The 144,179-nt window shown below is 42.4% G+C and overlaps 1 protein-coding gene across 1 annotated transcript; it reads left to right on the top strand.

Annotated features, from left to right (window-relative positions):
* Positions 1-48,260: 48,260 nt before the first annotated feature.
* On the top strand, positions 48,261-111,337 carry TNIP3 (TNFAIP3 interacting protein 3). The gene is made up of 8 exons (XM_040330280.1): positions 48,261-48,623; positions 58,880-58,956; positions 61,178-61,322; positions 80,769-80,855; positions 81,516-81,581; positions 83,724-83,834; positions 104,070-104,189; positions 110,958-111,337. Exons 1-8 carry the CDS (start codon positions 48,609-48,611, stop codon positions 111,090-111,092), a joined length of 756 nt encoding a protein of 251 aa, XP_040186214.1. The 5' UTR covers positions 48,261-48,608; the 3' UTR covers positions 111,093-111,337.
* Positions 111,338-144,179: the final 32,842 nt, after the last annotated feature.

Genomic DNA, 144,179 nt, shown 5'->3' with positions numbered 1-144,179 from the left:
ACTTTCAATATTTAACGGAGGGATCCTCAAACTACGGCCCTCCAGCTGTTGTAGAACTACACATCCCACGAGGCATTGTAACACACTGACATTCACAGACATGACTAGGCATGATGGGAATTGCAGTTCCTGAACAACTGGAGGGCCGTAGTTTGAAGACCCATGATTTAACCACTGAGAATATAAAAAAAATAAAGCTTCTTCTCCTTCACAAGATTTTATAATACATTTTAATGAACTGTACCACAGAAAAAATAACAGTGCACAGCTGCTATTTCTATGATGAGGATCCCATCCAGTAAAAAAGGATAAATAGTTAAAACAGCACTAACACCAGCAAATCATAAGTAGCATTATCTACAATATCATATTAACTTCGAAAAAGAATGTACGTGCAAAAAAACTACAATACAATGTAAACAACATATTTAATAAAATAAATTGAGATGCACTTTTAATAATTTATCTGTACCATTTCATGTCCCACAATAAAGTGTCCAGTGCAAGAAAGAAAGGGGTTGATTTACTAAAATGGCAGAGTGGAAAATTTGGTACAAATCTGCAGAGAAACCAATTAGCTTCCAAACTTTTTTTTTTGTCAAAGCTTAAAGCGAAGTTTTGCCCCCGCACAAAAAAAAAATAATGTCAGAAGCTACACTTATTGTAGCTGCTGAGTTTTTGTAATAGGACACTTACCTGTCCTGGAATCCAGCGACGCTGGCACCCCAGCTGATGTTTCCATTGGCTCTCGGGTGCTGCTGCTGCCATAGCCGGTAAGGGAATCCGGCAGTAAAGCCTTGAGGCTTCACAGAAAGTTCCCTACTGTGCAAGCGCAAATTGCGCTGCACTCTTCAACTGGTCTGGCGGTGGGGGGGGGGGAGGAGGAGGAGGGGGACCGGACTTCTGACGCACCTCGCTGCTGCGAGGTCCAATGGAAGTGGGGACAGGTACCTGTCAAAAGTGGGTACCTGTTCCCCCCAGAAAGGTGCCAAATGTGACACCAGGGGGGGGGGGGAGCCAGAGAAGCAGAGCTTCCCCTTTTGGATGGAAATCCGCTTTCATTTACCAAGCAGAAGTTAGAAGCTGATTGGCTACCATGAACAGCTTCACCAGATTTTGCATCCTCCAGTTTTAGCAAATCCATCCCGAAGTGTCCAGTGCATAATTTATTCATAAATATATATAACAGTGTAGTGTTCAGAGTTTGAAATATATAGATGTGTGAAAAAGTCTTTAATCGTCAGCTCCACCACCACAGGGATGACCGCTGACTCCACCACAAACCACAAGTCCACCACCACTTTTCACATTAATTCCTCACTTGAAATAGTTGCTGGTAAATACCAGCCAGAAGCACATATAATCTGGCAGGGTCATTCAGTAGATCTTTTACTCTCCCAGCAACTCTGGACAATGTCAACATAGCTCACATATTATAGCATTGACCGCTCATATCATCAATCAGCAAATGAGGGCAAAAGAGAAGAAAGCCTTAATAATGTAAAACTGCCATTCATGATATGCATTTTAGCTATCTGTATCAGAAAGCAGCATGATAGTAGCTTTGCTGGCCAGCCGAAGCAGCTAGCCTCTTGTTGTGAGCACAGACACGAACAACATGGAGACATCATATCCACGGCCCTGCCCTACGAGTTTTGTCTATCGACTTCTTCCAAAGACGGGTATCGTCAAGTCCATAGCCCCACCCTACACGTCATCTACTGACGCCGAAGGTGGATTCCCCTCCCTGAACTTTTTAGATTCAATAGGTTTTTATTGTCAAAAAAAATGGGACCAGGTGCCAGTCAGTGGACACACTGGTGTAACAAACTCGGATGGTACAGTCATCAACAATGTATTGTAAATATTATACATGAGTACTAGGATAACAATTCAATGCCATGAGGTTCAGTATATGGTTCTTGTAGTGTGCCATGCGCAGTTCCTGTCAGCCCAGACACCCCAGTGGGAGCATATTGTGTTGCATGGGCTGGTGGAACCTACTTAAAAACTGGTTACGTTAACATAAGCTTCGTCATCAGCACATTTATATGGAGGTATGTGGAAGCTAGTACTCCCTGAACTTTTTTTTCACATTTATGATAACAGTAGGACTGTTATATAGACATATATATTTAGGATTCACAGCATTGCATAGATCTCACAAATCCCAATACCCACCACCCAGACAGTGCTAGGAACCCTCTGGTGAGAGTAAAGAAGAACTTACAGTATAATGCCGCGTACACACCATCACTTTATGTGATGAAAAAAAACGACGTTTTGAAAAACGTCAATTAAAATGACCGTGTGTGGGGGAAAACGTTGTTTTATGTCTTGTGAAAAACGACAAAAAAAAAATTGAAGCATGCTTCAATTTTTTGTGTCGTTTTTCAAAACGTAGTTTTTTGTGTCACAAAAAATGACCGTGTGTATGCTAAAACGACGTTTAAAACAACGTTTTTAAACCCGCGCATGCTTAGAAGCAAGTTATGAAGCAAGCTTCAATGGAAAAGAGTGCTGAACGTAACCGTGCTTTGCTAGAGCATTTTGAAAAAACGATGGTGTGTAGGCAACGTCGTTTTTGAAAATGAAGTTTCAAAAACGTCGTTTTTTTACTTCACAAAGAATAACGTTTTTTTTCATCACATAAAGTGATGGTGTGTACGCGGCATAACAGATAGAACAGTCTCTCCTATACTATAAAGAAATCTAATCAAGCAGGATCCACACTACCTTTTTAACCCAATTGGCAGCCTAGTTTTTATATTGAGTCTCCTGCTGGGGCTTTTACTATAGGAGGCATTGGTGGACTACAAGGCCCAGCATTTTACTATAGGAGGCATTGGTGGACTACAAGGCCCAGCATTTTACTATAGGAGGCATTGGTGGGACTAAAATGCTTGGCCTTGTAGTCCACCAATGCCCCTATAGTAAAATTGTGGGTTTTGTAGTCCACCAATGCCTCCTAAAGTAAAATGCTGGGCCTTGTAGTCCACCAATGCCTCTATAGTAAAATACACCAATGCTGTAGTGTCAGTGTGTATAGCGTAGTGGTCTGTGTGTATTGTGTAGTGGTCTGTGTGTGGTGGTCTGTGGGTAGTGTATTGTGTAGTGGTCTGTGGGTAGTGTATTGTGTAGCTGTCAGTGTGTGTATTGTGTAGCGGTCAGTGTGTGTATTGTATAGCGGTCTGTGGATAGTTTATTGTGTAGCGGTCAGTGTGTATTGTGTAGCGTTCAGTGTGTAGTAGTCTGTGGGTAGTTTATTGTGTAGTGGTCTGTGTGTATTGTGTAGTGGTCTGTGTGTATTGTGTAGTGGTCTGTGGGTAGTATATTGTGTAGCGGTCAGTGTGTATTGTGTAGCGGTCAGTGTGTAGCGGTCTGGGGGGGGGGGCGCCACAGGATTAGTTTGCACAGGGCGCCTGAACACCTAAGGCCGGCCCTGAGCCAAGAAGACATGCCCCCCACCCGAGCCAGGAAGAACCAGCCCGAGAAAAGCAGACCCGCCTCCTGCCCAAGCCGAGCGGCCCGTCCGAGCCAGCCAAGCACACACGCTCCCCACCCGAGCCATACAGACAGACGGTCCCCCCACCCGAGGCATGCCAAACCAGCCCGAACACAGCGGACCTGCCTCCCGCTCAAGCCGAGTGGCCGTCCGAGCCAAAACACTCGCCCTTAACTAAATTTCACTCGCCAAATGCGAGCAGGCGAGTGGAATTTTTGAGGGCTGCTATAGACACCCAGCAGGTACAATATTTAAAGGAATTTTTCATTTTTTTTTATTTTTTATTTAAGCATCATTAAAATCACTGCTCCTGAAAAAACAACCGTTTTTAAAACTTTTTTTTCATTGATACATGTTCCCTGGGGCAAGACCCGGGTTCTCAAATACGTTTTACGACAATAACTTGCATATTAGGCTTTGTAATGAGCACTTTTGAATTTGAACGTTTGAGTCTTATAGACGTCAATGGGGTTCTAAATGTTCGCGCGAACGTTCGGTCCGTTTGAAGGTTCTGGTGCAAACCGAACGGGGGGGGGGATCGGCTCATCCCTATTGGGTAGCATACCATTGCAGCACCCATCGTCCAGCATCATTTCCGTCTGTACCAGCCTATCCAGCCCTGTTAGCTATTTCTCCCAAAAAAACTTTCCTAGGAATGGTATGCGCAAGTCCAACTGCCACCAGTACTCATCCATGGACATAGGGAGGACCTTTCCATAATAGTCTTGCTCCACCTGGAGAGCCTCCCACCAGAGCTTTCGGTGGATTGGGTCTCTCAATTCCAGCACATCCCTGGGTGAACATCTCCTGCATTCGCCACTGGAACTCCGCTTCCATGGCGATCTCCTCCTGGAACTCTTCTTCGATATCACCTGACACAGGGTCCCGGTGGTGGTTTTGACTGCCCCTAGGGAGGAAGCAGATCCCACTGTTGCCACTAAATGTGACGGACCGCCTGGCACCCAGCCTGGGTGCCTCCGCCAAGATACAGCTTCCTCCACTCTGGAACCAGGTATTAAAGCTGAGAATTGCACCCAAGAACTAGATGATACTAGCTTAGGTTATAGTAAATTAGCACAGGATTTATACCACACAAAATCAGATAAGAGTTTGCTCACATTATCCTATCAATGCAAACTTTCAACAGTAATATCATCAGGACATCTAACAGTACATCTAATAAACAGCTAAAAGTGATCTAATTAACTAGTAAGCTAATTAACAATTAGTCACCTAAACAAGCCTTGATTAGTCAGAGTGTGTTAAAGAGGGTTTCCAGATTCTGATAATTTACCCCCCGCACCCTCACAACCACCAGGCCAGGATTGTGGGGAAGAGACCCTTGTCCTCATCAACATGTCCCCCCAAAAGCACCCCTCCATGTTGAGGGCATATGGCCTGGTATGGTTCAGGGGAGACGCTTATCCCCTCCTGCCCTGCTTTCATGGCCTGCTGGGCTGCATGCTCGGATAAGGGTCAGGTATGTATTTTGAGGAGGGACCCCACGCCATTTTTTAAATAAAAATGGTGTTAGGTTCCCCTCAGAATCCATTCCAGACCCAAAGAGCCTTGTATGGATTAGGCAGGGACCCCCACTCTGTTTTTTTATATTTTTTAATGTTGTCACTTATTTTGTTTACATTCTGCTGTCAGCAGGGAATCCTGCTGACAGCAGATGAGTCATGGCTGGTAAGGAAGCGCCGGCTGCCGGTTCCTTAACAACCAGTCATTCACAGGTTTTTAAGGATGCTGCCATTAAAATACCACTAGCTTTCATTACTAACATACTGCTTCACTTCAAAAAATAGCTAATGCGGTATTTGAGTTTACAGGTGAATTGCAAAAAAGGGTTAATGTACCTGTATGTCAGCCCGCATTGGAGGCTCCTGCTTGGCTCACAGAGCACACACCCGGGAGCCTGGTGATCGGTGTGTGTCCTAGACACAGCAGATCACATTACCGCTGTGTCAAATCACAGCAATTACATAGTAAAGAAAGGAAATCAGATGTAAACATTGGTTCTCTCTGCTCTCACACAGATTGGCTGTGAGAGCAGAGAGAAACATTGCCACAGCCTGTGAGTGTACAGCAGCCTGTCACACTGCATGTACATTCATAGACTGCCGTGTTAGCCTGCCCAGTATCCCTAATCACTGTCCCTACTAAAATACTAATAAAAAGTGCAGCCAGCCCCCTGTCACCTGTCCCAGTGTCACCAGTGCTCAAAGTAACACAGCTATACACCATATCAACATCCTGACCATTGCCATACCAGCACCCTGATCACTGCCATACCAGCATCCTGATCACCTCCATACCAGCACCAAGATCACCACCATTCACCATACTATTACCATGATCACTGCCAAACCCCATAACAGCATCATGAACACAATATGCCATACCAGCACCATGATCACTGTCATTTGCCATATCAGTGCCCTGATGACCTCCATATGCCATAACAGCATCCCTGTCACCACCAAGCCCCATACCATCATCCTGTTCATTGTCATATGCCATACTAGCGCTCTGATCACCACCATGAGCCATACCAGCATCCTGATCACCGCTATACCTCATACCAGATTCCTTACCACCGGCATAACCCATACCAGCATCCTGATTACCACCATACGCCATACCAGTGCCCTGATCTCCACCATACACCATACCAGTGTGCTGATTACTGCGTTACTTCATACCGATGTCCTGATCACCAAAATATCCCATACCAACATCCTGATCACCACCATACCTGCATCCTGATCACCGCCATACCCCATACCAGCATCCTGATCAGCACCATACCCCACACCAGCTTCTTGATCACTAACATACCCCCAACCAGTGTCCTGATCATTGCCATACCAGTGTCCTGATCACAGCTATATCAGTGGTGGTGTCTTATAGGCTGCATTGAAGTCAAGAGGAAAGGTCAGGATCTAAGAGACCCAAGATCTCTCCATAAGGAGGACCTGTAATGGGCCATGCTGTCAGAAGGGATATAGGGCCTGATCCTCAAAAGGGATACGCCGGCGTATCTACTGATACGCCGTCGTATCCCTGTTTCTATCTATGGAACTGATCCACAGAATCAGTTTCACATAGATAGGGAGAAGATCCGACATGTGTAAGGGACTTACACTGTCGGATCTTAGGATGCAGTACCGCACCCGCCGCTGGGGGCATTTCTCGTCAAAATGCTGCTTCGGGTATGCAAATTAGCACTTACGGAGATCCACAAAGCTTTTACGCTTCGTTTTTTCTCCGTAAGTATTAGTTTGCCGTCGCAATATTAGGGCTGCTTTAACAAGGCCTAAACTGTTTAGGCCTTGTAAAAGTAGACCCTTCTATCCCGCGTCACCGTCTTTTTTTTTTCAAAAACATTTTTTTTCCGCCGCAACTCGTAATTTTTTTTTTTAAGTCCGTCGCGATTCTCAAAACCCAGCGCAACGTAAAACCGTGCAAAGCACGTCGGGAAAATGACGTCGTGAGCATGCGCAGTACAGCCGGCGCGGGAGCGCGCCTAATTTAAATGGGACTCGCCCCATTAAATTACGAACGCCTTGCGCCGGCCGGATTTAAGTTACACAGCCGAAAATTTCTAGGTAAGTGCTTTGTGGATCGGGCACTTAGGTAGAAATTTTCCGGCGGTGTAACTTAAATGTCAAAAGTTACGTTGCGCCGGGTTTTTGAGGATTAGGCCCATAGTTTATTTCTTGTGATAGAAATAAAGTTGATGTTTTAAAATGTTTTAAGAGACAATATAATTATATTATTTTAAATAAAATATACAAAATGTAAAAAATAAATGAATATAAAAACAATTAAAATAAATTATAAAATGATAAAATAAGTATAAATAAATAAAATAATTCTATATCGAGGTTTCCACTCACTGTTAGGATGACTCAGGACTTTGCCTACATTTTATATTGTACCCCTTTTTTTTTGGACTCAAGATTGTATTTCTTTTCTTTGTGAAAATTTCAATAAAAACATTGAAACATAAAATAATTCTATATCCAGACTCCCTGTGTAACCCTAAACTGGTACCCTGTAACTGCTTTAACATGTCGCCTATGGGGATTTTTAGGTACTGTAGTTTTGTCACCATTCCACAGACGGACGCAATTTTAAAGCGCGACATGTTTGATATCTATTTACTCGGCGCAACATCATATTTTATATATTACCAAACATTGGATATTATATTATGTTTTTGTGCAATTCCTTAGCGTATATTTTTTCCCAAACATTTACGTGTGAAAAACTGCTGCACAAATACCGTCTGACATAAAAATTTGCAACACCCATCATTTTATTCTCCAAGACCTCTGCTATATAATTTTGTGGGGTTCTAAGTGGAATTCTAGCAAAAAAAATGTTTTATACATGTGGAAGAGGAATGTCAAAATTGGCCCAGACTGGAAGTGGTTAAGGTGCTTCTTGGATGTCAGGCTCCTCTGTGTGGCTAGGCTGGGAAAAAATCTCATACATGTGGTATCCCCCTACTCAAGAGTCATAGCAGAATGTGTTTTGGGGTGTAATTCTAAGTATGTGTGAGATCAATCTTATTAAATTGACAACTTTGCGTAAAAGAAAAACATATATAATAATTCTCTCTTTCTTAATTATCCTAATTAATTATCTTAATTATTTTCTTCATAATATTCCCCTTGCTGTGTTTACTTTTCAAAATGTGATCGTTTTGAGGGTGTTTCTACTGTCCTGGTGCTCCAGGGCCTTCAACAATGTGATAGGTATTTAGAAAAAATAATATTTATCTAGATATTTATGTTTTTGAGAAATATCTAATTAAGGGACAACTTTATGTAAAAAAATAAAGAGCATTTTCCTTTTAAAAAAATGATTATGCCTCTTAAAACATATGTTGGAGTGTTTGTTTTCTTAATTGGAGTCAATTGTAGGTATTGCTTGGTGCTTCAGGGCCTCCAACAATTTATGTCCCTGGAACGCCTGCAGGTGCTCCTTAGATCTTAGACCCTTCTATGCATTTAGGCTGTGAAAAAGTCTCACACGTGTGGTATCCCTATAGAAGGTATAGCAGAATGTGTTTTGAGGTGTAATTTCAAGTAAGTCTATGCTGTGTGTGAGAAATAGCTTGTAAAAATTACAACTTTGTTTCCTAATTTTCAAAAAGCTATGGCAAAAAGATTACAACTTCAAAAAAATCACCATGCCTCTTACTAAATACCTTGGACTGGCTTCTTTCCAAAAAGGGTTAATTTGGGAGCATTTGTACTGTCCTGGCATTTTAGGGTCTGAAGAAATAAGATAGGCAGTCAGTACATCAGGACTTTCAAATATATATACTGTGGGGGTAATCCACAAAGATCCGGCGTAACTTAATTTTTCCCATTTAAGTTACACTGCCTTAAAATTTCTACCCAAGTGCCCGATCCACAAAGCACTTACCTAGAAATTTTTGGCTGTGTAACTTAAATTCCGCCGGCGCAAGGCGTTCCTCTTCGCAGTAAGTGGGCTTAGCACTATATGACTATATAGTGTGACCAAACCCCCGTATTTTTGAATATGTTCAGGTGTTTTTAACTAGCCTTGCAGGATAAATGTCATTTTTGCATGTGTGCGCTATAATCTGTTTTGTACTGTATTTGGTCTTATAGCAGCACCAGCTTAGATGTATAGCATTTTTAGGGTGTGCCCACCAAGTATCTTTTTGTATTTTGTATAGACCCTGACCAGGTCTCTTGGCTGGAGCACCCCTCCCCCTCTTCATTACCTCACATTAGTGGCCACCAGTGTATAGGAAGAAACCCTTCAGTTCTCCCACATAGAGGAGTATATCTCCCATGGTTGAGACCCAGGTTCTTTCATTCTATTACTAGGGTAGGACCCACTAATTCGGGGTACTTTGTCGCAGTAAGTGGGCTTAGCACTATATGACTATATAGTGTGACCAAACCCCCGTATTTTTGAATATGTTCAGGTGTTTTTAACTAGCCTTGCAGGATAAATGTCATTTTTGCATGTGTGCGCTATAATCTGTTTTGTACTGTATTTGGTCTTATAGCAGCACCAGCTTAGATGTATAGCATTTTTAGGGTGTGCCCACCAAGTATCTTTTTGTATTCCCATTTAAATTAGGCGCGCTCCCGCGCCGGCCGTACTGCGCATGCTCGTGACGTCATTTTCCCGACGTGCATAGCGCAAAATTACGTTACGCCGAGCTTTGTGGATTGCGACGGGTCAATAAAGTTGCGTCGGGAAAAAAATAAGATACGGCGAAAAAAAAAAAATTCAAAACAAAAAAAAAATCGCGTCGCTGGACAGAAGGGTCTGTTTTTACAAGGTGTAAACAGTTTACACTTTGTAAAAGCAGCCCTATTTTGCGTTTGCAAACTAAAACTTACGGAGAAAAAACGAAGCGTAAAAGCTTTGTGGATCTCCGTAAGAGCTAATTTGCATACCGAGGCGGCATTTCGACACGAAATGCCCCCAGCGGCGGATGCGGTACTGCATCCTAAGATCCGGCAGTGTAAGTCCCTTACACATGTCGGATCTTCTGCCTAACTATGGAAAACTGATTCTGTGGATCAGTTCCATAGTTAGAAACAGGGATACGACGGCGTAACAGCAGTTACGCCGGCGTATCCCTTTTGAGGATCTGGCCCTGTGTGTATATATATATATATATATATTTATTTATATATCATAGTTTTTAGACTTTAGAATTTTCACACAGACTAAAAAATATACACTGTTTTGGGTAATTTTTACTAAAGAAAAATGTAGCAGAATATATTCTGGTCTAATTTTATGAAGAAAGATTATTTATTTGCAGTCTTCTGTATTTTTCCATTTATATAGCAAAAAAAAAAAAAAAAACCTAGTGCAGTGCTTAAATACAACCAGAAGAAAGCTCTATCTTTCTCACTGGGTACAGTGTTGCATGCCTGAGTAATTGTCACTCAAAGTGTGACAGCTCTGAAAGCTGAAAATTGTCCTGGAATAGGGGGTAAAAGTGTCCAGACTTGAGGTGGATCAAGTAGTAGATATCACTTTGTGAATGGAGCCCATTGCCTTTTTTTCTTCTCTCCCTCTACTAGGATACTGATGTTATGCTACACAATTCTCCTCCAACCAACAGGGAAAGAGCTAAAGCTAAGCCCAAAGACTTCTGTCAGGGATCTGTTGCCCGACAACGGCGCGCGCACATGCACACTGATGCTGCTGCAGCTATCCTTGTCTGCGTGCCGGCGCGCACATGCACCAATGACGCGCGCAAATGCGCCAATGACGCACACGCAGGCACGACGAGTGCGCGCGCACCGGGGGCCCAGCTTGTACACGTTAATATGGGTTTGGCGCCATTTCCCCTTTAAAAACCCATGAGCAGCACTGAGGCAGTGATGTCTGATCTGCAGCTGTATACCTGTATCCTGCATTCCTGTTTACCTGTTTACCCTATACCGACCCGGCTCTGCCTGACTACCCGAACCTCTTCAACCCTTGACATTTGGCGTGTTTGACCTTGCTCACCTGATTTGCCTATCTGCTGCTGGACCCTTTGCCTGAACCTGTGACTACGCATCAGCCTTTTGCATCCACTACCTGATTGCCTGTTGTGACCCGGCCTGTTTGACTCTGCTTCTGCCTGTTGTTCTTAACCCGGCTTGCCTCACCAGCTCCTGTTGACGCTGTACCAGTATCCCCAGCTGCTGGTTGCTGATCCGCTGCTCTTGCTCCAACCCACCTCGGTTCCAGCTGTTCCTGAAGGATCACCATCCAGCGCCTGACTTCCACCATCACTCCGGCACTCCTACCTCGCTGCGCTCCTGAGCTTGCTGTCCCCACTTCAGTAACTCGCGAGCCAGGGCTGTAAGAGAGGCCTTCTCCTGCAACTAGGCTCTGATTACCAGATACGTTCATACATAACAACTTCTATGTAGAGCTCTTAGAATCCTGGGAGTGGTAATTTGAGATGGCAGCCATATAATGGGATGAATAGACAATACAAATCCCAGGAGGAGGGGAGAGAGGATTTTTATTAAACTGCCAGGGAAAGATTTTCCTCTCGAGGGAGAGTTGGAGAGAAATCACCTCTGTCTGCATAATTGCCTGCTAGCTGGAGACCAAACCAGCACAGACGTCCAGGTCAGCACAGCACCGCCCTTATCACAGCACCTGCACTACTGCAGAAGCAAGACTGAAGCACCCACTAATCCGCTGCTTCCTATTGCTGATAATCGGAGGCTTTCGGGGAGAGATTTAGGGGCTCCCCTTCTGCAGCTTTCTGGGGACTGGTTAGAGGGCTTTTTGGCCATTGCTTATACTGCTAGAAGGGACTAGGCTACTAAGAGCAGGATGCCAAGTGTATCCAATCTATACTTCACCCATACTGCACTCTACACCACACTTATTCCAGTAGACTGCACCTATAGCAACCCTATATGCAGAATACTAAACATTTACCACATCTGAACTACATGTACCTTGCACCTGTGCTGAGACTATACCGTACTTTACCGTACCAATATTGTACCTATACTGCATGTAGGTTAACTGAGACAGTTGATAAGTGCAAAGATGCTGATAAAGGACCCCAACTATAGCTAGCAGAAGAACATCTCAAAGGACTGTCCCCCCTTTAATAATTATTCTGCAATCCCCTTTTGTTCCCCTGCCACCTTTGCTACCATCCTCCTTTTCGTTTGGACAGTGCAGACCCAATCTAGGGCTAACATCGCTGACATGAATGTGCTTTGGCAGTAGAGTTCTACCACTCAGTAGATTCAGCTTTACTGTTTCTCACTGCTGCACTTGGTGGTCTTGCTACTGTTTATGCTGAACTGGATGCTAATTACCATCGTATGCCTAGTCCTTACTGTTAACCACACTGTATGCTAAATTGTGTTATTGTTAATCTACAGTATTTATGCTTGCCTAGTTACCAACCAAATTGGGTGACAATATACTAGGTTTGCCTTTAAAGTGAAACTAAAGGTTCACTCTTTAAAAAAATAAAATAACAAACATGTCATACTTACCTCTACTGTGCAGTTAGTTTTGCACAGAGTGGCCCAGATCATCCTCTTCTGGGGTCCCACGCAGAGGCGTCCCTAGGGGGGGGCCAGAGGGGGCCCTGACCCCCCCAACATAATGCTGTGCCCCACCATGTGCCCCCCCAAAAAAAAAAAATTTTTTTTTTTTTTTTTTTGCAATTTTTGTATTTTGCTCCCCGAGAGGGAGAGCGTCCCCAGTCAGCTCTGCGGGGGATTCCTCCCCCTCCCTGTGCTCGCCGACACTGCATAATGCGAGCGCTCACACAACCAGATATTCTAGCCTGGGCCGTGTTTAAGTGTGTGCACTGCAGACTGCAGTACACTGTAATCACTGAACTACATTATCTCCATCCCTTCTCTCCCCCCATCTGTCTCCCTCCCCCTCTCCTGTTCCTGTTCTTTCAAAACATTCACAATTTACTTTCACTTTCAGTCAGGCAGATAATATATGGTGCCAATTTCTTTCCTGCATCCACAGATTGCAGGAAAGAAACTTGCATGATTCCCCCATCAACACAGACAGTGGTGACAGGGGAATATCCCTCCTGCCCAGCAATTATATTCTCCTGACAAACAGTGATTATCACTAGTGGCTATACAGCAACCACTAGTGATAATTATAAGAGAATCTGCTCATTAATGGTTCAAATCTCAGCCAGTTTCTGCTGAACCAGCTGAGATTTAAACTGTCTATGGCTGGTCTTAGCTCATAGGCAGCCCATACATTGATTAGCACTGTGGAGTGTCGGCTTCCTGGCGTGATCGGGCATGTGGGATTTCAAACACACCCGAGCCCATCTCTATTGGTTGTAGACAGTTGAGCTCCCTGCAGGTTGCTTAGCAGCAGTGGACCCTTCTCTGACATGCTGATCGGGATGCAATCCAGGTGATGCTCCCAGACAAATCCTAGTCATAAATATCAGTGATTTTTAGGGCTGTTACTGATCAAAATGTTTCTGTTCGATCAATCGTTTTTTTTTTAATCGATTAATCGACTAATTTCGATTAATAACGCACATACAGATCCAACTACTTTTAGCTGATCTCCTTGCAGGCTGATTCCCAGTGCAGCTACCAACCACTAGAAAAATGGATAGCAGGATACAAAAAACACACAAAGGCAGCGCTCGATGGGAATAGCATTAAAACTTTTACAGTCATCAAGTAGGTAACCAAATAAATATTGCACTGGAGATAAAATCGATGTAGCTACATAAACTGTAAAAATGGTGTGAGTAATACCAAACGGTACCAAAAGCAGTCATAAAAACATGTAGCTAGGTATGATACTGGTATAAAAATGTGTACAACGATACCACTGCTGAATCCAGATGAGGAGAGGTTAACATCAGTCCGTCGGTATGTAAATGTCCCATGAAGGGAACTATCACAACTCCCAGTGGATGGCTGTAGAATCCCAGGTTGATAGAGGGAAGTGATAGAGGAAAGTGTAACGGCCCTTGCGTGTGGCAGATAGTAAGGTCCCGCTGGCATGTAGATATGAAGGCACAGCAAATGAGCCCTTCAGATGGACACGGCAAGCCCCGCCGGTGTCCGTGACGTTACTGGATCTCCGACGGAACTCCCTGAAGGCCCAGAAGCCGGCGGAGAGGTGAGTACCAATCAAAAGAATTTTAATCGATCAAAAAGATTCAAGATTAATCGATTAATTAAAAGTTAATTTGCACAGCCCTAGTGATTTTATTGATCAAAGCCCACACTTTACAGGCATGGAGCCCACATGGCTGCTGATCATACGGTTGATTATATTTATGTGGTTGTACTCTTGATGCTAATAAATTCTGTGTTTATTAGATCTGACTGGGAGCATTACCTGGATCACAACCCGATCAGCATGTCAACAGAGAAGGTTATACAGCATTACTGCTGCTAGGTGACCAGCTGGGGGCTCAGCTCTCTATAACCAATAGTGCCAGCCTTCCCCTGCATGCACCCATAATGTCACCAGCACTAGGTCCTAATAGACTGCCACCGCTGCCAAGGAGACAGATGCCAGACCAGCGCTGTAAATAGCAGGGACAGGACAGCTGGGGATCCCCACTGTGGCAGAACACCAGGGCCCGGTGGCAAGACATCCTTTGCAACCCTGATAGTTCTCCCACTGCTTTGGACCCTTATATTTTCTTGGTGTGCTGGTGACATATATGTCTTGTTTTCTGCCACCCTGGGGCCCCAGTATAGTAGGAAGGGAGCTCACTGCAGAACATGTGAAAGGGCCCATAGTGGGATCGTAGTAAAGGGCCCCAGGATATATATATATATATATATATATATATATATATATATATATATATATATATATATATATATATATAATTGCATTTTATAGTTGGCCCCCCTACTTTTGTCCCTGTCCCCCCATGTGCCCCCCCTAAATATGAAAGCTGGAGACGCCACTGGTCCCACGGTGGCTCTCACGGCTCCTCCCCGCAAAAGCTAATCCCCCCTGGGAAGCTCTCTCCCGAGGCTATCTTTAAGATTTAAAGAGAGTGATGGAATCTATGATGGCAATCTTCTTATTATCATGCTTTAAAGTCACACTTTTTTTGAGAACACCAAAAACTGTAAAAAAAAAAATCTAATTGAAAACTCTACAACTTTTTAAAAAATCATTCACATGCAGGGTTCTGAACAGTCCTAATCTATGATGCTCTATACTCAAGCTACTAGCTTACCAGAATTATTAACAGACTTGTGAGGAGAACATATTTTCATGTTTAGGGTGAGTGATAAGAAAAAATCTTAACTTGTTTTCTGGACTGGTGGGGTGAACCTAGCTCTTCTGCGGCCTGTGGTGAACACTGAAATGGAACTCCCCTACATCCACCCCCACTCCAACCACATAAAATAAACTTGTGTAAAACTAGAACATAAACTGAGACTAAACTCTGGTTTTGAAAAAAATAATCTATTGAAGTATTTATTGCTCTCAGCCTCCTCTAAATCTTCTTTTTTCAGTGCTGTGATCTGACTTCCTGTTAGAGGGTGACTACTTTTGCTCTCCATTGTCTATTTGTATGTATGAATGTAGCCACCCTATTTTGCTTGTTCTTGAGATGGACTAAGGAATATGGACTATGGGATTGCAGATTGCACAGACTAGTGAACATGACCATAAGTAATGTGCACTGCTTGTTCCAACAAGCCTTCATCATCTACCTCTTCCCTATCCCAAGTGCAGAGTAGCTTGACATCATCATCAGCTTTTAAAGTGGTTTATTCTTAATCCTCATCCACAGCTACCTTGCCATTGTCCCCACCAACTGCCATGGAGGAATAGGATGAGCAATTTGAGCATTAAATATTTTCACAATGGAACTTACCACTCAACGCTTAAGCCTATGAGTTATGAGCTACAAGACTGTTGATTTTATGTTTCTGAGTATCCCTTTGTTATTTGGAAATTAATGCATTGTGTTGTGGTAAAGCACAAAGAGATCCGCCCTCTTGTGTGTGTTTTTTGCAGTTGCTTAGAGATTTCCAATCTGTGGAAGAGCAATGCGCATCTTAAAATCTTCTGGAACACTGTGGATGAGCGCTAGAGTATTAATCATTTGGTTGAGACACTTATCAAAATATACACCACAACGCTAGGGATGAGCTTCGAGTTTGAGTCGAACATGAGTTCGACTCGAACATTGGCTGTTCGGCAGTTCGAACAATTTGGGGTGTTCGCTGCATATTCGAAAATCCATGGAACACCCTGTAAAAGTCTATGAGAGAATTCTAAAGTGCTAATTTTAAAGGTTAATTTTTAAGTTATTGTCCTAAAAAGTGTTGGGGACCTGGGGCCAGATTCACAAAGGAGATACAACGGAGTATCTCAGATACTCCGTCGTATCTCTCAGAGTATCTATGCGACTGATTCAGATCTTAGGATGCAGTACCGCGGCCGCCGTTGGGGGGAGTTTGCGTCGTAAACCAGCGTCGGGTATGCAAATTAGGAGTTACGGCGATCCACGGCGGTTTTCCGCATTCGCTACGTCGCTGCTAGTCTAGTTTCCTGTCGCAAAGTTAGTCGTCGTTTTTGGTGCCCTAACTTTACACAGCCCATGTTAAAGTATGGCCGTCGTTCCCGCGTCAAAATTCTATTTTTTTTTTCTTGCGTAAGACGTCCGGGAATACGGAAGTACGCTACGCACGTCGCCGTTCGAAAAAATTACGTCACTTCACGCAAAGCACGGCGGGAATTTGAATTACGCAGGCTTACGCCGGAGGCCGCCAGCGTAAGTTTTCATTGCAAGTGCTTTGTGAATCAGGCACTTGCGATGAAAACTCGCTTTTCTACGTGAATCTGGCCCCTGGGTCCTGCCCCAGGGGACATGTATCAATGCAAAAAAAGCTTTAAAAACTGCATTTTTTTCGGGAACAGTGATTTTAAAAATGCTTAAAATGAAACAATAAAAGTGAAATATTCCTTTACATTTCGTACCTGGGGGGGTGTCTAAAGTATGCATGTAAAGTAGCGCATGTTTCCTGTGCTTAGAATTGTTCCTGCACAAAGTCATTTCTGAAGCAAAAAAAGTCATCTAAAACTACTAGCGGTTATTCATGAAAAAAGTGATCGAAAACAATTAAAGGGGTCCCCCCCCTAGTCCATAACCAGGCCTTTTGGGTTTGGTATGAATATTAAGGGGAACCCCTGCCATTTTTTTCAATGACTTTTATCTGTATTGCCGGGACCGACAATTCATTAATTTACGGGAGTAGTTTTAAATGACTTTTTTTCCTTCCAAAATGACATTTTGTGCAGGGAACCACAATTGAAAAAAAAAATGTGTGGGGGTCCCCCCAAATTCCATATCCCAAAGGGCCTGGTAATGGACTGAGGCAGGGGACCCCTGTAATTTTTTACAATTACTTTTTTCTAGGGCTGTGCAAATTAACTTTTAATTAATCAATTAATCTTAATTTTTTTGATCGATCAAAATATTTTTGATCAATTAAAATTCTTTTGATTGGTACTCACCTCTCCGCCGGCTTCTGGGCCTACAGGGAGTTCCGTCGGAGATTCAGTAACGTCACGGACACTGGCGGGGCTTGCCATGTCCATCTGAAGGGCTCCTTTGCTGTGCCTTCATATCTGCATGCCGGCAGGACCTTACTATCTGCCACACGCAAGGGCTGTTACACTTCCCTCTATCACTTCCCTCTATCAACCTGGGATTCTACAACCATCTACTGTGAGTTGTGATTGTTCCCTTCATGGGACATCTACATGCCAACGGACTAATGTTAACCTCTCCTCTTCTAGATTCAGCAGTGGTATCGTTGTACACATTTTTATACCAGTATCATACTTAGCTACATGTTTGTATGACTGCTTTTGGTACCGTTTGGTATTACTCGCACCATTTTTACAGTTTATGTAGCTACATCGATTTTATCTCCAGTGCAATATTTATTTGGTTACCTACTTGAAGACTATAAAAGTTTTAATGCTATTCCCATCGAGCTCTGCCTCTGTGTGTTTTGTGTATCCCGCTATCCATTTTTCCAGTTGTTGGTAGCTGCACTGGGAATCAGCCTGCAAGGAGATCAGCTAAAAGTAGTTGGATCTGTATGTGCGTTATAATTAATCGAAATTAGTCGATTAATCGATTAAAAAAAACGATTAATCGAACAGAAAAATTTTGATCAGTAACAGCCCTACTTTTTTCTGTGTTGCTGGGACCAACAATTCATGAATAGCCGGGAGTAGTTTTAAATGGCTTTTTTTCCTTCAGAAATTACACTTTGTGCAGGGACAATTCTAAGCACGGGAAACATGCGCTACTTTACATGCATAATTTAGACACCCCCCAGGTACGAAATTTAAAGACATTTTTCACTTTTATTGTTTCACTTTAAGCATTATTAAAATCACTGCTCCCGGAAAAAAGAGCAGTTTTTAAAACTTTTTTTGCATTGATACATGTCCCCTGGGGCAGGACCCAGGTCCCCAAACACTTTTTAGGACAATAACTTGCATAGTAACCTTTAAAATTAGCACTTTTGATTTTTCATGTTTGCGTCCCATAGACAGTGTTTGCATGTTCGAACAAATTTTTTGCCTGGTCGCATGTTCCGGTGCAAACCGAACTAGGGGGTGTTTGGCTCATCCCTACACAACGCATAACATCATGACATAATGGATCTGCTGACCCAGTGCAAATTCAGACTTGGCAGCAGCCCCAGGTTTACAGCCTGCCCCTATTATAATTAATTACTGCCACTCCCCCAATTCACCAATGGGACACTGCCGTAGAGTTTCCCCCCTGGGAAGAATGCTGTACACTATTTTGGTAGAATAAAATTATAGGACTATCATGTGATCAAATTCACAATATTTGTCAATGGAGAACTACAGTGTACTATAGGTACACGCTGTGTCCTTCCCTTTAGTGTGATCGAATCTCTAATGCAGCATTGACTGTAACATAAGGTTTTCTTTAAATTTTTACATTTTACCCAAAGGTATTTTGTAGTAATCACATGCATGCATCCCTAATGTTGAACGCATACTTTTTGAGACAGCTTGATAAATTACAAATCTAAGTCTATGTTACATAAATAGAATAGTTAAGCAGAAGACCTAGTGAAAAAGAATGAAAGCAGGATATGAGTGTTTCAGTTAGAAGCAGAAAGTTCAACCTTTGGAAGGTACTTTTTAACAATGCACAATTTAATTAAAAAAAAGTGTTTCTTGAGCCATTGAATTGGTCATTTTCATAGAGGAATAAAGATGAGTAAGAATTTTGATACGAGACAGGGTTGTCGATCTGATACCACTCTATGTTCTACACAAAACGATACTGTAAACGGCTTACTGAAAATCATACACGTGGTAGATTCCACACAGTTCAGACTTTGTCTTTACAGTGAAGTTTATCTTTCTTGTGAAAATAAGTAGTAAAGTTTATATTTTTAGTGTTAACTAATCTGATAATTAAAAATGTAAGTGATTAGAATATATATATATACTGTGTATATATATATATATATATATATATATATATATATAAAACATATACATATACATATACAGTATACATATACAGCCCTCAAAAATTCCACTCGCCTGCTCCCATTTTGCGAGTGGATTTTGAGGGCTCACGAGCTATGGCTGCCTGGAAGCAGGAGGATGAGCACCGCTGGCAGACAGGTTCTATGTGAGCCGTTCTCCCAGCGATCGGAGGAGAAGAGAGAGGAGAGCCGCCGCCCGGATGATAAGAGCGCCGGGAACATAACAGCTTTCATTTAAGAAGTTGTGTGTTCCCCACCACACACGTCACAAACAGCCCCTCCTCTTTGTCCGGGCACTTTAATAGACAGATCACCCTTCCAATCCTGGGACAGGTGATCTGTCTATCATAGTTCCCTGGACAAGGGGGAGGGCCTGATTTTGATGGCGCGTGGCGGGAACACATAGCTATTGAAATGAAAGCTGTTATGTTTCCGGGAACTCTGATCATCCGAGCAGCAGCTCTCCTCTCTCTTTTCCTGCACAGGTAGGCTGGTGACACAGGCTGCATTGGGGACACAGGCTGCATTGGTGGCACAGGCAGCATTGGTGACTCAGGCTGCACTGGTGGGCACAGGCTGCACTGGCAGGAACAGGCTGCATTGGCGGACACAGGCTGCATTGGCGAGCGCATTTTTATTTGATTTGAAATCAATGAGCATTTTCGCTCTACAAATAGCACCTGTAAAGCGCTGGAGCGGTGTGCTTGCAGGACGGGAAAAAAAATCCTGAAAGCAGTGTCTTTGGGGCTATGCTGTCATGCTATGCATGAATCTATCTATTAGTCATAGAGGGGGTGTCGAGGAGAGAGGGGGTTGTGCCCATGCATCCTTAATGAATGCAGCGCCACTGACGCATGTCATAGCAGGTGATATCGAATGCCTGAAGGTCTAATAAACTGCATCGGTACTGCCGAAAGACCAGGAGGCATCCAAAAAATACTAACGTGTTTCAAGGGTAAAACCTCTTCTTCAGAACCAGGGTAGTGCATGACCCACTGATATATCCACTGTTCATATATACACACCCAGCTGCAATGTTGCTGTCCCCTCAAGCAATTGGGAGGTGGGGGTCTAACTTATACTTATACATTACATGCAGGTGGTTTGCACACAAAATACTTGGAAGATAGCAAATCTCTCCCCCCTGGGCCGCTCTGATGCCCTGTAAAAAAGCAGCACCGCCTCTGCCAGAAGCAATCAGCCAGAAAACTGTCGGCCCCTGTCCACCCATGTTTCACACTCGCCCTCAGCTATTTTCCACTCGCCAAATGCAAGCAGACGAGTGAAAATTGTACAGTATATTTACAGTGCTGTGAAAAAGTATTTGCCCCATCACACTTAAATGATTCAGATCATCAAACAAATTTTAATATTACACAAAGATAGTGGAAGTAGTGTGATGGTCTGAGGCTGCTTTGCAGCTTCAGGACCTGGACGACTTACCATAATTGATGAAACCATGAATTCTGAGCTCCTTCAGAAAATTCTAAAGGAGAATGTCCGGCCATCAGTTCGTGACCTCAAACTCAAGTGCACTTGGGTTATGCAGCAAGGCAATAATCCGAAACACAACAGCAATTCCACCTCCAAATGGTTCAAACAATGCAAAATTAAGGTTTGGGAGTGGCCTAGTCAAAGCCAGGACTTAAATTCAATTGAGATGCTATATCATGACCTTACACAGGCAGTTCATGCTGGAAAACCCCCCAATGTGACTGAATTCTGCAAAGAAGAGTGGGCCAAAATTGTTCCACAGCAATGTAAAAGATTCATTGCCAGTTATCGCAAACGCTTGATTGCAGTTGTTGCAGCCAAGGGTGGCACAACCAGTTATTAGGTTTAGGGGGCAATTACTTTTTCACATAATCTGATGTTATGATGCTTATGCTCTTTTGTACTTTTTAAAGCTAGAATATTGAGTTAACCTTCCCCCAGTCACCATTTCAAATGGCACTTGGTAAGTGGATACATCATAAACTGTATTTTTTTTTAAATACAATCAGTGCAAGCACCTGAATATATGAGCAGTTGACAGGTGGAAATATGTCACCTCTTCACACCTGTTTTAATCATGAACAACCCATGCTACCATACCACAACTTCATACATTTTACTTAAATGGGTCACGTTAAGTGGCAGTATTGTTTGCCAAACGTGACTTGGGGTATAATTGTTGTCGTGGCCATGACATGGGTGCAACTCCAACCGGCAGGTGTTGCAGCTTAATAGGGAAGTAATTTTCTCATGATTCCTTGCAGGTGAATTAGGCATAGTGCAAACTACTGTAGTATTGACCACAAGTCATTCTGCAAATGCAACCTTCCCACCACAGAAGAATACTTAGATACACTGTTCAGATAAGATGTATGGGCTAGTAAAATTATAATTGTTTTTCTTTTTGAGCATACCATTAATGACACATATAAATTATAGCTCTACAGCAAATAAATGATTGGAATATCATTTAAGCACGATCTTACGTCAGTCTAATAAAAAAGTGGATTGAACTTTACTAAAGTTTGGTCTACAAGATTGAAATGGAACAATGTGTTATCTCATTAAAAAAGCAATATTTAATGTTTATATTGTGTGAGACATGCATTATTTTCTTTCTTTTTTTTTTTTTATCTAAAATTAAATAACTCAACAAAATGACAGTTATAGGTGTTGAAATTTACTGAAGGCTTAATCAAATCATTAAACAGTTTTCCTTCTGCAGTATATGAAGAAGGTGTAATGCAGTTTAACAACATATTTTTTTTGGCTCCAACATCTTGTAGTTTAATTGTTCTCTAGAGATGTAACACTGTCTGAGAAAGTTCAAACTTTTATGAGTAGCAACCTGGTGATCATGTGACACTACACCTATTAAAACAGGATCAGGTGAGGCGGAGATCACAGCTTAAGATCAAGAGTTACTTCCTTTATGTTATATTTTATAATGCCAGTAAATGTGCATGGATGTGAAAAAGAAAGATGTTAATTATCTGTCAATATCCAACAAAAATTTCAAGATTTTATTTCATAGATATGAAAAAACATGAAATGCAGATATAATTAACATTTTAGCACATGGCAGATTGATATTATTATAGTTACAAGTCTACTAGACTGATATCAAAACATTACGGAAATATTAATATGTATGTATGAGTAACATTGCCTATGGAAAAAATGAATTGCTATGGCATTCATCATGTTGATTTTTGCCATTTCCAGTAATGAAAAGGGCAACAATGATAGCTTGTAAATTTCTATAATGAGATTGATGTACAGAAAGTCAACTGTGTTTGAAAATTTTGCTATTTTTATTGGTAATATCTATTTGTACTTTATTTTCAGTGATTCATTAATGAAACGCTACAGTGTGTGTTTCTCAATGTATTCACAATTAGGTCTTTCTTTTTCAAACAATTTCATATCATGTTATGTGCTGCCTATTCCACATATGTACCCATCTTATGATATTTTTGACCGCAACAATTTATTGCCAAGTTACCATGTTGACTGTTATGTATATGTGTTCATGTAGGTCAAGTCATGTGCGCATGCACATGCTACCTTTAATAGATGTAATATATCAGTATCATACACATGCATTTAAACAATTTTATCTCAACCCCAACCTGCTTCATTTAAAGTCCAAATGCCCCTTTTGTTATTTTTCAAACAAGTTTACTTGGTTAAACTTAAACTGTAACAGAAAAACAGTGGAACTAACACAATCCTGCCTGGCCCTACTGTAGCAAACATTGTGTGGCATCTTCTGGCTTCAATTTGCCCCCCCCCCTATCTTCATCTCTCATTATTAGTCACTTGAGGCACTTTAGCCACTTTAGTCAGGCTTGAAGAGTTGGAAGTGGGAACACCGCAAGAAAGGATAGTAAGTTACCAGAATGGGAAACTTTTGAATGTCATATACTATTCCACTGGGATGCAAAAACATAGGCATCTCATACATGAATCAGATTTTTTTGTTCAACCAGCGAGTTTTGAGATTGGATGGGGGAATCCTCCACACTGTGCTATTGTATTTGGACAGTGGTAAGACTCCCCCACTGTCAGAATACACAGATCAGTGCTTCTGACTAGGGATGAGCTTCGAGTCGAACTCATGTTCGACTCGAACATTGCATGTTCGCCGTTCGGTGAACATCGAACAATTTGGGGTGTTTGCGGCAAATTCGAAAAAACGCAGGACACCCTGTAAAAGTCTATGGGAGAAATCGAAAGTGCTAATTTTAAAGGCTTATATGCAAGTTATTGTCATAAAAACTGTTTGGTCAGGGATATGCAGCTTTTTTGTACACTTATACTGGATGCACAAGCAGCAGTTATGGTCAGTGGTCAGGTCACAGGTCCCAGAAGATTGCATGGCCATTCAACACGCGCAGCACGACTCGTGCCTGCACAGAGTGGACTTGGCTGTGAAGCCGCAAGCTGTCAGAGCCGGGTGCCCACACTAGTAATGCCGGCGCAATGGACAGGTGGGGGAGAGAAGCGAGGCTTCAGGCGCACGCATCGCTGGACCATGGGACAGGTGAGTGTGTGTTCATTAAAAGTCAGCAGCTACATTTTTTGTAGCTGCTGACTTTAAATAAACACAGAACCGGGTGGAATTCTGCTTTAAGCTAATGTCTGGGAAACATATTTATGCGCACCAATGATGCTTGATTGTGGATAATTGTTAATATGTTCACAGAAATTTTATAGTAACAACTTTTTTTGAGAAAAAAAAACTTTCCCCCTGTGAGAGGAATATACATTTCAGGGATTTTAACAACCTTTATTGCAGGGTTCTATCTGTTTCTGATCTGAAGAAAAAACCTGTTTGCAGTCTGCAGAGTGAATCCAAATGGTAGTGACTTTTTCGTTATCATCAGCTGATGAACGTGCAGTGTTCCAATGAGGAAAATGCAAGGTCTGCATTCCTTTGGAAGAGTTATGTAATTGAACGTTATTGAAAATTACCATTCCTTTTCAACAGAAAGGTAATTTGCTGCTTGTGTGATTGGCTCACTGATTTTCCCAGAAATCCAAATGAAGATGCAAGTCAGATTTTAGGCATTCTCTGCAACACAAAATTCATTTTTGGTAAGATACTCCTAATGAGTATCTTACCAAAAATGAATTTTGTGTTGCAGAGAATGCCTAAAATCTGACTTGCATCTTCATTTGGATTTCTGGGAAAATCAGTGAGCCAATCACACAAGCAGCAAATGACCTTTCTGTTGAAAAGGAATGGTAATTTTCAATAACGTTCAATTACAATTTGACTTGTGTAGCAATTGTATATGCTATTTCTTATTTGCTATTTTTTCCCACAAAGTGGAGTAACCCCTTGAGCTACATTGAGCTGCAAAAGTGCGTAAATGCTCCAAGGCTTGCAGGCTACTGTTACTGGTGGATAAAAGATTTGTCCACAAAATTGTCAATGAACTTTATAACAGAGAAACACTAAAGTCGCGTACACACAACCATTTTTAATGTCCTAGGAAAAAAAATGTTTTTTTTTTTTACGTGATTCTTGTCAAGCCTGCCTTGCATACACACAATCGTGAAAAAAATGTTAGAGCAAAGCGCGGTGACGTACAACACGTACGACGGCACTATAAAGGGGAAGTTCCATTCGGATGGTGCCACCCTTTGGGCTGCTTTTGCTGATTTCGTGTTAGCAAAAGTTTGGTGAGAGACGATTCACGCTTTTCAGTCTTCGTGCTTTTCAGTCTGGTACAGCGTGACGAATGTGCTATCTCCATTAGGAAAGCTAGTTTTACCATAACGAGTGCTCCCGTCTCATAATTTGCTTCTGAGCATGTGCGTTTTTTCATGTAGTTAAAGCCTACACACGAGCGTTTTTCATGACGTGAAAAACGACAACGTGAAAAACGACGAGAAAATTTAGAGCATGTTCTAAATTTTTAATGCCCATTTTTCACATTGAGAAAAATGCTCTGGAGCCCACACACGATCGTTTTTAATGACCATTTAAAAAAATTGCTTTATTTTTTACGTCATGAAAAACAGTCTTACTCTGCCTATCATTTTTACCCCAGCTAATTCCTCAACATACATTCTATACTCTGCACGTTTCACTTTGCTTCTTTTTGTAGGCCACCCCTTCTCTTCTTTCTATTATTATAAAGAAGCCAGAAGCCGCTGAGAAAATGTATCTCTATAGTTAGACATCCATAGCTAGAGACAAGTAGGACATCCAGTAAAAACTCTTTTCTATAGAACAACTTTTTCTATGTGGGTTAGAAAACGGAAAAGTTCATTAATAATAAAAAAAGAAAAAAAAAAAGGTTTATGATGTTTATTTTCAGAACTAGAGATGGTAATTTTCTGGCAAAAGTGTCAGCTTTTGTAAAGTAATACAAAATATTGGACAATATATTATTTAAGTGTTTGTTTGTGTTAGGTATCTGTTGTATACCATTGGGTTGAGGGTATATTTATTTTCTCTTTGTCAGATTTTTCATGCGCTATGGTTGTCTGACAATCATCAAACATTTTTTTGAAGATCAAAGAAGGTCTAATATATAAGTCTATTGAACGTCTTGTTGTAATAAGTGTTTACTGCATGAGTGACAAACATATTACATTTGACTTATAGCCCCAAAAAAAAAACACTTCATCATAGCAGTTTAGACCAGAAATCATCCAAGCCAGAATCCTAGTGAATGATATGAGCTATGAATTGTTAACTGCTCCCTAATGCAGTCACCGCTTGTATAAATCTCTCATATACAAACCACTGATGATGTTATTTATGGCTTTGAGGCATGAAGATCGATGCAATTAGAAAAAAAAGACTGTTATAGTCATCATTTTATGCATTGCCATGAATATTCAGTGTTCTCAAATATGTCCGATCTTACTTGTAACATTCACATACTGTATTTATTTTTCAAAGCGATCAATAGAATAAATATGAAAAAAAAAATGCACAAAATAAAAACAGGATTTAAAAAAAAAATAATAATAAAAAACTGTATTTCTTCCACACAAAAAAAAGAAATAAGTAATTATATTCAGCCCCCGTTCACACTGGTGTGACTTGTCATGTGATTTGACAGTTCCAATATACTAATAATCAGGGATTTTTTTCAGGTGGAACTTGGGGGAACTCAGGCCCAGATTCACAAAAGAGATACGACGGCGTATCTCCTGATACGCCGTCGTATCTCTGTTTTAGGGTCTTCCTAACTATGCGACTGATTCATAGAATCAGTTACGCATAGTTAGCCCTAAGATCCGACAGGTGTAATTGAATTACACTGTCGGATCTTAGGATGCAATACCTCGGCCGCCGCTGGGGGGAGTTTGCGTCGTTAACCAGCTTCGGGTATGCAAATTAGTAGTTACGGCGATCCACGACATTTTTTTTTTCGCTGCTAGACTAGTTTCCTGTCGCAAAGTTAGTCGTCGTTTTTGCTGCCCTAACTTTATACAGCACACGTATGTGCTGTATAAAGTATGGCCGTCGTTCCCGCGTCGAAATTTGAAAATTTTTTGTTCTTGCGTAAGACGTCCGGGAATACGAAAGTACGCTACGCACGTCGCCGTTCGAAAAAATGACGTCACTTCGTGCAAAGCACGGCGGGAATTTCAAAACGGAGCATGCGCAGTAGGTCCGGTGCGGGAGCGCGCCTAATTTAAATGGCACACGCCCCTTTGAATTACGCGGGCTTACGTCGGAGGCCGCCAGCGTAAGTTTTCATGCAAGTGCTTTGAGAATCAGGCACTTGCGATGAAAACTTGCGGCGGTGTAACGTATCTATACATAGTTAGTCAGGTTGAAAAAAAGACACAAGTCCATCCAGATACGTTACGCCGCTGCGATTCTACGTGAATCTGGGCCTCAGTTCCACCACCTCTGGCACAGATCCTTTGGTGCCTGCTCACTACAATCACTTGTAAACACAGAAGTCTGGTTTCTGTGGGCCAGATTCACAAAAGAGATACGATGGCGTATCTCCTGATACGCCATCGTACCTCTGTGATCCGCCCGTCCTAACTATGTGGCTGATTCATAGAATCAGTTACGCATAGATAGCCATAAGATCCGACAGGTGTAATTGACTTACACCGTCGGATCTTAGGATGCAATTCTAGGCCAGCCGCTAGGTGGCGATTCCATTGCGGTCGGCGTAGAATATGCAAATGACTACTTACGGCGATCCACGAAGATACGCACGTTCGTTGCCATCTCGCTAGTCGGTTTTTCCCGTCGCAAACTTCGGCCTGCTTTATCATGGCTTATCTTTAGAACAGCCATGTTAAAGTATGGCCGTCGTTCCCGCGTCGAATTTCAATTTTTTATTTTTTTTTGCGTAAGACGTCCGGGAATACGAAACGACGTAACGCACACCGCCATTCAAAAAAACGTCGGGGCGCCGTAATTTCGCGCAAAGCACGTCGGGAAATTTCCTAACGGAGCATGCGCAGAACGTTCGGCGCGGGAACGCGCCTAATTTAAATGGTGCCCGCCCCATTTGAATTAGGTGGGCTTGCCCCGAGCGGATTTACGTTACACCGCCGCAAGTTTACAGGTAAGAGCTTTGTGAATTTAGGCACTTACGCTGTAAACCTGCGGCGGTGTAACGTAAATGGGATACGTTACGCCGCCGCGGCGTAACGTAATTCTACCTGAATCTGGCCCTGTGTTTGTTTACAAGTGACAGCTCTGCACTCTGTGTGTAACCCCCTAAACTCTGCACTCTGTATGTAATGCAATCCTGGTATTTAATGCCCCCTTAAGACCCTTCTACTGTTTGTGAAATCAGAACGGAGTCATGGTTGAGTTCCTGCACCTATTTTCTGAGAAAAAAAGCTCTGCTAATATTACAATGCATAGCAACACACCTGCTCTATGTGTGGTGCTATTCATTGTGAGTGGCATCTCACCACATTGTACAGCAGAGTATAATGCACCATATACCATGTGTTGTGTTGTGGTGCACTGTGTTATTAAAAAGAAAAGGGCCATGCACATTTTCATTGAGGTGTTTTGGCAGTCCTATTGTTAAGAATGGGTTGCCTTAACACATTGCTATACAGTCCATTAAACCATGTGCAATAATGCACCACAGCAGAACACATATGTGATTGGGCCATCAATGTTAGATGCATTAGAAGGTGTTGTATTGTTCAAAATAACAAGCAACCAGAATCTTCATGTAATTTGCATATTGTTTAATTTAATATTGTTGGGCTATACAGCATACAAAAAAAGTGTGATTTCACAGATGTTTGCCTACAGCCACATGCAGCAGTCTGTACATATCAAGGACCAGCTGTCAGCTGGCTAAACATACAGCCAGAGCTACAATGGAATGGTTTAGATCAAAGCATTCCTTTCCCCGGGTACCTCGGTTTGAAAGGTACCTCCTCCCACCAGAGTTTGCTGGCCGCAGCAGGCCCGATTAGAGACCGCAACGCACTTCATGCATGCACAGTAGGAAACCGGCTGTGAAGTGAAGATGGTGGCGGCAGCACCCAATAGCTGATTGAAAACACCACTGCATTCCTGGATAGGTAAGTGTCCTAATATTAAAAACCATCAGCTACAGTATTTGTAGCTGCTGACTTTTATTTTTTTTCTGCAAGAGCATGGAGCTCCTCTTTAAATATACTGGGCCAGATCCACGAAAGAATTACGCCGCGTAATTTCAAAGTTCCCGCATCGTATCTTTGTTTTGTGTCCACAAATCAAGATACAACAGCATCTGGGATCGATCGGACAGGCGTACGTCTTAGTACGCCGTCGGATCTCAGGTGCATTTTTTCTGCGGCCGCTAGGTGGCGTTTCCGTCGATTTCCACGTCGAGTATGCAAATTAGCTAGTTATGGCGATCCACGAACGTACGTCCGGCCGACACGTCGTTTGCGTTTGGCTTTTTCCGGCGTATAGTTACCCCTGCTATATGGTGTCGTACTCAATTTTAAGTATGGCCGTCGTTCCCGCCTCGCATTTTGAATTTTTTACATTGTTTGCGTAAGTCGTTCGCGAATAGGGATTTGCGTAGAATGACGTCACCGTCGTAAGCATTGACTTGTTCCGGTTTTATTTCGAGCATGCGCACTGGGATACCCCCACGGACGGCGCATGGGCCGTTCAAAAAAAACTTTGTTTACGTCGGGTCACGACGTATTTACATAAAACACACCCCCATCACATCCATTTGAATTCTGCGCCCTTACCCCGCCAAAGATACACTACGCCGCCGTAACTTATGGCGCAAATTCTTTGAGGATTCGAAAAAAAAAAGTAAGTTACGGCGGCGTAGTGTATCTTAGATACGCTACACGCGGCGGTAATATGCGCCGCTGTACGTGAATCTACCCCACTGTGTGGTTGATATATTAAGCTGGAGGGTGCAAAATCTGGTGCAGCTGTGCATGGTAGCCAATCAGCTTCTAACTTCAGCTTGTTTAATTAAGCTTTGATAAAATAAAAAATGGAAATGGCATTAATGCACAGTTGTACCAGAGTTTACACTTTCCAGTTTTAGTAAATCAACCCCTGTTTGTTCAATAATTCTGACAACCCTGAAATATTGTAGCTTTTATTTGCTGCAAATACTAGTTGCCTGGCTGTCTCTCTGGCTGTAATACTATGAGACACTGTCAAGGAACAAGCCTTGAAGTCACTGGACCAGCATAACAATAACATTTTCAGAAGTCAGCAATGGCTGCATCCATGCTTAACTACAGATTATTTTCAAGTTGTCAGATTGCCAGCCAGGGCCTAAATTTTACACTTGCAAGGGGGCAACCAAAAGATTCCCTATTAAAAGTGACATATTCCTGAGGATCCCAATTAGCAGTAAATGACAGTAAGAAAACACAATTTTACATTCCATTGGTGTTACATTTATATAGAAAGATACTTTAGGCATCTTACTTAAATCTGACCTACAGTCACATGGGTAAAAAGGGCAATTCATGCAGGTATGTGTTCATTCAAAATTCAGTATATTTTTATAAGCACCTAGTCTAAGGCCTGGTTCACACCAATGCATTTTTTGTGCGTTTGCAATATTGCAGAAACACACTACAGTCCATTTAACATGGTTTCCTATGGATGTTGTTCACATCTGTGCATTTTATGGAAAGGGCCAGGGACTTTTTCAGTTTTTTAGTTCCATAGATTTCAATGGATCAAAAGTGTGTATTGAAAAACGTGAAATGCACCTGGAATATGCAAACTGCAAAATGTATAGGTGTGAATCAGGCCTTAAGCTGGATTCACACCTATGCAGTTTTAGTGCTTATAGCATTTCCAGATTTGCACTACAGTCCATGTACCATGGTTTCCTATGTAACACGTTCTGTAGTGTAAATCTGCAAAATGCAAAAAACACTAAGGCCGGAATCACACTAGTGCGTTGCGTTTTGGAGCTGCGTTCTCGTTGCAAATTTCTCTAGAGGGCGTTCTGCGGATCAACTGCGGTTTAGCTGCGGATCGGGTGCGATTTAGAAGAAATAATTATCTGAGCTGCGTTTTTGGTGAGGGCCAATCATTGTTAGCTGTGTGATGATGTAGGTAATAAAAGGGAGTGACCTTTCTTGGACTCTTCCTTTTTCACGAGCATTCAGTATAGTGTGGAATTGGATTTGGATTTCAGAAGAAATGTGTGCTGCCCTGCCCATGATCATGCCTACAGTTGTTGCTGCAACAGCAGCAATCTTGCTGGAAGTTGAGAGGAGGAGAAGGAGGAGGAGAAGAAGAAGATACTGGGTTCATCCTATCATTGCAAATAGGGATGAAAGAGGGCAGTTCATGATATTATATGAAGATCTCCGTGGGCATGAAGACATGTTTTTTAATTATACACGCATGTCAATAACCAGGTGATTTATTTTTTAAATTTTTCTAAACATTTTCTTTCTCCATTGTTCCATAGTAAATATTAATTTTTTTTAATTTTTTTTTTTAAGTTTTGATGAATTGTTAGGACTAACGTACCATAGTTTGGAGCGCCAGAACACATGCTTCAGAGCAAGCATCCAGCCTGCACAAAGATTATTAATCACATTAAGGTACTTTTCCACACCTATGTGCATTTTCAAATTTATGTTGAAGCATGTAATCTTTTTTGGGTTCAACTATCCAACATCTGTAATTAGAAATGAACAACCAGACATAAGATGCCCAAAAATATATTTATTTTTTACTTTTCTCCCAAAAATAAAGAAATAGACAACATATATTTGCTTGGACTAATATAAAAAATAAAAACTTTGCCTTCAAGTTTACCTCAGGACTAAACTTTGATTCAAAATATGCACACATGCTTGTTTACTGTGGGCATAACGTAAACTTTAGAGATGTTGATATGTTTTAGTAAATAATGGTGTGTCTGAGGAGTATTGACTTGCTGAAGTAGTTTCATCAATCTCGGTGCTTGAAGCATGGCTAGACTCGCCATGTTGCTGTGGCCCATGTTGCTGTGGGCCATGGTGCTGTGGAACATACATCCCCTGCATTTGTGTTTGGGGCATAATTGAAGGGATTGGGGATGGGATGGGATATGGAGTTCGCCTCTGTTGTACCTCATATATTGAAGTTGGCTCCTGAAAGCTGGAAGTGTAGGATGGAGGAACATAGGGGTAAGGTTGGTTTCCTGGGTCCGGGTACTGGCCTGACATTGGTAAGTGTATGTGTGTTGTTTCTTTTGTTACATATGGCCTTTCCAATGTTGGTTGCTCGCTTGGCACTGTAAATGACTGCAGAACGTGTTCTACTGTGGTTCGCATTTCTAAATATCTCTCAGGTAGAACTTTTTTGATCAATGGTACAAAATTAAGCGCCAGTATTGTAGCTGGACATAAGAAAGCATCCACCTTTCCAGCCATTTGTTGTAACATCTCTAGAAGACGCTCGCTTATGTCCATCTGCGATACTGGCGTTCGCTTACGTGCCACTTTGGCAGGCCGCGCAATGGTTGTCGGAGCAGAGGAGGGTCCAGGCATAGGCTCAGGCAATCCAGACTCATTCTCTGGGTTTGTGACCCATAGATCTGACCCAAGTTGCATTTCTGGTATTTCCTCATTTGGATCAATGCAAACTGCTGCCACCGATTGTGCCTCAGATTGGCTCTCTGGTTGATCCTCCAAGACATCCTGTTCGTCCCAACTTGCTTTGGTCCTGTTTTTATAAAAAAAGAAAAACATTACTAATGCTAAATATATAGTCACGATACATAGATGATGTAGAGGATAACTTACTCTCTCATCTCTATGAGTGGTTTCAAGAAGGCAAGGTCCTCTGCATACATATAGGGTACTCTAGCTGGTGCCCCCGAGCCACTTCTCACTTCTCTTAGATGTTTGTTGTATTTTTTGAAAGCATCACGCATGCTTCGCCACCGATTCTTGATGTATACCACTGAAAAAAAGAGAAGATACTAATTATTTAATATTTCTTATTTGTTGAAGGTACCTAGCTACAGGAAATTCATTTGGAAGTCTCCACTATGAGTTCAAGGTTGGAAAATCAACTATATCTGGCATTGTACATGAAACATGCCTTGTTTTATGGAATGTACTAAAACCATTGGTCTTCAAAAAGCCTACAAAAGAAGATTAGTTGAAGATATCAGAGGAATTCTGGGAGAGATGTAATTTTCCAAACTGTGTGGGAGCCATCGATGGCAAGCACATACGCATCCTGAGGCCATTTGATAGTGGGAGTCAGTTTTTTAATTATAAAAAATATTTTTCGTTTGTATTAATGCCAGTGGTAGATGCCAAATATAATTTCATTTATATTGATGTGGGTGCTTATGGCAGCAGCTCTGATTCTGGTGTATTTAGTCATTCCACATTTGGGAGAATGCTAAGGGAGAATAGTCTGGATTTACCTAACGATTCGTCCTTGCCCGGAACAAATGAGCCAGCCCTCCCATTTGTTTTTGTAGGGGACGAAGCGTTTGCCCTTGGTAAAAATCTTCTTCGACCATTCTCAAGTAGAGCGCTGAGCAATGATAAAAGAATATTTAATTATCGGCTCACTAGGGCACGTCGTGTAGTAGAGTGTGCATTTGGAATTCTTGCCAATAAATGGAGAATATTGCACACCGCCATCAATCTCAGTTTGGAGCATGCTGTCTCTGCTGTCAAAACTGCGTGTGCACTGCACAACTATGTGCGAGAACGTGATGGAATTGATTATGAGGATTCCATGATGCATAACATGGAGGCGGCACAGTGGAGTTTGACTAGGGGCACTAGCAGTGGGAAATTGATTCGAGATCAATTTCTAAATTACTTTATATCGCCATCTGGCGAGTTACCTTGGCAGATGCAGGCAATTTAAAATAAAAAATGTGGTGTTGGCATCAAAATATATGGCCCTTTAAATATTAAAACATAACATACTAAGCTAAAAATGTCACTATGTGTAATTTGAATGCAGCTTGAAAAAAAAACCAATAATTTTTTTTTTTTGCAAAATATTAAGGACAAATACAGATAGTCACTCCCCCAAGGATCTGCAAACATACTTGGTAAAGTGAGTTTACATATTTTGGTGATAGACACACACGCAGACTCATACAAACAATGACCAAGGGTGTGGGAATGAGTCCCGTGCCACCAGCAACACGGGGACAGGGTGCATTAGGATTTTGCTAAAACACCATGCCAAGATAGAAAACATGTGGCATGGTATGGGTTAGCACACTTTACATGCCCTGACAGAATGCATGCTTGGATAAAGGCCTGCTCTGGATTTGTGGGGGGTACGCACTGTAGTTATTGGGGTCTACTTAGAATTATAATTTTAGAAGTTAGGGAATGAAAAAATAAATCAAACTTACCTTTGTCAGCTTGAACTTGGGATGAGCACATGCTCCACTCTGGCAAAAGGCTTTTGGTAATTTCAACCCAGGTAGTTTTTTTCAAAACATTGTCCTTATATTTAGTATGCCGGGTGTCATAGATTTGTGGGTTCTCCCTGACAAGGCGGATAAGCTCCTCGGAATCCACACAGTCCTTCACCTTAGCAGTGACTTTTTTGCTCCGTTTTTTGGACATGGCTACTCACCTCAGCAGCATGAAACAGACAGAGGAGGAACTAGGAAAAGGGGGAGGTGGTGGAGGAGGAAAAAAAACTTCCGTTCACACCGCAACACATCTGCGATTTAGATGCGTACCCATAGAAGATAATGGGACTGAATTTGCACCTGAGCCGCACCGCAAGACATAAAAACCGCACGCGGTTTGGAGGCAATGCGCAGTGCGGATGCATCGCACATATGTGAACCAGCCTCATTGAAAACAATGTATTTTGAAATGTCCTGCGATTTGGATGCGGTTGAAACCGCACTCAATTCGCTTAGGTGTGAACCTGGCCTAAAACTGCACAAGTGTGAATCCAGCCTTAGTACCCGAATCTGACTTTGCATCAGTCTCTTGCAATCCTATGTACGGCGGAGATCAGACTGGGAGGGGGAGAAGCAGCAGAAGTAGTTGATCAGTTATGCTACAGTGTTTAAAGTATTTGTAAAGGTAAACATATTTTTTTCCCCTTAAAGTAGAACTATAGGCAAAGCTTTTTTTCATTTTGGATAGAGTAAGGGAGGGTTATAACCTCTGTCAGGTTTGTTTTCACCACCTGTGTCCCATTGCAGAGATTTCCCTCCACTTCCTGTCCCATAGCCAAACAGGAAATGAGAGAAAATCCCTGAAAATTAAGGGAATTCCTTGGGGACCACCAGGTCACAAGAACTAGTGTCCCCATTGGAAGATTTACCCTCTATTACTCTTCTGGGGACAACCCAAAATGTGAATTTTTTTTTTTACTTTCATTTAATAATAATGGTAAACAGGACAAATAGAGAGGGTAAATCTCCTTAATGGGGGGCACAGACGATAAAACTCCCACTCCACTCTATCCAAAACAAAAAAAAGTTTTGCCTTTAATTCTACTTTAATGCATTCTATGCAATAAGGTCAAAACCGTTTAACAGTAGCACATCCTAGAGGGCCCACTTAAAGCGTTACTAAACCCAGAACCTGTATTTACTATATCTGGTCTCTCAAAATACACAGAACATGGAAATGTAATTATTTTTGTAAATATAAACTGATAAATACCTTTTCTCATCAGCAGTATATAGCAGTCTTATGACTTGTATCAGTTCCTAGTAAAGCTTGTAGGAAGAGTTTTCATTCTCCCCTGATCCTCTGTCTGGACAGTACTAATTGGCCCTGAGCTGATCACATGTACCTTCTTCAAGAAAAAAAAGTTTCCATCAATACACACCAAACTAAGCATGTGCAGTCTGTCCCCTGGCTCTGTAAATATCGGGTTATTTTTTGGAGACAGTGGAAGAAGATGAGGATCAGAGATGGCAGGATAAAACAGCCTTTCTACATAATGCAAAGGATTAACTGCTTAGATTCAACAGTGAGTATAACAAGCATGCTTTTCTGCATATACAGACTGATTTTACTGTTGAGGGCTTAGTAAAACTTTAAATACACACCTAAGCCCGATCTCGATCCTGAGCTGTGCAGATCTGCAGCAGCTCTTCTCCCCTGTCTCCCAAGTTCTATGCAGGGGCGGTGTGGGCCCAAGCTGAGATGTGTGTCTGAATAAAGGCAAACAGCCCAGCTTGGGTTTGAGCACACAATTGCCCCTATCAGAAGCAGCTTGTGGCACTGAAAAGGCAGGAGCTAAGAATGCCAGTGGGGGACCCCATAAGAGGAGGATGGGGGCTGGTCTGTGCAAAACCATTGCACAGAGCAGATAAGTTTACCATGTTTATTTTTTATTTTTTTAAAGAAAGCTTTACAATCAACAATGGAGCCAAGATGAGAGCTTATCAGTCTACTGCTTCTCTTTCATTCTCCAGTCACAAATCAGGTCTCCAGGCTAGGTAGTGCTGGATAATTCAGAAAAATTGATAGGGAAAAACAGCTTTCATATATGTATTTTATCTGTGCATTTAGTTTGCATCCAGTTTAACTTTTACCAAAATATCCCGTTTCTTGAGAGGCATTGCCTGAGATTTCTAAAGAGAGAGCTCAACAAAAGCTGTTTGCCCGTAAGCTATCTCACTCTAAATGAAGCTTCCTATGGAGCCCTATTAATAGGCACACTGGGAGAGGAAGGAGCCATTATCCTCTGTAGACAGCAGCATTTTTCAACAGAGGAATTAAAGGAACACTAAAGATTGTTTTTTTATTAGATCAATTGATTGCTGTAAGCTAGAGCATTTAAATATCACTTACCTCGTTTTTCCTTTTGACCTCCAAAATACAGGTTTGAAAATGCCATTTCCTGTCTCTCCTCTTCTTGTTTTCCACCAGCATCTGAGCTGTTTTGCATGGTGGAAAGCAGAATGTGCTCACCCCCTCCCTATGACTACAGCCCTGCGTGAAGATTCTCTATTATCCCTCACAGGCATGGAGGCTAAGCCTAATGGGAACTGAAGTTCCCTTTAGGCCGTGATGTAGCAAGAATGAATGCGCACCGCAAACCAGGAAGTCAGTGAGAATAATGATTCAGGAGTGCTGGAGGTGAATAAAACAGCTCGATTTCAACAGGTAACAAACTAGTTATAATGCAAAACATTACTTTTTACTTTATCAGCTACTGTCAGACTTTAATTTAAGAGGAAAATATGTTTGTCTTTACAACCCCTTTAAGGAGAGCCTGAAAAATGTATTAAAATGAGTCAAGGCCTCCACCTGTTGATAAGCAAAGGCCACTTGTCCTGCAACCTTGAGTTGGCCTGGGACGTGATTATTTTAGTGTGTCTGAGGGCTGCACATTTAACTCCTTTGTAAACCTTCCTCTTGTATGATGGATGAGATACCAGAGATGGTGACAAAATGCTGTTCGAACTGTTTGAGAAAAGACAGATATTACTAGACTTTTCCAAATATGACAGCAGCCCAGTAGACCAACCAGACATGAAACCCGGTGTGATATTCAATATTACTGAACCAAGCTACTGACAATGTAATCTGTGAGTTGAACAGAATTATTATGTAATTAACACAATCATTTTACTTAAAGGCAATTTGCTTAAGTCCTCACCATTTATATGCCAAATTAATGTTTTAGAGGTCACTTAAGAAAAACAACATCTGGCATACAATGTGAGGTAACATTTTGACTCAAACGCTTTATGCATGTAATATTACATGCTGTACTTTCATTTATTTTTCCTTTTCACCACCTCAAACACGTGAATACAACTGGACCATTTACAATTCACTCAGGATCAAACACTTTAAGCTGCCTTCTAAAGTTATTATTTCTTTCCCATTCATTTCCTTTAAAATCCCCTTGTGTGAAACGTGAAAAAAAAAGCTGTCAGGTGACAATAAATTAACTATAATGGCAACAATCCAGGAGCGATGTGTTTATAACAAGGGGTTTGTTATTTGTGGCATTCAGAGCCATCAATTGCAAGTGTTTTTTTTTTTTACATTTAAGCATTATCAGAGTTTTCTGTCCATCAAACGTACATTATTCAAACCTTAGGTTGTCACTGTTCTAAATGTAATGCTTTTATTCTTTATTCCACTCATTTTGTTCTTGATATCGCCATTTGTTTTCTCCAGTGGTAGTATATTTTTTAGTCCCTGACCTTAATGCAGCTGTTCTACTGCGAAAAAAAATAGGGTCTTTTCTGTATGATGACTGCCCAATGTTCTGTAACATATTGGTATTTCGTTATTAATAAGGTGTTTTTACAGATACTAGCCATGTGTCCTGTCACCAGAGGTGTTAATTTAGGCAAACTACAGACTGAATCGTATTTTGCGTTTTCTCATAAAACCAAGCTGTGCTTTCTTTGTTGTAATTAAATAAAATAGAAAAGAGTCTTTGTATTGAGAGAGAATACCAATTATTGTCTTTTTTAAAACCACAACAGGCTTCCAGTCAATGCCATGGTCAGTTCAATTAACAATTCTATAGAAAGTTAAAATTGTTCCCAAATGATCTTTTAGGAAAAGTAAACAACTGAGGAAGCTAAACAAATGCAAAATTAATAGAGGCGATTGAAAGCAGCTTAATCTATATGAAGCAGCCAACTTATTTAAAAAGGAGACTATAATGGTTTGGGGTTATTTTACTTAGATTTTTTTAATTTTTGTGTTTGTAAATAGTTATGTAGTGCCCTGCTTTCATTGAGTGGGCGCTATGTGTTAAATTATAGTTGTCTGAGCTGTAGTTTGGCTCGGAAAGATTATGCTAAATTGTTGGTTTTGTTTCAGTTTGGCTGGGTTGCACAAGTTTCCCCTTGACGGTGGGTGTCGCTTTACCACCGGTCAAGGTTGGAAAGGCAGCGGGCTGGATGCATTGGGTATCTCTTTCTCAGAAGTAGTTCAGGGGGCGTGGTCAACCCGCTGTGCATTCTGGGGAGGGGTACTTAAGGGTATGTAGCACACTCCTGAACCCTATATTTAGTGCACTCCTGAACTCTGCACCCTGTATGTAGCACACTCCTGAAATTTGCATTCTGTACATAGCACACTACTGTACACTGTACGTAGCACACTGCTTAAATTTTCATCCTGCACATAGCGCACTCCTGAACCCTGCACTATATATGTATTGCACTCCTGAACGCTGCAGCCTGCACATAGCGCACTCCTGAAGCCTACACTCTGTAAATAGTGCACTCTGTACATAGCACACTCCTGAACCCAGCACACTGTACATAGCGCACTCCTGAACTCTGTATATAGCGTACTTCTGAACCCTGCACTGTGTACTTAGCACATTCCTGAACTCTGCTGTCTGTACACAGTACATTCATAAACCCTGCACTCTGTATGTAGCACAGGCCTGAACTCCAATGCACTCCTGGTGGAGGGTAATGGGGGGCTTTGTGTTGGGGGCATGGTTGAGTTCCTGCACCTGCTGTCTGGGAAGAAAGCCCAGTATATACTCCTGATTGGTTAATAACCCCCAATCTCTTTTTATATGAGCTTAACAAGCTGTGAGTGACTGGTCTGATGGGTTTGCACTACTGATAGCACTTTTTTTCCAAGTCCTGAGTTCTGAGAGGCAAAGCAACCTAATAATGGTTTCATCTATAATACCGTCAGAAAGTGCAATGCCCAGTGCTTCAATCAGGACGCGTATCGTCACACCACGTGACTTCATCAGGGGATGAAGTCACGTGGTGTGACGATACGCGTCGGGATTGGAGCACTGGACATTGCACTTTCTGACGGTCGGCAGATGAGCCCGCAGCTCGTGGATGTATGTCACCGTTTTTAGCTGCCAAATGTGAGTTTGTTTATATATTGTTTTTATAATAAACGTGTTCCTACGGGATTATGCGATGTGTCTCCCTTCTCTTCCTCTCTCCCTTCCATCCATTGCTACTCTCTGAGCCATTTAGTTGCTGCAAGTGTGTACAAAGGAGACTAGGAGAGAAGACACGTAGGACTGTTACGAGCTCGGCGCTCGTGGAGATTTTTTACTTTGAGTGAGTGCATTTGGTGCCTTATCCTGTTAGAGCCACCAGCAGGTTTATAGAGTTACGCTATATGTCCTCTTGTTCTTCTTCCACATGTCCTTACCTGCTACCGGGTACTTCAAGTGAACTCCTAGATAGATCGTGCCATCTGACGCAGGTGTGGATTACCAGGCTATCAGAGGTATAGTCGTGAGGTGAGCTGCTAGGAACCACAAGAGGTGTGTGTTGCACTCAACGTTTTTTGCATCTTTCACTACTCAAAGACTTTGACCTACTTTCATCTGTGTATTTACTTTTATCAGCATTTAGACTCATTATATGTGCATGTGCGGTTTATTTACTTTGTTGTGTATACTATTTCCACATTTGTATTTATAGATATTTATGTACCTACACTATAACACTAGTTATATTTGCGGTTTATCACCTATTCAGTTTATTTACTTTTTATTCCAGTGGTCTTCTTAGGCTACCCTTTGTTTATGCATTCAGTGCATTCTGATCACCATATTTCCCTTCCTTCTTTACCACCCCCGCCCCTTGTAGCACAGCGCAGATACCATCACTTTTTTCATTTCACTACATTGTTGTCTATCAGGTAGATTACTAGGTGTTTGCGGCAGTATACCCCCCTCCCCCCTCTCCCCCATCACCCTAGTCCACTGACAGCGCGGGAGTACTTATACTATAATGTACTTTATAGATATATAGATAGATAGATATTATGGAAATTATTAGATCCTCGCATTTTTAAGGGATTTTTAAGGTATCAGAATTCATTATTGAACTACAGGAAATACATTTATGTGGCATTGGAAAAGTAGATTTAGTATAGTTGTCACTCTCATTAAATCTCATAAATGTTCACACAGGCTGTTTGGCTACCTCTCTATCCTATGCTTGCCCCAGGGATACATTTTAGCATGTATGCACCAGTAAAGACCACACATAATGGATTTAATAATACAAATGATATATTAAATAATTACAAATATATAGTATATATACTATATATTTGATATAGTTGTTATTATTCACATAGGTAGTAATATGCATTTTACTATATGTCCATTTTAGAGTTTGGTCAATATCTCTCCTGAAGAAGCAAAGTTTGAGTGAGAGTGTGTCCTACCCTGTCACCTATCTAACAGAATTAAAATGCATAATGTTTACAATTTTGAATCAAGTGTCATGAATAATGCCTATAAACTGTGCATATAGATGCTGGATGTTTATGGGCATGGACAACAATAAATATCGAGATGTCTTAAAATCCATAATTTTATTGCGAGCACTAGTTTTTTATATATTTTAACTGTGATATCAATAACATCCTTATTGGTTTTATAATACTATTGTTGTGATTTGGTACCCTAAAAGTTCATCACAATGTGCTACCTGTCATATGTTAGGTATTGTTTTAAAATATAAACATATTCAATCACGTGTGTACAATTCTGCTTGAGCTACTAAGCTTTGTAAACATCAAGCCTTTATTTAACAGAGAGAAATTAAGAAGAGATTTGAAAACAAAGAGCAAACCTGCTGGTTGGATATGAGAATACAATATTTATAAGGTAATTTGCCAGCCCAAGTTATACACTGTTCAATGAATATCTGTATTTTAAATTATTGAAATAAAAGTCTCAGTAACATTCAAAATAGTTGTAATGTAGTGAATGTTGCACATCCCCAATGTCATTCTGATTGCCTTGATTTCAACCTCCTCTCACCCAAGTCATCTCTGGAATGCAGTGGTGCCCATGCATGCCAGCTCCTCCTCTGACATCTCAGCTCTCTCATTGTGGAGAAAGAGCCTGGCTATGCCTACCAAAGTTAGAAGTGCAGCAAGGGGAGAGATAAATACATCATCAAAAGTGATGATCCAACCCTATTTCATCCTGTCCACAGCCACTAATATAGACAGGTTGAAAAGGAGAGAAAGCAATCACAAGACCTCTGCAAAAAGCATCCAAAAAAGGTATTTGTACTAACTTTATTACTGTCTGTGGGAAAATAGGATTACAGCTGTCTGAATACTTAATACTTTTTCATCTTTCTTCTAGCCTCGCCAGCTAGTAGGTAGTATAGCAGGTATTGCTGGCTCATTAGGTGAGACAGACTGGCAATAGATATCAAAATGTAGCATTAAATGTAAGTGTAGCACTACCCCCGGAGGAGCTGCTGGTTTGTTTTGGGGGGCACATTTACCTCGTGGTTCTCCGAATTCCTAGGGGTGTATGCAGGGCCGTCATCAGGAATTATGGGGCCCCTTACACAGCTTGAGGCATGGGCCCCCTGGAGAAGAGAACCGGGGGGGGGGGCCTTTACAATTGAGAAGGGGGGGGCCCTTTACAAAAAAATAAAATATAAGGAAAAATATATATTAAAAAGGGGGGTAGCCATCCGGGGCCCTGGGGACCTCTGTCTGGGCCCTTTAATAAAAAGAAAAAAAGAAAAAAAGAAAAAAATATATATCTAAAAAATATATATTTCAATTTATTTATTTTTAAAAAGGGGGGTTGCCATCTGGGGCCCTAGGGACCTCTGGGCCCTTTAATAAAATACACACACACATATATATATAATATATATATATATATATACACACACACAAACTTTTTTTTTAGAAAAAGAAATTACAAAAAAGGGGGGTTGTCATCCAGGGCCCTGGGGATCTCTGGGCCCCTGGGGACCTCCGGACCCAAAAAAAAAAAAAATTGGCCCTTTAATAAAAAATAAAATAAAAATATATTAAAAAAAATATATATTTGTTAATAAAAAATAAATATAAAAAGGGGGGTTGCCATCTGGGGCCGTGTGGGCCTCCGGGCCCCTAAAAAAAAATATATATTTTTTTTTAAAGGGGTTTGCCATCCGGGCCTCTGGGGACCTTCGAGCCCCTTACAGGTGTACTGCCTGTACCCCCCTGATGGCGGCTTGGGTGTATGGTGCATATAGCAGAAGTAAAGGAATGTCCGCAACAGGTGTCTTTTGCTGTGCTCTTTATTACCCAGCCGGGTAAAAACAATATACTTGTGGTGAAGAAGGTAGAGTTGAAGAAAGAATGAGAATAGCAAATTCAGGCGTAGTAATAGGGAAACAGTCCTGCTCCCACGTGCAACACTTCTTTGCGCCACTCCTGCTTGAGTAGGAATAGCGGACCTGGACATGCCTCTCTCTCAAACCTTTGAGAAGAAGTCTCTGCCACAGACCCTCCTAGAATGGATTCAGTAAGAAACCTCTGCCACAGGCCCTCCTGATTGTAGTTACGGAGATGAACCTCCTTAGTGGAATTACGCCTGGATCTCCTTCTAATTCCTTTCAAGTACCGACTGACAGGTGACCAGCCTCCCAGTGTCCTGATACCTCGATTGCCAGCCTCTCATTGGCTCTCCTCAGATGGACTCCCAACCGAACAGCTATACCACTTGGGATCTTCAGGATTGGGAACCCAGTCGACCACTGGGCTCATTGCCACGACTCAAATGTTCCGAACCCATATGGTCCTGGAACCAGGAACTCCACGTGGTATGCACGCCCCGGCCAGGTAGGCCATAACGCCGGGGCGCCATGGTGCAGACACCCTAAAGGTGGATGCCGCACTTGAAGAAGAAGACCCAGAACCAATGGCGTCTGCCCCATAAATACCCTCCCCCAGCATGCACAGCGAGGCTCAACTCTCCTGATTGGCTGCTAGGGAAGAGCACCCAAACCTTAACTCCACTGCTGCCACCTACTGTCCAGGGGTGGGAAGAACACCCCAGAACAACAGAATGAGCCCACAGCACAGGCAAGCAGAGACCCAATTTGAACATTTTAACCAGATCAGAGTTTAACTACACTCTGATCTCTTTCTAAATTTAAATAGCACCGGTACTTTGAAGTAACCAGGTGCTACATAAGCATGGGCATTAGTAGATGTAAAATGCTCGGGTGACCCGAGGAGTCATGTTTATGCTGTCAAATAGGAAGGCACATGTAAACTCTTATGCTATAAAGATGTAATCTGCTCCATGCTTAGACCTGTAATTACAGCACTTGGGAGAGGAAAGTCTTTTAATACTGATGTACTGCAGCTCTTACATGTCCCATAACTTTATAAAGAGAAGTGCAAACATAAGACACCAGTGACAGCAAAGCCACAAAACCTACTATGCACTAGGGGATATACAGTATGGCAGGTTAACCAAAATCCCACGCCATCATTTAAAACCATAATGGGAAACATATAAGCCATCTTCCAATATAAAGACTGCAGAACACACAAATACAACATTCAACTATAACAACCTTAAGGCCCCATACACACCATAGAATCTATCCGCAGATAAATCCCATCAAATGGGTTTCTGCGGATAGATCCTATGGTGTGTACACGCCAACGGATATTTATCCGCAGAGAAATCTCCCCTGGGATGGATTTCCAGCAGATGGATATTTGCTGACATGCACAACAAATCCATCTGCTGGAATCCATTCCAACGGATGGATCCGCTCGTCTGTACAGACTTACCGGATCCATCCGTCTAAAGGGATTCCCCGCACGCGTCGTAATGATTTGACGCATGCGTGGAATTCCTTATATGACAGCGTCGCGCCCGTCGCCGCGTCATAATAGCGGCGACGGCGCGACACGTCATCGGCAGAGGATTTCAGCGCGGATTTCAATGCGATGGTGTGTACACGCCATCGCATAGAAATCCTCTGAAATCCTCGAGAGGATTTATCCGCGGATACGGTCCGCTGGACCGTATCTGCGGATAAATCCTCTCGTGTGTATGGGGCCTTAGACAGAAGGCGGTGTAGATTGTTCCACATGACCAAGTAATCTTTTTAACAGTATTACTTGACATGGTTGGTGTGGTTTTATTTCACAGTGTTGCTTAATTATTAATTAGTGCTTGCAATAGCTGTACTCATTCTTTACAATTTAGGGGAGAACCCCATTTATTTCCTTTCTGTTCTGTATCCTTTTTTTTTTTTTTGCACCATATTTCCATCTCAGAATTTAACAGATGCTCCAATTTCACAATTGACTGTGCAATGTAGAAAAATGCGTTAATTTGTTAAAGTGGTTGTAAACCCTTACATTTACTCAGTGAAGTGACTGGTCTCAGGTGATACACAGAGTTGGAACAAATCCTCCTACATAACTTATACCTGTTTATCTGCAGTCTTCTGTTCTCTACATCTGTTCAAAGTCCAGAATTTATAAAACTTGCCTGAGCTGTCAGAAAGCAGCTGGGATGGCCTAGGGTGAAGCAATACAGGGAGGAAGTTGATAAAAGACAGTCATAAGGAGGGTCAGGCCTCTAATGAACACATGGAGATCAGGTAAGCTGCCAGACTCTATTGCATATCCATGACAGTACCCTCCCTCTTATGGCCCCTCCCCAGCCGGGACCCAGGCCTAAAGGGGAATCCCAGATGAAACCTCCTCAACAAATGGGGCGCAAAGACCTCAGATGCAGAAATCCAAGACGCCTCCTCAGGACCAAACCCTCTCCAAATCACAAGGTACTGAAGAATTCCTCTGCAGAGATGAGAATCCAGAACTTGAGTAACCTCATACTTTAGATTATCCTCATTGACCAGAACCGAAGTAGGGAGAAGACAAGAGGATTTATTGAGGACTAAAGTCCTTTTAGGAATAAGTAAGGGCATGAGAGGATCAACCGGAATCTGAGGAGGATTCCCCAGACCCTTAAAGATGAACTGGGCATCTAGCACAGGACCATCAGACTGGGCAGAGGTCAGAGGAACCCTGAGGTCAGGTTGGTTAGAAGGTGACATGACACAGGAGTCAAGCTGAACAGCAGAATGCAAGTACACACTATAGAAGGATATGCTTTGTTAATACTTCATGTCTGAGGTTTACAACCTTTACAATGCTGCTCCTCCATAGACACAGTATGCTGAATGATTGTTTTTATCATAGGACAGAAAGTATGTTACTGGCAGGTTCACCAGATGAAAATAAAAGAAAATGCATCCACCATATCTAAGGGCTGTTAAAGATACAATATATTTAATTGTTGTTCTTAGGCTTAGATACCCTTTAAGATACACCAAGGTCATGGCCCTGAGCATCTGCATTAGGAAATGTATGTGAGTATAAAAGCAGCATTCCAGATACAGTAGATATTTCTGATAAATGAAAACTGCAAGCAGCAGAACCTCTAACAGAACTCTGCAATCAATTAAAGCTAAACATTGGGCAAACATTGTTTTCCCAAGGGGCTGTGCCCAAACTGCATGGGTTAACTGTTCCTTTTTTCTATCGGAGAGTAAAGCAGAGATATACCTACCTAATCCTCCGATCCTCCCAGCACAAGACTGGTCCCTGTGGCTCTTGTCTTCCACCACGGTCTAATGGTTTTAGACGTCATCATGCCCATAGACCTGTTCTGGACAGGAGGACATCAGGAACAGTGCACCACTGGATTGTGGGGAGCGCCATTTACTGTTGGAGTGGAGGATTGGGTGAGCATACAGCTTTCTGGTCATTCCTGGACAAAACAAGCAGTTGGGGTTGTGCCCGGAGTTGGACTTTCATTATGTGCAAATCTTCCTATAGATTGAAATGTATGGAGACTACTGTAATAGTAGTTTTCTGCCATAGATAATAAGCACTAGTGCTACTACCATGTTTCTTTCTCTCTTTCTTTCTTCTCTTTCTCCTTTTTGTTATTTGTTACTTCACTTTGTACATTATCACTGTTCTTTACAGTGACTTATTAAAGCCCAACTCCAGTCAGAAATTAAATGTAAAAAGCACATGGTGCATCAATGATCTTTCTCCTCAGTCTTGATTCCAAACACATTTCCTAATCCATCCGGCAGTGTAATAGAGCAAAACCACAATTTACTCAATAAGACAAGCTAATATCTTACACCTTGTTGTTTTCGTGGGCACTGGTCCCCTTTGGCCTCGTACACACGACGGGACAGTCCGATGAAAACGGTCCGCCGCACCGTTTTCATCGGACATGTCCACTCGGAGATTTTGGTCTGATGGTTGTACACACCATCAAACCAAAATCCCAGCGGACAGAGAACGTGGTGACGTAGACGACACCGATGTTCTCTATCGCGCGAGTTCAATGCTTCCACGCATGCGTCAAATCAATTCCGGTCCGCTGGTTAGACGTACTAACCAGCGGACATGTCCAACGGACAGCTTTCCAGCGGACATTTTTCTTAGCATGCTAAGAAACATTTGTCCGCTGGAAACCTGTCCGTTAGGCCGGAAAATTGTCCGGTCTGCCCTACACACGACCGAACATGTCCGCGGAAACTGGTCCGGCGGACCAGTTTTAACGGACATGTTCGGTCGTGTGTACGAGGCCTTAGGCCCCATACTCACGAGCAAACATGTCTGCTGAAACTGGCCCGCAGGCCAGTTTCAGCAGACATGTTTGGTCGTGTGTGGGCGCGAGCGGGCCGAATTCCAGCAAACATTTGCCCGCCGGGCCTTTTCCCAGCAGACAAATATTCCTGGACTTGTTTTAAAACAGTCCGCTGGAATTCTGCCCGCTCGGACATGTACGGTCGTCAGTACAGACCTACCGTACATGTCCAGGCGCCCGCCGTCCCTCGCATGCGTCGAATGACTTCGACGCATGCGTGGAAGCATTTTAAAGGCGGGCCGCCCACGTCGCCGCGTCATTGTCGCGGCGACACCGCGTCATCGACGCGGCGACACCGCGGACACGCCCCGCGTATTGTTTACGCGCGGACTTCTGTACGATGGTGTGTACAACCATCGTACAGAAGCCCTCTGGCAGACATGTATGGTGAAAACGGTCCGACGGACCGCTTTCACCATACATGTTTGGTCGTGAGTACCCGGCCTTAGAGTTCTCCTTCCTCTGGAGCCTATGAGAGAGGACCCAACTGCCGGAAGTGTCACCTCCACCAAAAGGTGTCCACATCATGAAGGCAGTGATGTGGATACCCAAAGAAGAACCACAGGAAGTAAAAAAAGAGGCAAGATGGGTTAGTTGGTGGGGGGTTGCTAATATCCTAGAATTGGGCTTTACATAAACCTAAATTATGAAGTTACTATATGTGTAACAGAGTGGTTACATCCACCTCTTTATTACCTTTAATGAACAGTCTCATACACAGCAGTTTTACTATGAATTGTAATTCAAGCAATTTCCTAGAAGCAGACAAAATGATGTATTTGTTACAGTAAATGGAGAGATAATCATTGACTTTTATGTGCCCTGGTTTACAGTTGTTTCATTCTGCAGGTTGGAGGGCTTCCTCTAGTGTTTCCCCCCTAGGCGTGGGTGTGTGGGTGTTTCTTTATTTATACAGAGCAGAAGGGAATCCTTTATACACATGTACAAAGTTTACTTTCTGTTTAATATGAAAAAGATGTGGGTAGGAGCTTGAGCAGTTAGTAATAACATTACTGGTAAAGATTCTCTAAAGGGAGTTTTCTTATTGTGGGGGTGTTTTGATTTTATATCTACCTTTCCAGCAATTACTTTATCATCAACACAAAGTTTGAAATACTCACAAATTAGTATAGTGGTCGCTTCTGCCGAAGACAGGATGGAATATACAAATGTAAGTTTAATTTATCATATACTATACATTTTTTATTAGATCATTTGTTTGTTTACATAGTAATTCTTTATCAAATTATCTATTTATGAGTACAAAAAGATTCTATGGTTGTGTCCTTTTACACTTAATGCTATATCTATACGGTGTACATGTGCTTGTTTTTTTATAATTAAAGTCGGCAGCTTGTGCATTACTATGTAAGCTTGCAAGCTATTTTTTTCAAGTTTGCAATGCAATCACTCCCACATGAAGTGTGATAGGTAGATAAGCAGGGTTTCAGTTTGGCTGATGGACAAACTATTTAATTTGCCCGCTCAGCCAACAGCAAACAGCTAGAGTTGGCGGAAAACCCTACGTCCCCACAAAGCAGAACCTAATTTCTAGTGTTGAATAATGTGTAACATGTATGCCCCTTTCACACGTGCGGACCGTATATCCGCTTTTTCATCCATCCGTTTGCGGATGAAAAAGGGACATACATTGGTCCCTATGTGATTGCGGGTGTCAGCGGATGAACATCCGCTGACACCCGTAATCGTCCACCTCCGCAAACATCCGATTTTGCAGACGGAAGAAAATCCTATTTTTTCTTCCGTCTGCAGAGCGGATCGGATGAACACGGACATACGGATATACGGAGCGATCCCCGGATCCCCGCTGAGCATACGGACATACAGAGGCAGATCATTACTGATCCGCCCCGTGTGAAAGGGGCCTAAGGGCCAGTTCACACCAGACATAGTTCTGTTCAGTTCCGTGTGCTTTTCTTCTGCACAAAATGCATGCACAGTGATTTCCATGTATTCCAATGGCTCTAGTTGGCTCTAGTTCACACCATGCAGTTTCCGGTCAGTTTTGGCACCGGAAACTGACCGGAACCTGACTGCATGGTGTGAACTAGAGCCAAAAAGAGCCATTGGGATACATGGAAAACACTGTGTATGCATTTTTAGTGCAGAAAAAATGTAAACTAAACTGTACGGAACTGCGTCTGGTGTGAACTGGCCCTAAATATACTTATGCCGCGTACACACGACCATTTTTCGGGTTCTAAAAAATTATGTTATTTTTTAACGTCATTAAAAACGATCGTGTGTGGGCTTCAGAGCATTTTTTGGGTTCTGAAAAACGGGAAAAAAAAATTCGAACATGCTCTATTTTTTCACAACGTTTTTAACCACTTAAGGAGCGCCTCCTGCACATTTACATTGGCAGAATGGCACGGCTGGGCACAAGCACGTACAGGTACGTCCTCTTTAAGTGCCCAGCCGTGGGTCGTGGGCGCGTGCCCACGGTGCACGCCTACGACCCGGTCCGAATCTCCGTGACCGCGCGACCCGATCGCCACTGGAGTCCCGCGATCGGTCCCCGGAGCTGAAGGACGGGGAGAGCTGTGTGTAAACACAGCTTCCCCGTTCTTCACTGTGGCGCCGTGATCGATCGTGTGTTCCCTTTTATAGGGAAACACAATCGAAGACGTCACGCCTACAGCCACACACCCCTACAGTTAGAAACAGACATGAGGTCACACATAACCCCTTCAGCGCCCCCTTGTGGTTAACTCCCAAACTGCAATTGTCATTTTGCTGTGAAAATGACAATGGTCCCAAAAATGTGTCAAAATTGTCTGAAGTGTCCACCATAATGTCGCAGTCATGAAAAAAATCGCTGATCGCCGCCATTAGTAGAAAAAAAAATTAATAAAAATGCAATAAAACTATCCTCTATTTTGTAAATGCTATACATTTTGCGCAAACAAACCGATAAACGCTTTTACCAAAAGTAGGTAGAAGAATACGTATCGGCCTAAACTGAGGAAAAAGATATTTTTTTAATATATTTTTGGGGTTTATTTATCATAGCAAAAAGTAAAAAATATTGAATTTTTTTAAAAATTGTCGCTCTATTTTTGTTTATAGCGCAAAAAATAAAAACCGCAGAGGTGATCAAATACCACCAAAAGAAAGCTCTATTTGTGGGGAAAAAAGGACGCCAATTTTGTTTGGGAGCCACTTCGCATGACCGCGCAATTTTCAGTTAAAGTGACGCAGTAACGAATCGCAAAAAATGGCCGGGTCCTTTAGCTGCCTAAAGGAACGGGTCTTAAGTGGTTAATGGTGTCGTTTTTCGGGCTGTAAAAAATGGTTGTGTGTGGGCTTTAACGATGTGAAAAATCCGCGCATGCTCAGAAGCAAGTTATGAGGCAGGGAGCGCTCGTTCTGGTAAAACTACCGTTTGTAATGGAGTAAGCACATTCATCACGCTGTAACAGACAGAAAAGCGCGAATCGTCTTTTACTAACACAAAATCAGCTAAAGCAAAAGGGTGCCGTCATCCGAATGGAACTTTCCCTTTATAGTGCCTTTATAGTGCCGTCGTACATGTTGTACGTCACCGCGCTTTGCTAGAGCATTTTTTTTTTCAAGATCGTGTGTAGGCAAGGCTGTTTTAATGAAGTTTAATAAAGTTGGAAAAAAATGAAAAATGATCGTGTGTACGCAGCATTAGGGTGTGAAAAGTTGCCTTCATTTTCCTCTACGTAACTTAATAGGACTGAAGATCTGTTCTGCAGGTACACGCATCGATGCCTGATTTAGATATTTCAAAACATGTTGCCAGCTAACCTTTCAATCTTAGTTACTTTTGGTTGGCATGCTGATACACCCTGGCAGGACACCAAAGGGGTAAAAAAAATGCATGTTGGGGAGCATAGGGAAGGCATTGAGAGTGTGAAGGAGGATAATATAATATAATATAATATAGGGGGAAACAAGGTGAAGGAGAGGGGCAATTATACAGGGATGCAATGCTTGGGGTAAGGGGAGCAGTACATGGAAAAGAAGCAGTACTGCAAAAGCACACTGTATAAGGAAGCACTTTATAAGAAACCCCCCCCCCCCCCAGTGTCAGACTAGTATTTCAAGAGGGAAGATTCAAGCTGACAGTCAGGTCTTTTAATTCTCCATGAAGGTGACAGAAGGAACTGGGTTCTCTGAAGGTGCCTGAATGCTGCACAAATAGCCTGTCACCTATTTTATATTTACTCTCTTGGATTTTGTCATCTGTTACAAGTATCTTATGGACTTTGGGCCAAATCTTCAAAAAAGCTGCCTAACTTAACTTTCAGCAGTTAAGTTACACAGGCGTTAAATTTCTACCTAAGTGCCCGATCCACAAAGCACTTACCTAGAAATTACACGCCGTGTAACCTAAGTGCCTCCGTCGCAAGGCGGTCGTCTGCTCGAGGGGGCGATTCCTATTCAAATGAGGCGCGCTCCCGCGCCGGACGTTTGGCGCATGCGTGTGACGTCATTTTTCCTGACGTGCATTGCGCGAATGTACTTTACGCCGGGCTTTGTGGATCGCGACGGGACAATAAAGTTGCGTCGGGTAAAAAAAAAAATACGCGCCGGGAAAAAAAATTCGAAATTTTAAAAAAAACGCGGCGATCGAAAAAAAGGTTTGTTTTTACAAGGTCTAAACAGTTTAGGCCTTGTAAAAGCATCCCTAATTTTACGTATGCAAAACGTAACTTACGCAGAAAACACAAAGCTAAAAAGCTTTGTGGATCTGCCTAAGTCCTCATTTGCATACGCAAAGCGGCATTTCGACTCAAAATGCCCCCAGCGGCGGATGCGGTACTGCATCCTAAGATCCGACAGTGTAAGTCTCTTACAGATGTCAGATCTTCTGACTATCTTTGGAAAAATCCTTCTAAGGATCGTTTCCAAAGATAGCCACAGGGATACGCAGGCTGAACAGCAGTTCCGCCTGCGTATCTCCTTTGAAGATTTGGCCCCTGGTTCTGTCTGAACTTTCAGTAAAATGCATCTCTCTGTCAGAATTGGGTTGCTTCTGGAAATGATTTGCATGATACTAATAACAACTAATTAATTATCTACCCACAATACTACATCACTACACTCCACAGAGAGCATTGTCTTTCTATTCATGATGTAGAGGCTTTTAACTGTAAAATATATTTTGTTTTATGCATTAGGAATATATTTACCTGATGTAAATAAATAGTTCAATTGAGTTTTAAATATGTTGCAAATACAGACTAATAATGGCAAGACAGTAGATAGATAGATAGATAGATAGATAGATAGATAGATAGATAGATAGATAGATAGATAGATAGATAGATAGATAGATAGATAGATAGATAGATAGATAGATAGATAAATAGATAGATAGATAGATATTAGGGATGAGCAGAGTAATAGTAGTGGAATACATCTAATAACAAATTTATGGAAATTTCACCAAAACCAAAATTGTCAATTTCGCTCATTGAACTTCTTATGTTAAATTGTCTTGAAAAAAATCAGCTTAAAGGGTTTGGTTCTTTGAGCTGTATTTGAGTTAGTTTAGTTTATTTCATTAAGTATATTTTGCATTTGTATTTTTACCTTTGGGTGTATTTGTTCATTTTTTTTGTTTTGTTTAACTTCAATTTTCACTGCCTGCTTTTTTGTTCTTTCTGTGAAAAATGTATTAATTAAAGAAATCAAGGAAGGAACATATTTGGAACAATGTCTAGGATAGATAGACTTCAAGGGGCCATTTGAACCAGAGTGGGATGCGAGTGCATCCTTGCAGGTCACCTAAAACCATCAATATAGTTGATCGCTAATGGCCCGTAGACACGATCAGAAAATCTTATGAAAAATACAGCGTTCAAATCGATCATACAATAATCTGATTGTTAATACACAGCTTTTGAGAGCCAATCACGACAATTCATGCAAAATTATCAGATGGGACAAGCACAAAAAAAATTCTCGTATGATACCAGATCGTGTGATTTTTATTTAATCAGTAAAGTTGTCATTCGAAAATACAAATACACTACAACACATTAAATTACTTCTGGATTTTTATTCTGTGGCACAAGAATTTTATAACTTTGGTAAACTCTTCATTATCGATATGAGATTAGCATGCAAAAAAAAAAAACGATAATTTGTCTAATAATCTTATTGTGTGTACCAGGCATAACCGCACAGATAAAAGGTGTAAGCTATCTTCAGATTTTAAGCTTTTGCTCATGCAATGGGGTATGTAAATAATTATATTTCCCTCTGTATTTCATCAAAGAATCATAAGAGAACCCTTCTTCACCCATTTAGTAACTTAGACACAGTTTTATTTCAGTTCACAGCACTTTATACTTTAGTAACGCAGACCCAAAAGAATGAAAAAATTATATTTTTAAAGCAACCATAGCCAAGTTATCTGAAACTACCTGAAAGGTTAAATACACCCTAAAGATTAATTAATTAAACCCTAAGGGTAGAACATTTTCCTTAATAAACATGCTTCCAAATGAGGGTTCTTGTAAATTAATAGGAATTGTAGTATCTATATACATCAGCCTTTGTTTGGCAGCACCTGTTTACCTAGCTGGTTCAGCCAAACTCTAATGCCGCGTACACACGGTCGTTTTTCAGCATGAAAAAAATGCCATTTTTAAAAACGTCATTTAAAATCATAGTGTGTGGGCTTCACATCGTTTTTCGGCTTCTGAAAAACGACAAATTTCGACAAAATGTCGTTATTCGGGTTGTAAAAAATGATCGTGTGTGGGTTAAAACGACGTTTTAAACCCGCGCATGCTCAGAAGCTAGTTATGAGATGGGAGTGCTCGTTCTGGTAAAACGACCATTTATAATGGAGTAAGCACATTCATCACGCTGAAACAGACAAAAAAGCGCAAATCGTCTTTTACTAACACGGAATCAGCTAAAGCAGCCCAAAGGGGAATAGAACTTCCCCTTCAGAGTGCGTTGTACGTGTTGTACGTCACCGCGCTTTGTTCATCATTTTTCAAAAACGATGGTGTGTGGGCAACATCGTTTTTAATGATGAAGTTGGAAAAACTTTGTTTTTTGGACACGCTGAAAAACTTCGTTTTTTTTTTCATGCCGAAAAACGACCGTGTGTACGCGGTATAACTTTCTCAGAAGAAGGCTTGCTTTCACTTGCAATTGAGAAAGCATCACACACAGTTGTGTTAAAGCAATTGGGCCCTTGATCCAGTTACCACTGCTCATGCCGCAATTGAGGCCCACAAGCTTCAAGCTACATCTCTGGGTACACACATTCACACATGATTTAGATATTTCAAAACATGCTGCCAATCGAGCCTCTCAATCTCCGTGACTTTTGGTTGGCATGCTGATACAACCTGGCAGGACATCGGAGTTGAAGAAGAAATGCATTTAGGGGGAAGATGGAGGGCATTAGCAGGGGGAAAGGGACACAGTACAGAGGAACACTGAAGGAGGAGGCAAGAAATACCACTGGGGGATAAAATGTGAAGGAGAGGAGCATTATGAAGAGATGCTTGAGGTAAGGGTGAGAAGCCCTACATTTTTTAAAATTAACCACTTGCCGACCGGCTAACGCCGATATACATCTACAGAATGGCACGGCTGCGCAAAGCAATGTACAGGATGCCCGCGATCGTGTCATGGAGCTGCAGAACAGGGCGATGCCTATGTAAACAAGGCATTTCTCTGTTCTGCTTAGTGACAGGACAGCGATCTAATGCTCCCTGTCATCGGGAGCAATGATCACTAATGTGTCACTTGTAGCCCATCCTCCCTACAGTTAGAATCACTCCCTAGGATGCACTTAACCCTTCATCGCCCCCAGTGTTTAACCCCTTCCGTGCCAGTGTCATTTACACAGTAATCAGTGCATTTTTATAGCACTGATCGCTGTGTGAATGACAATGGTCCCAAAATAGTGTCAAAAGTGTCCAATGTGTCCACCATAATGTCGCAGTCATGATAAAAATCGCTGATTGCCATTACTGATAAAACAAAATTATAATTAAAAGTTCAGATTTTGTTAGGAGATTTTCTCTTTCTGATTATGTCTGGACATACAGCCAATATAGTTAACATTGCTGATTGGAGAAAAGGTGCACACCCCCTCTCCTCATAGGCAGAGACTCTTAGAGCTGTTTTGTAATAGGAGCTGCTCTGTGCTACTCTATTTTAGCAACCTCCTTTGACAAAAGATTCAGGCTGCTTTTGTCTAAAAAGTAAAAAAATATGTCAGGCGTTCTCAGACTGATAACAGAGGAACTGTTCAGAAGATAGCTATAAGACTTAGCTCATTGAAAAGAGATAACAAAATACTGCAGATATATGTGCCCAGCTCAAATTTCATGAATCGGGTTTACATCCATTTTAACCCCTTCAATGCAGGGCTTTTATACCCACCTTCATACCGGGCCTATTCTGGCACTTCTCTCCTACAAAATTACTCAGAACCCCCAAACATTATATATATGTTTTTTTTAGCTGACACTCAGCGGAATAAAATGGCGGTCATTGCAACTTTTTATCTTGCACGGTATTTGCGCATTATTTTTTTAAACGCCTTTTTTTTTGAAAAAAAATGGTTTCATGAATTAGAAAATAACAAAACATTAATGTTAGCCCAATTTTTTTATATAATATGAAAGATGATGTTGCGCTTAAAAATTGCACACACTCATGGAATGGTGCCAAACTTCGTTACTTAAAAATCTCCATAGGCGGCGCTTTGAAACATTTTACAGGTTACCAGTTTAGAGTTACAGAGGAGGTCTAGTGCTAGAATTGTCGCACACACCGGGGACAGGGGCGTTTAAAATATATATATATATATATATATATTTTTTTTTTTTTTTTATTTTACTTATTTATAAATTTTTTACACTTTTTTTTACATTTTTTTCTGATCACTTTTATTCCTATTACAAGGAATGTACAAGGAATAGTGTGTGACAGGTCCTCTTTATGGAGAAATGCGGGGTCAATAAGACCCCACATCTCTCCTCCAGGCTGGAAAGCATGAGATCGCGAAAAAAAATTCACCGATCTCATGCTTACTAGCCGCAATTGCGGCTTTGTTTACTTCCAGGTACCCGGGCGTGACGTCATCACATCACGCTTGGGCCTCCGATGGTCATAGAGATGACTGGTGACCATCTGGTCACCAGTCATCTCAATGCTTCCTTTCCGGCACTGGGTGATTCTTTCTCCGGGCCCCCGATGGCACGGGAGAGCCCAGAGAAGCACCGGATGGCGGCGGGGGGGGGGTGCCGCCTATAGGAATGATCAAGCGGCGGAACCGCCACTATGATTGTTCTTATGGTGCACAGGATCGCCGCTGGCAAACAATGATATCTGAACGATGCCTCTAGCTGCAGACATCATTCAGATATCACTGCACAAAGTCCAGGACGTCATATGACGTCCACCCGGGATGGGAGATCCCCTCTGTGGACGATATATGACTATGTGCGGTACGGAAGTGCACGCGCACTTACCTCACTGACTTTATGGCTGTTTCAAAACAAAACTGCTTGATTACTTTTTCCTTACTTCCTGGACAGACTTTAGGTTATGACACAGGAAGGAGTTAACCAGATGAGGGTAGATGATGCAGGGTGTGTGCTAATGAGATCAGCTGATCAACTCCTTCCTGTGTCATGACCTAAAGTCTAAAGCCTGTTCAGAAAGTAAGGCAGAAGTAATCGAGTAGTGTTTTGGAAAAGTCATAAAGGCAGTGAGGCAAGCGTGCGTAGAATAAATGGAAAGCGGTTTATAGTATATTAATGCTATATTGGTACATAGGAAACTGGAATTTGTAAAAAAAAAAAAAGTGAACTTATCCTTTAGGCTCCATTCACACCTAGGCGTATTTACGCCCGACGCCCAACGCTCGATACGCTGGAGGGGAGAAATACCATTGCCCTCTATGGAGATGGTTCACATCTCCATGCCGAACGCCGAAACGCCGAAAGCCTGAGGCCCAAAACAAGTCCCGGACCCTTTTTTTCAGGCGGCTTCGGTGTTCGGCATAGGAGATGTGGGGGTTAATGGGGGTTAGAATCGCGGCGTTTTGTCGCCGCAAATCGCGGTACAAAATGCAGCAATTTGTCGCCGCAATTCGCGGGACAAAACGCTGCGATTAGGTGTGAATGCAGCCTAAAGGTGCAGAAAAGAAACAGTAAGTACACTGTATAAAGAGGCATTGTGGATGAAAGTGAGAATCAATATAGAGGGAGCAGGAAGGGAAAGAGAGTATCAGGAGCAATAATGGGAATGCATAGGCACTGCAGTTTAGGTAAGTCAAATACAGATTCTATGTGTATGAAGACAAAAGTGTATTCAAAATCTTACAAATTGTTGGTCTTTCTGAAGCAGTTACAACCCGATAACAAAAGCCTTTTTCCTTTCCAGTATCTGAAATGTGGGACCCTTACTCTTTTGTGGGGAATCAGTAATCTCTCTGCAAATGTCTGATACGCCATAATGCCACCTAGTCAGACCTATAGTTCTGCAATCAGCAAGGCTCTTACTATGAACTGGTATCTACTATTCTCTGCAGAGAGATCATTGCTTCCCCACAGAGAATGTGCTACATGTTGTCAGAACACAAGCTTTCTACTCAGGATGTAGTTGCTTTTAAATGTGAAAGATATTTTGTTTTATGCATCAGCAGTGCCGCCATCAGGGGGGTACAGGCAGTACACCTGTAAGGGGCCCGGAGGACCCTAGGGGCCCGGATGACAACCCCCCTTTTTTTTATAAAAAAAAAAAGTTTTCTTTTTTTTTATATTTATATTTTATTTATTTTTTGTTTTTATTAAAGGGCCCAGAGGTCCCCAGGGCCCTGGATGGCAACCCCCCTTTTTTTTATAAAAAATGTTTTTAAGTTTTTTTATTTCTTTTTTTTATTTTTTATTAAAGGGCCCAGAGGCCTATTATTTATTTTTTTTGTAAGGGGCCCAGAGGTCCCCAGGGCAACCCCCCCCCCCCCCAATTCGTGGCACCCCCCTGCTTCTCAATTCACGGCAGTCCCCCCGCTTCTCAATTTGAGGCGGCAGTGTAAGGGGCCCCATAATTCCTGATGGCGGCCCTGTGCATCAGCAATATATTTAACTGATTTAAATGTATGGTTAAATTTGGTTTTAAATATGTTGCAAATATTTTTAGGGCAATAGATAGATACTATGGGTACTATAGATCGTGTAGATAGATAGATACACTATATTGCCAAAAGTATTGGGACACCTGCCTTTGCACGCACATGAATTTTAATAACACAGCCAGTCTGTAGGGTTCAATATTGAGTTGGCCCACCCTTTGCAGCTAAAACAGCTTCAACTCTTCTGGGAAGGCTGTCCACAAGGTTTAGGAGTGTGTCTATGGGAATGCTAGTGCAATAAAATGTGTCATTTTTTGTAGCCACTACACAAAGGAGAAAAAAATAATTTTCAAATGTATGGACTGAAGATAGATGGAGAAAATGTGGACTCAGAGAGGTAATTATTTTTAATGTATATCTATAGCAAAACAATAAATAAATGAATTAAATGTATCTTTGAAAAGAGTAAGAAAAGTCATGTGTATACTTCTATCAAGCTGTCTTTGCAGCCTAAAGCAGGGCAGTAAAAACGTTGCTCAACTGCTTGGTTTTACCCACCACCCACTACCACAAGTCTAAACAAGCCCTAAGACTTTGCACCCAAATTGAAACCATATTTTTGTATGTACTAGAAAGTTATCAAATAAAAGTGAACTGTTGTTCAAAGTGATAAAACAGCGCTATAAACAGATATACTCTGTTCAGATGGATATCCTGAATAAGTGATGGTGAGAGAGGTGATCGATCAATGGTATATAAGCACCTAATACCAAACAAAAAATTAATTTGTAAATGCACCTAAATGTGGATAAGTCGCCCAAAAAAGGAGGAAATAGGCTTACCACTGCAAATCTATGTGTGATTTGCTTACAAACCATCAGTACATCCAGGTACTGTACGGGTTAAACCAACTCAGGCGGGGGTACATAGAAGGCAAAGAAACACAGAGATCATAGTGTAATGTGACTAAACATTGACCCCTGCTAAGAATGGAAAAACCCTTTGGTTAATGCCCGTACAATATTGTGAAAAAGGTATGCATATAATGAAATGGTTTCACCAATCAGCTTCTGTCCCCAGGAGCCGCGCGAGTACTGCAGATCAGCTGGTCTCGTTCTCCTGCTGTGGTGGACAAAAGATGGAGCGCGGTGGAACGCACTTTCGACTTCCGTGTAGCGTCTGACTGTAGCCACGCCCTGACGCGTTTCGTCACTTCCGACTTCGACTGAGGGCGTCACGCCCTCAGTCGAAGTCGGAAGTGACGAAACGCGTCAGGGCGTGGCTACAGTCAGACGCTACACGGAAGTCGAAAGTGCGTTCCACCGCGCTCCATCTTTTGTCCACCACAGCAGGAGAACGAGACCAGCTGATCTGCAGTACTCGCGCGGCTCCTGGGGACAGAAGCTGATTGGTGAAACCATTTCATTATATGCATACCTTTTTCACAATATTGTACGGGCATTAACCAAAGGGTTTTTCCATTCTTAGCAGGGGTCAATGTTTAGTCACATTACACTATGATCTCTGTATTTCTTTGCCTTCTATGTACCCCCGCCTGAGTTGGTTTAACCCGTACAGTACCTGGATGTACTGATGGTTTGTAAGCAAATCACACATAGATTTGCAGTGGTAAGCCTATTTCCTCCTTTTTTGGGCGACTTATCCACATTTAGGTGCATTCACAAATTAATTTTTTGTTTGGTATTAGGTGCTTATATACCATTGATCGATCACCTCTCTCACCATCACTTATTCAGGATATCCATCTGAACAGAGTATATCTGTTTATAGCGCTGTTTTATCACTTTGAACAACAGTTCACTTTTATTTGATAACTTTCTAGTATTCACTTTATAGATGGGTCACCATTTATTTTAAATAGCTGCTTTTAGAACAACACCATACACTATTGGTATTGTCTCTACACCTATAGATAGTGTGTCACCACCTCACTATCACTTTGGTTGAAGGATCAATTCGCTTCCTGGCGCCGGAAGTGCAGCAGTAGGCCTTTTTTTACTGCACCTTCTTTTATATATTTTTGTATGTAGAAACAAACAAATTCTGCAAAAATGTTTTAATGATTTGAGCGTTAACAGTTTTGATAACCTAACTAGGTATTGCATATTGTTATAGTTCACCTGACCCTCTTCCCTTTTTTTTTTATATTTAGCGTACATAAATTCTCAGCTGGGAATGCAATGGCCCCAGGGGGTGTGCCCTGCGCTCACCAGATGCCTGTTGAATAACATTGGGCATCCTTAAACCAAGAAGAGAGACCCAACTGTAGAACAGACTGCTTAGTGAGGGAAGCACTGGATTAATGGGAAGCATCCCTGCCAGAGAAGCTTTTTTTTACTTTAACACTTGGGCAAATCATTTTAATTTTTAAAGTAAAGCTGGATATGAAGATGCTAATTAATTGTACAATGAAAGACATTCAATGATTCAAGACTAACGAAATGGAACTAAAATATTTTAGTAGATGAGGTATACTGTTGTATATCACATAGCATATGTTTTTCAAATGTGCCTTTGGCTGTTTGCCTGGGCTTCTGCTTTCATTTTGTTGTGTTCAAATTATGATATATTCCAACCAATGACATACTTGCAAATAGGTGTGAGAGCGCTGAACTAAATGAGGATATCAGGAGACAGATTCAGCAGAAAAATATGTTTCATAAAGCAGAGGAAGCTTTTCTTGTTTCCAGAACTGAAACCCTATACCAAAGGAACTTCTGTCACCATGGGATGCTCACACAGGTAATGCTTTATTTTTATGTCTACAAACTTTCAGGCTGGGTTTACATATGAGCACGCAGTGGCTCACAGCAGGAGTCTGGGGTGTTCTCGTTCACTGTTTCAGTTCTGATTTCAGCCCAAATCTTTGGCTGAATTCAGACCTGAAACGGACCAAAATACACACAGGGGTCCTGAGAAGATCGCACTGGACCCGCTGTAGCGATATGTGAACTAGCTCCATAGAGAGTCAGTTACAATCTCCTGCTGTGCGAATTGGATGCATGCTGTGGAAATTTCAAAGACAGTCAGTGCAGAATAATAAAAAAAAAATTGGAATTACTTCCCCCCACCGCTACACCGCTCCTACTAGCTTAGGGGGGTGTATTTTTTTCCATTATCTGTGTCCCTTTCTGATGATCATGTGCTGGTCGGAGTGGAGGGAATATTTCTTCAGTTTCGGGTGTATGCCCATTCACCTCCGCTGTTCTTCTGCCTTGTCTCCAGTCCAGGCCAGCCACCTGCCTGTTTATCTCTTTGCCTTCCCTGGCGGAGTGATCTTCCTCCGCTCCCCACCCAGTAGTAGCCAGGCCCCGGAGACTTAGCAGGCTGTGACGCGGGCGGTGGCGGCAACGAGCAGAGAGTCGCTGATTGCCGCCATTACTAGTTAAAAATCTGGTCACCTTAGTATAAAGGCTTTTTGGTTTACATGAACTTTCACTTTCCATTCGCACTTGCAATTAGGGCCATCTGTGAATATAGGCAGCGCAAATCTGTGTAGCACTTGGAGTCATAGGTATGTGTCAAGAGCTGTGGCAGCTCAGCCTGTACAAAACAGTAACAAGCTGCATGCCGCTTTTCGCATGTATTTACACATTCAGGAAAATGCAATTAGAGACAGATGACTGGCCATGGACACAGGCAGGTTGCATCCAGGACCAGTCACCTGTCCCTAACTGCAGGTAAACATTGGATGTACACATACATTCAATCGGAGGCAGTCTTTTGCAGCTTCAATCAGCCTGTCATTGCTTTGCACAGACTGAGCAGCCACAGTTGTTGGCACTGTGAGTTTAGGTGCTGATTTCTGCAGGATATTCCCACAGAAATACCTTAAAGTGGTTTTAAACCTAGATACACCACTTTTATCTACAGGTAAGCCCATAATAAGGCTTACCTGTAGGTACTGGAAATATCTCCTAAACCTTCACACTTTAGGAGATATTTACCACATACACTTGCGCCGAGGTCATCAGCGTATGCACACTGAAGAAAGGCCATGATCGTGCCGTTACTAAAGTGCCATTGCCATGATCGGCGGGTCCCGCGCACATGCGTGGGAGTGACGTCACATGACTCTGGCCAGTCAGAGAGCCATATATGGCCCCGGAAGGAAGAGGGGTGAAGATGGATGCAGCCACCAGCGGGACAGCAGGGACATTGTGGGCTTCGTTTACAGGTAAGTGCAACATAATGGGCTAGTATGCAAAGCAGGGGAAAAAAGAGGAAATAAAACCCATCAGGGTTTAATTCGTCTTTAAGGCCCATACACATGATAATAAAGTCTGAAGTAAAATTTCGCACGATGAACAATTAGCTGATTATCTGATCGTTGGTATAGTGCTTTCGACAGCCAATTTTGACTTTTTGGATGACAATATCCTGAAGGTGCAGACTATAAATATTTTGTCGTACGTGAACACAACGTCTGATTATTGTTTAATTAGTCCGAAAAAAAATCATAAGAGCAAGATAATATATTACAAAACAATTTAACACATTACATCACTTCCCGGAGTTGTATTCTGTTGTACAAGAATTTGTGTACGTTGAGTATCCTGTTAATTTTTTCTCTGTCAGAGTTCCACACAGACGATCGGAATTTCCATCGTAAAAAAATAAAACATGTTCTTCTTCTAAACTCCGACAGAAAAAAGTCCGATGGGGCCCACACATGGTCGGAATATCTGATGAAAAAATTCCATCTGACTTTTTTCATCGGAAATTCCGATCATGTGTACAAGGCATTAGAGAGTTCAATACTGGTTATAATATAATTCTGTGAAGTCACTGTTTTCTGAGTCCATTCAAGTTTTATCCCATGTTGAGTCCTGAGGAAAGAGGAGTGGTGTTGTTCCAAAATGCATTTGCTATTTTTAGATTACTTTTTTACCTACAATTAAAATTATCTTGAACTCATGTCTGATTTTGGTCGGATGCTCTTCTCTGCATTTATTTAGTTTGCACTACTGTTGGGTGCCTATTGAGGGAAGCTTTGCTGTGTGGAAACTGCCTTGACAGAGCTATTGAGTTTTCCTTCATCTGACTACAATTGCATTTCTAAAAGTTCTCAGTGCCTCTTTGAGTATACTTTTCTAGAGTACAAATACACTTAGGGCAGTGTGCAGCTACCTGAAGGACCTTACGCCCAATGCTGGCATCAGGTGAGATCTCAACATCCAGAAGATAAAACTTAAAAACATGTGAAAAGAAGACCAGGTGACAGCCTTGCAAATTTGGGACACAGTTGCCTGATGTCCAAAAGTCCAAGAACACTAACTGATCTAGAAGTGTGCGCCTTAACCTCTTGCTGACCACGCTATAGCAAAAATACTGCTACAGTGCGGTCGAGTTATTCTGGGAGGACGTCCCTGGGACGTCCTCGTGAACAACCTTGTCTTGCAGCGCCCCCTGGGGCACGCTCTTGGAAGTGTCCGTGCTCCGCAGCACGGATCACGGTAAAGAGCCAATGATAGCGGCTTTTTACCACCTGATCAAAATGTAAAAAAACGGAGTCATGCTGAGGTCTTCTCCTCACACCAATACAGCATGTGAGGAGAGAAGAGAGAACAAAAGTGAGTGCCATTTTTGTCTGTGCCCAGCAGTGCCTAGCAGAGCCCAGCAGTGCCACACAGTGCCACTACACTACCCATCAGTGCCCCTACAGTACCCATCTGTGCCACCAGTGCCACTACAGTCCCCACCAGTGCCACTATAGTACCCATCAGTGCCACCAGTGCCCATCAGTGCCGCTCCTTCCTATGCATTTCATCACACCTGACATCATCCTGGGACACACAGTCCCGCCCGGTTCTGAGCTCCGAGTGTTATGCGTTTTGGATCTGCCATGTTGGAACAGGGCAAATGCCCACATCCCGCGGCTTAAGTTCTCCATGTTAATGGGTATAGATCTACAATGTCAGAGCAGGGCTAATGCCCACATTCCATGGCTACAGTACTCCATATTATCAGAATAACCTAGATGGCTAAATTAACTCTAAAGTTAATACTGAAAATTGCCATACTAAATATGAATATAAAAATAATATAAAAATAAGACAAAAAATAGATAGCCTCATTTAAATAGCCAAACATCTGAATATTTGTACGGATTGCGGCTCAATGCAATGAACGGTCTACTTATTTTAGAGAAAACCCCAAACCTGCGCAGTTAGGAGAAAAAGGGAATTCTAAATAATAGTAACAATAAAACTAGATGTATGTATATTTGCAATGCCCAACGGACATTGTTGTAAGAGTAGAATTGTAGTATGAACGCGAGCGACCTAATATGTACAAAGACAAATGTATATATGTTTAAAAAGTCCTGCGGACAATCCAAACTCAGCCTCACAACATGAATACAAACCCCTCATAACATACGAGGAAATGGCTTAAAGCGGTTGTACACCCTGTGCAACCACTTTTCCCTACAGGTAAGCCTATAGTAAGGCTTACCTGTTGGTACTAGAAATATCTCTTAAACCTCTACAGTGCAGGAGATATTCGCCATGGAAGCCGCCACTGACATAATCGGCGCATGTGCACTAAAGAAAGGGCACGATCCGCGCGGTTTCTATAGTGCCCATTCCGTGACCACCGGCTCACGCGTGCATGCGTGGGAGTGACATCACGCGACTCCGGCCAATAGCAGAGCTGGAGTCCATGGCCCCAGAAGAAAGAGAGGTTGAAGATGGACGCGATGAGAGAGAGGGGACATTGCAGGCTTCTTCTGCAGGTAAGTGGCACATAATGGGCTAGTTTGCGATGCATAGTAGCCCATTATGCTTTTACTTTGCAGGGAACAAAGAGGAAGTAACACCCATCAGGGTTTACTTCCTCTTTAATAGTTAAATCCAATCTCTTATATAGGAGAGGATTGGGCATAAAAAGAAAAAAAATATTAAAAAGGGAAAAATGGTCATTTTAATAACTACACTTGGTCACTATGTGACAATCTAAAGATAAGATTATAAGAGGGGAATGCCAGGAAGACGGGTTACTGCGTTTGTTCACTATATGACAACCTGAAAATAAGGTCATAGGGTTGATTTACTGATGGCAAATAGGCTGTTCATTTTGCAAGGAAGTTGCACTTTGCACAGGAATTTGCAACAGAGCTTAGTTAAGGAGGCAAAGCTCTGCTGACTTCCATCATCTGATCATGTGCAAACAAAAATGCTTTTTTATTTTCTTTGCATGTGATTGGATATTCTTTGCAAAGTAAAAAAATCACCATTTTCACTAAGCTCTGGTGCAAATCCCCATGCAAATGTTATACCTAGCTGGTCAACAGCCTTTTTGCTTGCCAGTGGCCAATGCCTCATATAGGCAACTGTATAACCAACAGTTTTAGTATTAAAGACTAAAAATAATCACCTATTGACTGATACATGTTATGGCACAGTGCAATAGACTTTTGCTTCTATGTGTCAAATCAAGAACCCCTAAATGATAGCTAGCAGATGTATTTTGCTTTCCTGTACGTATGTATAACAGTTATTCTATAAACACTATGGGGGTTGATTTACTAAAGGGAAATCCACTCTGCCCTACAAGTGCATTGCAAGTGCACTTCTAAGTGCAGTCGCTGTAGACCTAAGGGCAAGCTCCGAAATGAGGGGAAGCTCTGCTGATTTTATCATCCAATCATGTGCATGCAAAAATGCTGTTTTTTATTTTCCTTGCATGTCCCCCTTAGATCTACAGCGACTGCACTTCCAAGTGCAATATGTATAATAGTTTCGAAGTCCAGGTGACTTCTTTCTGTGATATAACACACTATCCTCAAAATAGTCCTTTGCGTGTGCCTTGTTTCCCATCTGAGCCTTTATTTTATGAAATTACTCTTGCCTCAAAGAAATAAATAAAATATAAGATAGAAATCTTTGGCAGAAGATAGCATTGGCCACAGAAATGTGTTGTGACATCTTGGGAAGTCCCAGTCCTGCCTACATTACTTGTTAAGAAGCTAAAAGAAACACTGCAGACTTCACACATTTTCATTTGTTATAAGTCTCTCTTGCACCCTGCAAAAATGTTTCAATTAAATTTTAAGAAATGAGTGACCGGGTATAATATAGCATTTGATGAAACAAAGGTAAGTGCAAAACTTTTGTATGGAACATTGCACTAAATAGCTCAATCTGCAGTATGCAGATATGCAAAGTAGTTGTTTAGGAGTGTTTTTTTATTTTACATAGAAGACATAATGAGAATAAAACTTCAGGATTATAACTTTGAACACCGTGGGGAAGATTTACTAAAAGGGTGCACACAGAATCTGGTGCAGTTGCGCTTAGTAACCAATCAGCTAATAGGTTTTATTGTCAAAGCTTCATGGAACAAGCCGATTGGTTACTATGCACAGCTGCACCAGACTTTGTGTGCACCAGTTTTAGTAAATCTCCCCATTTTTTGTGATGTTTAATGACATTCTTGCCTACTACTATATTGTGTGTGTACTGTATGCCAATTATTCCTACAATTAGATCTACATATTTCCAAGGCCGTTGTGGTTTTAACCACTTCAGCCTCGGACCATTTTGCTGGTCAATGACCGGGCCACTTTTTGCGATTTGGCACTGTGTCACTTTAACCACTTAAGCCCCGGACCAATACGCTGTCTAAAGACCCAAGGTGTTTTTACAATTTGGCAATGCGCTGCTTTAACTGGTAATTGCGCAGTCATGCAATGTTGTACCGAAACGAAACTTGCGTCCTTTTCTTCCCACAAATAGAGCTTTATTTTGATGGTATTTGATCGCCTCTGCGATTTTTATTTTTTGCGATATAAACGCAAAAAGACCGTAAATTTTGAAAAAAAAATATTTTTCTTATAACAAAAAGTAAAAAATATCGAATAAACTAAATTTTAGTCAAACATTTAGGCCAAAATGTATTCAGCCACATGTCTTTAGTAAAAAAAATCGCAATAAGCGTATATTTATTGGTTTTCGCAAAAGTTATAGCGTCTACAAACTAGGGTACATTTTCTGGAATTTACACAGCTTTTATTTTATGACTGCCTATCTCATTTCTTGAGGTGCTAAAATGGCAGGGCAGTACAAAACCCCCCCAAATGACCCCATTTTGGAAAGTAGACACCCCAAGGAAACTGCTGAGAGGCATGTTGAGTCCATTGAATATTTAATTTTTTTGTCCCAAGTGATTGAATAATGACGAAAAAAAAAAAATGTTTACAAAAAGTTGTCACTAAATGATATATTTCTCACACATGCCATGGTTATATGTGTAATTGCACCCCAAAATACATTCTGCTGCTTCTCCTGAGTACGGGGATACCACATGTGTGGGACTTTTTGGGAGCCTAGCTGCATACGGGGCCCCAAAACCCAAGCACCGCCTTCAGCATTTCTAAGGGCACAAATTTTTGATTTCACTCCTCACTACCTATCAAGGTTTCGAAGGCCATAAAATGCCAAAATAGCAAAAAAACAAACAAATAACCCCATTTTGGAAAGTAGACACCCTAAGCTATTTGCTGAGAGGCATGTCGAGTCCATGGAATATTTTATATTTTGACACAAGTTGCGGGAATATGACAAACTGATTTTTTTTTGCACAAAGTTGTCACTAAATGATATATTGCTCACACATGCCATAGTTATATGTGGAATTGCACCCCCAAAATACATTCTGCTGCTTCTCCCGAGTACGGGGATACCACATATGTGGGACTTTTTGTGAGCCTAGCCGCATACGGGGCCCCGAAAACAAAGCACCGCCTTCAAGATTTCTAAGGGCATACATTTTTGATTTCACTCACTACCTATCACTACCTATCACAGTTTTGAAGGCCATAAAATGCCAAGATGTCACACAACCCCCCCAAATGACCCCATTTTGGAAAGAAGACACCCCAAGCTATTTGCTGAGAGGCATGTTGAGTCCATGGAATATTTAATTTTATGGCCCCAAGTAATTGAATAATGACCAAAAAAAAAAAAAAAAAAAATTTTACAAAACGTTGTCACTAAATGATATATTTCTCACATATGCCATGGGCATATGTGGAATTGCACCCCAAAATACATTCTGCTGCTTCTCCTGAGTATGGGGATACCACATGTGTGGGACTTTTTGGGAGCCTAGCCGCGTACGGGACCCCGAAAACCAATCACCGCCTTCAGGATTTCTAAGGGCATAAATTTTTGATTTCACTCCTCACTACCTATCACAGTTTCGAAGGCAATAAAATGCCAAAACAGCACAAAACCCCCCCCAAATGACCCCATTTTGGAAAGTAGACACCCCAAGCTATTTGCTGAGAGGGATGTTGAGTCCATGGAATATTTAATTTATTTTTTTGCCCCAAGTCACTGAATAATGACCAAAAAAAAAAAATTACAAAACTTTGTCACTAAATGATATATTTCTCACACATGCCACGGTTATATGTGGAATTGCACCCCAAAATACATTCTGCTGCTTCTCCTGAGTACGGGGATACCACATGTGTGGGACTTTTTGGGAGCCTAGCCGCGTACGGGGCCCCGAAAACCAAGCACTGCCTTCAAGATTTGTGTGAGTGAAATCAAAAAATTATGTCCTTAGAAATCTTGAAGGCGGTGCTTGGTTTTCGGGGTCTCATACGCGGCTAGGCTCCCAAAAAGTCCCACACATGTGGTATCCCCGTACTCAGGAGAAGCAGCAGAATGTATTTTGGGGTGCAATTCCACATATAACCATGGCATGTGTGAGAAATATATCATTTAGTGACAATGTTTTGTACATTTTTTTATTTTTATTTTTTTTTGGTCATGATTCAATCACTTGGGGCAAAAAAATTAAATATTCCATGGACTCGACATGCCTCTCAGCAAATAGCTTGTGGTGTCTACTTTCCAAAATGGGGTCATTTGGGGGGTTTTTGTGCTATTTTGGCATTTTATGGCCTTCGAAACTGTGATAGGTAGTGAGGAGTGAAATCAAAAATTTGCGCCCTTAGAAATGCTGAAGGCGGTGCTTGGTTTTCGGGGTCCCGTACGCGGCTAGGCTCCCAAAAAGTCCCAAACATGTGGTATCCCCGTACTCAGGAGAAGCAGCAGAATGTATTTTGGGGTGCAACTCCACATATAACCATGGCATGTGTGAGCAATATATCATTTAGTGACAAATTTTTTTTTTTTTTTTTCTCATTATTCAATCACTTTGGACAAAAAAAAAAAAAATCAATGGACTCAACATGCCTCTCAGCAGTTTCCTTGGGGTGTCTTCTTTCCAAAATGGGGTCATTTGGGTTTTTTTTTGTGCTATTTTGGCATTTTATGGCCTTCGAAACTGTGATAGGTAGTGAGGAGTGAAATCAAAAATTTACACCCTTAGAAAGCCTGAAGGCGGTGATTGGTTTTTGGGGTCCCGTACGCGGCTAGGCTCCCAAAAAGTCTCACACATGTGGTATCCCCGTACTCAGGAGAAGCAGCAGAATGTATTTTGAGGTGTAATTCCACATATGCCCATGGCATGTTTGAGCAATATATCATATAGTGACAACTTTGCGCAAAAAAAAATATATATATATATATATATATATTTATATTTCCCGCAACTTGGGTCAAAATCTAAAATATTCCATGGACTTAAGATGCCTCTCAGCAAATAGCTTGGGGTGTCTACTTTCCAAAATGGGGTCATTTGGGGAGGTTTTGAATTGTCCTGGCATTTTATGCACAACAATTAGAAGCTTATGTCACACATCACCCACTCTTCTAACCACTTGAAGAAAAAGCCCTTTCTGACACTGTTTGTTTACATAAAAACATATTATTTTTTTGCAAGAAAGTTAAGTTGAACCCCCAAACATTATATATTTTTTTAAAGCAAAGGCCCTACAGATTAAAATGGTGGGTGTTGCAAAAAAAATTTCCACACAGTATTTGCGCAGCGTTTTTTCAAACGCATTTTTTGGGGAAAAAATACACTTTTTTTTATTTTAAAGCACTAAAACACACTATATTGCCCAAATTATTGATGAAATAAAAATTATGATCTTAGGCCGAGTACATGGATACCAAACACGACATACTTTAAAATTGCGCACAAACGCGCAGTGGCGACAAACTACATACATTTTTAAAAGCCTTTAAAAGCCTTTACAGGTTACCACATTAGATTTACAGAGTAGGTCTACTGCTAAAATGACTGCCCTCGATCTGCCCTTCGCGGTGATACCTCACATGCATGGTGCAATTGCTGTTCACATATGACTCCAGACCGACGCTTGCGTTCGCCTTTGCGCAAGAGCAGGGGGGGACAGGGATGCTTTTTTTTATTTTTTTATTTTTTTTTATATTTATTTCACTTTTTTTATTTTATTTGTTAACTGTTCCTTCCATTTATTTATTTTTTTACCATTTTTATTGTTATCTCAGGGAATGTAAATATCCCTTATGATAGCAATAGTTAGTGACAGGTACTCTTTTTTTTTTAAATGGGGTCTATTAGACCCTAGATCTTTCCTCTGCCCTCAAAGCATCTGACCACACCAAGATCGGTGTGATAAAATGCTTTCCCATATTCTCAATGGCGCCGTTTATATCTGGGGGGGGGACATTCCCTCCCACTGAATGTAAAAGCAGTCTAGAGGCTAATTAGCCGCTAGGACTGCTTTTACATGAAAGCCGACCGCTGGCTGAAAAGAATGATACCAAGATGATGCCTAAACCCGCAGGCATCATTCTGGTATAACCATTCAAAGTCCAGCAACATACCAGTACGTTGATGGTTCTTGTTGGACATGTATTGTAATCTTTTTTTTTTTCATGCAGCCTGTTGGCTGAACAAAAAAAAGATTGATCGGTGGGTATGCCCACCATTAGAATACCTCCCTTCATCCACCCACTTCTAATGATGGGCATACATGCACCATTTATATATGCCGAAGCATGGGGGCATCCTCCCGCAAAAAAGTTATGCCGCGTACGGTCGGACTTTTCTATGCCGCGTACACACGGTCGGACTTTTCTATGCCGTGTACACATGGTCAGACTTTTCCACAGGAAAGCCTCCGTAGGCATGTCAACCGTATGTACGCGGCATTAGGAGCAAAATCGCTCCTCCGCCCCTAATGCCCCCATGCTCTGGCATATATGCTCTTTTTTGAACTGTAGTGGTGAAATCACCTCCTACAGCATTGGAGTCGCGGATTTATATATCGTGGGAGCAAACGCTGTTGCTGTCACGCTAAATAAATCCGCACTGCAACTGAATGGCGTACCTGCTAAGCAAATGATGGTTAACATTAAAACAAAGTAACATTCCAGTATAACAGTAAGATCATACCATACCTGCAAAGCAAATACCTATAAAAAAACATAGTAAAAAATAAAACATTTTTTAACGCAACCTGTGCCTAAAATATATATATGCCGAAGCATGGGGGCATCCTCCCGCAAAAAAGTTATGCCGCGTACGGTCGGACTTTTCTATGCCGCGTACACACGGTCGGACTTTTCTATGCCGTGTATACATGGTCAGACTTTTCCACGGGAAAGCCTCCGTAGGAATGTCAACCGTATGTACGCGGCATTAGGAGCAAAATCGCTCCTCCGCCCCTGCTGCCCCCATGCTTCGGCATATATGCTCTTTTTTTTAACTGTGGTGGTGAAATCACCTCCTACAGCACTGGAGTCGCGGCTTTATATATCGTGGGAGCAAACGCTGTTGCTGTCAAGATAAATAAGTCCGCGCAACAGCTGAATGGCGTACCTGAAAACAGTAAAATAAATTACATACCTGAAAAGCAAGCATGAAAAAACATAACAACAATAAAACTTTGCAGAATAGAATACAGTAAAAAGGAGCAGAACAATAGAGAGAGAATAGAGAGGGAGAGAACAATAAAACGATAACTATTTTTGGTTTTTTTATTTTATATTTTTTTGTGTGTTTTTATTTTTTACTTTTTTTTTTTTTTTTTAACACTTTTTTTTGTAACTGTGAACTGTAACTTCAACTTTTCGGTTCCAGGTTTGGGTCTCTCAAAATGCGATGGCATCTTGGGAGACCCTGTGTGAGTGTGCCTAGCCTGTGAAATGTTTCACCCTACACTAATAATTAACGTGTGTGTGGAAGCGTTCAAAACATTCACCAATACAAAGACCAGGATCGGCAGGACATTTGGGACAAAAATAACGGGTGTCACGCCTAAATCCGCGCTTGGTACAGACACGACATTTTCTTTGGGGGGCTCGTTGGGTAGGGGTACTCTCGAGGACATAAGAAAAATGCCTCTCATGCAGTCGGCTTACTGCATTTGGTAGGGGCTGGTGAGGTACAGTACCGCCTGGATACAGGAGTTATGTGATGATATCCCTCTGGAATTGAAGGAAGGATTCATTCCGTCCTGAAGCTCTGTATACGACATGAGCATTCAGTAGAGCCAATTGAAATAAATGTAGAGACACTTTTTTGTACCAGCGTCTCGTCTTACGGGCAATATGATACGGCGCCATTAACTGGTCGTTGAGGTCCACCCCTCCCATATTAAGGTTATATTCGTGGACACAGAGGGGTTTCTCCACAACACCAGTCGCCGTACGAATTTGGACTGTCGTGTCTGCGTGAAGGGTGGTAAGAACGAAAACATTCCTATTGTCCCGCCACTTCACAGCGAGCAAATTTTTACATCTGCAGCAGGCTCTCGCCCCCGGCCTAATATGGGCATCTACAAGCCGCTGGGGGAAGCCCCGGCGATTAGGTCGCACGGTGCCACATGCTCCAATCTGTTGATCAAATAAGTGGCTAAAAAGTGGCACGCTGCTGTAAAAATTGTCCACATACAAATGGTACCCCTTTCCGAATAAGGGTGACACCAAGTCCCAAACAATCTTGCCAGCGCTCCCCATGTAATCTGGGCATCCTTCCGGCTCTACCTGACTATCTTTTCCCTCGTAAACCCTAAAGCTCCATGTGTAGCCTGTGGCCCTGTCACAGAGCTTATAGAGCTTGACCCCGTATCTGGCACGCTTGCTGGGAAGGTACTGTTTGAAAGACAAGCGGCCAGCAAATTTAATCAGGGACTCATCAACGCATACAACCTGCTGGGGATTAAACAAGGATGCAAAACGTTCGTTGAAATGGTTTACGAGGGGCCAAATTTTGTAGAGCCGGTCAAATTCAGGGTCTCCACGTGGACGACAAAGTGCATTGTCACTGAAATGCAGGGACCGCAGGATCGCCTCGTATCGTTTCCTGGCCATGTGAGCAGAGAAAACGGGCATATGGTCGATGGGATGTATGGACCAATACATCCGCAATGACGGAAATTTGTGTATGCCCATGTTGAGGGTAAGGCCCAGAAAGGTCTTAAATTCGGAAACCTCGAGAGGTTTCCATTGTTTGGCAAGGCGAGACTGTGGGTTAGCGGCGATGTAGGTACCAGCATATAAATTTGTCTGGTCCACAATAGATCTATAGAGATCTTCCGTGAAATACAGCGAATAAAAATCAAGTGCCATAAAATTCGCTGTATCCACCTGAATACCGGGTTGGCCAGTGAATGGGGGAAGTACAGGTGCTGTAGAAGTGGTGGGGACCCAATCAGGATAGGCAAATTCTACAGGAAGGGCACTATGGGCACGACGGGCCTGTCTCTGTCTTCTTCTTGGTGGCAGCGGGACACTACTTGTGCTTGCCACATCGCCAGCTTGAACTGCACTTATGGGACTCGCCACGTCACCAAGTGTTACTGCAGTGCTGGATAAACGACCAGGGTGTACTAGGCCGCTGGTGCTTGCCAATCCACCAGAAGGAATAGCGGCGCTAGTACTGGATCTCTGCTCCATACGAGGGTCCTGCGGTTCTTGCTGCTCAACAACATCAGAACGGGATCGGGTACGCCTGGCCTTAGCAGGGACCTCAACTTCGTCGTGCGAGCTATCTGACATGGAGCCGCTGTCGTAAACGGGTTCGTATTCTGAGCCAGAATCTGTCAGATGCGTGACCTCCTCCTCTTCACTATCTGACATGCACATGAACTCCAAGGCCTGCTTATCATTGTACCTTCGCTTTGCCATTTTGGACTCTAAATTTAGTGGTACAATGGTAAGGATTCACAGGTAAAAAAAGCACCTGATCTGTAGGAAAGCAAACGTAGAAAACGCTTAAAAAAAAACTGTAAGCGATCGCAGGGATCAGGCCTGTCTCTGCGAACGCTGCAGTTATGTGTCTTGTGTTTTGTAAGTGACAGTGATCGATCGATACTGCACTTGGGTGGGTTGGGCTGGGCAGAGGGGGAAAACGCAGGTGCTAGCGGGTATCTGGGCTGATTCCGCTAACAATGCGTTTTTGGGTACCCTAAACTGCTGGGTACGCTAGTATAGATCTGATCAGATCAGGTATCGATCCGTTCAGATCCTATACCACTAAGGGGGGTGTATGCTTAGCGAGTGGGTGTAAGCGGTACTGGCTCTAACCTAACGCTGCCTGGGGCGACGCAGACCCTGACTGGCGCTAAAATTAAATTTATATCACCCGCCGGGTGATCAGGGGGTTAAACCTATTGGGTTATATACGGCGGGTGCCCTGATGCTATAAACAGCAAACTAACCAACCAGCGTCAACCGTAACACTTATACGGTGATCACTGGTGAAAGGGTTAACTAGGGGGCAATCAGGGGGTTAAAACCTTTATTCGGTAATATATGGGGGTACCTGACGCTTTCTAAAAACCTGGTGGCGAACCTAAAATAACTAAATAACTAACTGGCTAATCACGTCACCAGTGACACTTATACAGTGATCAGTGGTGAAAGGGTTAACTCTAGGGGCAATCAGGGGTTAAAACCTTTATTTATGGGGGTACCTAACGCTATATAAACCTGGCGGCGAACCTCAAAAAAAAACGAACTGCCTAGCGGCAACAGTGACACTAATACAGTGATCAGAAACCGATCGCTTAGTGACACTGGCAATAGGGGTGAAAGGGTTAACTCTAGGGGCAATCAGGGGTTAAAACCTTTATTTATGGGGGTACCTAACGCTATATAAACCTGGCGGCGAACCTCAAAAAAAACTAACTGCCTAGCGGCAACAGTGACACTAATACAGCGATCAGAAACCGATCGCTTAGTGACACTGGCAATAGGGGTGAAAGGGTTAACTCTAGGGGCAATCAGGGGTTAAACCTTTATTGGGGGGGGGGGGTAGGGGGCTACCCTGGACCTAAAGGGGCCTAAACCTAACTGCCCTGACACTTTTTTCTGTCACACTGACACTAAAAGCAGTGATCAGAAAATAAATGATCACTGCAATCAGTGACACTGTGACAGGGGGTGATCTGGGGGTGCTGGGGGGGTGATCGGGGGGGGGGGGGGGGTATGTACCTATGTGTGCTGTGTCAGTGTGCTGTTGGTGCAACTCACAGTACAGACGTCTTCTCTCCTCTGGAACCGGACGAAAAGACCGCCAGAGGGGAGAAAACGTCACTTCCTCCCTGCCTGTGTTTACAGTTACACAGGCAGGGAGGGCTCAGGTGGAAGCCGATTCGCCGAGGGAGATCGAGAGGGGACGGCTGGAAATCAATAGCCGCCCCCTCCTCCCGGACCTCCCGTACACCGTTCCCGGCCGTCGCATGTACCGGAGGGGGTCCCGATCGGACCCCCGAACCCGGGAAAGGCGGGGACGTACATGTACGCCCATGTGCCTGTACGTGCCATATTGTGGACGTATATGTACATGCGGGGGTCGGGAACTGGTTAACTGACAATTGCAGGGTCGTGCGACGTGGCTCCCAAACAAAATTGACATCCCCTTTTTTCCCCACAAATAGAGCTTTCTTTTGGTGGTATTTGATCACCTCTGCAGTTTTAATTTTTTGCGCTAAAAACAAAAATAGAGCGACAAGTTTGAAAAAAAAATTAATATTTTTTACTTTTTGCTGTAATAAATATCCCCCCCAAAAAATATATATATATATATATATATATATATATATATATATATATATATATATATATATATAAAAAATTTCCTCAGTTTAGGCCGATACGTATTCTACATATTTTTCGTAAAAAAAATCGCAATAAGTTATAGCGTCTACAAAATAGGGGATAGATTTATGGAATTTTTATTAATATATATATTTTTTTACTAGTAATGGTGGCGATCTGCGATTTTTATCGGTACTGCAACCTTATGGAGGACACTTTGTAAAAATGTCACTGGCAGGGAAGGGGTTAACTCTGGGGGGCGAGGAAGGGGTTAATTATGTTCCCTCATTGTGTTATAACTGAAGGGGTGTGGGACTGCCTAGGGGAAATGACAGATCGCTGTTCATACATTGTATGAACATGCGATCAATCAGTTCTCCCCCTGAAAGGACCGGTAGCTGTGTGCCCCTAGTGGCTGCAATGCAAAATCACGTTATATTACGTCGGCAAGAGGTTAAACAAGTAGTACAGAACTAAAAAACGTACATGACTCAAGTCACATTTTTTGAGCAATGTATTAAAAAAAAATTGCAGCTACCCAAAAAAAATGCTTTATTTTATCATTCTTAAAATTATGAAAGGGTTTATGCTGCTGCCTAGTTTTTATTAAAGTACGGCCACCACCACAACAATTCTTTCTAGAATCTCCCAGGGGACCAAGTACATGTATCAGTTGGTTTTGTTATGCTTTGTAGCTCCATTGTACATTAAAAGCAAATTTTCTTTCTGTCTGAGTTGGTTGTAGCTCCATTCCCCCTCCCAGGCTGAAGCCCATTTTATGGGTGTTTCTATGAGGGGAGCTACAGCACAAGCCACCACCCCCTCTTCAAGATTCTCAATTTTTGTATATTCCGATGTCTGTCCATTCAAAGCCAATCCAGTGCGGACTGATCCTTTACTGTTGTTAATTAATGAGGAATGTATACTACCACTGACAGTCAGCACGGGCTAGGCTATGTCATTTATTTTCTGTCTGGTTGTAAACTTTCCCTCAAACTGAAAATAGTAAAGGAACTTTTAATATAAAAGGAATATTCAGTGCAGGCCAGGCTATGTGCTTTCACATTGAGAATGCTGGGGCAGGAGTATTTCAGGTGTTATTTATGTGCTATTTTTAGCGCTAAAACGCCTGAAATACTCCTCAGTGTGAAAGGGGCCTTAAGGAGAGGTTACTACATGCTTTTTTTTAAATGTAGAATGCTTTGCAAAATCTCATTTAATGTGTTAAAAGTTTATTTGTCCAACAAAGATTTATATAAGTAATAAAATATATATAAAAAAAATGTGTAAAAAACAGCATGACAGCCAAAATAAAATACAAAATAGTTATATACTAACAAAACTTTGCAGTCTAACTAGCTTGTGTCTGCAATGCTGCATACTTCCTGTTTTCTAATGTTTGTTTTGTCTTCATCTTCCAAATGTAAAGACTTTTTTGGATGTTTATTTTGCCAATGCTTGGTAGTTTTTTTATGATATAACTACAGCCTTTGTGGAATTACTCAAAAATAGCTTCACATAAGTGGATGAGACAGTGTTCTCTACTATTCACTCACTGTGGTAAGGTCAAAACCCATGTCTAGTCAATTGAACCGAGTCTGAGTGTTACATAGCCCAGTGCAGCTCTTGGTTGTGTTTTTTCTATGACATGATGCTGTGATGTAGATTGTAGAACTACTGTTTCTTTTGAAAGGAGATAGTAAACATATTTTCCAACTGTCTCTGATTTTGAGAGACAATGTCCCTCTTTCCTCTTCATTTTTCCCTCGTTTTGGCCTGATCTATATAGTTGTAAATAAAATGCACTTTTTATCTTTCAAAAAAAAAATTCACAGTGCTAAAACCTTTCATCCAATTTCTAAATTTCTGTATTTGTAATTTCAAAAGCCAGTATAAAGGAATAGTAATGGTAAAAAAACAAAAAACAAAAAAAACACTTGTGGTTTTAACCACTTAAGGACCGAAAGAATTTCCCCCTTAATGACCAGGCCATTTTTTGCGATACGGCACTGTGTCGTTTTAACTGAAAATTGCGCGGTCATGCAGCGCTGTACCCAAACAAAATTTACGTCCTTTTTTTTTCCACAGATAGAGCTTTCTTTTGGTGGGATTTGATCACCTCTGTGGGTTTTTTTTGCACTATAAACAAAAAAAAAAAACAATTTTGAAAAAAAAGTAATGTTTTTTACTTTTTGCTATAATAAATATCCCCCCAATTTTTTTTTAAAAAACACAAATTTCTTCCTCGGTTTAGGCTGATATATATTCTTCTACATTTTTGTGTAGTAATGGCGGAGATTTTTAGTGGGACTGCGTCATTGCGGCGGACAGATCGGACACTTTTGCCATTTTTTTGGCACCATTGACATTTATACAGCGATCAGTGCTAAATACCAGTCACTGGTAGGGAATGGGTTAACACTAGGGGGCGATCAAGGGGTTAACTGTGTTCCATGCTAGGTGTTTCTAACTTTGGGGGGATGTGACTTACTAGAGAAAGAGCCATCTTGCTGTTCCTACTTAGTAGAAGCACACTATCTATCTCTTCTCCTCTCCTGACAAAATGGGGATTTGTGTGGTTACATGCCCACGATCCGTGCGTGGCTGGCAGACATTGAGGCCGCCGGCAACACGCACATCGCGTCCCCCGTCGTGTAGTGGGCGCGCCTGCTTTAGCCAAAATACAGTTATAGCCGACCTGCCGCAGTATATGACAACAGTTGGTTGGCAAGTGGTTGACTAATCATTTTTTATATAGGTCTCCTTCAAAGGGGAATGACAGGGGGTGTGTCCTATGTCTACATACTTTTGCTAATAGGTGTCCCTCGTTCCCATCTCAGAAAGTTGGGAGGTATGAGTAAAGAACATTGGGCAGGATTGGACTTGACTGTTCAGTAAGCACTATGTTCTCCTAAAGTACCTGATACTTATTGGCAAGGTCCTTTAAAGTACAGGGAATGGATGTGGCATTACAGCTATGATAAAAAACTATACGGACATCCCTCCCCGCTGCAACATTTGGCACCTTTTGGGGGGGAGCAGGTACCTGGTTTTGACAGGCCGTAGCAAACTCAGCCAGAAGTTAGGCCTCCTTTCCATGCAATCGGCCCATTCACAGAGCACAGTGTGATTCACGCATGTGCAGTAGGGATCCAGCTGTGAAAACACAAGGCTTCACTGCCCGTTTCCCTTAGTGGAGATGGCAGTGGCAGCACCCAATAGCTGATTGAAAAGTCAGCTCGGGTGAAGACACTGCTGGATTCCTGGAAGGTCCTAATGTTAAAAGTCAGCAGCTACAGTATTTGTAGCTGCTGACTTATAATTTTTTCTGCAAGAACCTGGAGCTCCTCTTTAAATGGATAATTTATGGGAAAAGGTAGTATGCAGATGAATAAGTGTGAAGTCAGGATTTTTATATTTGCCACCTGTGTCCTATTGCAGAGATTTATTTTACTTCCTGTCCCATAGCCACAACAAGAAGTGAGAAGAAATCACTCCCATGTGAAGGAAACGCTCGTTGTCACCAGGGTCACCAGAACCAGTGTTCCTTTGGGGGGGGGGGTGTTTCTTTCACTTTCTTTTCCGATGCAAATGATAAACAGAACAATTAGAGAGGTTGAATTTTCTCACTAAAGCCTCTTACACATGACCAGTTTTCCCGTCGGGAAAACTGCCATGAGAGCTTTTGGCTGGGAAAACCATGGGGTATGCTCCATCGTGAAAACTGCCGGGAAAAAAAAGAACCAGCTCTCTTTTTTCCCGCCGGGATTTCCGGCGGTTTTTAACCCGGCAGTTTTCCTATGGGAAACACTGTGATGGAGCATACACACGGCCGGGAGACCAAAGCTCTCATGGCAGTTTTCCTGTCGGGAAACACGGTCGTGTGTAGGGGGAAAAAGTTACTGAGCAGGTTCTTGGTTTTCCCCTCGGGTTTCCCGGCAGTAAAAAGTCAGCCGGGAAACCCGTACGTGTGTACGAGGCTTTAGACAGCAATAAAAATGTGAAAGGAGTTCTTATCCTTCTACACACGCTCCAAAATGAAAAAAAAATGTTTCGCCTTTAGTTATACTTTAAAGATCTGGTTTATGTTTGATAAATATATTTGCTATTTACTATCACAAATGTACGCATGAACATTTTTTTTTTCTTGGGACAGAAATAATTTTTTGCATCCTTTACTATATTGAGTTTGTATTATCTTTCCTAAAATACATATCTGGTCTCTTTTACATTGTAGTGCTTTATACAGTCAAGAAATCAAAACAATATGTCAACAGAAGCCTACAAGGAAATGATACAGAAACTAGAAAAACAAAGAGCAGAGGTAATGGTTCTCAATGCTGTTATGTCAATAGTCCTATTATGAAAGCAAAAGAAGACAATTAATACCAGTTCAATTTAACTGACAACTTCACAGAAGAGACAGTTCTCTGTTATTCTTTTTTCTTGACTTTCTTTATTTTTTCAGACATGATTCTTACATCATATGTTCATATACTCGCACTAGTCCTCCTCTTGTCTATGTTGTTAGTGCCAGACTTGATCATGACCTTGAGAGATTCATAAGCTTTCCACATTTTTTAGAGAAAAAAATATCAGCCTTTCACATCTCTTTCCTTTAATCAGCATTGGCAGAAAGTCTCATTTTAATGGCCTCTGGAAAAATAACTATGTAGGAGAGAGATGTTTACCATTGATTTTAATTAAAAATACATATGATACCTAGTGCCATCTAGTGGTCAAATGCAGTATGTTCTATTTTAAAACAATAAAAAACATTTGTCCACTGCAGGTAATAGCCTAATAACATTTGCTTTTTAACCCTATTTACACAATGCATTTTCACTGAATGAACTGCTATGCATTTTTTTTTATAAATACAGCCCTTAGACTGCTTTTTATGCGATTTTGCTGTGCACTGTAGTACATTATGTCAAAATAATATAATGGCTGGAACCAATGAAAACATTTCTTTATATTTTAGTTACTGGACGTAAACAAGCAATGGGACAATCAATTCAGAAACATGAAACAAGCTTATGAAAAAAAGGTAAATTTATGCACTGAAAATGGTTTATATGTATATATGTGTATAATATACAGACTCATGACACTTTGTAAAATGTGTTGCTCACCCACCACATCCCATCAATGTTTGCATATTTATCAGTACCCAAATGGTTCCTCCATCCCTCCAGGATTCAAACAGCTTAAATTAAAAAAAAAAATGGACCTTACACTGACCCTTATTCTGGACCACCCAACTCTGGATTTCAGTTGCTTGGCTGAACTTTAAGAGAGTCCCTCCCCAGCCTACACGCCAGTATCTACATGGTTTTATCATGTCAGTTCATTAAATGGTATAAGATTTAGGCCAGGGGTAAATTTTAAGGTGTCTACTTATGGTATGAAATCACTACTTTGTCTATTTTGGACCAGAGCTCTTTTTATATTAATGTGAAAAGAAGCCGAACGTCGGTGCACAGGCGCCGTATAGCGCCGACTTGCCGTTCGGCTTCTTTCAGCAACTCGTGACGCTCCTTTTGCGACGGGGGGAGGTTGTTTTTGTCATCACGTCAATCACCTGCTGGATAGGAACGCCCACTCCCGCGGGAGGCCCTACCCGGAAGCCGAGGAAGAAAATAGCTGTACGAGGTATGTACAGCAAAAAAACGGCATACTGTAAATGTAGAGAGTGAGCTGGATGTAATGTTAGAAAATCGTTTTTAGGGTGAACCCCCGCTTTTAATGGATTTGCACGGTAACATGCATCACAACGCAAAGATGTGGAACCAGCCTTATTATTATTATTATACAGGATTTATACATTGTCAACAGTTTGCTCAGCACTTTACAATTTAAAGGGAGACAGTACAGTTACAATACAATAATATACAAGAGGGTTAAGAGGGTCCTGCTCAGAAGAGCTTACAATCTAAAAGAACTTGCTGAATTTAAACATAAATTAATACTCACACAAAAAGGATCAGACTTGATAGACCAATGGGTCTTTTTCTACTGTCACTCTTCTACCTTTCTATGTTTATAATTGTCAGACATAGTGTAATGTTCACTTTCGGTGCTAAGCCCAACACCTAGAACAAACTGAAAGACAAGTCCAGAAAGAAAAGCATTGTATTTTTCCAGACAATCCACAGCAGAGTGAATATACACATATATTTTAATATAGGTTAGATTGATTTAAAAAGCTCCAAAACGTTTTTCATTTTTGTTATGATGTATACATGTTAGGTCCTTCAATGTTCCCACTGGAGAGATTTCAACACTCTTCCTGCAGTGTTGACATTCAGTATATTACTGAGCTGAAACTCCTACTTCCTGTCTCTGGAGGGCTTTCTCAATATATTCAAAAGAAGAATTCCCTAGGGAGTCAATGACATCATTATCAACCAGTGTAAAGAACAGGATGTGAGGAGAAATCTCTACTCTAATGCCGCATACACACGACCGTTTTTCATGTCATGGAAAAAAACAAAGTTTTTCTTGACGTGATTCCTCTCAAGCCTGCCTTGCATACACACGATCGTGATAATAAATGCTCAAGCATAGCGTGGTGACATACAACACGTACGACGGCACTACAAAGAGGAAGTTCCATTCGAATGGCGCCACCCTCTGGGCTGATTATGCAAATTTTCCTTCTCATGACTTGCTTCTGAGCATACCTGTTTTTTCCCTGTCGTTAAAGCCTACACACGACCGTTTTTCACAACGAGAAATTCGACAACGTGAAAAACAACGAGAAAAAATAGAGCAGGTTCTAAATTTTTAATGCCCATTTTTCTTGTTGAGAAAAATGCTCTGGAGTCTACACACAATCGTTTTTAACGAGCAATTTAAAAAATTGCATTTTTCTCGTCATGAAAAACGGTCGTGTGTAAGGCCCAGAACGAAAAAACTGACCCAATCCACACTTTCGATGTAGATGGGGAATTCTCCCTTCTGAGCTATTGCATTGTGACCACGGGGAGGCTTCACTGCTATCAGAATACACTGACCAGTACTGCGAAAAATACTTCTGTACAACATCCCTATACAATGTAGCTACCCATACATGGATCAAAATTCAGCCAGTCCTTGCTGAACCTGCCGAATTTTGATATATGTATGGCTGGCTTTACTATCAATGACATTCCCTAAAGTATTTATTTACAATATGCTATTGATTTAGGTTGGCGAATTGAGAATGAAGCTGTCATTATATGAATGCAGCAGAGAAGGATGCAAGGATCTAAAGAAAGATGACAGTCGGCATAACTGGAAAGACCAGCACACCCAACAGGTATTGTTTAACTTTTTCATTGAAACAGCATATGCATTACTGGTATGTAAAATGGTGTACAGAAAAATATGCATCAAAATCATAAACACTGTGATAACTTTTTTACTCATTTTAAATTGCGATTATTGGTTTTAACCAAGCTCTGCCACCCACACCCCATGTCCTTCCCTATTTAAACCTAACAAATATACCTTAGATCAGGGGTAGGCAACCTCAGTCCTCCAGCTGTTTTGAAACTACAAGACCCATGAGTCATTGCAAGACCCTGACAATCACAGGCATGACTCCTAGAGGCAGAGGCATGATGGGATTTGTAGTTTCACTACAGCTGGAGGACCGATGTTGCCTAGCCCTGCCTTAGATCAAGAAAGATCAGCATGAGTATTTACATAGAGCCCTCCTCTTTCTCCTCTGTTGTTGATTTAATGTAAAATTAAATTAACATTGAGCAGCAAGGGGGACACAGGGTAGATTGGACAAAAGGGGGGACTTTGACCACCAATGAAGGTTGGCACATTGAGCAACAAGGGTGGTGACACTGAAAAGCAAGGGGTACACAGGACATATTACCCATAAAGGGGTCACACTGACCACCAATGGAGAAAAACATTGTTATTCACCAACATTTACTGGGGCACACAACATTGACCACCAACATTTAAAGAGACATCTCCATAAGGGGGTATTAACCCTTGGCCAGTGACATTTGCAAGTCATTCTATGCATCACATAGTCCCAGCCCCTGCACTTTGATTGTTGCCCTGTATGTCCTAAACTAAGCAATTTTGTGGGGTGTTCGTACTCTCCCGGCAATTTAGAGTCTCAAGAGATGTAATAGTCATCTGTGTTTATGAATTTTTTTTTTTTTTTTTTACTATATAAAAAAAGACCAAACAGAGGGTGATCAGATCATTAAATACTACCTAAAGAAAGCTCTATTAGTGTAAAAAAAAAAAAGATATAACATTTATTTTGGTACAGTTTTGCACAACAGGGTAATTTCCAGTCAAACTATCAAAATGAAAAATTGCTTAGTTATTAAGGGGTATATACAGGCTAGTGTTCCACTGGTTAAGGTATGCTCTGATTAACTAATACATTTTTTATAAGGTGGAAGTTTTTATTATTATAAGATAGAAAACATATTAGAATTGTAATTTATTGACGTGATTTATGTTTGCTTTTAGCTCAAATGCTTAGCTTTTGAATACCGGCAGAAAACAGCACCTACAAATCCAGTGCCTTTGCTTATCCTCTCAACATTTATCCTTATTACATGCACTGTACATTACGCAAATGTAAAACTATATGTTAACCTAGTGCTGTCTGAGACGGTGATTATGCAGACCATGGCGTCTTAGACACACTGATCAGACTCACGCTGAAAACACAGTAGATACCCAGGAGTGGCATTTTTAGGCACATACTGTATACTGTAGTTATGCATCCAATGGCTCTCTCATTAATGATATGAAGTGATTTGCAACCTCAATTCTAGCCCACCCATCACAGTAAATCATTCCATCAGAAAGTATAGGATTATTAAAAATGTATATTATAGTGGAATTTAGAGAAAACAAGTAAGAAACACATAGAGATGGGCTAAACCCCCCCCCTGTTCGGTTCGCACCAAAACTCCTGAACAGAGAAAAAAATCTGACCTGAATGGCGAATCCTATTAAAATCTATGGGCCCGAACTTGAAAAATCAAACATCCCCATTTTGAAGGTTTATATGCAATTAATTGGCCATAAAAGGGTATAGGGGTCCGGGTATTGCCCTGGGAGACATGTATCAATGCAAATTATTTTATTTTTTTTAAAGATTGTTTTTACAGGAGCAGTGATTTTAATAATGCTTGGAGTGCAACAATAAAAATGTCATTTTTTATTTCATTTTATTGAATTTTAGTGTGAATATATTTATAGTTGCACTTGTCACATGATGATGATGCCATTTTAAAGATTTTATGAGTTTATTCTCACATTTTGTGGTACACTTTTCACAGTATTTGGACACTTTATCAGTCCATTGTTTATACTGTCGCAGCTGATTATTTATAGTTTATTGTTGCTATTTTAACCATTCATTTATTGCCTTTCAAGTGTACCTGTCACGTGAGCACATTTGCACTTTATCACCTATTTATGCACAGCACAGCATTACTTCTACATTTATACTTACCTGGGTCTTGATACTACCTTCAGTGCTTGCTGAAGTACCCCACCTTTTAGACTTGGCCAGTGCGGGAATATCTTTTCATTACTTTATGAAATAAAGATGTCATGGTTTATACTGAAGCAAGATCTTACTTTGTTGTTGATGATTATTATTTATTGATGACTGGATCCCCAATTATAAGATTTCTCCTCACACCCCCCTGCTCACATTCTATCTCAGTGACAGAACAGAACATCATTTTTTTCCAATTGGGTCATAAATAGAAAACAATACAGTGGCACCATTGCTTCCTCACTCTACTTAAAGCGGAGTTCCACCTAAAAATGGAACTTCCGCTTAACCCACTCCTCGCCCCCTTACATGCCACATTTGGCATGTAATTTTTTTTGGGGGGGGGGGGGTGGGGGCTTCAGGAGAAGGGGACTTCCTGTCCCACTTCCTCCTTCCGCCGAGGGGCTGGTAAGGCGATTAGCTTAATCGCCTTATTGCAGCCCCTCCCTGTAGGTGAGCGCCTGTCCAATCGGACTGCGCTGCGCCGCTCGCGCATGCACAGTGCCGCTCGCGCATGCGCAGTGGGTGCCCGGCTGTGAAGCCGAAAGCTGTCACTGCCGGGTGCCCACACTAGGAATGAAGACGCCGGCCGGCGAGGGGGGGCGAGGAGAACCCCGGCCGGCGCATCGCTGGAGCCGTAGAGCAGGTAAGTGTCTGTTTATTAAAAGCCAGCAGCTACACTTTTTGTAGCTGCTGACTTTTAATAAACTTAAAAAAAGGCTGGAACACCCCTTTAAAAAATGGATAAATACTAGGCCATGCTTTGTAATTCATGTTTGCATATTTCCTTAAGTCATGGTACTTACTGAGAGAACCCTATATACCACTATAAAGCTGGCTATACACATTAGAATATCTCTTGTTCAGCCCAGTAGGCTAAATATGAGAAATCATATGATTCCTCAAACCTTGCTAAACAGCATGTATTGACAAATCTAAAGTGATGGCTATTATTTTGTGACAGCCAGCACCCGCGGCTCTAAGAATACCCGATTAATGGCTGTATCTAAATGGATGTAGGTTCTGTTTAGTTGAGTATATTCTGCCTGGCTCTGTTGATAAGTTGATTAAAAAACTAACATTTGTCAATCCAGGTCGTGTTGACAGGGCAATAGTAGAAATCTGCCAAAATTAGATCCATGTATGGCTAGCTTAAAGTGATTGTAAAGTCTTGTTTTTTTTCTATAAACAAAAAAAAAACATGTTATACTTACCTTCCCGGTTGCAGTGGATTTTCACAGAGCAGCCCAGATCTTCCTCTTCTAGGGTCCCTCTTCGGTGCTTCTGGCCCCTCCCTCCAGCTTGCTATGGGGGCACCCGAGCCGAGTCACAGCTCCCTATGTCCATTCAGACACGGAGCTGTGGCCCAGCCCGCCCCCTCTCTCCTAAATGGCTGACTGACTTTGATTGACAGCAGCAGGAGCCAATGATACTGCTGCTGTGTCTCAGCCAATCAAGAGGGAGAGCCTTGGGCGACCAAGATACTCGTGGACACTGCTGGAGAGAAATGGGTAACCGAATCAGCTGATATTAGGCTATTGCCCACCAGAAACTGACAGGGCAAAGTCATGCCAGACTTTGGAAGGATCCTGGCAATATTGTTAGGATCCACCCCACTACCTGATTGACAGATAGTGCCGCCTTTCAGTGCATGGCTGAGAGCCAGCTGTGGCTGCCACCACCCCAGCCTAGCGCTTCATTGAACGCTGGAGGAACAGGGCAGAGAGGAGACGTACAGTCACCACTCTCTGCTTGGAGCAGGCCGAGAGCTGAGTGATCACTGGTCATGTGATTGCTTAGTTTGTGGTCTTCGAGCTAGTGTGGGACAGTGCAGGATCACACAGCTGTTGCAGCATGGAGGTGAGTATGGATGTTTGTTTTTGTTTTGTTTTTGTATGAGTACTACAAGGATGAAAGAGACCACCTTACCAAGGTAATAAGGCTGTGGCATGACTGCACTTTAAACAGCTGACCTACATCCATAAATATGGTACCTAGAGAATTACAACTTATACAACTTGTGTAGTTATTTTATTTGTGCAGTCAGGCATGTGATCTTATGCTTTAAGTGTGGAAGGCAATAACCATAACTTAGAGCAGTCTTCCTCAACTTTAAAGGAACCGTTAAAATAATTTTCATGTCTTGCTTAACCCCTGCTTAATTATTATTGTAGCACCCTTTGACCCCCCAGAGACAGGGTGGTAACCCTTGGAGACAAGGTGGGCTGACATTTCACCTCAAGGTGCAGATTACTTAGGCAATAGTGGGATGTGAACAGATAGGCGCTAGTCACTTTAAGATGCAAAACAAGTATTTATTAACCCTCCTATTAAAAACATCAGGGAGAGAGGGGTATTGAGTTCAGAACACCAATTACTGGCCTGCAGACTTAATAGCACAAAAAAGAGACACCGGTACAGAAAGGAGCCTTTAAGGTGATTCCAGCAATCTGTACCTTCTTACTAGAAACTGTCTCCATTAGCAACAAAATCTGTCCAAGTGGCAACAACTGTGGTCTCGGATTCCATCATGATGCTTTCCCAGGCTCTTCACAAGTTGCTCACCCAGGATCTCATGTGGTAGAGTGACCACTGGTACTTCATCTTAGACAACATCTATGTGATAGACTCACCCTGGACAGGGCCTTTTGTAGAGAACTGGGAAACCTTTGTTTTAGCTCCCAATGTCCCCCTTATGTCTAAGTTACCCTGTGTCTATTAGGGTACTACTTGATGGACACTTAGAATGTGGTTTGGATTACATGGGACAGTAATATTTATCAACAATACTGTATATCTTAAGAAATAAATAAAGACTATTCCTGGTTTGTTTGATTTTGAACTATACATGTTCATTGAAAGAGCTGGTCACATTGATCTCTGTTCCATGTTCAATATAGGAGCCAGATCAATCTGACCCTCTCCTCTCCTCAGCCAGGCTCCCAGAACACATAGTCTCAAGCACCAGGACTAGGGATGAGCCGAACCCCCCTGGTTCGGTTTGCAGCAAATCATGCGAACAGGCAAATAATTTGTGCGAACACCGTTAAAATCTATGGGACACAAATGTGAAAAATCAAAAGTGCTAATTTTAAAGGCTTATATGCAAGTTATTGCCATAAAAAGTGTATGGGGACCTGGGTCCTGCCCCAGGGGACATGTATCAATGCAAAAAAAGTTTTAAAAATCCAAGCAGTGATTTTAATAATGCTTAAAGTGAAACTATAAAAATGAAATATTCCTTGAAATATATTGCCTGGGGGTCTCCTTAGTATGTCTGTAAAGTAGCGCATCTTTCCCATGTTTATAACAGTACCACAGCAAAATTACATTTCTAAAGGAAAAATGTTAATTTTAAAACTGCTTGCGGCTGTAATGTATTGTCGGATCCCGGCAATATAGATAAAAATTGTTGAAAAAAATGGCGCCAAAATTTAAAAAGAAAATGTGCATGGGGGTACAGAGTGGGAACTGGTGTGGGGGGGACAGATGTGTGTGTGTGGGGGGGCAGAGTGGGAACTGGTGTGGGGGGGACAGATGTGTGTGTGTGTGGGGGGGGGGGACAGAGTGGGAACTGGTGTGGGGGGGACAGATGTGTGTGTGGGTGGGGACAGAGTGGGAACTGGTGTGGGGGGGGACAGATGTGTGTGTGTGTGTGGGGGGGGACAGAGTGGGAACTGGTGTGGGGGGGGACAGATGTGTGTGGGGTACAGAGTGGGAACTGGTGTGGGGGGGCAGATGTGTGTGTGTGGGGGGGACAGAGTGGGAACTGGTGTGGGGGGGGGTAGATGTGTGTGTGTGTGGGGGGGGGAACAGAGTGGGAACTGGTGTGGGGGGGCAGATGTGCATGGGGGTACAGAGTGGGGACGGGGGGGGAAGATGCATGTGTGTGGGGGTACAGAGTGGGAACTGGTGTGGGGGGGGGACTGAATGGGAACTGGTGTGTGGGGGGAGACAGGTGTGTGTGTGTGTGTGTGAAAATACAGGAATTGGGGTGATTTGAGGTGTGAAGGTTCAAATGCAGTTTTGTAAAAAAATAAAAATTAATGCAGATCTTTTTGCAGGTCAAAAAATGTGCATTTATTATTGTTTTTACTAGGAGCCTAGCATTGTCAGTGTATCTGTCGCTTGTACAGACAGGCAGTTACACAGTTGGCGTGAGAAAGTGAGCCGGTGCCATCCTCTAGTTGTCTTTTGGCCAGGTCCAGAGGCACAATGTGCAGGCATGTGGACCACGGCCAAAGAAATAGGTGAAGAGGCACCGCAAAAATCTCAGTGAGGGGCGAAGCAGATGGCATGCGGGGGGGGGGGGGGGGGGGAAAATGAGGCTTCGCCTAGGGTGTCAAAAATCCTTGCACCAGCCCTGCACACAAAAGTCAAGACATGCACAACACGGAAGTCAAGACATGCACAACACGCGCAACCTTCTAAATTAAGTAAACCCCCCCCCCCCAATTCCACCTCGACCCCCCCACTCTTAAAAAAAAAAAAAACACAAACACACACACAGCAACCACTGATTGAGCTTAGCGAATTCTAGCATTTTTTTTTTTACATAGGGACTAGTTATTTTTTAACTACTCTTCTCCGATTGTAACTTAGGCACCAGGCGCTGTATTGCAAGAGGCAGGAGAAGTCACAGCCCCCATACCCTAGAAGCTCAGATTTTTGAAGGTACAAATAAGGGACTGTAAAGGGCAGGGCCGTCTTTAATGTTTATTGGACCCTGGGCACACATTTTCTTGGGGGCCCCCCCATGCAATTTTGCTCTATACCTGCTCTGAGACATACAATAAATAATCATCTAGACTTATAGCCAGATTCATGTAGACCTGCCTAATGTTAGGCAGGCGTAGCGTATCTCATATACGCTACGCCGCCGTAAGTTAGAGAGGCAAGTGCTGTATTCACAAAGCACTTGCATCCTAAGTTACGGTGGCGTAGCGTAAATGTGGCGGCGTAAGTGGGCCTAATTCAAATTGTGAAGAGGTGGGCGTGTTTTATGCTAATGAATAGTGACCTAACGTGATTGACGTTTTGAACGAACGGCGCATGCGCTGTCCGTGGACGTATCCCAGTGCGCATGCTCCAAATTACGCCGCAAAGACTCATTGGTTTTGACGTGAACGTAAATTACGCCCAGCCCTATTCACGGACGACTTACGCAAACGACGTAAAAAATTTAAAATTTGACGCAGTTCCGACGTCCATACTTAACATTGGCTGCACCATCTTTTTGGTGGTTTATCTTTACGCCTGAAAACGCCTTACGTAAACATCGTATCTTTAGTGCGACAGCAAGCGTACGTTCGTGAATAGGCGTATCTCGCTGATTTACGCATTCTAGACTTAAATCAGCGTACACGCCCCTAGCGGGCAGCGTAAACAGACAGCTAAGATACGACGGCGCCGGTGGTCGTATCTTAGCTACATTTAAGCGTATCTCTATTTGAGAATACGCTTAAATATACGACGGCGCATGTAAGGAGCATTCTTCATATCATTAGTCTGTATTGTGGTTTGAAAACTGTCACATGACATTAAAAAAAAATATCGGTACTCGGTCCTAAAAAAGTGGTATCGGGACAACCCTAATAATTATCAATCAGCTGCTGCAATTGCAAGGCTCTATTAAGAAAAGTTGCAGGGTCTGCATTCCTTTAGATGTGATTTCCCTTTGGGAGTATCTCACCAAAAACTATTTTGTTGCAGCAGATGCCCAAAATGTGGCTTGTAACTTAGTGCAGACTTCTGGGAAAATCAGTAAGCCAATTAAACAAGCACTAAATTATATTTCTGGGGGGCATTCTGTACACCATCTGTGTGCAGAGCACCTGCAGTTTATCATATTGCATTGCATTTTACAAAAAATTACAGTGCTGCCGATTGCCAAATTTTTACTAACATTAAATTACAATATGATTTGTGTCACAATTGTACATGCTATATTATTCTTTTTTTTATTTGCTATTTTTTCCCATGAAAGTGGAGTTACCCTTTTGAGTTCCACAGAACCCTGGTCGAGAAAAGCAGGCTTGGAATGTGTTAATTTTATTTATTGAACCACTTGCCAATTGCCTACCAAAGATATACTGTGAAAGGTCAGCTCTATTACACGAAACAACTTACCTGTATGTCATTTCGTGCAATAGACACTGGGGGGAGCGCACGCCAACTGGACAGAGGGGGAGCCAATCAGCAGGTGCGGCAGACCCGATGCACGCAGGCCAACCGTGAGTGCGTCCCAGAGAGGCAGAAAATCAATCTGCCTATGTAAACAAGGCAGATTGCCATTCTGACAGGGAAGAAGATAGAGATCTTGGGCCAAATTCTCAAAAGAGATACGCAGGCAGAACTGCTGTTCAGCCTGCGTATCTCTGTGCCTAACTTTGGAAACGATCCTCAAAAGGATTTTTCCAAAGTTAGGCAGAAGATCTGACATCTGTAAGACACTTACACTGTCAGATCTTAGGATGCAGTACCTCATCCGCCGCTGGGGGCATTTCTCATTGAAATGCCGCTTTGCGTATGCAAATGAGGACTTAAGCAGATCCACAAAGCTTTTAAGCATTGTGGTTTCTGCGTAAGTTCCGATTTGCTTGCGCAAAATTAGGGCTGGTTTTACAATGTGGAAAGTTAGTCCACCATGTAAAACCAGACCTTTTTTTCGATCGCCACGTTTTTTTTTTAAATTTGAATTTTTTTTCCCGGCGCGTATTTTTTTTTTCACCCGTCGCAACTTTATTGTCCCGTCGCAATCCACAAAGCCCGGCGTAAATTACGTTCGCGCGCTGCACGTCGGGAAAATTACGTCACACGCATGCGCAGTACGGCCGGCGCGGGAGCGCGCCTCATTTAAATTGTAATCGCCCCCTCGAGAAGACGACCGCCTTGCGACGGAGGCACTTAAGTTACACGGCGTGTAATTTCTAGGTAAGTGCTTTGAAGATCGGGCACTTAGGTAGAAATTTAACGCCTGTGTAACTTAACTGCTGAAAGTTAAGTTAGGCGGCGTTTTTGAGAATTTGGCCCCTTGTGTTCCTTCTAAGCAGGAACACTGATCTGTCTTCATCCAGTCCGACCATCCTCCACACAGTTAGCAAGCACCAACTAGGGACACACTTAACCCTTTGATCGCCCCTGATGTTAACCCCTTCCCTGCCAGTGTCATTAGTACAGTAACAGTGCATATTTTTAGCACTGTTTTTTTTTCCCAAAATGTTTTCAAAAGTGTCAGTTCGGTGTCCCATATGTGCCACTTAATGTCACAGTCAAGCTAAAAATCGCTGATCGCCGCCATTACTAGTAAAAAAATATATAAAAAATTAAAATACCATAAAAATATCCCTTAGTTTGTAGACGCGATAACTTTTGCGCAAATCAATCAATATATGCTTATTGGGATTTGTTTCACCAAAAATATGTAGCAGGATACATATTGGCCTAAATTAATGAAGAAACTAGATTTTTTTTTAGTTGGATATGTTTTATACCAGAAAGTAACAAATATTGGGCCAGATTCATGTACAATTCCGGTGGCGTAACGTATCCCATTTACGTTACACCGCCGCAAGTTTTCAGCGCAAGTGCTTGATTCACAAAGCACTTGCCTGTAAACTTGCGGCGGCGTAGCGTAAATCCCTCCGGCGCAAGTCCGCCTAATTCAAATGGGGCGTGTATCATTTAAATTAGGCACGTTCCCGCGCACACTGGTCACGCTGACGCACGCTACTTCCGGATCCTGGTGGTAGAGCTGGTACGCACGCCACCTACAGAGATATACGGGGACCCGCTCTCTGCAACATTTGATGCATTGGATTACACGCGCAGTAGCCTCAGTGCCGGGTCTTTGGCACTTTATCAAGTAAGAGGCCATTTGGCTGTCCTGTCATTTTTTATATTGCTTTTAATAAAGGATAATATACTATTGCTACCTTTCTTTTGCATTTTTCGATGGGATGTGAGATCTGTCACCTGTCTTATTGCTGATTGAGATGTCCTCACCTGCTCATTCCATGGTTCCATGGTTACAGTTGTGTAACAAAGCTGATTTGACCTCTTTTTAACTAAAGGGTCCACTCAAGTTGGTAAGGAGCCAATCTATTTATTCACGTCGGGTGAACGTTATTTCTTTGGTGGAGGCTTCATGTGTTTTTCTCCAGACACAGATCTCACTTTATGAAAAATTTCATCTAAAGGACTTTTGTGAACACTCTTTGTTTACACAATTCTTCATTTTTTATTTATCACTTATAATTTTTATTTTTCATAAGCACATACTTGGATGGTTTCATATATGGACTATTATTCATTTATTATTATGTTTATTCATGTTTATATATGTTCACGATTTAATTAGACATAGCGCCCCCTCCCTCACATTTTTCCATATTGCTTCAGTCACCTGAATTTGGGGAGCAGCTGTATATTTTTATATTTGTAATTTTTTGATTTACTCTGGTCCTACCCCTTAGTAGGTCCAGCCGTGGCGCACAGATTTTCCATACCACGTTCCCGCGCCGAACGTACTGCGCATGCTCCGTTTTGTAATTTCCCGCTGTGCTTTGCGCGAAATGACGTCGCACCGACGTAATTTTTTGAACGGCGACGTGCGTTACGTCCTTTCCTATTCCCGGACGACTTACGCAAAAAAAAATTTTTTAATTCGACGTGGGAACGACGGCCATACTTTAACATGGCTGGTCTAAATATAAGCCATGAAATAGCAGCCGTAACTTTACGACGGGAAAAGCCGACTAGCGACGACGTAAGAGAATGCGACGAGCGCGCGTAGCTTCGTAGATCGCCGTAAACAGCTAATTAGCATACCCGACGCGGAAAACGATGCAAACTCCACCCAGCGGGCGCCGAAGTATTACACCTACGACCGAAGGCGTACGAAGCTGCACGCCCGTCGGATCGAAGCCTAAAGCCGTCGTATCTTGATTTGAGAATTCAAACTAAAGATACGACGCGGCAAATTTGAAAATACGCCGGAGTATCAGTAGATATGCCGGCGTATTTTGACTGTGAATCTGGCCCATTGTTTTTATTTTACAAAATTGTCGCAATCTTTTTGTTTATAGCCCAAAAAATAAACATTGCAGAGGTGATCAAATACCACCAAAAGAAAGCTCTATTTGTGGGGAAAAAAAAGGACACACGTTTTATCTGGGTACAGTGTTGCACAACCGTGCAAATATCAGTTAAAATAATGCAGTGTCGTATCACAAGAGAGGGCCTAGTCATTAAAGGGGTAAAGTGGTTAAATGCACTTTACAGAAGGTGGAAATGATCAATAGGCAACATCTCCATCATTCATTGCCTTTAGTTTTTATACATGACACTAGTGGACCTTTAGGATAATGTGTTTTTGTTTGTTTTTTTATTTATCTTTATTAGTTTTCCATTTACACATATCATAATTGCTTAGTACATAACATATCAAAAATATTATTAATATAGATACAGTATAACATATAAAATATTAAATGTCCCACAATCCCCCTCCCCGACCACTCCCTTCTAATATAGGAAAATCTGTTTTACACCAATACTTATGAAAGTTGTATTTGCATAGGCACAGGCTTCAAAACTCCATGTGAAATGTCAATTGCTTGCCCAGTTACCAAGCACTGCGCGGTAGCAAGCCGGAACTCCGGTGCTATTTTGGGGGAGCAATGACTAATTAAAGGGATGCTGAAACATCGCATAACGCATTCTGTTCATCATAGTCTAAATCTTTTATCTCCAACATACATTCACTTTAAATAAAATCCTGTTTATTAGCTATGGCATCCATTAATATGTTATGCAAGTTTACAGCTTTATTCTGTAAATCAGCCAAAAAAAACACACAGCAGAAATAATGTGCTGTATGTTCTCTATTTGTACACAGAGGAGACATAATAATATGTGTAAAAATAGTGTACAGAGGAAGCCAGTTAATAGTAGCACACGGCTTTTCTAAAATTAAAAAAGAAATCCCCAAACATGGTAGGCGGTGGCAACCAAAATCTATCAGTAAACCACAAAGACTTCCTCAGGAAACACTCTGTACTTGTTTGAAACAATAATCCCTATACACTTCCTTCATTATGTATAATCTGCAGCTTTGCCAAACAGGGCTATTTTCTCTTGTGTTTCTCTACGAATTTAACATGGCAACTAAAGATAGCAAAGGGTACAACAGATAAACCTCACATATAAAGCAACACAGTCGCAAGACAAAAAGAAAAGGAAACCTTTTACACAAATGGATAAGAAACCAAAACAGTTTAATTTTGCTGCACCAACTTTATTCTTTTATGCCAACTTTATTCTTTATTTAGCTTGGAAAATGCTAGCAGATATTTAAAGTGAACCTTTCAGAGTGGAGATATAGGTGTTGCAAAAGCTGACTTATTTTGAAGGTGCATGCTTCACCACTGTCATACTTCTCCTTCTTTGATTTATTTAATGAGCAGTTTCAGAAACCTGAAATATACCTACTTTCAAAAAGTTACTAGTGAGGAAAATATCAAGATGGTAGCATTGAAACATGCAGGTATAATTTTTCCCTCAACCTAGTTTCTCCAAAAAATACACATGTACTCAACATAACAATTTAAAGTTCAGGCTACTTATCTTTTCTTATATATTCTAATCCATTTTTCATTCTTATTTAGTGAAAGGAAAAAAGATGGTTAACAGTTTGGTGCTACATTCAGAAAATAAATGGCATGTACACTGCTAGCTCTTACAATGCAAATCAGTGGCGGCCGGTGGAAAACTGTTTTGGGGGGCAGCAAATAGTATGCCACACCCCCCCCAGGTCAGTCGGTCGATAGCACTTACCCCATCAGTGGCAGTTTTCCCCTGCTCAGTGGCGGCTTCACATTCTCCTGCGGCTTCTTGTTCTCTGGGCCATCAGTTTTTCTCCCTCCTTATCGGCGGCCAATTGTGAGTTTTCTTTTCGGACCATCGGAAAACAGGTCTCATACGCACTTCTGATTGGCCAGATTGAGGATCAGTGTTTCAACAGCGAGTATTCATTCACTTTTGTAACACACCTGGGTGGGATCGGAGCGCATCCTCTGCGTCCCAAGCCCACCCCATTTTGAAGAATATTAGAGCCCTGGCTCTAATCAGGTGCTTAAAAAAAATCCCTGCAGCTGTAATTCATGCACCCAGTGCCCTGAAAGGGGCCGGATGCGTGAATAGGGGGTGGCCGTGGTGGCTGTGGATAGATACATGCTATACATGAATCTATTCATTACCATATAGAAGGGTGGAGTGGAGAGAGGGGGCGGAGCCTGGGCGCCCCTAATTGGACGGGCTGCCACTGATGTAGATGAATGATAAAATCTACAAATTGCATCAACCATTAACAAATTCAACTTCTCTTAAGCCTAGGTGTACTATACAACTTGTCCTATACCCAGCACAAGCTTTTACTATATGTTAAATATAATGGCCCGGATTCAGAAAGACTTACGCCGACTTATCTACTGATACGCCGCGTAAGTGCACTGATGCGCCATCGTATCTATGCGCCTGATGCTTGAAATAAGATACGCCAAAATTTTGGCTCCATCGGACCGACGTAAGTCTCCTACGCAGTCGTATCTTGTGCGCATATTTACGCTGGCCGCAAGGGGCGCTACCATTGATTTGCACGTAAAATATGTAAATGAGCGAGATACGCCGATTCACGAACGTACTTACGCCCGTCGCAGTAATCTACGCCGTTTACGTAAGGTTTCACCACCATATAGGAGGCGCAGCCCATGCAAAGGTATGGACGTCGGAACAGCCATCTTATTTTACGGCGTTTACGTAAGTCCTACGTGAATGGGGCTGGGCGTAGGTTACGTTCACATCGTAGACATTGAGCCGTTGTTTCTTAGGGAGTATATGCAACGTGATTCTGAGCATGCGCACACATGCGCCATTCGTATGGACCTTCATTTACATGGGGTCACGCTTCATTTTAATAGATCACGCCCACTACCTTCCTACTTTGAATTAGGCGGGCTTACGGCCAATTTACGTAATGCCGGCGCAAATTTGAGAGCGAGTGCTTTGTGAATACTGTTCTTGCCTCACTGATTTACGACTGGGTAGCGCATATGAGATGCGATACGCCGGTCTAAAGAGACGCCGGTCTAAAGATGCGCCGCTCTACGTTAATCCGGGGCAATGTGTTTTTTTTTGGAGAGTGGGGAAGATTTCGAAGCTTTAGGAAGTTTTATTCCTGTTTACCTATTAGGGGCATTTACTTTTACTTCCTGTCCAAGTAACAAATGTTTTTAATTCAAAAATAAGGAAAAATCTCCCTGACAGGCAATCAACAGCAATAAAAAACATTTTATATTAAAGTGAAGTAATACTATAACCTTCATCATTTCCACCACTGTGTGGATACTTCCTGAAAGTGAGGAGACACCCTTCAGTAAAAACACAATAAGGCTATTTATTTATTTATTTATTTACTTAACCTATCCAAAAGTAAAAAAAAAAAAAAAATTGTGTGGAGTTCCCATTTCACTTTTATTTTAAAGAAGTTAGAAACTCCTGCAGATTTTGGTTGAAGTTAGAAATGGAGTTGTAGTGCTCACACACTTAAAAAATTCTAGCACCAGTCAATGAAAATATAAAAGTGGCCACTGGATTTATTCTATTGCAGTGTTGTTATAAGGGATAACTGTGATTTCTGCCTTGTCTGGAAAAATCTATGCAAACGTAGACCTAGATTATAATTTTTTATGCCGCTTCCCCCACTACTACAGTCAAATGGCTAGCCTAAGCATCACACTAACAAGATCAGACATTAGAGCCACACAAGACACAAATAGCCTGAGAGGCTTAACAAGACTGTTTGTTCACTCTGTATCATTACACACAGAACCAACAACCGGGACAGCAGACCAATCTGTAACCCTAGCTGTTTGATTCTAGGTGTATAGCAGCTTCTCTGGTCTACTCTACAGAACAGGAAACTCCTCTCCCATGTATTCTTCTTACTTTACATTCACTTGATTAAGAGGAAAATTATTGTATAACAGAACTGCATACTACCGCTGATAGAATTGTGCAAAGGCCAACAAATTTTTGCATATACGCCAAAGCAAATGCACGAAGAATGCACGCATTTGCGGTAGCATGTCCAGAGTCTCCATTGATACCCGATTGACAATTTAAAGTATGCTCTGACTCCTGATTAGCGCTAACTGGTGCTTTGCTTGAATCCAGCTTGATATCCATTGCTGACCTGGCTTACTACTGACCTGACCTTGGATTCTGTTTATGCTCTTGATTATCGGTTCCTGACTTTGGCTTACTCTTGACCTTGCTCCTGTTTGATGCCCTGGTACCCCACTGCCTGCTCGCTGCTGACTCCGGCTATCCTACTGGCCATGCTTGTGTCTCCTGTTTGGCTCCACATTACCTCCAAGTGCCTGTGCTGGCTGCCCCTAATCCCAGCTTTAGTGGACACAGTGTATCCATGTCTCCAGACTATGGAAACCCAGGCAAGCCACATATCCTGAACCTGAAAGCCTGGTGGAGTGCCCCTTTAACGGCTGATCTACCCAGCATCATCCCAGTTCCTGACCCGATGTTCTGCCTGAATCACAGTCTATAACTCCTGCCACAAGCTTTGCAATCAACACCTACAGACACCTACAGACACGCATGTTCCTCCAGTCCCTTGGCAACATCTGTTCCATTCTCAGTGGGGGACCAGATTCCCCTGCTTATCATTCTGAGTGAGACGTGTCCCCATCTAAGTATGTTCATAGTAGGGAGTTCTAGACTTCTAGTCAATCTGCAGTTTTGGTAAAAAAATACAAGACAGGTATCTGTTAATTTTCATACATTGCTTTATTAAATAGTCTCTTCAAAAAGATCCAATATGGTTAAGCAGTGTATACGCTATACCACTGCCAATAAATCCCACAAACTGTATTCTCCACATACAGTACGTATAAATGAGTATGTATACATGGGCGTAGGACATAGAGAAAGGGGGGGGGAATTGCCCCCCCCCTGGAATCGAGAATCGAGAAGGTGTTGAAGAGTGAAGACACCCCTCCGTGACTGAAGCAGTGACAGCTCTGCGATGACAGGCAGGTTAGAACAGGGAGAGAGAGGCGAGCTGATGGCCGTGGCATTGCAGAGGGGGCAGGGGGTCGTCTGGTGCGGGGTGACACCACTGCACCTGACCAACCACCCCCTTCTCTCGCGGCCATGGGCTGTCTGAGCAGTCACGGGCCGAATATCACACAGGCACAGCGAGCAGAGTGAAGCCGCCTCCCCCTCCAGTGTTTATGTGTACACAGGGGGAGGGAACCTGCTGTGCCTGTGCAGCGCTGATCTGAGGTACTGAATGGGATGGGGGAGGGGGGTCCGTCTGTGCTGAAGAGGGGGTTTGTGCTAAATGGGGGTCCATCTGTGCTGAAGGGGGGTCCATCTGTGCTGAATGGGGGGGGGGTCTGTGCTGAATGGGGGGGTCTGTCCTGAATGGGGGGTCCGTCTGTGCTGAAGGGGGGGTTCATCTATGCTGAAGGGGGGGTCTAGGCTGAAGGGGGTCCATCCGAGCTGAAGGGGGTCCATCTGTGCTCAAGGGGGGGTCTATGCTGAATGGAGGGGTCTGTGCTGAAGGGGGGGTCCATCTGAGCTGGGGGGTCTGTACATTCTCTAGGTTATATTTATATGGGCATGGAGTGAAGCTGAATTATCTCACGAGCTACTTCACACTGCCAGCTGGCCGAGTTATCGGTAAAGCGGCGCTTTACCATCGTTTTGGCTGCACTATTGCTTTTAACCCCTGCTAGCGGTCCAAAAAGGGTTAAATGCGACTGTGTATCGCCACTGCCGAAGCGCCCCCCCCCTGAAAAAAATAAATCTGCGGACGCCCATGTATGTATACATTTTAAATTAGTGTTGAAACTAGATCTTTAACATTACAGCAACCCTCAAACATCCGCTAAACACAAAATTATGGTATTCAATTTCTAAATTAGAAAACCACAAATTTTATGAAGGAATAATAGTGTCAGATGAGCAGTCAGAGTTCTGCTCTTCCAGTGTGTAATTCCTGTAATTTGGTCATAAAAGTGATATTCCTAAGCACAACCCAGCATTATGGGATTGTGTGCATTCTATGGCATTATTACACTATATTTAAAGTTTTCCATTTTCAACACAAATAGCGTAAACCACCAAAGTTGTAGCATTCTGCCACAAATTAGGTCTTTTGTGAATTAAAAAAAAAAAACCTGGGAACAGATTTCTGCATATTCTTTAAGTTTCCTGAAAAAAACTAAAAGTTTCCATGGTGCATCTGAAAACAATCCTTGGTATTTTTTGATTGGTAGACTGAAAAGCTTAAGACAGTCAACTGCAAAAACTATAAAACATTCTCTATAAAATGTTCATGGAAGCAGCTGTGCTAACCTGTCAGATGTTGCACTATTAGTACTGACCTCAAAAATAATTGACATTTAGTTCACGGAAAGCTTACATTTTGAACGTAATCAGGCACATTCAATCTTCAGTGTGGTTGTTCTGCAGGTTGCCTTAGAAAAATTGATCATTGACTTGTAAAGCAGGAGGGCTGATAAGGTTCTTGTGGTATTTTCTCCTTCACATTCTCCTAGGGCCTGAGTCCAGAACAAGGAAGTATGCTTAAAGCAGAGGTTCACCAAAAAAAACAAGTATATAACATTACATTCAGTATACCTCAAACATGTACAGTATGCCGTTTTTTTTTTGGGAGGGTGTACATATGGTATTATCGGTATTTTCCTCCCGGCTTCCGGGTACTCGCTCCCGCAGGAGTGGGCGTTCCTGTGCAGTGCCGCAATGTCATCTGGGACTTCGCCCATATGATTGACGTGCCTGAGAAAAACAACCCACCCCGCGCAGATAAGGCGCGTCGAGACTTTCCGAAAGTAGCCGAACCACGAGTCAACTCTATACGGCGCCTGTGCAGTCAGCTCTACACGGCTCCTAGTCGGTGCGCAGGCGCCGTATAGAGCCGACTTGCGGTTCGGCTACTTTCGGAAAGTCGTGACGCCCTTTATCCGCCGTGAATGAAATCTAGCTGATTTACATATTCTAGGCGTAAATCAGCGTACACGCCCCTAGCGGCCAGCGTAAATATGCAGTTAAGTTTCGACGGCGTAGGCGACTTACGCTGGTCGTATCTTATACAAATTCTGGCGTACCTGATTCTTTGAATCAGGCGCCAAGATACGACGCCTCAGACTCAGAGATACGACGGCGTATCTGGAGATACGCCGTCGTATCTCCTACGTGAATCTGGGCCAAAGTTTCACCATTCACTAATTCATCTTTCTAGTCTGAACGCTCTATATTAAAGATTACAATTTTCGCCTTCAGGACATCTTCTGAGCCTTGCCTTTTCTCTGGAATTCTCTCCCATGTAGAATTTGGTACTTGTATGTCCTATTCAGTTTTGGCCAAAACAAATAACATCTTTCAAAACAAAAATCAAAATGTGTTTCACTTAAAGTGGAGCCTGTCAATCAAATAGGAACACCCAGTCCCGAAGATCATACCTGGAAGCGGCGGAGAAGATCGCTCTCTAAAACGGTAAGTACTCCTTTGATTTTAAAAAAACTACCCGATTCCCCTTGACAAAATGAGCATCAATCTAATGTTAAAAAAAAAAATTTAAGTGTAAGTGGTTTTAAAGTGTATTTCACTTTTGCACTTTAATTTGAGAAAAACTACTATAGCCTCGTACACACGCTTGGTTTTCTCGGCAAGAACCAGCAGGAAAACTGCTGGCAGAGCTTTCTTGCAGAGTAAACCGAGTGTGTGTACGAGGCTTTCAGGTTTCTCATCTGGAAATCTGACCAGAATCTCAATGAGAAAAATAGAGATCCTGCTCTCTATTTTCTCGTCGAGATTCTTGTCGGCCTATTTACCAATGAGAAACCTGAGCATCTGTATACTTACCTGTCACCGTGGAAACCCACGCATGCTCGAAATTACTTTCACACATGCGTGGTAGCTTCCACGACATAGGTAGGGTGAAGCAAAATGGCGGCGTCGGCATCGAACATGACGAGCACATGCTTGTAGTATGCGATGACGTCACCACGTTCTTGTGTGTACACTCGGGCGGCAAGAGATTCTTGCCAACAACCTCGTCAGGAAAAACAACGTGTTTTCCTGATGAGATTCTGTCCCGTGTGTGTGAGGCCTATATGTTTCTTATGTGCCATCTACACAGCATACCTAAAAAAAAAAAAACCTTAACATTTTTTTTTTTACCTTGTAGATGGTTTTAAGGAGAAGGTGTCATGGCTGACTGCAAGCATTTGTGAGCAAATTCAGTTTGATCTGTCCCAATAGAAGGGCTTAAGACATATTTAACCCTTTCTTAGGACACGGTTCAACTCTAGTCTACAAATGAAAATGAAGATCTGAAAGCGCAGTACAGACAGGAATAAATGCATAATTATGGAAAATACATCTCAATACCCCCCCCCCCCATCCTTCCAACATAAACAAATACATCTAAATAGGAGTTTTTAGTGATCTAAAATGGTGAGTGCCAATATTTCTTTAACCGCATAAGGACCGCCCACCGCAGTTGTACTGCGGAAGGTTGACTCCCCTGAGCGAATCACTGTCATTATACGTCGGCCCGCGCAGGCGCATTTGATTGGGGGGGGTGAGATGAACCCCAATTTGTTCTGTTTTTCGGCGTCAACCATGGCTAATGACTTATAATAAGTTCTATGTGGTAAGGAGAATGGTGTAGAAGGAATTGGGCTGGGGGGTGGTCCAAGTCATAGGCAGTCACGAGTGAAATGATGCAGTGCACCTAAATTCAAAAGGCTTGCATACGTAGGTACAACCACCAATTTACAGAGTCTATATTATACATTACTGTGTCATCTATTCATATCACAGTTGTTTTGTATTTGTTTTAAATATTAGTCTTTGTTTTATACTACTATATGTTCATGAGTTGTTTCCTTTCAGGGCCTTGTGAAAGCCACTCAGAAAACCAAGGATGACAAGGCACAGACAAGAATAAATATTCCAGCAAGAGACTTGGATTATGCAGATATGAGAGCAGATATTGCAGCTCTTTTGCAGCAGGTGAATTAATTTTCAAACACAAATAAATTAATTCAGTTTTAACTCATGTGCCCTAAGAAACTAATTTAGAGCATTCATACAGCTTGCAAAATAATTTATTTGCTCTCTCTGTACCATTGATTTGAATTAAAAAAATTATAAATGCTAAAACAGTGCCAATATTTTTAACTACAACACATCACCAAATGTAAAGCTTTTTTTTTTAGGTATGCAATTTATGTTAACAAAAAGAATGTAAGATGATGAAACTCTCTAAGGAGTGTCAACAAATTAAAACAGCGCTATCAAATAACTGTGCATATTTGACTATATAAAATACATTACTACAACCCATATGTAATGATATACAGTGATAATAAACAAAATATATCCAGTTTAAGAAATAAACACTAAACTGTGACTGTAATAATAAACACCCGTGATTGACTTAAAAGTGAAGTGAACGCACTGAAAGTGCAAGAGACAGTCTTTAAAAATAATTTAGAACGTGGCCAAACAAAGCAAAGTTCATGTGTATAAGGATCCTGCGATCTTCAAATTTTTTCAAAAACTTCCACCACACCCGACAGTGCTCAGTGACTCCTCCCCCATCAAATGGACACTCACCGGATAGGTATGCCTCACACTCTCGTGTTTTGGCACAAAAAACCTTATCAGATGTAGTTGTTCCCGTCAATAAAGATGTAATCCAAATATGACATCCAATCAGTTCCACATATATGTCAGAGAGAGACAAAAGAAGTGCAAATAGTGTGATACCATCAAAGGTTTAATAGCACACCAAAATAAAACTTCAAACAGTGCACTCACAAACAAAATCTTGTAAAACAGCAGAATATCACATCAAAAAACTCCTTCAAACGTCAAAATGGTGAGAAGCGGTCACGGCGGACCCCCGATCAGCGAGAAAAAGTGAAACCAATTCTCCTACTCACGGTGCCATGGACTTCTGTCAGATGCAGCTGCACATCCACTTAAATAAAAAACTTCAAACGCACTCTGCATCCAAAAACGCAGCACTCACTAGTAAAATTAGACTGTATGGCAATACCCCGACATGTTTCGTTATAAAAACTTATTCATGGGACTACGAAACATGACGAAACATGTCGGGGTATTGCCATACAGTCTAATTTTACTAGTGAGTGCTGCGTTTTTGGATGCAGAGTGCGTTTGAAGTTTTTTATTTAAGTGGATGTGCAGCTGCATCTGACAGAAGTCCATGGCACCGTGAGTAGGAGAATTGGTTTCACTTTTTCTCGCTGATCGGGGGTCCGCCGTGACCGCTTCTCACCATTTTGACGTTTGAAGGAGTTTTTTGATGTGATATTCTGCTGTTTTACAAGATTTTGTTTGTGAGTGCACTGTTTGAAGTTTTATTTTGGTGTGCTATTAAACCTTTGATGGTATCACACTATTTGCACTTCTTTTGTCTCTCTCTGACATATATGTGGAACTGATTGGATGTCATATTTGGATTACATCTTTATTGACGGGAACAACTACATCTGATAAGGTTTTTTGTGCCAAAACACGAGAGTGTGAGGCATACCTATCCGGTGAGTGTCCATTTGATGGGGGAGGAGTCACTGAGCACTGTCGGGTGTGGTGGAAGTTTTTGAAAAAATTTGAAGATCGCAGGATCCTTATACACATGAACTTTGCTTTGTTTGGCCACGTTCTAAATTATTTTTAAAGACTGTCTCTTGCACTTTCAGTGCGTTCACTTCACTTTTAAGTCAATCACGGGTGTTTATTATTACAGTCACAGTTTAGTGTTTATTTCTTAAACTGGATATATTTTGTTTATTATCACTGTATATCATTACATATGGGTTGTAGTAATGTATTTTATATAGTCAAATATGCACAGTTATTTGATAGCGCTGTTTTAATTTGTTGACACTCCTTAGAGAGTTTCATCATCTTACATTCTTTTTGTTCACTTATTATCTTCTAAACAGCAGCTAGGCATCATCCACTCCTCCATAGGCGCAACGGTGGGCGACTTTTTAGGGCGCATTCTATAGATCACCCATTGTTACTATCATGCAATTTATGTTGAATAATGTATGTGAGCATATTGTTTATTGAAATAAATTATCTGTTGTGCAAGCGTGAACTCAGAAATGGCTATCCTGAAGAAAATGGAGAAAAAAGTAATATTTAACAGCAAACAGTAAAATGTTATAAAATAAAGGTGTATATAGTTGTAATTTTGGTTTTGTATGAGAATTCTTAGAAAAATAATATTTAGCTTTCAGAAAGGAAAATTACCTAACCGATGTCATAAAATGACCCTTTGTGCTAAACGGCCCTCACCACCATAATTTTTAAGGAATAATAAAGTCCAGTTTTAGTAGTCACCAACAGATTTCCAGGAAGTATTTTTATTCGATCTAGTTCATATATTCCACATTACCCATGCTGTTTATACTACCGATGCCTCAGCAACATTAACTTTTATTGCCGATCACAACTAAGGTTAGCAATGTAAAACTTGTAGGGTGCCACCAAATCCTGGAAATTCACATCTATTAACTATTTATTAAAATTTATATTAGCACAAGCAATGTGCATATTTCTAGTAAACCCCACTGATTTAATATCAAAAACCTGCCACCTTCACTTTCTTTATGTAACTTCTGCTTTGTAAATTTGCTCTACTGCCTAATGTCTTGGAAAGTGGTTCAGGTACTTGGGTAATATAAGATACAGTGTTGTCTGAGCAGGGCCTGAGCAGTTTTATCTGCTGCTTTTTATGTATCTTGTACTTATGAGCAGTACCTCTACAGTGTACGCTTGAACCTGGATGTTTTACCCAACACTAACTAAACCAAAAAAAAAAAAATACTAAATACAATGGGAACTTTTGACCTGGGAGAAGTACCCAAACAACCAGCCCTTTCATGGCTTAGGCAGATTTTGGTGTACCATGTGAAAAGTGTGCCATGGGACCCCACCAGAGTGGACATGGTGAAAAGTGGGTATTTCTAAAGTACATGGACACAACTCCCAGCTTAAAGTGGAGGTTCATCCTAAAAACTAATTTTTAACATTAGAGCCAGCATACTAAGTACATTTACTTTTGGCAGGTCATTTTTTTTCTCTGTACATACCTTTATATCCTGATTTTGTCCAGGGCTTCCGCGTTCTGATGACTCCGGGACTGGGCGTTCCTATCCCAGCCTCAGGGTTCTGATGACTGCGGGACTGGGTGTTCCTATCCTTCGGTTCGATAATTGACGGCTAAACAGGTCCCCTGTCGCACAACGCACGTCACCAGATTCCCGGAGATAGCCGAGCTGCGAGTCGGCACTATACGGCGCCTGCGCCCGCCGTGTAGAGTTGATTGCGCAGGCGCCGTACAGTGCCGACTCGCAGCTCGGCTATTTCCGGAAATCTGTTGATGCGCGTTGTGCAACAGGGGACCTATTTCACAAGCCGTCAACCATCGAACCGAAGAATAGGAACGTCCAGTCCCGCAGTCATCTGAAACTAAAGAGAAGCTAGCATGCTATGAGATTTTTAACATAACACCAATATTCATAAATCCACTGTACTGCACTACTTCAATGCCTATAAACTCACACTGTAGCACCAAATACAATAAACACAATAATAATATGTCTAAAAAGTATGCACTTGTGCAATAATATGTGAAATTACACTGCAAACACCAAGTCCAAAAAGTGATATTGTGAATCCCACGCAAGATTGTTCTCCTTCATCAAACAGACACAGAGTAAGGCCCCGTACACACGACCGAGGAACTCGACATGCCAAAAACATCGAGTTCCTCGTCGAGTTCAGTGTGGAAGCCACCGAGGAACTCGGCGGGCCGACTTTTGCCATTGAACAACAAGGAAATAGAGAACATGTTCTCTATTTCCTCGCCAAGGTCCTCGTCGGCTTCCTCGGCCGAAAGTGTACACACGGCCGGGTTTCTCGGCAGAATTCAGCTCTGAACCGAGTTTCTGGCTGAATTCTGCCGAGAAACTCGGTCGTATGTACGGGGCCTTAAGGCTTACCAGAGGTATATGAATCTCATGTTATAGAGAAGTTATATCATGCTCAATGTAATTGTGGCCATTAGTCCAACATTCTTCCAACTTCCATCCACTAGGTTGGCACTCCCGAGGGAATATCACTTTAAACCTTAATCTCAAGTTGTCACTTGATGCTTGCATGCATGTCAGGAAAAAAAAAGGAGACCAAGCGCTTCAGTGTAAAACCAGATATGCTATTTTATTAAAACAAATAATATGCACTTACAAATATGCAAAATGGAACATCGCTGTGGGTAAACCAATCCTATCATATAGCCCATGGGCTGAAATATTTACATGTATGACTAAATAAAGAATTGGGAGTGACTTCATTAAACCCAAACATAATTTATAATACACATGCCAGAAAAGCAGAAAGGGTTTTAGGACTTTACATGAGGCTTGTGTATATACATGATAAAATAAAGAGTACCTAGTTATTAAATGGGCTACATGTTGTAGTTCCCGTCGGGAGCAACATGTAACCATGAGATGGTTGGTTAAACTTTATAACATTCAATCAATTAAGAGCGATTGATAAATACAGTACCCAATATGATGTGTGATGTATCATATAAGTAATACATGTTATATGGTTTCAACAAAGAGAAACATAATAAATAATAAAAATAATCAATCTTAATTGACATATTTAATAAAACATGATTGGTACAAACAAAAGCAATTAGTAGATTGATTAGATATGCATATAGGTCCAATAATATATAATCATCATGATAAATATAATCATACAATAAATCTAACAGAATTCATCGTTTTAAAAACAAGTTTGGCTTGGCATCCTTGAATCAAAAGACTCAATGTGTTTCATGGCAATTACAGCCACTCATCAGGTGTAGGATGCATAGACTTTGGCTGAAGGGTAAGATGGAGAGATAAATAAATAAATCAAGTCTTAAAGGGTGTACCATATACTCTGCAAGAGGGAACCTAGAACGTGTATGTTACCTATGGTAAAGCCCAAATGTATATATAAATTGCCTGAGATGCATTGGGATGGTGGCTCTAAAAGAGCTGTCTCGCCTGGGGTTGAGGCAGGGGCAACCCCCCCAACCACCCACGGAACCTTGGGAGGAACCAGGGAGGGAGCCACTGACAGGAACAGCCAAGGGGTGGGCCGGGGGCCACAGCACTAGCTTTTATTTACCTAGCTAGACAAGGAATCTTTTGCTGGGAAACTATTTTAAATGCAATTTTAAGGCTTACCAAAACTCCCTACTTAGAGTAGGAAGAAAAAAATGCATCGTTAATGCAAACATTATTGTGTTAAAAACATAAGTGAATCAAGTGAAGTGAATTAACAATGCCTGAAACCTCTCCCTCTTTTAATATTTTGTAAGAATTTTCTTTGTTATGCCTTCAGCATGTAATATATCAGATGAATGTACTAGATGCCGTGCATCTACTAAGATAGAAGAGGCAGGGGATTAGGTAAAGGAAACAATTATGTTATTTTAATACTTACTGGTTTATTTTCACATAAATCACACAATTTTAACCTAGGATTCACACATTTTTTTTATTTAAATCAGATTGGAAAATGTGTGAATCCTGGATGAATGTTATGTGAGAAAACATTTTAAAAAGACCCATTGGTGTACTCATAGGATATTAAATAAAATTATGAGCCAACCTATCTTCCAAACATACCAGCAAATCATAAATTGAATATTTGTGCTGCACAAAGATAAATACCTTAGACACATACGGATTGAATTACTAAAGTCAAATAGGCTGTTTATTTTTAAAAGAAAGTTGCACTTTGCAAGGGCATTTTCTGGAGAGCTTAGTGAATGCTATGAAGTTTCACTTTGTAAAGAATACCCTAACATGTTAAAGTAAATTTAAAAAAATATTTTTTGTTTGCACATCAATGGATGATAAAAGTCATCTTCACCTCATTCACCAACTTCTGGAGAAAACTCCTTTGCAAAGTGCAACTTTACTTGCAAAGTGAAAAGTCTATTTGCTTTTAATAAATCAACCACATGGCATACCGAATGTGGTGATTGTATTGAAATGCAAAGGAAGGTTAAAGAAGAATGGGGCCATAGGCAAGGCAGAATCTTTGCTCTCCCCCACCCCTATTACTTCAACTGACATTCAAAGAATTGTAAAAGACAGAAAATCTTCCCCACCTACATTGACTCTAATGGCATGACCCAATTACATAAGACACCAAGGGGCTGATTTACTAAAACTGGAGAGTGCAAAATCTGGTACAGCTCTGCATAGAAACCAATTAAGTTCCATTTTTTTTTGTCAAAGCTTAATTGAACAAGCTGAAGTTAGAAGCTGATTGGCTACCATGCACAGCTCCACCAGATTTTGCACTTTCCATTTTTAGTAAATCAACCACCAACCGTCTATGAGTATATACTGCCTTGTGAAGTGACAGACATTTGCACGGCTTTGATCAGCTGGATCACCCTTGGGAGAATAAAAGTTGTACCTGGGCCTGGGGACATGTTTTGAGTTCTAGACTCCTGTCTAAAGAGCTTGTAATGCAGCTCTACTTGAGATTATTCAGATTTTTGAGTCGGAATAGAGGGGAGCCTGCAAAAAAAACGAGTGTAGGACAACTAAGTATGGTCAAATGGGGTGGGGCAGGGTCAGATTAAAAAGGCTCTAGTATTTCCCAATTTATAGTTTTGTGAAGTTGAGAAGTATACTGATGATATGTTATATTTTTTTCCAGATCAAGATATATGAAGAAGACTTCAGACAAGAAAGAGCTGACAAAGAGAAGTTACGTCAAGAGAAGGAGGAACTACAGCAAACTAATCGGCATTTATGTCTTCAAATTAAAAAAATAAATAAATTAAGACAGTGAATTAAATCAAATAAAACCTCACAGGTCAACGATGCACACTTTCCAATTTTAAAGAATTTTATTTCAGGTTCCTTCCTGCTTCTGTTATGTAGAAACAATATCAGTTCAGCTGCTGAAATTGAACAAACTGTGCCAAGATAAAATTTCAGTTTAAATTCAGTGGTGTTTGAACTATTGCTTTTGCCACATCTTTCTTAAAATTTTGTATTACAAGAAAAATGTTAAAATAAAAATATATATTTTTTTGACAATGTGTCTTAATTACAGATTTCAGCAGGTTGTGTTTTTAGGATTTTCATAACTGTGATTCATTTAAATATTTTATATAATGAATTTATACATTATTATATTATTTCTTAGAACAAAGTTAATGTTTACCTCATGCTCTGGCATATTTTTTCAAGTACCAAAAGATCCACTAGTTGACATCATATGTCTCTACTCTCTGCCAAGAGCCGTAGCCTCTGCTAAATATAGGCGACACGTAATTCACTACAGTTAGGAAGACTAAAATTGTGAGGTGAGATATTAATTATAATATGATGTTTCAAAGTGATAGCACCTAGGACCAAATACATGAGAGACATTTAATGTATTTTAATGGTAAGTCCTTGGTCTCACATTCAGCCGGGAGTCATACACCGGTGTTGTAGTAGGGGATGCGCACTACATATATAGTAGGTGTCAGTGGGAAACAGAGATCCATATTAAACGATATAGGCAGCATCAGTATTTGGAAAGAACTTTTAGGCATTCTTAGTTATTATAATGTAGCTTTAAGGATTATTGTTCTGGATCCCATATACCGGTAAATGTTTCATGCCATTAAAAAACTGCTTTTCACACGTTTGTATCATGTCCCTCAAAGCAAAGAGATTACCCAGGTATTTTCCCCTAATGCTTTGGTGGCTGTGGCCATATGGGATCCTTTCTCCATTCTTGGTGTTCATGTCCTTGCATAAGAGGTTTCGGGAACAAAATCTTTAACTTGCAGCGCAAGGTCACAGGGACTGCAATCCCCAAAACACCTCAGATTGCCTTACTCAAAAAAGGATAGACAAAATCCCCAAGAGCATGAAGAAACCCAGGGCAAATCACATCAAATAGTGGGTGTGATCAGATTTCACAAACAGTAGATGGGTCTTAAATGGGCATTTAATACCAGGATTGCAATACATACAGGCCTGGATCCACGAAGCAGTTACGTCGGCGTATCTATTGATACGCCGCGCAACTTCTAGGTCGCTCCGGCGTATCTTTGTTTTGTATCCACAAAACAAGATAAGCCTGAAGCTGGGCTAGATCCGACTGACGTACATCTTAGTACGCCGTCGGATCTAAGGTGCATATTTACGCTGGCCGCTAGGTGGCGCTTCCGTCGATTTCCGCGTTGAGTATGCAAATTATGTAGATACGCCAATCCACAAACGTACGTCTGCCCGGTGCATTTTTTTACGTTGTTTATGTAAGGCTTTTTTCGGCGTAACATTACCCCTGCTCTATGAGGCGTACGCAATGTTAAGTATGGACGTCGGGCCAGCGTCAAATTTTTCGTTGTGTACGTCGTTTGCGTAAAACGTTCGCGAATAGGGCTTTGCGTAAATTACGTTCACGTCGTCTAGGCATTGAGTGGGCGTAAGTTAATTAGAAAATTCTATGTGATACTGAGCATGCGCCGTACGAAAAAAGCGTCATTTACGTGGGGTCAAGCTTATTTTACATAAAACATGCCCCCCTGTTCATCATTTGAATTCCGCGCCCTTACGCCGGGAGATTTACGCTACGCCGCCGTAACTTTAGAGGCAAGTGCTTTGTGAATACAGCACTTGCCTCTCATAGTAGCGGCGGCGTAGCGTAACTACGATACGCTACGCCTGCCTAAAATTACGCCGGGCTACGTGGATCTGGCCCACAGAGTGCAGTGTCTAGGGGGGGTTACACACAGAGTGCAGAGCTGTCACTTGTAAACACAGAAACAGGACTTCTGTGTTTACAAGTGATTGTGTGGAGCAGGCATCAAAGGGTCTGAGCCGGGGGTGGTGGAACTGAGTTCCACCAAGTTCCACCTGAAGAAAAAGCCCTGAAGAAACCTATCCACTTTATTTTGCTAGGCGCTAAGGTCTCAATTGCCTGAGCATGGAAGCAGCCCTCTGTCTCCTTTGCTGCAGCAAAGTGAAATATTTAATGGTTAGTGGCCCGGGAAAAGGCTGTAAGGACACTTTATGACACAGTCCAGAAATTTGAAGTTGTCTGGGATCCCTGGGACAATAATATACACATACCTTTGTAACTCATATTTTCACCTTCAGTTTAGTCTTCTCTCTCTTTGACTTGACTACTCTATTTTTCCTCCTATGCTCTTTTTTATCTTCCACCCCCTCTTCTCTTCTACTTCGTTTTGTTAAACACTTGGATACTCCAGCAGACTGTTTATAATAAGAAACCATTTTTTTCCATTAAAATATTTTTTTGGGACTGTGCTGGGGCCCTGCCTCCTGGGTTTACCCCCCCTTTTTTTTAATCCTTGGAGGCAGGACCACACTGTGCCTACGAGACACTAATTGGCTACTCACTACTATTCACTGAAGTGGCCTTGGGGTGGATACCCCCCCCCTATTTACTCCATTACTTATAGGCACCATGTCTATGTAATTCCCATGTTGCTAGTATCCTGTCCATACTATTTGATTAATGCTGCCACATAATGCTCATGAGATCTTTAAGACCCTTGCCCACTTTTCAGACATGGATACCAGACTAGTCAGGATAATCATTGGCATTGTTGTTTGGTGGGACATATACTTTAGCCTGTTCTTCCAATATTCCTAGTCTCTTGTCTTACTTGTCGGTGGGATTATTGTAGTACATAGTTCATGATCTCACCAATGGGTGCCAATATATTTTAGCTTGCACCAAAGGTAAACAAGGGTATATGTGCCTCAATTTCATGTTTTGTTAATGTATTTCTCAACTCTCCATTCTTGTTGGATGACTTGTAAGCCATTGCAGTTGTACTCAATTTGTCATGATTGTATACTTTCTATTGGAAAAATTTAATAAAAAAGATTGAAAGTAAAAAACAACTTTTGCTTTGGATTTTTGTTGTTTTCAAAATGAAAAAATATGTTAGACCTGCAAATTTTTGCATATAGGTTGAACTTATTACTAAAACGTTATTCAGAAATTTGGTCATTTTTTAAGAGGTAAAGCTGCCACCTGTAGCATCACCCATAAATGTCTTCCCTCATTATTTCAAACATTTTAACCTGATATTCTGCTTTCAGGTGTGTTTTAAGAAAAAAATTGCATCAAATTAAAAAATGGCAGGTGTAGCGCCATCCCCGGAGGAGCCGTTTGTTGATTTTGGGTTCTCTGATCTCCACCTCAACTCCAAGAATGACCTCAGCTTTTCTGGCACACCTGGTTAAAAAAGATTAAGCACTACAAACACATTTAAGGACATAAGAGGGGAAATACCATTATCCTGGCTGTGGATTGTCACCAACGAAAAAAAACACACACCTGGTAGTGATAAACAAGTTGAATATATTATCACAGTTTAACACATGTGGAAACTCACAGCACTGTTAACCCTTACTGCAGAGTTTCAATACTATAGTAATGACAAAATTCAATATTTAGCAACTGTAAGTATAAAAAAAAACAGTAATCTATGTGCCCATTGAACGGACACTGAGTGGGAGGAGAGAAGGTTTGTCAACTTCTCAGCTCCTTCCGGGCCACAAGCACCATTGAAAGTAACAACACAAAAAGACGTAATGGTTTAAAAGGTACAGTAAGCACAGTTCTCTAACTTTACAGGTCCTGGGGTGAAAAGTACTAGTATCTTCTGATAGCAAACGTTGGGGCCCTTTGTAAAGAGAGTAGGTTTAACCCAGCAAAATTGAGACAGGAATCACCTAGGATATTCCATTATATAGTGGTAGGAACAAACTGGGTAAAGGTGGCAGCTCTAAATAAGCATCCACTGACACTAGAAAGGGGAATAGGTGTCTGCACGCATTGTCTAGACTGTGTTAAGAAGGATGTTTGGGTTTACACCCGCTCACCAATCCTCTGTGTGATGACACAACAGGGATTCATGTTGGCTGATTAGGAACTGATAGGAACTGAGCAGTTGCCCTTCTGCACAAGGGGTGCTTGCTCAGGACGACCACCATTCACAGAGCACCTTTTTTTCAGTGAATACAAGTTGTTTTCTGGTTGGATGAGGTGGAGAGGCATGGAGGTAACATCCTGATCTCCACTTCGCCCAAACAAAGAACTCCTTACATTCTGGGAATGGTGGCCACGCTGAGTAAGCGACCCCCTGTGTTCACTAAGCAAACTGCTCAATTTAGGACCCAGAAGACCGCACTGTGGAAGTGGCCACTAGTACAGTGATTCTCTGTTTCCACAAAAGTCCCCACCAGTATGGATTATGTATACTTTTATTGGGCCTAGCAGGCTAGCATGCTATGGTTTCACAGGGCATTTTTTGTCTTCACCGCGTCCCACAAGCCTATCTCAATTTGTTTATTTCACATCAGGAGAGTGTGAGATCATCATTTGGCTTTGTAGAAATTCATAGGAAGTGAGAATCCTGATGGGGATATCTCATCAGTAGAATTCCAAGCATAAAAAGCTAGCCTGGCATTCACCTTACCAGCAACTTTTTAAAGCTGACATATTCGTTTTTATGAGTGGTTGACCTTTGATATATCATTAGAAAAAAAACGATTGTACAAAAAAATAGATAAAAAAAATAACCATGGGCAACATTATCATGCATTTTAGCATTATTTACTATACACTAAAAATGAAAGTATTACTGTAATTACTTGAATTTTTTGTATGTTGATGGCTTGACATCCCTGGAGGGGATCAGTTCATTGTGTGCTAGCATATACATCATTAGTTGTCTGTGATAGGAATAACAACTTATCACTATAAAGTTACATCCCAGGGACTGAATGTAAAATGACCTCTGCTATTTTACTTCCAGTAAATAAGCTTTCTGACAACAATGTATACTGTTTTATATATGTGGCATAACTATCCAAATTGATCCCACTGAGAAGGACACTGCATGCAAGTTATTTATGAGACGTTAGGAGCAGCATGCTGTCTTATTGCCTCGTCTTTCCTATGCTATTAGCTCTCTCTTGTTTCCTGTCCTTGTATTTCTTTCATCCTTAACTGTTAGTGAGAAGTTTTCCCCTTGTATTCATAGTTTAAAATCACAATATATTCTTATATTTAATAAAGTGTTGATCAGGCTGCATTCAAACTATAGCATTTTGTGAATGAATGCAAAACTGCGTATATCTGTGCACATGTACAGAATGCATTAAAAAACTTTGTCACTCTTGCAGTGCTAATCATTGTTAGTGGCACCCTAAATGAGGCAAGCAGACACTCACTTTTTCCCACACAAAGCTCAAAGTTTAGAAAGGTACATAAATTATGTTGCCACATTTATTGCACATAGGAAAACCCCTTGAAGTGAATAGACTGCCCTAGGTATGTATCACGACAATGTGCGGAAAAAACACCCATATGAGCATGTCACAGTGTGAATGAGACCTAAGTAACTTAATAAAGTAACAACCAGGTTTATCCAGTAAAATCCGTTAAAAGTCTAATCATGATGTGTACAGTAGAGATGAGCCGAACATCCCCCGGTTAGGTTCGCAGCAGAACATGCGAACAGGCAAAAAATGTGTTCAAACACGCAAACACTGTTAAAGTCTGTAACGGAATGGCCCTGGACACCCAGAGACTGAAGGATGTGGGGTACTCCTGTGCCAGCTTCCATAATGACTCTTGGGTCTAGGGTCATCCTATGTCCCTTTTGGGCATAGGATGACTGAGAAATGATATCATAAATTACATGAGATGGGACATTACTGATAATTCATGTATTGCAGAAGATCTTGAAATATTACAAGTTGTTCCTTATGAACAGGTCAATAGACTGTTGAGGTGATAATGGAGTCGGGCTCTTAAGATATTCCATTGTCCATTGTGTGATGCTAATACTGTTTTGTGTCTATTGTACTAATTAAGTCTGTAAAGGTCAGATGTCTAACTTTGAGGTGTTAATTGGGTCTGGCTTCTGAAAGACCTTTCATTGTGGATGCTAATGACACTGTTTTTTGTGAAAAGTCTATTGATGATAGAGGTGTTGTGAGTTAGCAGTCTAAAGGTCAGACGTCTCTTTTCAGGTGTAATGGATTAGCATGTCAATTACGTCTACAAAGGAATGTGCATTATGTAGCAGTGAATAGATTATTGCGGAGTCGGGACGTCTGGGGGATGACTAATAATTAACTCAACTGAATGTCATTGTCTAAGAGAGTGTGTATTGAAGTGCCTTGTGGGTGGAGTTGATTCATTGTTCACTTGGTTTCTAAAACTGTATATAACAAGCTGAGTTACCATTAAAAGTATTCATTCATTTTGGAACCAGTAACAGAGCTCTGTCTCGTTATTTCTGGGGAAAATCCAATGGGTCCTGTCTGCTGGATTGTGGATTGTCGGATAAGCTGTCGTGGTTGATGGAATGGAAATCGTAAACGGTGGTGACCGCTTCAAAGTCTATGGGACGAGAACATGAAAAATCAAAAGTGCTAATTTTAAAGGCTAATATGCAAGTTATTGTCATAAAAAGTGTTTGGGGACCTGGGTCCTGCCCCAGGGGACATCATATCAATGCAAAAAAATGCTGCTACGACCGATACCGCCTCCATAGGAGGCGACCGGCCGAATGATGCTCTCCCGGTGTGACAGCTCTTTTATAGCTGAGGGTGGGGCCACCTGTCACGTGCGCGGGTGACCCCGCCCCCTCTCTGATGCAAGGAGAAAGCCCAGGGTTACCCAATGATGTGTATGGGTGACCCTGCCCCCTCTGGCACAACGCGGGACATGTCAGAGGGACAGGGTCACCCATGCACATCAATGTGTAACCCTGCCTTTCTCCTTGCGTCAGAGGGGGGCGGGGTCACCCACGCATGTGACAGGTGGCTCCACATTTCAGCTATAAAAGAGCTGTCACACCGGGAGAGCGTCATTTGGCCGGGCGCCTCGTTCATGACTGGATTACATTGTTGGAATTCTTTTTTTTTCTTCTATTTATTAAAGGACTTCCAGATTCTGATAAGCCCCCCACCCGCAGACCCCCACAACCACCGGGCAAGGGTTGTGGGGATGAGGCCCTAGTCCCCATAAACATGGGGACATCCTCCCCATGTTGAGGGCATGTGGCCTGGTACAGTTCAGGAGGGGGGACGCGCTCTTTTCCTGTGGCCTGCCAGGTTGGGTGCTCAGATAAGGGTCTGATATGGATTTTTTGGGTGAACCCCACGCCATTTAAAAAAAAAATGGCGTAGGGTTCCCCTTAATATCCATACCAGACCTGAACTCATGTCCGACTCAAACATGAAGCTCATCCCTAGTGTACAGCATTCTGGGCAATTTTGGAGTTCTCTACTAAGCTCAATTCTTTAATACACACACTCATACTAGGGCTGTGAATCATCCATTAAGTTGTGTACGGTTTGAAAAAAAAATTATGTTTTGCTACTGCTTACAAAAGTCAATGGACAAAGGGAAATGCCAGCAAAAAAGTCCCCTCTCCCAGTACATAAACACTGCTCATGTGCAGTTAAAGAGCCTGCCAATTTGGGTTTAGATGGCTCAGACTTGTGACATCACAGGTGGCAGTGTCAGAATCTGTTGAGCACTGCATGTCTTTTAAAGTCCACCTACTGTGCAGTTACAGCAGCTGTAGCTTCTTGGCTTGTAAAATGATTTGCATAGCCATAAACCATCCATGACCCTGCAGCTCTTCTACCTAAGCTCCTCCTTCCACCAGCTGAAGGGGGGACCCCTTTAGATACATCTGAATTTCGACCTAGGTAAGGTGCCCTGCCTCCCTCTCCTACTCTCTTTATCCCCCCTTCCCCCTCACTCTCTCTCCCCCTTTCCCCTGCCCTCTCTCTCTCCTCCCCTTTCTTTCTCTCCCTCCTTCTCTCCCTCCTCGCTTTCTTTTCCCCTTTCCCTCTCTACCCCCTCCACCCTCTCTCTTCCACAATCTACTCTCACCATTCCTCTCCTTTATCCATATTTATCCCACTCTTCCTCTCTTCTACCCTCTTTCCCTGTCTCCACAGATGAACTGGCATCCCCCACCCTGTAGAGCCAGGCACACCTAATTTTCACAAGCACTTAGTTATTTATTGAGGGTTAATAACTTAGATAGGGATGGGAGGTTATGGGATGCCCACTTGACTAACAAAACCTGAAGACCTAGCTGAATCACTGTTTAAATGTCTGACAAATTCTCAGTCAGATGTTTAAGCAATGGCCCATTACAGACAGGAACCCGATGCACCTTGTTGTATAGCAAAACAGACAGTGAAACACTTTGTACTGCTCCTCTTTGGCTACTGATCCCAGCACCGCCTCTTCAGGCACTGCCAACTAGATATGTACATTCATTTTCGTCCGAATGCATTTTCGTCCGAATTTCAGGTATTTTCGTTATCGTTTTAACAAACGATAACGAAAGCACAGAAAACGAAAACCAAAAGATCCGACATAAACAAATGCTTTATTTTCGTTTTCGTTGAGGTCGAATGTGCCTAACCTTAACTCTATTAGTCCAATATTATTCTACATAAGGAGAAAAGATTTGACATAAAGAGAAAAGATTTGACATTATAGAGACATGAAGAAGAGTCGACATAGAGAGAAAAGATTTGACATAGAGAGAAAACATTCGACATAGAGAGAAAACATTCGACATAGAGAGACATGAAGACTAGACGAAGTAGCTAAAAACATACGATCACAGCAAGCGGACATTTATGGTGAAATGCTCTGCCCATAGGCTATAGAAGAATTCTAATGTTGGTTGACTAGTAATAATAATTAATAAATATAATTATTATTAGTCATACAACATTAGAATTCTTCTATAGCTTATAGGCGGAACATTCGACCGGAAATGTTTTTTGTTTTTTTAAGATTCCGTTGAATCTTCTTTTTTTTTTTTTTTAAGATTCCGTCGAATCTTCTTAGAAAATTCAACAGACACCATAAGCCTTCAATGACAGATTCGACCTTAATTAATTTAGATTTTCAGACGAATGCATTTTTTTAACGATAAAAACAAAATAAAAATAAATGAATTTCGGGAGTAACTAAATACATTTATTTTTCGGACGAAAACTAAATTCCGAAACCAAATATTTCTACTGCCAACCCACCTTGCTACAGCTGACCCTTTCACTAGCCCTCCAGGCTAACTTCTCCACCACAGTCCTTCAGACTGACACTCGCCAGCCCACCCGGCTGACTCTCTTGTTCAAATATTTTATTGACAAAAGGAAATGTACAAACAATAATCCCAGAAAGATACTGTACATAAACATGTCAAATTATAACTTAGAGAACCAGAGCATGAAATCGACCATACAAAAGAAGAGAATAGAACATTTGGTGTAGGAGGGCTATCCTCCTAACAGGCAAAGAAGGGTAAGCAAATGCCAGAGCATATCCAGCTGACCCTCAGGAGATCACCAAGGGAAGGGAGTGAAGACATAAGCACATCACTGTCTTCAGGGAGAACTGGCTGCATGTGGCAGTCTCTCCCCTTGTAAGTTCCCAGTAGTGCTGAACTGCTCCCGCTATCCTTTCCCTTGTTCCCGTGCCTCGTGGATGGGCTTCCACCGTGTGTTATAGCACATCCTTCCAGCACATGAGCCCAAACCAAAGCTCACCCCCAGAGTAGGGGGCTCCTTTGAGGGCTGCTGACAGCCTCCACAGCACGATGGACTGCCCCTGGTGGCACGGTCCATGCCTATTTATGAGGAAATCCTGTCCCCTGGCAGCCCTTTACTTGGGATTGGCTGGGGCCCTCATAAATATTCTATAAAGCCCCTCCATACCTCTGTCTACTAGCTCTAGAAGTTTCTACAACCTTCTAAACCAGGGGGAGTCACCAGAGAAGCTGTCAAGATGATTCATCCAGCCTGACTCACTGAACCCTGACCTAGATTAACAGCTCAGACTTAGCCCTGAGCTGAACTTAATTTTTCCTACGCTAACAGACCTACACTAACAAACCTACCATATGTCTAGCACACCCTAAAGGTTGCTACACCTCTATCTCCCCTCCCTCTCTCCATTATTCACTCTATCCTACTCTCTGTATCCCACTTTCTCCCCTTCCTACAACTCTGCCTTTCTCCCCTCCCTCTCTTTCTACCTCCTCCCCCTTTCTCCCACTCTCTCCCTCTGTCTCTGCTCCCTCTCCCCTTTCCCCCCTCACTCCTTTCTCCTCTTCCTTCCTCTTCTCTCTGTCTCCACATTCTTCTTTCCCCCTCCCCCTTCCCTCTCGCCAGCAAAATCTGGCTTTGCTAGTTTATCATTCAATGGGCTATTCATTTTTATCTTAATATTTGTATACTTAGTTCTGTTTTAAATGCCCATCTACATAGAAGGCATTCCAAAATGAGAGATTATGTAAGGTTATTGTACTTCTCCTTGTGACTGTTGTCACCAAGGCCAAAATGAAAAATCCCAAATCTTAGAGCTATCCAACTCTTTGGATTCTTCAGCTTCTTCAGCCAGAATAACAACTAAAAAATGTTAGTATTCATACCCCTTGACATTTTTCACAATTTGTCCTGTTGCAAAAAAATAAGTAAATTTATATTATTGAGATTTTATGTGATAGACCAACATGAAGTGGCACATAATCGTGAAGTGGAAGGAAAATTCAATTTTTTTTTACAAATAAATATGTGAGCCCTCAAAGGTTTGTTAGGGAACTTTAGTAAACAAACAGCATTATGAAGGCCAAGGACCACACCAGACAGGTCAGGGATAAAGTTGTGAAGAAGTTTAAAGCAGGGTGGGGTTTAAAAAAAGATTCCAAGCTTTGAACATCTCACGGAGCACTGTTCAAACCATCATGTGAAAATAGAAAGAGTATGGCACAACTGCAAACTTACCAAGACATGACTGTCCACCTAAACTGACAGGCGAGCATTAATCAGAGAAGCAGCCAAGAAGCCCATAGTAACTCTGGAAGAGCTGCAGAGATCCACAGCTCAGGTGGGAGAATCTGTCCACAGGACAACTATTAGTTGTGCACGCCACAAATCTGGCCTTCATGGAAGAGTGGCAAGAAGAAAGCCATTGTTGAAACAAAGACAGAGGAAGCCCCTTTGCAGTTTGCGATAAGCCCTGTGGGGAACACAGCAAAAATATGGAAAAAGGTGCTCTGGTCACATGAGACCAAAATTGAACGTTTTGGCCTAAAAGCAAAATGCTATGTGTGGCGCACATCACCCTGAACACACCATTCCCACTGTGAAACATGGTGGTGGCAACATCATGTTGTGGGGATGATTTTCTTCAGCAAGGACAGGGAACCTGGTCAGAGTTAATGGGAAGATGGATAGAGACAAATATAGGGTAATCTTAGAAGAAAACCTGTTAGAGTCTACAAAAGACTTGAGACTGTGGCGGAGGTTCACCTTCCAGCAGGACAACGCCCCCAAATATACAGCCTACAGAGCTACAATGAAATGGTTTACATTAGAGCATATTTATGGTCCAGTCAAAGTCCAGACCCAAATCCAATTGATAATCTGTGGCAAGACTTAAAAATTGCTCTTCACATAGGTTCTCCATCCAGTCTGACAGAGCTTGACCTATTTTGCAAAGAAGAATGAGCAGAAATGTCACTCTCTAGATGTGCAAAGCTGGAGCATACCTAAAAAGACTCATAGTTGTAATTGCAGCGAAAGGCTGTTCTTCAATGTGTTGATTCAGGGGGGCTAAATACAAATGCACACCACACTTTTCAGTTATTTATTTGTAGAAAATTTGGAAAACCATTTATCATTTTCCTTCCACTTTACAGTTATGTGCCACTTTGTGTTGGTCTATCACATAAAATACATTTACGTTTTTGGTTGTAACATGAGAAAATGTGGAAAATTTCAAGTGGTATGAATACTTTTTTAAGGCACTGTAAATGTCAGTAATTGTACACTTATTTGCAATGAATATCTGGATATGTATGAGCATGGTTGTTTTAGTTTTCCAATTTGGCAGGGTATAACCTCGGCCACAGCGTGGCTCTCACTGCTCCTTTGTCTCTCTGTGTGTTAATTAATTGTTCCAATATGTGATTTGAGGATAGCATCTTGTGGTATATATAAAATGTTTATGACGGGTAGAGACGGCCAAAGTACATCTCATGGGAAAACAGAAAACAACCCAACAAGCTGTAACAGCGGTTGTGCTAAGCCAGAAAAGACTGAGCTAAATTACCTCTGTATGACAAACAAAAAGTCTTTAAGCATGTTTATATTTTGAGCTTGCTGCTGAGTTTTTGTTTGAAGTATTCATGAAGTCCATATTGTTGTAATAAGGTTTTATTATTCTGTGTAGCCAGATTGCCAGTGCTATGTTCCAGGCCAGCTTCCTCCAGATGTGAATAAGAGAGAGACTGGTAAGAAAGCAGCTGTGTTTTGCACCCTTTTAAACTCTGTCTTATATGATAAAGGTTTTTAGGAGAGTCTCGTGTGCAGTGAGGTATGATGATCTTTGAACTGCTATCTGGCATGTTCATTTTGTTTGGCCAAGCTCAATGATTCTGTTTGTTCTAGTATGTGTTAACATATTATTGACCAAGTTACTGCATCAATATCAAGATGTATACCCAAAGAGAAGTGCCTAAATTGAATGTGTTCTTGTTGCCTGTAGCAACCAAATTACAACTATCATCAATCTAAGTCAGGTTTGTGGACTCTGAGAATGGTCTTTTTAGTTCATATACAATGGGGGGCATTTACTAAAACTGGTGAATACAGAAACCAATGAGCTTCTAGGTTTTATTGTCAAAGCTTAGTTGAACAAGCTGAAGTTAGAAGCTGATTGGTTACTATGCACAGCTGTACCAGATTCTGTGTGCACCTGTTTTAGTAAGGTTTTGTTTTGCATGCATTGCCCTTCCATGTGCTCCTTGCTGCAAAGGCCAGTTATAGGTGAGGGTGCGACGTGCCAGAACCGCAGGGGGGACACGTGAGGTGCACGGTGGGCCGATGAGAGACAGCAATAAGACAGTTCATCGGTTTACTCACGGTTAGCAAAAAGCCTCCCTGGGCCGGTCGCACAGTGAAGAGGAAGACAGCACGAAATCCTCCGGGGCACGCTCTGTTATAGGGAAACGCCAGCCAAGATGGTGGTTGAGGTGCCCGTGATGACAGGGGTGTTTAGAGTGCTTGTGGCGGCTGGGTCCCTTGATGGTATTTGTCGTGGCGCCAGTACCGTTAATGGTGGTACAACCAGTTGTAGTAACAATGTTGAAGAATGAGGTAGACAGTGGTAGGATACAACTCACAACTTTTACTGTGACTGGTTTTGGTTGCAGTACAAACATCCAGTTAGAATACAGTCTCCTGGTAAATAGAGGAATTCTGCTGATCCACTGCTAATAGGCTTTAGTAGGCCTGGACTCAGGCTGTGGTTCAGTATAATGCTTACTTGTTTCTGGTCCCTTTTGAATCCAGTGACATTGGTGAGGTTGCCGGTGGCTAAGAAATCCTTCACCTTTATTCTCAAAGGTCTTTGCTGCCCGTTGGTGGCTTTTACCCTTTGATTTTAGCAGTTCCAATTTGTCCCTTCTCTGCACTGACCTTCTCTCACCTTGACATTCTGTTTTTTCTCTGCACACTGACTTCCTGAATTGAACAACTGAACACAGATAAACCTGAGCTGGGATAGATATCCCAGAGTGGTGCTATCCCCATCTTGTGGTGGGAAGTATGAAGCACACTTGACCAGCCTATGAACAGGGATACCACAGGTGTAGCAATGCAAAATGACATACAGTATAGCAATGACAAAGAAGTAATACTTTTGCAGTTCCCACATGTCCTGAGTGGGACGCTGCAAGGGCAGGGCCGGGACAAGGGGTGGGCAGGAGGGACAGCTGCCCTGGGCACTGTGGTATCATGTGGGGCGGGGCCCACCTTAAAGGAACACTAAAGGCAAAACATTTTTTTAATTAAATAACAAACATGTTATACTTACCTCCACTGTGCAGCTCGTTTTGCACAGAGTGTCCCCTAACCCTGTCTTCTGGGGTCCCCCGTCAGATTTTTTTTCACCTTAATGCATAGGATGCATTAAGGTGAAAAAACATTTACCTTTACAACCACTTTAAGGAGATTGGGGAGACAGGATTTATGTTGAAAGGGGGGCATAGGTGTGCACAGCCTATTGCATTAGGGTGTGCACCCCAAAGTGCATATATGTGTGTGCATGTGTATATATAATGGCGTTGTGAGTAGAGCAGTGGATAGTGTCATTAGGGCAGAGATTGGTGAAAGTAGGGCAGTGGACGATGTTTTATTTTTTATTATTTTATTTTCAATTTTTTTTTGTACAATTGTTTTAGGAGCCCCAATAGGGGGCTTTGGTGAAATATCAGGGGTCTAAACAGGGGGGACACGTGCCACACAGGGTGATTAGAGTGTGCCCAGGCACACCTGGCACACCCTGTGCGCACACCTATGAAGGAGGGATATGGGGGGCGGTAGGGGGTAAGTATTGTTCTAATAGGGGGTAGTGCTAAGAATGGTAATCTAGAGAGATTTGTGTTGGGAGGGGGATGGGAGAAGATTTGTGCTTGGAAGGGGGATTTAAGGGGAATTTGTGCTGGGAGGGATTTGAAGTGTGAGGGAGGGAGAAGGGTAACAGGAGGGAAACATTTAGTACTAAAGGCTTTTTAATAGGAGAGGGCGCATTTTTTGTTGGAGGGGGCATTTGACCAGGGGGGGGGGGTTTGGGGGCAAGGACTTTTGCTGGGAGGGGGAATTTCAGCAGGGGGATGGATTTGTACTGGCAGGAGGGGGGATTTATGCTTAGGGGTAAGCATGCAGATTAGTGCTCAGTGTTTTTGTGGGGGGAACTTTGCTGATACATATTGCTCATACATCTTGGGGGAGGGGGGCAGAGTTTGGCATGTTCGCCCTGGGCTCTAAATGACCTTGTCCCAGCACTGGGTGAGGGCAGTGGCCATTGGTTTGTACTGTTGGAATAATGGTGAGGGGAAGCACTGGACACCTTTTGCTGCCATGGTGCTATATGCTGGGTGTCCAGTGCGCCCCTGTGCTTTTAAGGAGAGGTAGGTCCCTCAGGCTCACCTGTCCTTTGCCTATCCATTATAATGCATGTGCTTCCACTGTGGAGGCTCTTATAATTTCTAGTTGGAACTACAGAAATTACTGGGGTGCCTTGACAGGGCTCTATAACTCACACATGTGTTTTACAAATGTATGCAGACTAAACCCCTGTTTTTAACAATTAGTGTTAAAGCGGTAGTTCACCCCCCCCCGACACATTTTACCATCGAGACAGGCATTGTAGCGCGAGCTACAGTATGCCTGTCCCGATTTTTTTAACCCCGTACTCACCTTGTAGTCGTCCATCGTAGATTTCGGCTCCCGCGGGGAATGGGCATGCCTATGGAGAGGGAGGATGATTGACGGCCGGCCCTGGCACGTCACTCTCCCCGAAGACAGCCGGAGTAGGTCTCGGCTCTTCACGGCGCCTGCGCACAGGCTATGCGCACGCGTCGTGAAGACCAAGCCTATTTCGGCTATTTCCGGAGAAGCGTGACGCGCCAGAGCCGGCCGTCAATCATCCTCCGTCTCCATAGGCACGCCCATTCCCCGGTATCTTCGATGGACGACTACAAGGTGAGTACGGGGGTAAAAAAATCGGGACAGGCATACTGTAGCTCGCGCTACAATGCCTGATTTTAAGGTAAAAGAAAAAAAAAAAATTTCCCGTCGATAGGGTGAACCCCCGCTTTAAATACAATTATTTGTTTGGTTGCCATTTGGTTGGTAAGTTAAGCTGGGAATTTCTTTTTCTCGTTTTAGTAAATTTCCACCAATGACTCAATGATATGTGGTTACTAGATTTTTTTCTGTACAGCATTAGTTACATTACTTTCCTGAAGTACATCCTATGATGTGCAGACTGCTGGATTCTGTAAAAACCTGCACTACAGGCTGCCCTGTCCTCTTCCAGTTGAAAAATGTCCAGCCTTGTGGGGGTTTACAGTCTCGGGTCTCCAGGCTCAGCTGCACTAAAGATGATCTGAGACGGACAACCCCCCCTCCACACCTTCTCCTCCATTGAGAAATGCTTTCACTGATTACTGCCTGTAACACAATCTGTGATTGGGGGAGAAAGTCCTGTGACTGATTTGACTCTCCTTCCATCGCAAAATGTGTTACAGGCAGTGTAATCAAGGAAAAAGAAATGTCAGGAGCGGGCATATCCCAGTGGGATCATCTGTAGTGCAGCTGAGCCAAAGCTGTTTACCATTGCATTGCTGGAAGTTCAGCAGCAGGAAGAGGACAGGGCAGTCCTGCAGTGAAGATTTATACAGAATCCAGCCGCATGCACGCCATTTGACATACTGCACTTTATTACAAGAGAAAACGTGTTTTTTTTTTTAAACTTCAACTTTAATTTGTAATGTGAATACTGGGGATGAAGCAACAGAAAATGAAACAATAGGCATTGTATAAAGAGTTTAAGCAATTTTGTATTTTCACAAAGGCTGACAGCAGCTACCCATAACTCAGTGCTGCTGCTAAGTCTGTCTTTGTTATAAGAGAAAATGTGTTAACAATTTGCTGGTTGTTTGCTTACAAGCTCCTTCTGTCTATGACAATGTGTGCAGCATGCAACGCATTTCTTCAACCCAAGAGATATTTCTTCCCATGAGTCATTTATTGAATTTTTCCTACCTACTTTGCAGAACATTTTTGATCCTGATCTACTAAAGCAGTGGAGCATGTTAACCTAAAGTGGTTCTATGCATTAAGATAAAAAACCGTCAGTGTGCAGCAGTCCCCGTAATACTTACCTGAGCCCCATCTCTGTCCAACGATGTCCACGACTGAGACACAGCCACATCGCCATTGGCTCCCACTGCTGTCAATCAGTCAGTTAGCCAATCAGAAGAGAGGGGGCGGGGACCTAACCACAGCGCCGTGTCTGAATTGACACACGGATCTGCAGCTCGGCTCAGGTGCCCCCAGAGCAAGCTGCTTGCTCTGGGGGCATTCAACAGGAGGGGGAGCCAGGAGCCCCCGAAGAGGGACCCAAGAAGAGGAGGATCTGGGCTGCTCTATGCAAATCTACTGCACAGGGCAGGTATGTATAACATGTTTGTTATTTTTAGAGGTAAAAAAAAACTAGGGTTGTCCCGATACAATTTTTTTAAGACCGAGTACAAGTACCAATAGTTTTTTTCAAGTACTCGCTAATACCGATACTTTTTTTAAATTTTATTTTGACAGTGGCATTAATATGCAGTACTGATGACGTGTTGACTGTCGTTTTTTTTTTCTTACAATTTAATTTTTTACAATTTATTTTTTTAAATTATTCTTTACATTTTTTTTTTACAATGCTTTTTTTTTGGGGGGGGGGCAGTGTCAGTGTGTTTTTTTTTATTTAACTTTTTATTATTTTTACAATTTAACCTTTTAAACCTTTTAAACATGTATTTATTACAATTCCTTTTTTTGTTTTTATCAGTCCTGTTGGAGGAGCTTTGGTGAGATATTGGGGATCTTAACAGACCCCTGATATCTCCTCTTTGAGACAGATAAAGGGACTAAGGACACAGATTCCCCAGTCCCTTTCTCTGCAGCCTCAACTGCACTGTAGATGAAAGTAAAGGAGACAGTGGCTCCTCTACATTCATAAACTGAGACATTGTAACACAGTTACTATGCTCAGTTATGAATGGACAGTCAGTGATCACTGACTGTTCATTCGGAAAAGGGCTCCTTCCTCCGTTCTCCATCCTAACAGAGAGGGGGGAGCACGGCGGGGGACCGGAGCGGTACACAGAGGGGAATGGAGGATAACGGGGGACACGAGCAGAGCATGGCGGGGGACACAAGCAGTACATGGAGGGGGACCGGAGAAGAGCATGGTGGGGGACACGAGCAAAGCACGGCGGGGGACACAAGCAGTACATGGAGGGGGACCGGAGCAGAGCATGGCGGGGGACACGAGCGAAGCACGGCGGGGAACACAAGCAGTACATGGAGGGGGACTGGAGCAGAGCATGGCAGGGTTCAGAAGCAGAGCACAGATGGGGACCGGAGCAGTACATGGGGGACTGGAGCGGTATATGGCGGGGGACAGGAGCGGTACACAGCGGGGGATCGGAGCACCACTGACAAAGTATTACAAAGTATCGGATTAGGCATCGGAGCATTTGCCCGAGTACAAGTGATTGGGCAAATGCTCGGTATCGGCGGGACAACCCTAAAAAAAAGAGACTTTAAAAATCACTTTAATTAAAAACATGGTTTACTAAAATCTCAAACTGAACCAGTTTTCCACTTACCAAAGTCATACCTCTCAACTTTTTCAGATGGGAACGAGAGACACTAATCAGCAAAAGTATGTAGGCATTGAACACACCCCCTTAAAGGTTCTCCTTTAAGGGGGTGTGTTCAATGCCTACTTTTTTTTTTTTACTAATGCAGCAATTTAGAAAATGGATGAAAGGTTTAGCACTGGGAAACACTTTTTGAAAGATAAAAAGTGCATTTTATATACAACTATATAGATCAGACCAAAATTAGGGACAAATGAGGAGGAAAGAGGGACAGAGGGACTTTGTTCGAAAACAGGGACGGTCCCTCGAAATCAGGGACAGTTAGGAGCTATACGAAAATGCATGGTAGTACCTACTTAGATGGTCTGCAATATCTATACAATCATTGTCAAGTTTATCAATCCCATTATCCAGTCAAGATCATTGGTTCATGAAACATATGAATGAAGTGCAGCTTAATGTAGAGGTGTCTGGAAAGATCTGTGTACTACAAAGGTATGTAGCACACCCTACTGTAAGTAGGTGCTAGAATGGGATTTTTGCAAGGGAAACTGTCAGTTCAGGTAAATTTAGGCAGGCCTATGCTCAAGGCTAGACCTGCTTGTTTTGATCTTGGGGGCAGGGAGTGGTTAGTTTAGCAGTGGGTGTTCTGGGCGCCTCCCCTGCTTCCAGGGAGAATGATCTGGAAGAGGGGCAGGGCACAGGACTGGAGTGACAGGGAGCTCATGTGAGGAGCCCTGACCAATCCCCACTTGGGATTAGCAGGGGTCAGGCCTCCCATATAAGCTCAGGTGCCAGCCCACTTGGGAGAAGTTGTCGGCCGGGAGACGCGGAGAACGTAGCATTAGACAGCAGCAGGAGGCCAGAGTGCCGATCCTGGAGGAGCCCGGGAGCGCTGGGAGGGAGCTACATCCTTACACGGTCATTGATGGAGTATCCTGGAACAGAGGGGCTGGAGAAGCTGTCAGAACATGTCTCCAGTTAAAGTTCTCCATCATGGACTCGGGGCAGGAATAGGTTGGTGAGAGGATCACAGTGGATTTCTGGATGAGGCATGCCAGGGGAGCTGGGTGAGAGGCCAGAGGAGAGACTGTGGGGAGTGTGTCAAATTGATGCGGCCTGAGGGTGCAGGATTTGCAGACCAGACTTTCTGGGAATAGTAGTCCACCAAGTTACACGTGCTACTAAATTACTAGGCCGCCTGGGAGAGGTACTGCAGACCTCTGGCCTAGTAACAGCACATTTCATAGCCAGCCATTGAGACTATTCAGAGTGGCCTCTTTAGCTCACATGAGGAGGATGTGACAGGAAATATAAGGCTCTACAGTGAAGTTTGTGCAGGAGGAGAGAGTCTGAGTATCACTGGTCCCATGTACTCCATAAACTGACTTTGGTGCTTACTATGGGTGCTGGTCAAATGAATCTACCCCTGACCACCTACTGCAAGATACCACACAAGGGATAAAGCCAGAGGCGTAGCTTGAAGCTTGTGGGCCCCGGTGCAAAAGATGACCTGGGCCCCTCCGACTACCACCCACCACTTCCACCATGTGTGCAGATACACCCATCGCACGCCAAGATACTCAAAGTGGTTTAAGAGTTTAGAGTTCCCAGAGTTCATCCTTACATTAGAGGACAGGGATCACCCCTGGAGAATCAGAGGACAGGGATCACTGCTGGAGAATCAGAGGACAGGAACCCCTGGCAGGTCATTTGGCAGAGCTCCTTTCCTATTCCAGCACTGTAAGCAGCCCCCCCCCCACCCACAATATACAGGGTTGAAATCTCATTCCTTTACCCACAGTCTATCAGCCTTCACAGGGTGTATCTGGCTGTTGCCCTTCTGACCTGTGAAATCCCCTGGTCGGAACAGAAGTGTAGTTGCAGTAGGCAAATACACCATATGCAGATCATGGCTGACTGACTGTGTTGTAAAGGAATGTGATTTTAGCAATGTGATTTTAGCCCTGCGGAGGAGGAGCCGTATAGAGTGCTGTACTGGGGAAAGAAGCTCAGCAGCGGGCATAGCATCCAGGGTGCAGGGGTGGTCAGGGAGCTTTGGGGGGACAAAACTTAGATCTGGGGGGCAGATGTGACACAAAATCTGGAGCCTGCCGTCTTTTCCCCAGTTGTCAGGGAAGTGGACATCCCTGTGTTGGGGGTACAGAGAATCCCAGCCAGTGACTAGAAGACACTGAGCGGTGTCTTACCTCACCAGTGACATCGGTCCCATCATGGCTACAGGACGGCACTCTGCTCCTCTTAACTTGCTGAGCTTGGTTACCATTCCATGTTGCCAGCACACAGCACAGACATTTTCCCATCCTGGGCTGTTCTCACCCCATGCTCCTCTCCATTCAGGAAATGGTTCACAGCTTCTCCCCAGCCAATAAGAACAGAGGGGTGTGGACTGTAGAAGCCCAGTACTGGAGCGTGGCTGTGGGGCCCTAGGGCAGATCGAAGCTGGACTTTGTGGAGGATATGATAATATGACAGGAAGGCTGCAGGGGCCCCACTCGTTATTTAGCAATCCATATTGAACGTCATCACACATCTCACTCAGACATGTTTCACTGAATCACAAACTAATCAGTATCATATTTAAAGGAACACTAAAGTCAAAAATGTTTTTTCGTTAAAATAACAAACATGTTATACGTACCTCCACTGTGCAGCTCGTTTTGCACAGGGTGTCCCTGAATCCTGTCTTCTGGGGTCCCTCGGCGGCTGTCTCAGCTCCTCCTCGCAAGAGCTTTCCACCTTCATTCGAGCGAGCGAGCATGGTGGAAAGCTTTTGCGGGCGCGCTCCCGTGATAGCGCATAGCCGCTGACTGTATCACTCGGCCATGCCCCCCGGCGCGCCGCATCATCGGATGTGATTGACAGCAGCGCCAGCCAATGGCTGCACTGCTATCAATCCGTCCAGCCTAGCCAATCAACGGCCAGGCTGGAAACCAAAGAGGATCACGGGGGTCTTTCGAGAGGTAAGGTAAGTAAAACGGGGGTTCGGGGGGGGGGGGCATTACAGGTATAGGATGCATTAAGGTGAAAAAACATTTACCTTTACAACCCCTTTAAGCCCCTAGGTGGTGTGAAACATACAGGCCCGTCGCTACAAGGCAGGCAAACCAAGCAATTGCTTGGGGCCCCCAAGCTGGCCTGGGGCCCCAAGCATGGCCCTTGCTGTGCTTCCTATATGCTGCAGCCGTCTGAGCGCTCTATAGAGAGCCTGCAGCAGTGCTGCCTCTAGTCGTCACTTCCCCTTCTCTGTAGTGTGGTCGAGCTCCTCTTCCTTCCTCCTGTGAGTCCGGACTCCAGCCAGGTACCCCCGCGGTACAAGAGATTCAGTTTCCTGTTCCCGGACGGATTGACAGGAAGTGCACACTGAGTGCTCACTTCCTTTCAATCTGGCCGGGAACAGGAAACTGAATCTCCTGCCGTACGGTACAGACCCGGTAGAGAGGGGGAGCCCGGGTGGTGTAAAAAGAATATAGGGAGGGAGGGCCCGGGGAAAGTAAAAAGAACATGGGGAGGGGCTTTGCATGCGTGTGTTCGTGCGGGGGGGGAGTTTGGGGAGCCTCCATGTCCATTTTGCTTGGGGCCCCCAAATTCCTTCAAACGGCCCTGGAAACATACAGTTAGGAATGTAGCTCTATGTAGATTGTTGATGAAAGGGGGCCAGCAAAAGACAATAGTGTGCACTTTTATCCTATGGGCTCATTCACATGTCCAGGCAGAGCCCTACACCACCTAGATCAACATTATTCTGTGGAGGGTATGGCAGGTGTTTGCAATCAGCTGTGGCTGCTCAGCCTGTACAAATCAATGGCAAACTGTCTGTGTACAGGGCTGCTCATCTGTCCCTAACCGTATGTAATTGCTACTTGTATGATTACATGTGAGCAACCACAGATAGCTGCGGACAATGTCATTCTGTCATTGATTTGGTCAGGCTTCCTGTTCGCAGCTGATCACAAACACCTGGCTATATCTGCAGCAGAAATATTTTGATCTGGGCAATAGATTTTCAACAGTATATAGTAATAGTTATATGTTGTCCAGTGTTTCTTAGAGTTTGAGGAACAATGTATTTTATTAAGCAAATATCCTAATAGTATAAAGTATTAACCAGTTTACTAATGCGTTAGAAGCATTGCTTTCATTCATCGGTTGCTTCATTTATTTTACATTTTTAAACATATGTTGGGGTATTTTAACCACTTAACCCCCGGACCATATTGCTGCCCAAAGACCAGAGCACTTTTTGCGATTCGGGACTGCGCCGCTTTAACTGACAATTGCGCGGTCATGCGACGTGGCTCCCAAACGAAATTGGCGTCCTTTTTTTCCCACAAATAGAGCTTTCTTTTGGTGGTATTTGATCACCTCTGCGGTTTTTATTTTTTGCGCTATAAACAAAAATAGAGCGACAATTTTGAAAAAAAATAATATTTTTTACTTTTTGCTGTAATAAATATCCCCCAAAAATATATAAAAAAAAATATTTTTTCCTCAGTTTAGGACGATACGTATTCTTCTACATATTTTTCGTCAAAAAAAATCGCAATAAGCGTTTATTGATTGGTTTGCGCAAAAGTTATAGCGTTTACAAAATAGGGGGTATTTTTATGGCATTTTTATTAATATATTTTTTTTACTAGTAATGGCGGCAATCAGCGATTTTTTTCGGTACTGCGACATTATGGCGGGCACTTCGGACACTTTTGACACATTTTTGGGACCATTGGCATTTTTATAGCGATCAGTCCTATAAAAATGCATTGGATTACTATAAAAATGCCACTGGCAGTGAAGGGGTTAACACTAGGGGGCGGGAAAGGGGTTAAGTATGTCCCTGGGTGTGTTCTTACTGTGGGGGGGGGTGGCCTCACTAGGGCAAACACTGATCCTCTGTTCATACATTGTATGAACAGAAGATCAGCATTTCCCCCCCTGACAGGACCGGGAGCTGTGTGTTTACACACACAGCTCCCGGTCCCCGCTCTGTAACGATCAATCGCGGGTGCCCGGCGGCGATCGAGCCCGCCGTGCACACGCACGGAAGCGAGCAGGGGGCGCGCACGCGCCCCTAGTGGCCGCTCAAAGAGCCGCCGTATAGCTACGGGCTCTCGCCCAGGAGAGCTGACCTGCCGCCGTATAATGACGGTGCGCGGTCGGCAAGTAGTTAAGCGCATGTAAACCCTAACCCAGGGGTGTCAAACTCAGTTTCATCAAAGGCCGAATCAGCATTATGGTTGCCCTCAAAGGGCCGGTTGTATCTAGAAGACTATATAAAAGTATCTACTTTTTATGACGCCAGCAGTGTGACCCTCCATTTCAACTATCATAGAATTTTATTAGTCCCATAATAATTACAAGCAGATCACCATTGCATCAAAGTGCACCCCCCCCCCGCTTACCTTATGCTGCTGCCGGTAAGAAGCTGAGAAGAAGGAAGTGCAGAGTCTGGAGGAGGAGCAGAGAAGGACTGGAGTCAGTGGCCAGAGTCTGCTGAATGCTGAGATCAGAGGAGGCGGAGAGGAGGGGGTGCTGCAGCTGCACAGAGAGACGCAGGATCTGTAGGAGGAGTTCTGTTCTCCTATCTGCTGCCAACTGCTGAGATGGGGATGGCAGAGATGAGCCTTTATGCAGCTGCAGAGAAGCACAGCAGAGAAGCACAGGATCTGGAGAAGGAGTTCTATATTTCTCTCGGCTGCTGACTGCTGAGACAAGGTGGAGGTGGAGATGAGAGGGGTGCCACAGCTGCAGGAGAGATACGAGGGCATGTATTACAGCCATGGGCCTTGTGTTTGACACATGTGCTGTAACCAAAATTACATTTACTTTGCTAAAGCATTGTATTGTGTATCAAAATATTTTTTTAACAAAATTCTGTTTTTACATTTTTATCTTTTGTTGCATATCAGCACTAGGAATGGGCTCAAGGTTCAGACTGAAAACCAGTTTGGACCTTGGCTGTTCGGGGGTTCTCCTTAACTCCAGATGTTTTGCTCGTTCAGCAGGAGTCAAAAGTTATATATGGTATTTAAATGTTTCTTTCCTGGGAACAGAAAAACAAACAAGGCGCCTGTTTCTTTCCAGTCAGTTGTTGTTAGGGAAGCAGCGAATGCTGGCACTTGTGCACCCTAAGCAAAGAGTGACATCACTCAGCCCCATTCCCCAGCCATGCAAACAAATGTGTGGGGATAGCACTGACATCACTGAACAAGTATTGCCACAGGGTCATATTTGGGCAATGACATGATCTGGGAGACCACAACTTTCTGTGTACATTTAGCGTCAGGCCTGGAAAATGTAATTCCATGCAAGTAATCAAGGGGAGCAGATCGTGTTAGCGGGTGGCGGGATTTTTTTCTTTCAGTGGGTCGATGGGCATCATTCATTGTGATTGACATATCTCTGCGGTGATTGACATGAAAGACTTGTCAAAATGTTCAATATCATTATAACCATTTACATTTCTTTGTAAATAATCAGGGGGGTGAGTGAGGGGGGTATCCTAGGGACTCCTTATCGTAAAGGGGTTTCCAGATTCCGATAAGCCCCCTCCTGCAGATCCCTACAACCACTGGGCCAGGGTTGTGAGGAAGAAGCACTGGTCCTCACCTGTCATCAACATGGGAACAAGGTGCTTTGCCAGGGGGTCCCCCATGTTAAGATTCAGGAGGGGGGGGACATGCTCGCCTCCCCCTTTTCCTGGCCAGCCAGGCTACATGCTCAGATAAAGGTCTGGTATGGGTTTTCGGGGTGACCTCACACTTTTCTTTACTTGTTTTTTGCATAGGGCTCCCTCCTTAAAATTCAGACCAAACCCTAGACAAGGTTTAGGGTCTTGTATATATTTTTAGGGGGACCCCCATGCCTTTTTTTGTGTAAGGTCCTCCATTAACATCTATACCAGACCCTTGTCTATTGATAAGGGTCTGGTATAGATGAAGATATCCTCAGCTGCTTTTTTTAGAAACCAAAGCTGTAATTTAACAGAAAGTTAAATGGCATTTTTGCTGCAGTAGGTGGTGTACATTATAAGGATGCACTACTTCAAAGTCAGCTTAGGGGCATCCATGAGGCATGATATTTAAATACATTTTGCATTTTTATTTTTCACTTTAAGCATTATTGAAATCGCTGCTCCGTGCCAAATTGCATATTTTTATGTTTTTGTTTTTTGCTTTGGCACTTGTTCTGCAGGCAGTTCCCAGCCCCCGTGCCATTTATTTGACAATCCCTTGCCTATTATCTTAGAAAATGGACATTACTGTTTTTTAACACTCGACTCCCATTAAATTCAATGGGGTTCAGATTCAGCACACAGACTTCAGTAAAGTTCCCCCAATCCACCTCAAACTGTACAAAGGTACATTACGCTCATTCATAATCAAAACTGTTCATCTCTCTTTTAAACCTATTCCTGATTTCCTGCATGCACTCCAACACTCTCTGGATTGGTTACCAGATGGTGAAAGCAACTATTACCTAAGGTGTGTTGAAAAGGTCACTTGTCATCTGCATCAAAGGTCAGTGCGACTGGGTGACAACACAGGACAACAGCTGAGTGACCCTATAAGAAGTACCTGAACAAGTACCTTCATGACAGGATCACCAGATATAAGTTTAATGAAAGCTGCAGATATAGAAATGCTAAGAAGAACTTTAAAATAAACATATTTGTTTTATGTAGCACTACCCCCGGAGGAGCTGCTGGATTTTTGGGCGGCGTGTTACCTCTTGGCTCCTCCGAAATTCATAGGGGTAGTTGATGTGCAGTACACAGGGATGGACTGGCCATTGGGACTACAGGGAGTTTCCCGGTGGGCCGATGGCTCAGTGGACCGGCCTCCGCTCCTCTGTCTCTCCCTCCCTGCAGCGCTCACCTCCTTTCCCTCCCCACAGCACTCACCTGGGGGGAACAAAGAAGCAGGGGGAGGAGCAGAGGAGCAGGGACGATAACAGAGGAGCATGACAGCTGACTCAACAGCTATGGCCTGGGAGTTTCTCACTTCTGCCTAATCTTGTCCCATAAGGGGGGGCACCGAACTGATTCTTTGTCCAGGGTGAAATAATGTCTAGCTTCCCCACTGGTACTGCCTATAAGGCCCCGTACACACGACCGAGTTTCTCGGCAGAATTCAGCCATAAACTCGATCGGAGCCGTATTCTGCCGAGAAACCTGGTCGTCTGTACACTTTCGGCCGAGGAAACCGACGAGGATCTCGTCGGGCCAAATAGAGAACATGTTCTCTATTTCCTCATTAGTCAATGAGGAAACTTGGCTCGCCGAGATCCTCGGCGACTTCACAAGGAACTCGACGAGCAAAACGATGTCTTTTGCCCGTCGAGTTTCTCGGACGTGTGTACGGGGCCTAAGAGTACTATTACCAGCCGTTCTACTCTAATAAATAGAACGGCTAGTGGCTAGTGAAGGGAGAGAGGGGGCTTGGGTGGCCGGGGGGGTGCGGGTGTTGTCTGGCCGCCATGGGAGAGACCTGTCAAAGTGGGCCAGTCTGGATGAAGTCCAGGGCCAAATTTCTGTCCCAGTCCAGCCCTGGTAGTACATCTAGTAGAAGTAAAGGGAATGTTCAGACAGGTGCTCTTTGCAGTGCTCTTTATTACCCCGCCGGGTAAAAACAGTAAACTTGTGGTGAGGAAAGTAAAGCTGAAGAAAATAGGAGAATTGCAGATTCAGGCGTAATGATAGGAAACAGTCCTGCTCCCAAACGTAACACTTCTTAGCACCACTCCCGCCGCAATGGGTTTAGTGTACCCGGACAGGCCTCTCTCACTGACCTGGCAGCCGGAGTAGCACTCAGTTAATTGTAGGAATAAGTCTCTGCCACAGACCCTCCTAGGTGAACGTGAACTTGGGAGAAAGTCTCTGCCACAAACCCTCCTCAGTGAGCCTCAGAAGATACCTCTGCCACAGGTCCCCTCTGGGTAGAATTCCTGGAGATATGCCTCCTTAATTGAGTTACGTCTGGATCTCCTTCAGCTTGTCGCCCAGGTATCGACTGACAGGTGATCAGTTCCGCAGTGTCTGGCTACCTGTGATCCCCGGTGGTTTCATCTAAGCCCTATTGGACAGCCAGCCTCTCAATGGTGCTCCTCAGACCAATTCCCCCACCGAACAGCACACAGCTTGGGATCTTCAAAAGAGGGAACCCAGTCGCTTACTGGATCCCCATCGCTGGTTCAGATGCTCCGGGCCAACATGGTCGCGGAACCAGGAACACCGCGTGGCACGCACACCACGGCCAGGTAGGCCATAGCGCCGGGGCGCCGTGATGTGGCCACCCTAAAGGTGGGTGCCACACTCGATGAAGAAGACCCAGAACCAATGGCATCTGCCCCATAAATACCCCGCCCTAGCATGCACAGCGAGCACAAACCCCCGTGATTGGCTGCTGGGAAAGAGCACCCAAACCTTGACTCCACTGCTGCCACCTGCAGCACCGGGGCTGGAAGAACACCCCAATACAGCAGAATGGGCTCACAGCACAGCCAAGCTGAGACAGAGAACGCATAATTGCTCTAACAATCAGGATCAGAGTTTAAATATACTCTGATCTACACATAAATTTAGATAGCACCAGTACTATATAGCACATAGGCGCTACATTTATATTAGCTTATATGAGATTTTAGAGATTAGGTTTACATATACCTTACCTATTAACCTGTCAGGATAACATACATACTAAATTAGTATTATAAATGAAAGGCAGGCACCCATATCCCAGCAGACATCCAACAATGTGGACTCCAACAAGCTTCCCTATGCAAAACCCTTGAAAGTCGTCTCTATAGACCATCAACTCCTATGTTTTCTATACACTCAGCAATGTGATCCAAATGGAGGTGCAAGAGGGGAAGGCCAAAGGCACTTGCTTCCTAGGTGTGCCATACCTGTGGGATACTTGTGGATACTGAAAATCACTGTAGTAGTCACCACTATTATAAAGATCTTTACTTAGTTTTTGGGTCCCATATCAAATGGCTGTCCTACTACACAGGAGGTCACTTACTTGGCAAGGGTGCCATTCCGGGAACGATTTGCATATTCTCAAGTAATGCAAAGTGTTCTCTGTTTGGACGAGGTGGTGCTTGTGTCTTCACCGCCCATCTCTCCACTTTGCTGTTTCCTGAATGGCACCCTTGCCAAGCAAGTGTCCCCTTGTGTTCAAAATGCAGCAGGGCAGCCACCCAGCACAGGACCCGGAAGCAAGTGGGGAAAGTGCTTACTACAGTGATATCCAGTTTCCACAGAGATCCCACACATATAGGGTGACCACATGTCCCGGATTGCCCAGGAAAGTACCACATTTTTGCAGGTCTGTCCCGGGTCCCGGGCACCGTTATTGAGGGACAATACAGTGTCCCGGAATGAAAGTGACACAGCCACCCTGCACAGTACATTCTGCACCCCGATTGGGTAAAGCTTTGCCCAATCAGGGCGCAGTAAAATCTGGTTGTTAAGGAGCGGGGCCGGCCACGACATTCTTAACAACTGATAAGTCATCAGCTGTCCAAGAGCTTCCCCTGTTGACAGCTGAATCCTTGCTGGGATAAGGGTCTGGTATTGATTTTAGGGGGGGCCCCACGCCATTTTTTTTCTTTTTTTAGCCGGGTACCAGCAATTGCAACCACAAATCAATTCAAATGTGATTTGACTCGTTTTTTTTTTCTTTAGAAATTTTTGTTGCAGCATGTTCTTTGCCTGCTACAGATGCACCAGTTTGCAGGTAGACTTAGGCTGGATTCACACCTATGCAGTTTTAGTGCTTTTTGCATTTTGCAGATTTGCACTACAGAATGTGTTCTATAGTTAAATGGACAGTAGTGCAAATTTGCAAAATGCAAAAAGCACTAAAACTGCATAGGTGTGAAGCCTAAGGCCCCGTACACATGAGAGGATCGATCCGCTGAAATTGATCCGCTGACCGGTTTCAGCGGATAGATCCCCTGGTGTGTACAATCCAGCGGATCTGTTTCCGCGGATTTTTGTCCCCGGGGATGTATTTCCAGCGGATAAAAATTTCCTAACATGCTAAGAAATCTATCCGCTGGAATCCATTCCAATGGATTGATCCGCTGGTCTGTACAGACTCACCGGATCAATCCGTCCGAATCCATCCCCCGCATGCGTCGTAATGATTTGACGCATGCGTGGAAGTCCTTATATCACCACGTCGCGTACGTCGCCGCGTCATCATCGCGGCGACGGCGCGACGCGTCACCGCGGACGGAATTCCGCTGGGATTTTGATCTCCTGGTTAGTACAACCAGGAGATCAAAATCCGCCAGAGGATTTATCCGCGGAAACGGTCCGGAGGACCGTTTCCGCGGATAAATCCTCTCGTGTGTACTAGGCATAAGGGGACCCCGTGATGTACATCTTTTTTTATGAAGGGGGGTGTCCCTGAATGGCAGTTTGGAAATGTGGTCACCCTACACACATACTTATTTACAATGATCATAGCTGGACCAATATAACAATGTAAAAGATGTAATACATGGAATTTAGCTTTTTTATAATAATTACTGTGAGAAATTAAATGACTGCTAAAATCTGCCCAAAAGAAAAAAACTGTCAATTTGTTTAATAATATATTACATAGCATTAGTATGATTAGAACAAATTGCTAAAATGTGATTTCTAAACAGTAGGCACATTTATAACATTATGTAAGAGATGAAATTAAGAGATTATGTACATCTAACAGAGGCATTTTAAAGTTGTACTTGAAATAAACAAAGCATAATATTTCAGTCATGTCGTAGACATATGTATGTGCGCAGAATAAAACTATATGTTTGTTCTCATGGGAAGAGTAATCAGCAGCATCTTTGCAATTTACTGAACTTGGGTCTGCATTTAAGTTACTGGAAATGGCACAATTACTGCACTTGACCAGTAAAGTATAAAGTAATCTCATGCTGTAGGGTCTGGTGGGAACAATCGGGAATGTGTTTTGCAGGAAATTCTAAGTATGACAACTGTATTGACTAATCTGGATGTCATAGTGCTGCTTTGAGTTAACATACTTAGCAAAGAAAATAGTCACTGAGTTTAGTAAATAAGATGAATCTGTGTTCACCTCAATCAAGCTATCATATGCTAACAAAATTATTTTTAATTTTAATTTCGGTTGCACGTGATTAGGTACGTGTTCACCTTATCATTCACCTTGAAAAGTGAACATGCACTTTCCAAAATAAATGTGCAGTCTGTTAGGTGAACATCCTTTACTTCTTTATTACATTAACTATAGAGCACCGTAAGCAGGGCTTTTCTTCTCAGAGAATAGGTGCAGGAACTCCCTCTTTCCAAGCTGCCCCATGTCTCCGGCCCTACCCACCTCCGAGCACCATTTCTTGGTTCCACCCCCTACCCACCTCCCAAGACCACCCCTTTTAGAGAATACAGTAACATTTGTGGTACTAAATTTTTGCAAAGAACTTGTTAATGATAACAAGAAAAGCAGTACAATAGATCCCCTGCAGCCAACAACAATAGATCCCCCCCCAGCAACAATGGACCACCCGCAACATAATACCCCCCATCAACAATAGACCCCAATAACAGATCTCCTCAAAGCCAGCATCAATGGACCATCTACAAGTAAATACCACCCCCATCCCTCAGCAACAACAGATCTTCCAACAGCCAGCAACAATAGCCCCACCCCCCCAAACAGTAGATGCCTCCCAGAAACAAGTGACCCCCAGCAACATAAGACCCAACCCCCAGCAACAATAGATCCCCTGCCAGCAACAATAGACCTCCCCAGCAACAACATTCCCTCCTCCTTCAAAAATAGATTCCCTCCAGTGACAATAGAGCCCCACCTGCCAGCATCTACAGACCCTGCAGCACCCACCAGCACCCCTTGCCATTACATACACTAAGTCCTAGAGGTGCCAGAACTGCGTTCCCCCGCGTTCCTGCTGAAAAAAAGCCCTAAACGTAAGTACCATTTTTTTTTGGGGGGGGGGCTTCGGTAGAAGTGGGACTTCCTGTCCCACTTCCTACTTCCACCCAGGGATGGCCTAAGTGTCTGTTTATTAAAAATCAGCAGCTACACTTTTTGTACCAGCTGACTTTTAATAAACAGTAAAAGGCTTGAACACCACTTTAAAAAATTACTCTTAGATTATTAGGAGTATCTAACTAAAAATTACATTTTGTTGCAGGGGATGCCTGAAATTTGACTTGCATCTTAGTGCAGACTTCTGGGAAAATCAGCCAATCACACAATCAGGAAATGATGTTTCTGGGGGGCGTCCTGTACACATTGTGTGTACAGAACACCTCCAGGTAGCCATATTGCATTGCATTTTACAGAAAATTACAGCTCTTTAGAATGAAAGGAAATGGTAATTTTTAATAACATTTGATTACAATATGACTTGTGTCACAATTGTATACACAATATTATTTTTTTGCTATTTGTTTTTTGCAACAAAAGTGGAGTTACCCTTTAAGAATTTGTCTCCTTATAAGCAGTGTTGTTGGACAGCAATGGGGGGGAGAGGGACAGATTTGAAGGGGACCCAGTGCTGGACAAGTAAGTGTTTATATATTAAGAGTCAGCAGCTGCTGTATTTGTACCTGCTGGCTTTTAAAATGTGCACTGGGTCGTTTAGCAATAATTTTCAACATATTGATAAATTTGGAAAATAAGCATAACAAAACATATTTTGTACATCTCTGCAAAACATGCACATTTCTCCTTAGTACTTAAAATACCCATTGATCTGCCTGAAATCCAATGAGCTCCTAACCTGTTTGTTCACTTTGCATTTTGAAATTCATAAACAACATAAATAATTAAAATATATATTTTTGAAAGCATTCTTACTGAACAGCATTTCTTCACACCTGCCTAAAACTTTTGCAAAAAAACTGAATGTCAGACACAGATTCTGGAGGGAAAGAAGTAAAAGTGTTATTACAGCTTATGCATTCTGAGGCCTCGTACACACGACCGAGGAACTCGTCGTAAATGAAACATTGTTTTCCTCGACGAGTTCCTTGTCAGGCTTGTCGAGAAACTTGACAAGCTTTCTTTGCGTACACACTGTCAAGACCAAATCTCGTTGTTCTCAAACGCGGTGATGTACGACACGTACAACGGCAGGGGAAGTTCGATTTCACTGGCACAACCCTTGGGGCTGCTTTTGCTAATCTCATGTTACTGCGTGTTAAGTAAAAGTTTGGTAAGAGACGATTCGTGCTTTTCAGACTGTTACAGCGTGACAAATGTGCTATCTCCATTACAAACGCTACTTTTACCGAAGGTACGCTCCCGTCTCATACTTTATTCTGAGCATGCGCGGGTTTCTTAGCATACACACGAACGTGTTTCTCGTCGAAAACCAGCCCGACGAGGAACACGACAAGCAAATTGAGACTGCCGACGAGGAAAAAGAGAACTTGTTTTCTTTTTTTCTCATTGAGTTCCTCGACAGTTTCCTCGATGAAAAACATACACGCGACCGTTTTCCTCAGCAAAAAAGCTCTGCCACCAAGTTTCTTGATGGATTCTGTCGAGGAAAACGGTCGTGTGTACGAGGCCTCAGTCACCAATCATACTTGCAATGTG

The sequence above is a fragment of the Rana temporaria genome, chromosome 1 (assembly GCF_905171775.1).
Source record: "Rana temporaria chromosome 1, aRanTem1.1, whole genome shotgun sequence".
Lineage (NCBI taxonomy): Eukaryota > Metazoa > Chordata > Amphibia > Anura > Ranidae > Rana > Rana temporaria.
Note: the sequence above shows the minus strand (reverse complement) of the source record. Positions and strands in the feature narration are given on the sequence as shown.

Bases quoted from the DNA above. Each gene is read 5' to 3' on its own strand.
- TNIP3 (XM_040330280.1), top strand. The intron at 80,856-81,515 runs GTAATGGTTCTC...TTTATATTTTAG, and splicing joins TAGAAAAACAAAGAGCAGAG to TTACTGGACGTAAACAAGCA. The intron at 83,835-104,069 runs GTATTGTTTAAC...GTTTCCTTTCAG, and splicing joins AAGACCAGCACACCCAACAG to GGCCTTGTGAAAGCCACTCA.